A 143,040-nucleotide genomic window follows, 5' to 3' on the forward strand; every position below is an offset into this window, starting at 1 on the left:
CCCACTCCTGTGTGCAGATACTCTCCCTCTCAAATAAATAAGATCTTAAAAAAAAAAAGAAAAAAGACTGGAGGACTCTATTTCAGGGTGGTCTTGGGAGTTAGCCTTTTGAGTTCTCAAACATATTTAATGGGAATATGGGAGGGGAACAGTCGAGCATTAAGCACAAACTCAGTATCCATTGCTGTTCCCCAAAATTAGTACCATAATAACTTGTAAGTTATTTTAACAACCAAGAAGGATCACAGTTCTCAATCTACATATCTCAGTCCTTCTTTGTTGCAGGGAGGAGATCATTGGGCCACAACAGGTTAGAGTTAGATATAAGCAGATGCCCATATCTTTAGGTCCAGAACACCAACTAGGGACCCAGAGCCTTAGGGGTCCTTGAACCTGAAGAAAGGAATAAGAGAAACTGGGAGGCTCCGTGGTTTCTGCTTATACCAGAAGCTGTGGCTCAGGGTGCAAGTGAGTGTGGCAAGTCGATCCCAGGGCTTTGGAGGGCAGCTGAGAGAGCAGACACACAGATCACTGGGCTGGGCCAGGTTCCACCTGCTCTGGGGTCTGAGTCCGAGGGGGCCGACCCATCTCTGAGGACTGTCCCTAAACTCAGTTCAGTGACAGGGCAACTATTTCCTGTTGAGGGAAAGAAGCTTAAGTTGACTTGCATCTAACTTGGGTTTACAACCTCCAGATGACATTAATTCATTCAAGCATATATTGAGTTCCTGCTATGTGTCAAGCTCTGTTCTAGAAGTTAGGGATATGGCAGTGAACAAACATCAGAGAACCTGCCATTCTAATGGAGGAAGGCAGACAATCTAGGAGGAAGTAAGATAATTTTAGGTAGTGATAACTGCTACCAGAAAACAAAACACATAATAGGGGAGAGATTTGGGGAGGAAGAACTCTGGTTAGGGAGATTCCCTAACTCTGGTTAGGGAAGTGATTTCCAATGGACCACCTGTGAGCAAGAATTTGTTCTCATTGCTAGGACAATAAGGGGATAGAATAGCCCCTTCTAGGAGAGGTATGTCTCTAATTATATATACACAATTGATAATATGATTTAAAGATTACTTATTTGGTTAGTTTGGTTCATTTTAATAATTTCCAAGAGCCTCAGTAATTTTCCATAGACTGACTAAGTTGAATTTCTGGACTGCAAGTGTTGAAAGTCAGACTCCAGAATGGAGTACCCATCCCAAAGTGCTGCCGATGGACTCCTGACCAGAACATTGTCCAGCAACTAGGATGGCCCTATTACCTATTACAACATCATCCTGACCCACAATTTCACAAATGGTGAGTTAAAATTTGAACTGTGAGTACTTCTGTATTCCTAGTCTTAACCCTTTATTAATTTATAATCACAAAGTTGGAGATATTCTCACTTGTGTGCTATATGATCTTGAAGTACAGGAATTGAATAAAACGGTTGGAAAACCTATACATAGGACCCAGATATGCACAATTAATAACTTAATTGTTTTATTTGTATTAATATAACTTAATATTAAATAGTAATGATTCAATACTAATGGCGATCATATAATGAATGACTACTTACTCCATGGCAGGCAGGAGGCTAAGGAAACAATGTGCCTCAGCACATCTAATCCTCAGAACTGCCCTTTGAGTTCAGTAGCATCCCCAGGGTGAAAAGAGTATGCAATGTTAAGAACCCCTAGCTCCAATTACTAGCTGCATGACCTCAAGCAGAGCATTCCTCAGCTCTGAAATGGGAATTAAGATGCTATATACCACATAAATTGTATGTGTGTGAAGATTAAATGAGATAATGGTTATAAACTAATATTGAACGTGCTTAATGGGAGCTTTTAGAGTTACTGTTGTAAGTCTAAAATGTTCTGTACTGAGTAGAAATTTGGTAGTCATTCAGTTCCATTTTCTTTTTGCTCTCCATGTTTTTATATGACCAATCTGGAAGGCTTCTGGCTGAATGTATGCCTGCTTACAATTTATCACAAAAAGAGCCTCGTGTGCACTTCCAGCCATTCCCCCAATCCCTGAAGCCGAAGGGAAGTAAGTATACGTAAGCCAGCTGGAAGGACTGTGTGAGCTAATGAGAATGTTTATAGCAGTGTGTGAAGAGTGAAAACAATAACATTTTGCTGTTTTTTCTTTAAGGTTTGTTTGGAGCATATATATCTGTTTTAAAAAGATTATTTATTTATCTATCTATTTATCTATCAATCAGAGAAAGAATAGTAGGGGGAGCAGCAGGCAGGCCCAACATGGGACTTGATCCCAGGACCCTGGCATAATGACCTGAGCCAAAGGCAAACATTTTAATTGACAGCTTCCCAGATGCCCCTGGAGCATATATATCTTAATAGATTCAAACACACTACAGAGAGAAAAAATTTTTTTGCTACACGTAACTTTATTTTTCCTTTGGGTTAAGAAGCTTTATTACAAATTTGACAGCATGACCAAAACAAATAACACATGGATAATTACCATAAAGCTTTATGGATCTAAAAATATTTGCCATGAAAAATAAGTCACTGTGTATCTCTCGTTTTAAGAATCACAATGAGGAGCACCTGGGTGTCTCGGTTGAGCATCCAACTCTTGATTTTGACTCAGAGCATGATCTCAGGGTCATGAGGTCAAATCCCACATCAGGCTCCACATTCAGTGCAGAGACTGCTTGTCCCTCTCCCTCCTCAACTTGTGTTCTCTCTCTCTAAAAGAAATAAGTAAACTCTTTAAAAAAGAAAAAATCATAATGATACCACAATTTAGATTTATTGCCCACCTTTACAATTAAATATTAAAACCTTTTGGGGGATCCATGGGTGGCGCAGCGGTTTGGCGCCTGCCTTTGGCCCAGGGCGCGATCCTGGAGACCCGGGATCGAATCCCACATCGGGCTCCCGGTGCATGGAGCCTGCTTCTCCCTCTGCCTGTGTCTCTGCCTCTCTCTCTCTCTCTCTCTCTCTCTGTGTGTGTGTGTGTCTCTCATGAATAAAGAAATAAGATCTTAAAAAATATATATCCAGCAATTTTACTTCTGGGTATATACCCCAAAGAATTGAAAGGAGGGTCTTGAAGAATTTGTACAGCTGTATTCATAAGCACATTTATTCACAATAGTTAAGAGGCGGAAGGAACTCAAGTGTCCATCAATGGATGAACGGATAAACACGATGTAATATATAAGTACAGCAGAATTTTATTTCAGTCTTTAAAAGGAAGGTAATTCCTAACACATTGTAAGCATGGATGAACCTTGGGGACATTATGCTAAATGAAATAAGCTAGTCACTGAAGGACAAATACTATATGATTCCACTTGTATGGATCCACTTATACCCCTTGAGTTGGAGCAAGGTTATTTTAAACTGAAGTCATTTATGACACAGCAAATGCAGAAGCCTTTCTGGGTCTCATGTATCTGACTAAAGGCTTATCCTTCTGAGAGAGAAGCTGCCATAAATCCCTCTTTGGGGTAGTTTCACTCTCAGCCTGGACCACTTGCATCTGAGAAGTGGCAAACATGACAATATCATACTTTCCATTTGTTTTCCTAAAAGCTCCTTAGTCTTTTCCAGAGAAGCTCTTTCTTTGCTTTCCATCGCTTTCCCCTGTTCAGTTGGTATATAAACGTCTATCTCCAGCTCTTTAGGGAGCCTCTTCATCTGAATGCTCCTGCGTGAGTGTGTAAATTAATCTTGTCTTTTCTCCTGTAAATCTGTCAGTTAATTTTTTTTTAATTTTTTTATTTATTTATGATAGGCACACAGTGAGAGAGAGAGACGCAGAGACACAGGCAGAGGGAGAAGCAGGCTCCATGCACCGGGAGCCTGATGTGGGATTCGATCCCAGGTCTCCAGGATCGCGCCCTGGGCCAAAGGCAGGCGCCAAACTGCTGCGCCACCCAGGGATCCCAAATCTGTCAGTTAATTAATAGTCTCTAGATCACTGCATCTGAATTGGTAGGAAGTGTTTCCTCCTAGCACACTTACAAAGATATGTAGAGCGGTCCAATTTATAAAGACAGAAAGTTGAAGGGTGGTTTCCCAGGAGCTTAGGTGATAGAGGAATGGAGGGTTATTATTTACTGGGTACAATTTCAATTTAGTAGGATGAAAGAGTTCTGGGGATGGATGGTGGTGATGGGTGCACAATAATGTGCTTAATGCCACTGACCCGCATATTTTAAAAAATGGTTAAGATGGCAATTTTATGTATATTTTACATAAATATACATGATATAAATATATTTTTACAATAAAAATAGATTATTTAAAAATGATAAAATCATGACTCATGCAGATACAAAAACGAACAAGTGTTAAAGATTTATTTAACCGGCTAGTGAGGAGAAGTCAATTGAATAGGACAGAATGTACATGTCCAGAGACAAGAATTATTTTGCATTGCTATCACTTGTCTTCTGAAGTAGCTTAAAAACCATGAAAGACTAGGAAATAGTGAAGACTAGACTGAACAAGTAAGATATGAGCAATGCATAGTTTTTCACGGAAGTATCCTCTTTCCACCTATCACAGGATAGGGTCTGTCATTCAGCCAGCTCATTCACCCCAGACCACACTAGATTCAAGTCAAAGTCCAACACAGATCAAAATTGACAGAGCTATTTCACTAAAAAAAAAAATCCCAAACACAAATTCACAAAACGGTCTCTAAAAGAAAATTACAGACGAATCTCATTGATAAATACTGGTGCAATGGCATTGATAGTCATAATAGCATGTGACTAAGTGAGAAATACTAGAAATGCAAGGATAGTCCAATATGAGGAAATCTTTTAATAAAACCCACCATATTGGGGATCTCTGGGTGGCTCAGCAGTTTAGCGCCTGCCTTCGGCCCAGGGCTTGATCCTGGAGACCCAGGATCGAACCCGTATCGGGCTCCCTGCATGAAGCCTGCTTCTCCCTCCGCCTGTCTCTCTCTCTCTCTCTCTCTCTCTCTCTCTCTGACATGAATAAATAAAGTCTTTAAAAAAGACAAAACCAAACCTCACCATATTGACACAAAAGAGAGGAAGAGATCCCACATGATCATCTCCATAAAGGAGAAAAAGATGTAAAGGAAGCATATACTCAATAACCTGAAATTTGGATAAAGGCATTTAACAAAATTTATTTCTGGGTTATTTATAGTTTGAAATTCAAAATAACTGTCAATAAGAGACTTCTGACGGAATATCAGTATTTAAAATGATAATCTATTTTTAATAAAATGAGATAATTTAGACAGGCTATTGATTTTTTTTTAAACATAAAAATTTTCCTGTAGGGACACCCGGATGGCTCAGGAGTGGAGTGTCTTCTGCCTTCGGGTCACGGCATGATCCCGGGGTCAGAGATGGAGTCCCACATTGGGTTCCTTACAGGAAGCCTGCTTCTCCCTCTGCCTATGTCTCTGCCTCTCTGTGTATGTGTCTCTCAAGAATAAATAAAGTAAAAAATATTATTATTATTATTATTATTTTTTACCATGTAAGTGACTTTAGCACTCCTAAGACTCAGATGCTTGGTGGAGATGGGCACTTGGGACAAGGGCAAGAGCTGGCTGGTTGCTGGCTTGCTGCAAGACCAACTGGCCATCATCACCAGAGGGGACACAGGTATCAGAAAGGCCATCATGACCAAGATCTTGCAGCTGGGGTGTAATGTGGTCATTGCGTCACGTAACTTTGATTGACTAAAATCTACTGCAGATGAACTGAGCCCACCAGGCTCAGGTCACTCCCATAAAATGCAACATCTGCAAAGAAAAGGCGGTGAACAATTTGGTCAAATCCACCTTAGATATTTATGGTAAGATCAATTTTTTGTAAACAATGGAAGAGGTCAGTTCAGGTCTCCTGCAAAACACATCAGTGCAAAGGGATGGCATGCTGTGATCGAAACCAAATTGATGAGCACCTTCTACATGTGGAGAGCAGTTTACAACTCCTGGATGAAAGAGCATGGAGGATCCATTCTGAATAATATTATCCTTGTTTAAAATGGATTTCCAGGACTTGTGTATAGTGCAGCTGCCAGAGCAGGTGTTTACAATCTCACCAAATCCTTGGCTGTAGAATAGGCCAGAACAGAGTAAGGAGCAACTGTGTTGCCCCTGGCGTCATTTATTCCCTGACTGCTATTGACAACTATGGCTCTTTGGCAAAAGACGTATTTGGACGGTTAAGAAAATTCCAGCGAAGCAAATTGGAGTTCCTGAGAGATCTCCCTATTGGTCTGCTTCCTGCTGTCTCCTGTAGCTTCTCTTATCACTGGAAAATTGGTGGATGGGGATGGGGCCAGTCTTTGTATATGGGAGTATTTGATATACAACTGGCCTTAGCGAGCGGGGGATATTTCTGTTGTCAAAAGGATGAGGGAGTCTTTCAGGAATAAAGCCAAGCTATGGAAACTACATATGTTTTTTATCCCCAAATGTCTTAGTATCTCCAGAATGCCCTTTGGTACTTTAGAGTTATAATAATTTGTACGGAAAAATCACTTTCTGCCTTTTGAATGTTATCAGTTATGCCCAAGCAGAAACTATTCCTGAAATAAATGCATTCTTAAGCCCCAACCAATGTTGTTTAGCCTGTGTTTAAAGACTTTTTTATGAATGAAATTAACATACTTTATTTATTATTTTTTAAAGACTTTATTTATTTATTCATGAGAGACACACAGAGAGAGAGGCAGAGACACAGGCAGAGGGAGAAGCAGGCTCCATGCCGGGAGCCCAATGTGGGACTCGAACCAAGGATTCCAGGATCACGCCCTGGGCCGAAGGCAGGCACTCAACGGCTGAGCCACCCAGGTGTCCCTCTAGAAAATTATTTTTTCACGCTATACGTCCACCTACCAAAAAGTCCTATTCATTGTGCATCATGGATACATCAGGGATTGGCATCTCAGTAATCAGTATGGGCCTTACCCTCACTGGGTGTTTTATTGGTAGTGGATTTTTTTCTTTCCTATGTGATGCATCTTACAAATTCTTTTTTTTTTAAAGATTTTATTTATTTATTCATAGACACAGAGAGAGAGGCAGAGACACAGGCAGAGGGAGAGGGAGAAGCAGGCTCCATGCAGGGTGCCCGACGCGGGACTCGATCCCGGGCTTCCAGGATCACACCCCAGGCTGCAGGCGGCGCCAAACCGCTGCGCCACCGGGGCTGCCCGCATCTTACAAATTCATCTCTCTCAAAGCTATCCGATGTTTGTGAAGAGAGGAGCATTTTATTTTAAAGATTTTATTTATTCATGAGAGACATGGGGTGGGGGGGGAGAGAGAGAGGCAGAGACACAGGCAGAGGGAGAAGCAGGCTCCATGCAGGGAGCCCGACGTGGGACTCGATCCGGGGAATCCGGGATCATGCCCTGGGCCCAAGGCAGGCGCTCAACCCCTGAGCCACCCAGGTGTCCCTGAGACAGGGAAGCATTGCGGAGGGTTTGTTGCTGCTGGATTTGTGGGAAAGCTCTGAGAGTGGAGGTTGGAGGACGAAGAGTTAGCTGCCAGATTCTCCTGCTGCCTAAACCTTAACTGTGACAGGCAGTTTCCCTCACTTTGCTGAGCCACCTTTCACTGGAATCTTCTCCAAAGAAGCTCGTCTTTTTGTCTTAGCTATCTGTAGTCAACAATCTGGATACTGAAGACTAGATCCTTCTTTTTTTTAAGATTTTATTTATTTATTCATGATAGAGAGAGAGAGAGAGAGAGAGAGAGGCAGAGACACAGGCAGAGGGAGAAGCATGCTCTATGCAGGGAGCCCGATGCGGGACCCGATCCTGGGACTCCAGGATGGCGCCCTGGGCTGAAGGTAGGTGCCAAACCCCTGAGCCATGCAGGGATCCCCTGAAGACTAGATCCTTCAATAATACAGTGAGCTCTTGGGAGAGCTTCCTTTATTTATGTTCATCAGTTGGTTTTTGTTCTTGGGTCAATATTACTTTATGCAAATATCTGGTAAAGTTAGTATCTTTTAGCATTCTCTTATTTTGTTGTTTCTTCTAGATTAAAGTTATAATTATTTAGACAGATTACCAAAAATATTCTGATTATAACAATAAGTTAAGAATTTATATCTTTTCAATATTTGCTTTCTGCCCATTGACAAGTCTTTAGTTTTGTTAATTTTATTCCATTACATCAGTAATTTGCTATTCTTAATTTTATTTCACATATTTATTATTAATGTCATCCCTAGTGATAGCCTGGTTAGGGTGTGGTTTCTTTCATGTGTCTAAGTTACTTTGCCATTGTACATTTACTATTCAGTTCTTGCTGGATATACTCAACATTCCCATCCAGTCACATCAATAAAAATATTCTTATTATATTAGCCTTTAAAAAATTTTTTTCTTTTAGCTTTCTATTGGTAAAAAAGGTAGAATCATGACTCTCATATAGAGTTATAAAGTGAATATGTGAGGCAGATGTTCTAGCCAATTCAAAAGAAGAATCCAAACAGTGCAGTTATATGACATAAAGGGATGGTGAGATAAATTATGAATAAAGATAAAACTGCTTTTCCACAGGTGGAAATTAGTGGAAAGTCACTACCAGGCTAGATAGAATTATATATCTATCAGTTACCTACAACATACAAGGAGTTACAAAATCGCACAAAGATAATGAACAGGAATCTGAGCTGATAATCTAGAATCTGATAATCTAAAAGGGTATACATTATAAAGGATGCATAGTTTTCCACTGAAATACATGGGTTTTTTTCTATCTCTTTTTCTTTTAATTGCTATTGAGAGCACCAGCATTACATGTCATATTGCATTGGCCACAGCTTTCCCAATGTTGATAGTGTGTATGCTTGTCCTAATTCAAACATTAACAAAATACTGATAGTGCTGCTCGTTCTGTCTTTGTTTCTCTTGGTTCTCATGATATGATCCGTGTCCATAGGTATAGTCACTTTGCCATTTCTAATTCTGATTAGTTCTTTTTCTCTTCTTTACAGTCTGCCTATTTTTCTCCTAATGCTGTTTTTCTGCTAATTATTTTATCTTCAAGTGCTCGTAATTATGCCCTTTCTTCTGCTGCCTTTGTGGTTGATTTTATTCTTATTAAATGAATTGTAGAGTTTATATGTTCAGTGTTCTTTAGTAATTGAAGAAACTGACTATGAATTTGCCTCTAACTAAAAACTTTACTTTACAGCAATGTCCACAATAGCCAAACTGTGGCAGGAGCCTCGGTGTCCATCGACAGACGAATGGATAAAGAAGACGTGGTCTATGTATACAATGGAATATTACTCAGCCATTAGAAACAATGAATACTCACCATTTGCTTCAACATGAATAGAACTGGAGGGTATTACACTGAGTGAAGTAAGTCATTTGGAGAAGGACAAACGTTATATGGTTTCATTCATTCGGGAAATATAAAAAATAGTGAAAGGGATTATAGGGGAAAGGAGAGAAAATGAGTGGGAAATATCATAGAGGGTGACAGCACATGAGAGACACCTAACTCTGGGAAACAAACAAGGGGTAGTGGAAGGGGCGGGGGGACGGGGGGACTGGGTGATGGGCACAGAGGGGGGCGCTTGACGGGATGAGCACTGCGTGTTATACTATATGTTGGCAAATTGAACTCCAATTACAAAATATACAAAACAAATAACTTTGCTTTAGTCTCAAGAACTTTGATGTGTCCCTCGTGCCAAAAGGGAAAGAACACTTCTTCCCCTGCTTTTCTTTCCAGCATTTCCTTTTGAAAATTTGTGATCCTAATCTTCTTTGTTCTTTTCACACATATGTAATCTTTTAAAAAGCTGAACAAGCCTTTTGCCAGTTTTGCATTCTAGGTGTGTCTTTCTGGAGCCACCTCTGTGAAAGGTGAACACAGAGGAGTGTGGGGTTCTGTCTCCCTAACTCTGTGGAAGTTTTGTCCAAGCACTTGGCTCCAAGTTTTAATTTTTCCTTTGGACTAAGACAGTTGTATGTATGTAATGGATTGTTTCTGCCTAGCTATCTAAAAGGGTGAGATTTCTTTATCATTCCAATTTCTTTAGCTGAATGCCTGTGATAGGCATCATGGTCTGGTTTAATGCTTAATAACAAAACTTTCATTCTTGTCTACATTTTGTGAAGGGGTTGTACTGGGTTGACAGGAGATTTTTTTTAAAGAGTTATTTATTTATGATAGACAGAGAGAGAGAGAGAGGCAGAGACACAGGAGGAGGGAGAAGCAGGCTCCATGCTGGGAGCCTGACATGGGACTCGATCCCGGGACTCCAGGATCCCGCCCTGGGCCAAAGGCAGGTGCTAAACCGCTGAGCCACCCAGGGATCCCCTGACAGGAGATTTTATTTAATTATTTCTCCCCCCCAAAAAAAAATTTTATTTCTCCCAACAGTGTACTTTTTTAATTACTTTATTTATTTATTTATTTATTTATTTATTTATTTATTTATGAGAGCCCAAGAGGGTGGTGGGGAGGGGCAGAAGAAGAGGGAAAGAGGGTCTCAAGCAAACTATATGCAGAGCGCAGAGCCTGGAGCCCTCTGCAGGGCTCAATCCCACAACCCCTGGGAGAAACCAAGAGTGGACGCTCAACTGATTGCACCACCATGCAGCCCCCCAGCAGTGTCCTTTTGCTGTCTTAACAATCTGTGCATTATGGTTGTTATTATCTAGAACTTATAAGAAAGTTAAAAGTCAATTTAAGTGATTGTCACGTTATATATACTCTGGTCCAAAATTTTGAAATCTTTTAAAGACATCTTGAGAAACATTTGTTGCTTTTATTTATTTATTTATTTATTTATTTTGTTGTTGTTGTTGTTGTTGTTGCTTTTATTAAGGACCATCTAGTACACTTGTGATTGGGACCTTATAATCATGACGATTACATTTTTCAAATGGTTGTTACTGATACATACTAGCACCACTGATGTCTATATGTCAATCTTATGTGACACAACCTGGCTGAACTCTATTATTCTGTAGGTTTGTCTAGGATTGTCTTGGATTTCCTGTGTAAAGAGTCATATGATCTACATTTATTAGCACTTTTGTTTCTTCTTTTCCTGTTCTCATACAACCTTTTTCCTTGTAAAAGTGTGACAGGATGTCCAGTACAGTGTTGAATAGAAGCGGCGATATGACATCTGAGTTAGTCCAGGCCCCACAGGAACCAGATGCTAAGATAGGAAAATGTGCAAGGATTTTACTAGGGGAGTTGTCTATGAAGGAAAATGAGGAAGGAGCCAAGGAAGGCTTGGAGAGCTACAGATGGACATAGGCGATGAGGCAATTAGGGAGGCAAGGTGAGGTGGAAGTGTGCCAGATCCACCAGGCACTCTCAAGCAGGTTCAGCAAAGTCCTTGGCAAGTCCTCAAACCAAAGTGTCTCCCAGGAGCTAGTCTGTTGCACGCAGTCCTTGGTGCAGAGCAACACATGTGAGGTGTGGCCCTTGCTCCAGGCTGCCAGGGATTCTTGTGGGCAACAGGGTGGGCCCTGGATCAGTGACACTCCCTGAATTGGACGTGCAGGGTGCATCAGGTGTGCAGGATGTGAATGGTGGCTCTTATTTGACTTTAAAGGCAGTGTATATAGAACACCACTACTAAATATCAGGTTCAGGAATTTTCTTCCTATCCCTTACTTGATTTTCCTGTCGCCATTGACACAGTTAAATAATTAATGACATTAACCCTTCTTGCATTCCTGGTATCAATCATACATGATCATCTTTTTAAGAGAACGATTTGTCAGTGTTTCATTGTTTAGGACTTTTACATCCAGCTTCAAAAGTGAGGGGATCCCTGGGTGGCTCAGCGGTTTGGCAACTGCCTTTGGCCCAGGGCGTGATCCTGGAGTCCTGGGATTGAGTCCCGTGTCGGGCTCCTGGCATGGAGCCTGCTTCTGCGCCTCTCTCTCTCTCTCTGTCTCTCATGAATGAATGAATGAATGAATAAATAAATAAATATCTTTATAAAAAAGTGAGATTGGCCAATAATTGCCAATATTCACTGTTCCTTAAAAAGGGACATATTATATTTCTCAGTTTTCTTGCCAACGCCATAATAGCATCATAGGAGTGGATTTCATAGCTTGGTGAGATTACGAATGAATGTTTCCTGTCTCTGACTTCTATAGATTCTAGTTTTGTACTGTCCAAAAATGTAGCATGTAGCTACATGTAGCTATTAATTGAAATTAATTGAAATTAAATAAAACTAAAAATTGAGTTAGTCCCATGAGCCACATTTCAAGTGGTCTGTTGTCACATGTGTCTCATGGCTTTCACATCAGACAGCACAGGTCTAGAAAATCTCTGTCACAGCACAAAGATCTGCTCTGTAGCCTGGGTGGCCTTGGAGGGTAATGGGATGGGGCTACACTTCCCTAGGAAGTGTAGGAAGAAAGCCTAGGAAGCCTAGGAAGAAAGGAGGGTTTAGGCCGTGGAAAGAATATAAGTGACCTGAAATTAACCTGATGCTTCATGAGTGAAGAAAGAAAACCTCCGGTTAAGGACCATCCTGCTAAAAGATAAAAGGGTCAACCAGGAAATTAAGGAAGAATTAAAAAGATTCATGGAAACTAATGAGAATGAAGATACAACCGTTCAAAATCTTTGGGATGCAGCAAAAGCAGTCCTAAGGGGGAAATACATCGCAATACAAGCATCCATTCAAAAACTGGAAAGAACTCAAATACAAAAGCTAACCTTACACATAAAGGAGCTAGAGAAAAAACAGCAAATAGATCCTACACCCAAGAGAAGAAGGGAGTTAATAAAGATTCGAGCAGAACTCAACGAAATCGAGACCAGAAGAACTGTGGAACAGATCAACAAAACCAGGAGTTGGTTCTTTGAAAGAATTAACAAGATAGATAAACCATTAGCCAGCCTTATTAAAAAGAAGAGAGAGAAGACTCAAATTAATAAAATCATGAATGAGAAAGGAGAGATCACTACCAACACCAAGGAAATACAAACGATTTTAAAAACATATTATGAACAGCTATACGCCAATAAATTAGGCAATCTAGAAGAAATGGACGCATTCCTGGAAAGCCACAAACTACCAAAACTGGAACAGGAAGAAATAGAAAACCTGAACAGGCCAATAACCAGGGAGGAAATTGAAGCAGTCATCAAAAACCTCCCAAGACACAAAGTCCAGGGCCAGATGGCTTCCCAGGGGAATTTTATCAAACGTTTAAAGAAGAAACCATACCTATTCTCCTAAAGCTGTTTGGAAAGATAGAGATGGAGTACTTCCAAATTCGTTCTATGAGGCCAGCATCACCTTAATTCCAAAACCAGACAAAGACCCCACCAAAAAGGAGAATTACAGACCAATATCCCTGATGAACATGGATGCAAAAATTCTCAACAAGATACTGGCCAATAGGATCCAACAGTACATTAAAAAAATTATTCACCATGACCAAGTAGGATTTATCCCTGGGACACAAGGCTGGTTCAACACCCGTAAAACAATCAATGTGATTCATCATATCAGCAAGAGAAAAACCAAGAACCATATGATCCTCTCATTGGATGCAGAGAAAGCATTTGACAAAATACAGCATCCATTCCTGATCAAAACTCTTCAGAGTGTAGGGATAGAGGGAACATTCCTCGACATCTTAAAAGCCATCTAGGAAAAGCCCACAGCAAATATCATTCTCAATGGGGAAGCACTGGGAGCCTTTCCCCTAAGATCAGGAACAAGACAGGGATGTCCACTCTCACCACTGCTGTTCAACATAGTACTGGAAGTCCTAGCCTCAGCAATCAGACAACAAAAAGACATTAAAGGCATTCAAATTGGCAAAGAAGACGTCAAACTCTCCCTCTTCGCCGATGACATGATACTCTACATAGAAAACCCAAAAGTCTCCACCCCAAGATTGCTAGAACTCATACAGCAATTCGGTAGCGTGGCAGGATACAAAATCAATGCCCAGAAGTCAGTGGCATTTCTATACACTAACAGTGAGACTGAAGAAAGAGAAATTAAGGAGTCAATCCCATTTACAATTGCACCCAAAAGCATAAGATACCTAGGAATAAACCTAACCAAAGATGTAAAGGATCTATACCCTCAAAACTATAGAACACTTCTGAAAGAAATTGAGGAAGACACAAAGAGATGGAAAAATATTCCATGCTCATGGATTGGCAGAATTAATATTGTGAAAATGTCAATGTTACCCAGGGCAATATACACGTTTAATGCAATCCCTATCAAAATACCATGGACTTTCTTCAGAGAGAACAAATTATTTTAAGATTTGTGTGGAATCAGAAAAGACCCCGAATAGCCAGGGGAATTTTAAAAAAGAAAACCATATCTGGGGGCATCACAATGCCAGATTTCAGGTTGTACTACAAAGCTGTAGTCATCAAGACAGTGTGGTACTGGCACAAAAACAGACACATAGATCAGTGGAACAGAATAGAGAATCCAGAAGTGGACCCTGAACTTTATGGGCAACTAATATTCGATAAAGGAGGAAAGACTATCCACTGGAAGAAAGACAGTCTCTTCAATAAATGGTGCTGGGAAAATTGGACATCCACATGCAGAAGAATGAAACTAGACCACTCTCTTTCACCATACACAAAGATAAACTCAAAATGGATGAGAGATCTAAATGTGAGACATGATTCCATCAAAATCCTAGAGAAGAACACAGGCAACACCCTTTTTGAACTCGGCCATAGTAACTTCTTGCAAGATACATCCACGAAGGCAAAAGAAACAAAAGCAAAAATGAACTATTGGGACTTAATCAAGATAAGAAGCTTTTGCACAGCAAAGGATACAGTCAACAAAACTCAAAGACAACCTACAGAATGGGAGAAGATATTTGCAAATGACATATCAGATAAAGGGCTAGTTTCCAAGATCTATAAAGAACTTCTTAAACTCAACACCAAAGAAACAAACAATCCAATCATGAAATGGGCAAAAGACATGAAGAGAAATCTCGCAGAGGAAGACATAGACATGGCCAACACGCACATGAGAAACTGCTCTGCATCACTTGCCATCAGGGAAATACAAATCAAAACCACAATGAGATACCACCTCACACCAATGAGAATGGGGAACATTAACAAGGCAGGAAACCACAAATGTTGGAGAGGATGCGGAGAAAAGGGAACCCTCTTACACTGTTGGTGGGAATGTGAACTGGTGCAGCCACTCTGGAAAGCTGTGTGGAGGTTCCTCAAAGAGTTAAAAATAGACCTGCCCTACGACCCAGCAATTGCACTATTGGGGATTTACCCCAAAGATACAGATGCAGTGAAACGCCGGGACACCTGCACCCCGATGTTTATAGCAGCAATGGCCACGATAGCCAAACTGTAGAAGGAGCCTCGGTGTCCAACGAAAGATGAATGGATAAAGAAGATGTGGTTTATGTATACAATGGAATATTACTCAGCTATTAGAAATGACAAATACCCACCATTTGCTTCAACGTGGATGGAACTGGAGGGTAGTATTTATTTCTATATTTGTCTAATTATATGTGTGCTTTGAACCATGAGTTCCTATTGATGCTTCCTATATCATTCAACACTACAGACTTTAGACTTCTATCTTTTATTTTTCCAACTTGTGGCTTTTTTTTTCCTAGAAAGCCTGGCCCTCATTACCTATGACATGTTTGCTTATTTGTTCAACTTTTTTAAAGGTTGTATTTATTTATTCATGAGACAGAGAGAGGCAGAGACACAGGCAGAGGGAGAAGCAGGCTTCTTGAGGAGAGCTCAATGCGGGACTCGATCCCAGGACCCCAGGGTCACGCCCTGGGCTGAAGCCAGACACTCACCCCTGAGCCCCCCAGGCGCTCCTATTTGTTCAACTTTTATCGGCACATAGTTTTGAGAATTGGTAACCCATATTCCTGTGAGAAACAAATGTAGTAACTACAGTATCTTATTTGGTTATTTTTGTCTATAGCTTAATGAGTCAAAATACCATTTTCAAAAATAAACTAAATTGTTTTCTAACTCACTTCCTTCAGCATAGTCTTGTTATGCATTTGTAACACAGTTAGGTTTATTTGTTATGATTTCTATTCCATTGGCGTCCTCTTCCCCATTCAGCTTGATTCTGTTTTAATTTACACACAGTAAATCACTCTTTGTAGTATATAGTACTACAGGATGTTTTTTAAAACAAGATTTTATTGATTTGAGAGAGAGAGAGAGAGCATGAGCAGGAAGAGGGGCAGAGGAAGAGGGAGAAGCAGACTTCCCTCTGAGCAGCGTTCTCCAAGCTCATCTTGACCTGAGCTGAAGGCAGATGCTTAACCCACTGAGCCACCCAGGTGCCTCTGGACTATGGCTTTCAACAAATGCAAAGTCATGTATTCACCCCAGTGAAGCCACAGAAAATCTATCACCTCAAAATTACCCTCTTCCTTTTCCTTCTTTGAGACCCATAGAAGCATTTTCTGGACCTATTTTTAAAGAAACAAACTTTGAAAAACCTTTTCCAGAATGTCCTGCAAATGGGATTATGAAGTCTGCAGCCGTCAGGTCTGTTTCTTTGTCTTAGTAAAATCCACATGTGTACTCTACACATTGCTGTAAAAACCAGTAGTTTATTGGATTTATTGCAGAGTGTGATATTCCATTGTATGAATATACCACAATTTATTCATTCACAGTCCAAGGACACCTGGATTGTATCTAGTTTGTGACAATTATGAATAAAGCTGCTATATACATTTGAGTATAGGTTTTTGTGCATATGTAATTTTTGTTTTCTTGAGTAAATAAATACCTAGGAGTGGAAATCTTTCTTGAGCTCCCACTAGCTACAAAAATGTAAGATAGGATAAATAGATTTTAAGTTAGTGGTTTTCACCCTTCAGGAATTCCTAGACCTAGAGCAAAGGAACACAGCGTCAAAAACTTTGTTTTCGTTTCCATACAGTAAAATGTCACTCTTTGTGGCCTACAGTACTATAGCTGTACAAATGCATATTCATACATTCACCACTGTTGTCAAGATGCAGTGCTCCATGATAACTGCCAAACTGAAATAATTACTATGGAAGAGAACAGAATAATGGACCATAAAATTATGGTCACAGCATTAAACCCATTATTTACTGAGGGGGACTTGGGTCCTGCTGAGTATGAAGATCAGGGGTTGTTAAGCAGTGTCTGAAAAAAGATACAGGAAAAATCCCCTTCTAAAGATCCAACCAGAGTGCATTTTCTGTACTCACAAAATGGTTTATAACCCCTGTAGAACCTGTACAAGGAAGCTTGGGATGGAGTGAAGCCACCAGCTACATCCTGCCTACCAGTACCATGTCCCTGATGCATGCTAAGAACCAGAAGCATCTGGCTAGCAATGTAAGTCAAGTGCATTGTGATGGCCTCTCACCCACCCTCTACCTTCCCCAGTTCTCCGCTCCTAGAATTTTTCTACTGATTCATGTGTTTTATTTATTTATTAATGAATTTATTTTTTATTGGTGTTCAATTTGCCAACATACAGAATAGCACCCAGTGGTTATCCTGTCAAGTGCCCCCCTCAGTGCCCGCCACCCATTCACCCCCACCCCCCGCCCTCCTCCCCTTCCACCACCCCCAGTGTTCGGAGTCTTCATGCTCTATCTCCCTTTCTGATATTTCCTACCCATTTCTTCTCCCTTCCCTTTAATTCCCTTTCACTATTATTTATATTTCCCAAATGAATGAGACCATATAATGTTTGTCCTTCTCTGATTGACTTATTCCACTCAGCATAATCCCCTCCAGTTCCATCCACATGTGTTTTATATATTATATGTTTGTGTATATTGTAAAAGAAAATCTAAAATTACAATGAGCTATCTAGATATCGTATTAAGGTTTATGAACTTCGGGGATCCCTGGGTGGCGCAGCGGTTTGGCGCCTGCCTTTGGCCCAGGGCGCGATCCTGGAGACCCGGGATCGAATCCCACGTCGGGCTCCCGGTGCATGGAGCCTGCTTCTCCCTCTGCCTGTGTCTCTGCCTCTCTCTCTCTCTCTCTCTCTCTCTCTCTGTATGACTATCATAAATAAATAAAAAATATATTTAAAAAAAGTTTATGAACTTCAACCCTTTATGCCCAGAATGTTCTTAAGTAAAGCCTTTTATTGTAAAATTACCTATAACCTTCATTGCAGTCCTAAGAAGCTAGTTCTCTTTCAGAAGTTAACCTCCTTTAGAGACTTTTACCTCTTAATTGTGAACCTTTTACATAGCATTTTATTTTATTTTATTTTTTAAAGATTTTATTTATTCATGAGAGACAGAGACACAGGCAGAAGGAGAAGCAGACTCCCCACAAGGAGCCCGATGTGGGACTCGATCCCAGATCCCAGGATCACACCCTGAGCCGAAGGCAGATGCTCAACTGCTGAGCCACCCAGGCGTCCCTTACATAGCATTTTAGATCAGTATTTCTCAAACCCTGTTTTTTACCAGTGAGAATGTTGTATCAAGTACACACACACACACACACACACACACACAGCTGACGTTTATGTGACTTCCTTCTGACATATGACAGAAGACTATGTACTGCCAAACTAAAGGCAATACACTCTGATCTTTTCAATTCTATTCCATTCGTTTAAATGCTAGTGGTCCAATAAAATTTTTCAATGCCTTCTGGCCTAGAGATGCGTATTTAGTAAAAGACTTTGTTAGACAGTATACGGAATTAATTTAATATTTACCAGATCCCACCTGATTGCCATACATTCTTTACCTCGACTTCTCTGGTGTATAAGAAGGATTTAAGAACCAGATTGCCTTGAGACCTTGCACAATTTCCTACATAATTGGCATGTTATTTTATCTTCCCAGCGCCTATATAAATCAGTTTATGAAAAGAACAAGATGAGAATCCACATCGTGCCTGACATGGTGGAGATGGTTACTGCTAAGGAATCTCAGAAGAAAGGCAGTGAGATTGATTACTGCCTACACCTCTGTGAGTGGATTTGCCACCCTGACTTGCAAGTCAACAGCCACATCAGGAAAGTCACAGATCAGATCTACAGCAACGTAAGCCCACTGCTTGTGAAGGTCCCCCGTGCTGGCTCCACATGCCCATCCTGAGGGGAAGCAGACCCACCTGCATGTACCCTGGCCTTCTTCCAGCGTTGCTGTCCTCTGTACCCATGGGTCTGTCCCTGGAAGACAACGTGAAAACACGGCACCCACAGCCTCATTGCATAACACCTTTCGAATGTCATTCGATAAAGTCCTCCCAGGCCCACTGGGTGTCTGTGTTTTTGGTGTTTGAGTTACGGTCAGTTTCTTTTTTCTAATTCCCTCTATCCACCGCAATCTTTAGATTGTATACAAGGATGACCTCAACTGGCTAAAGGGCATTGGATGCTACATCTCGGACATTCCTGAAATTCTTCATGCCAAGCATGCTTATGTTCTATGTAACCATGTGAGTTTGCCCTATCTTATGGTTTTTTTTTTTAAGTGTATTTCCTTTTCTACGTAGTCTAAGTCAAAGGGGGAGTTATGTACATTGTCACAGACCAGCTATGTCTTAAATGGTGTTGAGGATGGCTGATCTGGAGAAGAATGCTAAGGAGCAGGGAACGGTTGTTTCTTGGAATGCGCGTAGCTCTCTATTCAACAACACGGTCGAGCTGTCCTGTTGTCCTTCCCTGGAACCTCTCTCTACATTTGGACTATTTCAGATCTATCAAGCACATGATTCTCCTATTAGGGAAATCTCACTTGTGAGGTGTTTGTGACGCTATAGACAGGACCTATTTATAAAGAGAGAATTTGCTAAGCAAATTAACACTGTAATAAAGGTTTCAGTAAAAATGCGTAAATGTTCCTAGAAGAGCAGTTGTCAAGCCTGCTAGAAGGCTCTAGAAGCTCCATAGGACTATAAGCATCGATTATGCAGATTGTCCTAAAATTCAAATGCCTCCTGGTCGATTGAATATGTGCTAATGAAAGTAAATGTCATGAGTTAAAAGCAACCAAACCCTCCATGAAAGCAGCAATTTCTAGAACCGTAAACGGTCTACCACAGGCTTCTTTTATTCCTCTTGGCAGATCAAGTACAAATCTCACACACAGAAGACCAGGAATGGCTACAAGTTGGTCACAGACACACAAGTCTATGTGCAGGCTGTGAAAAGTGGGAAACAACTGAGTGATGTAAGTCCCCGTGGGGAAGTCGTGTGGACAGTAATAAATGGGGCCACCACTCAAACAGAAGTGGCAAAAAAAAAAAAAAGAAAAGAAAAAGTAAGTGGCTTTTGCTAACTGGGAGACCAGAGTTAGTGTCCTAGATAGTACTTATGGTTCTGCTCATATTTCCTAAAACCTGGTGTGTTCAATCAGTTCCCAAGGTGGAGGTAGAAATGCTATAATTCTATGGAATACTCAGTGTTTTAGAGTTTTTTGCTTTAAAAGTTGTTTTTTGAGGCCTCGTGTCAAGAGCAGCAGTTGTATCTTGCTGGTCAGCCCTCTGGAAAATTAGAGCTGGTCATGGCAGGGTGAGGAGGGGCAGGCCGTGCAGTGAGCGGTGTGGGTTTCGTGGGGCCCCTCGTCCGTGGTCTGGGAAGGCCCGGTGCCCAAGCCTCGGCCCCATGCCACATCCACTCTCTGACTTGGGGGGCAGAGCCAGCACACGGCTGCTCTTTTATTTTCTTTTAACTAAGCCCGCAAATTAGTAAGTAAATATCAAATCCCACCAGCGAGTTAGAATGTAAAAACCCATTGTTTTGAAACTTAGAGCCGTACCATAGCCGCTGTTCCCTCCCTTTGCTGAGCCATGTCCTCTGCTTCTCTCATGCTGTGGGGTCCACATGCCCACTTGCGAGCCTGTGGACAAGACAATGATGGATCAGTTGTTGAGGCAAAGGGAAACCTACCTACCTACTTCCCTTCCCCTTCCCCTTCCCCTTCCCCTTCCCCTCCCTCCCTCCCTGCCTTCCTTCCTTCCTTCCTTCCTTCCTTCCTTCCTTCCTTCCTTCCTTCCTTCCTTCCTTTAAGAGAGACTTAGGTTTCCATTTACTTTGCTTCTTTCCAATGATGCTGCTGTGATCAGAATCAGCTGACCCCTCTTCTATCTGACACAGGCCATCTACCACCATGACTACATGGATAGCGTCAGAGGCAAGGTGGCTGCAACTATGAAAACCATGGAACTGGATGGGCCCTTCATGCACACAAGCTCCAGAGTGAGGTGAGCAGTGAGAACCCAGTGCAGGGGGCAGCAGAAGTCTAAGGGGCGGCCTCCGAGGGCCAGGCCACTGGCTTTTGCAGAAACCTCCTTGGCTTGTGCTTTATCTCAGCCTGACCTTCTCAGTTGTCAATGCTATTCCATTCACCTGAGTTAAAAAACAAAGAAAAAACCCAAACAGTACACAGTCTGTCTTCCCTCCTGGTTGGTGGGATTCTTACACCACGCAAGCAATGGGCATTCTTAGAGCAACATTGCATTTACATCTACAAGATACGAGGGAGAAAGAAAGCCAACCTTTCTCAAACAACTTAAAACCAAGATGACAAAGAGAAGACACATAATCATAAGGGACTACTAGTAGTAAGAGAAAGGGCTAGAAATTACTGTTGGAATTCAGAAGAGAAAGACCTGGATTCCACTCACGTACTTAATATCCCTTTTGGGTGTTACCTGCTCAGGCAACATTGGTTTCCCTCTTTGATGTCACTCTCCTGTACTGAATATTGAAAAACATTTGCTCTTTGATGTCTCTGATACTATTCCTACTCCTGGATCTCCCCCCCAAAGACAGGCTATTTAGGATCATGGTCAGAAACTCCTTTCCCCCATCTGCCAGGGATTGGGGAATCGTGACCTCTTCATGGCCTGACACTGTGTTTATTGGAGGAATGGGGTTCCAGGGATGTGCCTTATCATTATGACTGTCTCCGGGACTGTGATGATGTGAATACCACCTAAGGGTTCACGACACAGGCGGCACTGACTGCCTGTTCTCTCTACTGCTCCCGTTTTCTTGCTCGATTCCATGCAGGTAATTGGGCATACGTTCAAAACATAGAAGAATTATTTCCTATGGGCCCCTTCACTCATCGTTCACTCGCTCACTCTCTTTTTTAAGGTTTTATTTATTCATGAGAGAGACAGAGAGAGGCAGAGACACAGGCAGAGGGAGAAGCAGGCTCCCTGCGGGAACCCGTTGGGGACTCAATCCCATGACCCAGCGTCACACCCTGAGCACCCCCAGGCATCTCTCTCACTCTCTGTCTCTCTCTCTTAAAGATTTGGTTTATTTACTCGACAGAGTGGAAGCGAGGGAGCATTAGCGAGGAGGGTGGGGGTCGAGCAGGGAGACTGATGGGCTCAGAGATGTGACCTGAGCCCAAGGCCTGGGCAGTGGAGCACGCAGGCACCTGTCGGTTTCGAAGCAGGGGGTCAAGGATGATGCATTAGTTACCTGGCCCTTTGAACTCCTCTGACTCCTCATGACATCGGCCTGGTAAACAAGAACACGCTGCATCCCGACCGAAAGCCTGGCATGGGCCGCGTGCGATGCGCATGACTCGATGGGCCCCGGCGCAGCCTGACCCCTCGCCCTCCGCAGGACCTGTACCCAGGTGCCGGCCGACGTGACCAGCGCACAGGATACCGGCTCCCTGGTGACACAGCCGCCTTCCAGCATTCCAGGGAAAAGCACTACCAGATCACCTATGTAGGTGCCTCCCCGCACCACGGCCTGCCAGGGGAGGGGCGCTGACCTGGGCCCCTGGGGGCCGGGAGTGTGTGTGGAGGCCCCCGCTGAGTGTGGTCATCACGGCGCCTTTGCCTCAAGAAGCGTAGGAGCATCCCTGTGACCCCAGGCACCCCATGGGCGGCTGCAGCTGCCTGGGGACAGGATGTTGTGTGCGTCCCTTGGGCAGACAGGACTGCTTGTGGGCTAGCTGGCTCCGATACTGGCCCCACCACATGCCCTCTGCACACTGAGCAGAAAGCTGGGGGTGAAGGGGCTCCTGCTATCTGGGGCTTCCTAGCCCAGTGGCTCCCACCACCCTGCAGGGATGCTGGGGATGCTAGGGAGCCCCATGCAGGGCAGAGCCCGGGGGCGCTGCACACAGCCTGCAGCCCTCTTCTGCTGCCTTCGGAGTCTTGGGACCCAAGCTTGCCGGCCAGCCAGTACACAAAACCAAAGACCCAAACCTACAGTATCCAAATCAGACACTTGCAGATCCAACCACCTAATATGTCTTTTTTTTCTGGTAAATCCATCTGGAAAGCCACTTGTTGGCCTCAAAAATAGTCGCTCCTCTCTTCCCTGCAGGTCCTAACTTCCAAGCTGTGCTGGGACTAAAAACACAGGCCTTCCCCCACCTAAAATGAATAAACACCGCTCAACACCTCGACATTTAATAGTGAAGCTTGCAAATTCCAAAGATAAATAGAAGATCCTTAAAGCAGCAAGAGACAAGAAATCTCTAACTTTTATGGGGATGAATATTAGATTAACAGCAGACCTCTCCACAGAGACCCAGGCAGGCCAGAAAGGGCTGGCAGGATATATTCAGGGTCCTACATGAGAAGAACATGCAGCCAAGAATACTTTACCCAAGGCTCTCATTCACAATAGGAGAGATAAACAGCTTCCAAGATGGGCAGGAACTGAAAGAATATGTGACCAGGAAACCAGCTCTGCAAGAAATTTTAAGGGGGACTCTTAAAATTCCTCTTGGAGAGGAAGTCCAATGGAACAATCCACAAAAACAGGGACTGAATAGGTATCATGATGACACTAAATTCATATCTTTCAATAGTAACTGAACGTGAATGGGCTTAACGACCCCATACAGAGGCACAGGGTTTCAGACTGGATAAAAAAGCAGGACCCATCTATCTGCTGTCTACAAGAGACTCATTTTAGACAGAAGGACACCTACAGCCTGAAAATAAAAGGTTGGAGAACCACGTACCAATCATATGGTCCTCACAAGAAAGCAGGGGTAGCCATCCTTATATCAGATAAACTGAAATTTATCCCAAAGACTGTAGTGAGAGATGAAGAGGGACACTGTATCATACTTAAAGGATCTATCCAAGAAGAAGACTTAACAATCCTCAATATATATGCCCCGAATGTGGGAGCTGCCAAATATATCAATCAATTAATAACCAAAGTTAAGACATATTTAGATCATAATACACTTATACTTGGTGACTTCAATCTAGCGCTTTCTACACTAAATAGGTCTTCTAAGTACATGTCAAAGAAACGAGAGCTCGAAATGATAGACTGGACCAAACGGATTTCACAGATAACTACATAACTTTATATCCAAATGCAACTGAATACACATTCTTCTCAAGTGCACATGGAACTTTCTCCAGAATAGACCACATACTGGATCACAACTCAGATCTGAACCGATACCAAAAGATTGGGATCATCCCCTGCTTATTCTCAGAGGATGATACCTTGAAATTAGAACTAAATCACAACAAGAAGTTTGGAAGTACTTCAAACACGTTGAGGTTAAGGACCATCCTGATAAAAGATGAAAGGGTGAGCCAGGTAATTAAGGAAGAATTAAAAAGATTCATGGAAACTAATGAGAATGAAGATAAAACCATTCAAAATCTTTGGGATACAGCAAAAGCAGTCCTTGGGGGAAATATATCTCAATGCAAGCAGCCATCCACAAATTGGAAAGAACTCAAATACAGAAGTTAACCTTACACCTAAAGGAGCTAGATGAAAAAGAGCAAATAGATCCTACACCCAGCAGAAGAAGAGATTTGACAAATTAACATTCGAGCAGAACTCAATGAAATAGATATCAGAAGAACTATGGAACAGATTAACAAAACCAGGAGTTGGTTCTTTTGAAGAATTAGTAAGATAGATAAACCATTAGCCAGCCCTATTAAAAGAAGAGCGAGAAGACTCATATTAATAATATCATGAATGAGAAAGGAGAGATCACTACAAACACCAAGGAAATACAAACAATTTTAAAAACATGAGAAGCTATACGCCAATAAATTCAGCAATCTATAAGAAATGGACGCATTTCTGGAAAGCCGCAAACTACCAAAACTGGAACTGGAAGAAATAGAAAAACTGAACAGGCCAGGGAGGAAATTGAAGCAGTCATCAAAAACCTCCCAAGACACAAAAGTCCAGGGCCAGATGGCTTCCCTGGGGAATTTATTCCAACGTTTAAAGAAGAAACCAAAAAAAAAAAAAAAAAACCCATACCTATTCTACTAAAGCTGTTCAGAAAGATAGAAATGAAATACATCCAAGCTCGTTCTACGAGGCCAGCATCACCTTAATTCCAAAACAAGACAAAGACCCCACCAAAACGGAGAGTTATAGACCCATACTCCTGATGAACATGGACGCAAAAATTCGCAACAAGATACTAGCTAATAGGATCCAACAGTACATTAAGGAGATTATTCACCATTACCAAGACGGAAGTATCCCCGGACGCAAGGCTGGTTCAACACTCATAAAACAATGTGATTCATCATATCAGAAAGACAAAAAACAAGAACCATATGATCCTCTCAATAGATTCAGAGAAAGCATTTGACAAAATACAGCATCCATTCCCGATCAAAACTCTTCAGATTGTGGGGATAGAGGGAATATTCCTCAACATCTTAAAAGGCATCTACGAAAAGCCCACAGCACATATCATTCTCAATGGGGAAGCACAGGGAGACTTTCCCCTTAGATCAGGAAGAAGACAGGGATGTCCACTCTCACCACTGCTATTTGACATAGTCTTAGAAGTCCTAGCCTCAGCAATCAGACAACAGAAAGAAATAAAAGGCATTCAAATTGGCAAAGAAGAAGTCAAACGTTCCCTCTTTGCTGATGACATGATACTCTACATAGAAAACCCAAGAGACTCCACCCCAAGATTGCTAGAACTCATACATCAATTTGGGAGCATGGCAGAATACACAATCAATGCCCAGAAGTCAGTGGCATTTGTACACGCTAACAATGAGACTGAAGAAAGAGAAATTAAGGAGTCAATCCCATTTACAATTGCACCCAAAAGCATAAGATACCTAGGAAGAAACCTAACCAAAGAGATAAAGGATCCACACCCTAAAAACTACAGACCACTTCTAAAATAATTTGAGGAAGACACAACGAGATGGAAAAATATTCCATGCTCACGGATTGGAAGTATTAATATTGTGAAAATGTCAACGTTACCCAGGGCAATTTTCATGTTTAATGCAATCCCAGCAAAATACCATGGACTTTCTTCAGAGAGTTAGAACAAATTATTTTCAGATTTGTGTTGCATCAGAAAAGACCCCTAATAGCCAGGAGAATATTAAAAAAGAAAGCCATAGCTGGGGGCATCACAATGCCAGATTCCAGGTTGTACTACAAAGCTGTGGTTATCAAGTCAGTGTGGTCCTGGCACAAAAGCAGTCACATAGATCAATGGAAAAGAATAGAGAATCCAGAAGTGGACCCTCAACTTTATGGTCAACTAATATTCGACAAAGTAGGAAAGACTATCCACTGGAAAAAAAGACAGTCTCTTCAATAAATGCTGCTGGGAAAATTGGACATCCACATGCAGAAGAACAAAACTAGACCACTCTCTTGCACCATACACAAAGATAAACTCAAAACAGATGAAAGATCTAAATGTGAGACAAGATTCCATCAAAATCCTGGAGAACATGGGCAACACCATTTTTGAGTTCGCCCACTGTGACTTCTTGCAAGATACATCCACGAAGGCAAGAGAAACAAAAGCAAAAGTGAACTATTGGGACTTCATCAAGGTAAGAAGCTTTTGCACAGCAAAGGATACAGTCCACAAAACTAAAAGGCAACCTACAGAATGGGAGAAGATATTTGCAAATGACATATCAGATAAAGGGCTAGTATCCAAGATCTATAAAGAACTTCCTAAACTCAACAGCAAAGAAACAACCAATCCAATCATGAAATGGGCAAAAGACAGGAACAGAAATCTCACAGAGGAATACATAGACATGGCCAACACGCACATGAGAAAATGCTCTGCATCACTTGCCATCAGGGAAATACAAATCAAAACCACAATGAGATACCACCTCACACCAGTGAGAATGGCGAAAATTAACAAGGCAGGAGACTACAAATCATAGGATGTGGAGAAAGGGGGAACCCTCCTGAACTCTTGGTGGGAATGTGAACTGGTGCAGCCACTCTGGAAAACTGTGTGGGGTTCCTCAAAGAGTGAAAAACAGATCTTCCCTACGACCCAGCAATTGCACTGCTGGGGATTGACCCCAAAGATACAGAAGCAGTGAAATGCTGGGATGCCTGCACCCCAATGTTTATAGCAGCAATGTCGACAATAGCCAACCTGTGGAAGGAGCCTCGGTGTCCATCGAAAGATGAATGGATAAAGAAGATGTGGTCTATGTATGCAATGAAATATTCCTCAGCCATTAGAAATGACAAATACCCACCATTTGCTTCAACGTGGATGGAACTGGACGATATTATGCTGAGTGAATTAAGTCAGTCGGAGGAGGACAAACATCCTATGGTCTAATTCATTTGGGAAATATAAAAAATAGTCAAAGGGAATAAAGGGGAAAGGAGAAAAAACGAGTGGGAAATATCAGGGAGGGAGACAGAACATGAGAGACTCCTAACTCTGGGAAACGAACTAGGGGTGGTGGGCGGTGGTTGGCGGTGACTGCGTGACAGGCACTGACGGGGGCACTTGATGGGATGAGCGCTGGGTGTTATTCTCTATGTTGGCAAATTTAACACCAAGAAAAAATTTTTAAAAAACATAAAAACACACGGTTTCCCTTTTATTTTCATAGCTGCCTGCCAGCAGGTTTTTCTAGGCAACACTGAATTTTATTCCTCTCTGCACCTGGCTTATATAGCCAAGAAAATAATTGCCAAGGTCCTGTTTACTGGTGACATTTTGTCCCTGACTTTTTCTTGTACTTAATCCATGGAGAGTGATTTTCAAATGTAAGCAGCAGCTCCTTCCTGTGTGAGGAATGTACAGCTACTCTTTGTGACCCAGCAGCGAACTCGTTCTGACTCTGCCTTCCCAGTACAAATACAGAGAAGAGTGGGAACACATCAAGGCACACAGATACACACTTGGCCCTAAAGAAATCCCATTTGTCCATGTCCAGAGGGTGAACAATGTTACCAGTGAGGTACAGTGAATGTTGATTCTGCGGGGGGGGGCGGGGGGGTATTGAGTTTCAGAGGCCATGGCTTTGTACTATATGTTAGTTAGAAATCTCTGTATCATCAAGGAATGAGAGGGTCCTTTTTGTTACCATTTTGGTGTTTGTATCCATCGGTGACGTCTTTTTGTATTTGGCAATGCCATTGTCAATCCCAATTCACAGATTATGATGTAAATTAATTCCTTTTTTGAGATTCGTTATGAAACATTTACTAATGAATTTGCATTTTAGTCTAATTCGTGACCCTGGTTTTCTATATACATGGTTGGCCTGTATATCTGACCATATCCAACCATCTGATAGAATGTGGAAGACTTTATGCTCAGAATTCTTCACCTAACTAAAATAAGTACCATTTCCTCTTTTTTCCTGTCAGACACTTCCTTGATCCTTAATTGCTCCTCTAATGGCTCTTTGTGTAGAATATTTGATTATTGATTAGTCAACAGTTGCCCTCATCTTCCCACACTAAATACCTGCAGTGGTTTTGCTTCCAGTGTAGAGATAGTGTCGACAGTTTTTTTTTTTTTTTGGAGTTCAATTTGCCAACATAGAGCATAACACCCAGTGCTCATCCCATCAAGGGCCCCCCTCAATGCCTGTCACCCAGTCACCCCCACCCCCCACCCACCTCCCTTTCCACCACCCCTTGTTCGTTTCCCAGAGTTCGGAGTCCCTCATGTTCTGTCTCCCTTTCTGATATGACCCACTCATTTTTTTCTCCTTTCCCCTTTATTCCCTTTCACTATTTTTTATATTCCCCAAATGAATGAGGCCATAAAATGTTTGTCCTCCCTGATTGACTTATTTCACTCAGCATCATACTCTCCAGTTCCATCCACGTGTATGGACAATTGTACCACAGACTGAAAGACAAGATTCACACAACTCCTGATACACCTGAAATCCGCCAAGTCAAGAAGACACAAGAGGCTGTCAGTGAGGTGAGTATTTTCTTAAGAGAGAGGGCAGGCTGTGGCACCCCGGGAGGAATGTCAGTCATGTGGTCTCTGATGTGTGTGTTTTGGGCCATTTTTTCAGTTGATCTACAAATCAGACTTCTTCAAGATGCAAGGCCACGTGATCTCACTGCCTTACACACCCCAAGTGATCCGTTGCCGCTACGTGGGAGACATCACCAGTGACGTAAGCATCTCGTCTGGGTCTTTCAGAAAAGCTCATACCAAGGGGCTGTGTACATGTAAGCCAACTGGTGATCTTTGAACTGCCTGCTGCATTGAGTCCTTCTACACTGGGTATACAGCTTGGAGGTGAAATTGTGTGGAAGCGGGACCCCGCATTTCTCCAACCACGGAAACAGTAGTAGGAAGAACGTTTAGGAATTACAAGCATTGCTGGCCACCACTCTGAATTCAACACTGAACCATGACCGGCCCCTCACCCTACCTCGTCTCGTCCTGGGTCCCATGTAGTATCCTTCTCCTGCTCATCCCCACGCCCATACTCATTAGCAACTTCCTCCTCCCATGTTTGTTTCTCCTTAAATGTTTCCATCTCCTGAAAGGCCACTCCATTCAATCCATGCTTTCCTCCCATCAGTATAAGAACAACAAATAGCAATATTTTCCTTAGCTCAGGATTAAATTTAAAAACCTGTGATTCATTTGAGTGCAAGCCAACTAAGAGTATAGGGTGGACGTGTTCAACCAAAATGAAACCTGTATCAACATGAAGGTCTCACTACTCTTATTGGTTCCTGGTTTGCATTTAATCCTGGCCAGCTTTATTTCTGTTTCTGCCACACAGATTTAATATAAGGAGGACTTGCAGATCCTCGGGACTGGGCTGCTTCCTGTGTGACATTCCTGACATGGTCCGCTGCCGGCACGTGCGCAAGTTCTGGGCGAGTGCACATCTTCATGACACATAGCTACCCTGGCACAGCTTCCATTACCACGTCACCAGCCTCAATATAATTCTTTCAATGACTGATTAACTTGTGCTTCTGTTTTCTTTTTTTTCTTTAGGTCTAACTACCTGTACACTGATAAGGCGAGGAAGATGTGAGACAGATACCAAGTGGTGCTTGACACTCCAGAATACAGAAAAGTACAGGAACTGAAGACACAGCTGAGCGAGGTAAGGATGCTGAACCTGTCACTGCAACTGACTTATTCCTCTGTCAAACAGGCAACTGCGCTTAGAAAAAAAAAAAGTCTCCCCTCTGATGTAATTATGGAGTGCCTACCGTGTCTAACTAAGCAAGTCAGTTGACCTTGTTTTGCCTCAGTTTCCTTATTTTGTCCCCTTTTGGTAAGATAAGGATGTTGGTACTTGACTACCTGTGACTGGAGCTGCAGAGAGTTAATTTTATAAATTGGAAAGGCCTATGTTACACTATTGTTGTGGTCTCCAAACCAAATTTATTTAATTTATTTCAAAACTTGCTCTTTAATCCCTGTCATCAGAAACCCTAACCTTGGTGGTGCCATTTGAAGAGTCTTTCATGGCTCCCTGCTCTGCAGCCCACACACCAAATTCTGAACTATTTTGTTTCATTGTCAGTTGGCCTCGGGGCTTCCAGTCTATCACAGCTAGTTGGGTATAGATCTTGTGCTCTCCCCTCCATTCCTCGTTCCTTGAGGGTTGGACCCCGTCTTATTTAGATGTGTGTCCCATAGTGCCTTGGCTGTAATAGATGTCCATGTTGGCCAGTGATTAAATGTGCTTTCTAAAGGTAAGGGCGTTCCACAAATGTAAATGCTTTTCCTATTACAGATGAGTTGGCTATTCTCGTTCAACTCATCTTTGTCGTGTAGCTTCATCAGACTTCACTGAGCGAAGCCACACATTGGCAGTCAGGCCACTTGACTGACTCCCCATTTTCAATAGTTTTAGTGGCTGCCTATTAGGAATCACTTATGCTCTTAGACTTAAAGATGTCCTGGCACACCAAAGGTTGCCTGCAGTGAGGGGGTGGGGGTGTGCAGCTTCCTACACTCCTAGTGAGCTAGCGGCAGAGGGTGATAAGTTCTTTAGCTTTCATAAATGCTAAATTGAGCCCATTTGCTTTGCTGAAAGCTTACCTGCGTCCCTTCCCCTGGCACCAGCACTTAGCCAGGAATGCCTAGGTTCTTGTATCTCAGCAAAGTGCTTCTCTGCACTGGCCATATATTAGAACCACCTGGGAAGTATTTCTAAACTCCCCTTGAGTGGGCTCTGACTCCCCAGCCTCACAGCAGACTTTCTGATTCTCTGCATGTAGGCATCTGCGTGCTTTTAGCTGCTCCATGATTCTAATAATGATTCTAATATGCAGCCAGTGTTGGAAAGCACTGCTTTAAGTAGCACGCCTGTCCTCCAGCTACCACGTCGTAAAACATTGTATGGTAACTTGAGATGGTTATTGGGATCTCTGAAATACCTTTATTTTTCTTGGCTATTTGGATTCAGAATTATTTAAATCTTCCATTTCTCCTTTTCCCAATTCCTGTTAGGATTTTGTGTGTCTTGTGCATCCACATTGAGGAATAAGACTGGCTATCCTTTAGTCATTCCTTTTCTCCCACACTTGCCTCACTGGAACAATGATGTGAGCATGATAAAATACTGAGCCACCTCCTCTATTTTTTAAAAGACTTTGAGAGGATTGGTATTCATTCTTTGAATGTTTGGTAGAATTTAGCAATGAAGCCTTCTGATCTTGGACTTCTGTTTGTTAGGAGGTTTTTGATGATTGATTCCATCTTCTTCCTCATCATTGGTCTGTTTAGATTTTCTATTTCACCATTATTCAGTGTTGGGGTGTTGTATGCCTCTAGGAATTTATCTATTTCTTTCAAGTTGTCCGGTTTGTGTAGCACATCATTGTTTATAGGAATCTCTTTGATACTTTGTATTTTTGTGGTATCCAGTATTCCATCTCCTCTTTCATTCTGAGTTTTTCTCTTTTAGTTGGTGAGTCTAGGTCTAGGTTTGTCGAGTTTGTTTATCTTTTCAAAGAACCAGCTCTTTCATCGATCTTTTCCATTGTATTTTTAGTTTGTATTTTACTTCTTCCCTGATCTTTATTTCCTTCCTTTCTCTAACTTTGGGCTTATTTATTCTTCTTTCTCAAGTTCCTTTAGGTGTAAAGTTGGGCTGCTTTTTGAAAATGTCCTTGTTTTTAGAGGTAGGCATTGTTATAAACTTTCGCCTTAGAACTGCATTCCGTAAGTTTTGGTATGTTACATTTTCATTTGTCTCAAGATTTTTTTTTTTATTTCTCTTTTGATTTCTTCTTTGTCCCGTTGTTGTTCAGTATCCTACACTTGAAAAGAATGTGTATTCTGATGCTTTTAGATGGAATATTTTTAAGTATCTGGTCTACTGTATGGCCAGTGTTTCCATATCGATTTTCTGTCTGGATAATCTATGCATTGACATAAGTGCGAAATTAGAGTCTCCAGCTATTATTGTATTGCTGTTTCTCTGCTTAGGTCTGTTAGTATTTGCTTTATATATCTAGGTGCTCCTATGTTGGGTGCATATTTACAAATGTTATATGTTTTGTTGAATTGGCTCCTTTATCACTATATGATGCCCATCTTTGTCTCTTATTAAAGTCTGTCTTGTCCATATAAGTATAGCTACTCCTCCACGTTTCTTTTGGTTTTCATTTGCACAAAATATCTTTTCCTACCTCTTCACTTCTAGTCTCTCTGTGTCCTTACATATAAAGTGAGTCTCTTGTAAGCAGCATACAGATAGGTCTTAATTTTTATTTTATTTTTTAAAGATTTATTCACCTATTTTAGAGAAAGAGCAAACAAGCGTGAGCAGGAGGGGCAGAGGGAGAGGGAGAATCTCAAGCAGTTTCTGTGCCAAGCATGTAACCTGACTTGGGGTTCAATCCCACATCCCTGAGATCATGACCTGAGCTTAAACCAAAAATCAGATGCTTAACTGACTTTGCTACCCAGGTGCCCTGGTAGATTTTGTTCTTTAATCCATTTCGCCACTCTGTCTTTTGATTGGGGAATTGAGTCTATTTACATTTTAACTAGTTATTGATTATGTATTATAGGCTTAGTGCTATTTTATTAATTGTTTTCTGGCTGTTCGTATAGTCTTGATCTCTTCCTTTCTTCCTCTCTTGCTCTCTTCCTTTGTGCTTTGATTTATTTTAGTGGTATGCTTGTATTTCTTTCTTTTCATCTTTTGCATATTTCCTATAGGTTTTTCCTTTATGGCTATCGTGAAGCAACTTCTATAACAGTCTATTTAAGTTGATAACAACTTAAGTTTGATCCCATTGTAAAGCTCAACATTATTTCCCCCCATGTTTTATGTTCCTGATGTCACATTTTACATGTTTTTCTTTTGTGTATCCCTTACTTAATTGTAATCAGTTATTTTTATTATTTGTCTTTTACCACATATGCACCTTTCCAGTGAGAACTATTCTTCATATGTGTTCTAAACACTAATTAGCACCCTTTCTTTTCAATTGAAAGAAATCTCTTTAGCATCTCTTGGGTTGTTTCTGCTTTTTTTTTTCTTTAACATCCTTTGTAAGGCTGTATTAATGGTGAGAAAGTCCTTTAGCTTTTGCTTGTTTAGAAAAGTCTCTCTCCTTCACTTCTGAATGATAACTTTGCCAAGTAGACTAGTGTCGGTCAGAAGATTTTCTCTTTCAGCCGTTCGAATGTATTGTGTTACTCCCTCTGGTCTGCAAAGTTTCTGCTGAAAAATACCTGATACTCTTATGGCGGGGGGGGGGGGGGCCGCAGGGAGAGGGGTGTGTTCTATTGTATGTAACGAATTATTTTTTTCTTGGTACTTTTAATGGTTTCTTCTTGTCTTTAAATTTAACATTTTAATTATTATGTGTCTTGGTGTTTATTTCTTTGGGATCCCCTAATTTGAAACCCTCTGTGCTTCCTAGATCTGGATGTCTGTTTTTTTTCTCCTGGTTAGGGAATTTAGTATTTCAGCCATTATTTTTTCAAATAAGATTTCTGTCCCTTTCTCTCTTTTTACTTTGGGAAGCCCTATGATGCAAATGTTAGTCCATTTTATGCTATCCACAAGTTTATAAGGCTATCTTCACTTTTTTTTTTCATTCCTTCTCCTTTGCTGTTCTGATTAGGTGAGCTCCCTGTCTTATCTTCAAGTTAATTGATCTTCTGCCCTATCTATAATTTTCTGTTGAAACCCTCTAGTGTATTTTTCAGCTCAGTTTTGTATTATTCAGCTCTGTGTCTTCTATTCCATAGTTTCCTATATTTTCCATCTTCTTGTGACATTCTTACTATGTTCATTCATTCATTCATGAATGAATACTGTAGGTCATTCAACAACCTGCGTTCCTTTTTAGCAGCTCTATTGACCACTAGATGTGTGTCAGACCTAAGACCTACCCCTCAGGCCAAAGATCTAGGACAAGAAAAGAGGCCTCCTGCTCAGAAAGACTGGGAATTTGCCCGAGTATGCTGTCTGTGCAGTGCCTTTGGGGTGGTAGCCTGCTAAAAACTGTCCTTCCAATTACCATAGTCCTGTGGAACTCAGGAATACAAGCCCCCCAGGCTACCAGTGACAGGCAATCAAGGGGTATCCCCTGTGGCAGCTGCATAAACCAGGGACCAGGTGTGTAGAAATCTTCCTTCCAGGATATATTGGCACTGTGAAGCACACCAGAGGGTTAAAGACGATGATAGAATATGTCCTCTAAATTCTCTGAAAAGGATTATAGTCCGCCCCAAGATGCATTTTTAATTAGAAGCCTGCCCCTCAAGCTGCAGTCACAACGATTAGCTAACACGCCTCCTTTACAGGAAGACTGAGCTCCTGACTCTGTTTTCTCTAGCTATGCCCTGGGGGGTGGTTGCTATTGAAGAACTCTTTCTCCATTGGTTACAGTCCTAGGGGACCCACAAGAGTAAGCCATACCAGCCACCAGACCTAGATCTTAGAGGGGTGTCTCCTGGTTACAGTTTTAAAAATCAGACCCCAGACAGGGCTATGAGCTCCTTTCTGGGTGTTCTTTGTTATAAGAGTTTCATGGGATCAAGAGCACAAGCTTCCTTGACCTTCAGAGCCAAGTGACTAAGAGGTGTCCTGTAGGAGGCAGCTACAAATATCAGAATGAATGAAAGTTTGCCCTTTGTGACAACTTGAATGGACCTCAAGGGCATAAGCAATGTGAACTATGCAGACAGAAAAAGACGAATATCATATGACCTTTCTCATATGTGGAATTAGAATTCTTTCTGAGCGGGATCCCTGGGTGGCACAGTGGTTTGGCGCCTGCCTTTGGCCCAGGGCGCGATCCTGGAGACCCGGGATCGAATCCCACGTCGGGCTCCTGGTGCATGGAGCCTGCTTCTCCCTCTGCCTATGTCTCTGCCTCTCTGTGTGTGTGTGTGTGTGTGACTATCATAAATTAATTAATTAATTAATTAAAAAAGAATTCTTTCTGAGCATTAAGATATGATTAGATCAGAGCCTTAAGAAAATCTCCTTCTCAGACTTGTGAAAGATGAATGAGTGGTCCAACGGAGGAGGTGTTTTGGGAGGCTTTTGAAGATGTGTTGAGAAGAAATGATATAAGAGGCCGAACTAGGGCTGTATCTGTGAAAAAGGAGAAGGTGGGTCAGACTTAAAGGCTGTCACAAAGTTAGGAGCCCCGAACTCGTGATCATTTGTTGTGGGAATGAGGGAAAAGTCTAGGATGACTCCCCCAAGTGTCTGGTCTGCATGACGGGGAGATCAAGGAGTCTTTTAGCAAGGTAGAGAAAATAGATAAGGAAGCAAATTTGGGCTGGAGATGGAGATAATATAAAAAATTCTGCATTGAACATGGTTAAGTTCAGAACATTTTTGAAAATTTGGGCCTACGATAGCCAAACTGTGGAAGGAGCCTCGGTGTCCAACGAAAGATGAATGGATAAAGAAGATGTGGTTTATGTATACAATGGAATATTACTCAGCTATTAGAAATGACAAATACCCACCATTTGCTTCAACGTGGATGGAACTGGAGGGTATTATGCTGAGTGAAGTAAGTTAGTTGGAGAAGGACAAACATTATATGTTCTCATTCATTTGGGGAATATAAATAATAGTGAAAGGGAATATAAGGGAAGGGAGAAGAAATGTGTGGGAAATATCAGAAAGGGAGACAGAACGTAAAGACTGCTAACTCTGGGAAACGAACTAGGGGTGGTAGAAGGGGAGGAGGGCGGGGGGTGGGAGTGAATGGGTGACGGGCACTGGGGGTTATTCTGTATGTTAGTAAATTGAACACCAATAAAAAAAAAAGAAAAGAAAATTTGGGCCTGACTTAGGAGAAACACTGGATATATCCATTTGGAAATCCTCCATCTCACATTAATGATTGAAGTCACAGGAACAGACGAGATTACCCAAGGGGAACGTATCCGGTAAAAGAAGCCAACCCTGACTCCAGCTAGTGGCAACCTTGGGGAAGGGCAGAACCATAGATGGAGGAGTTCCTAGGAAGGCCACTTAGGAGAGAGCACCAGGATGGGGAGCAGGGAAGAACATTTTCAGGAATGAAACAGCTGAGCAGTTTCAGTTGCTACAGAGAACCTTTCTTGCATTTGGTCGTTGTGAAGTTTTTGGCAGTCCTAAGGACAGTGACTACCTTGGTGTGGTTGCACGGAAGCCATACTGTTACCTTGAGAAATTAATTAAGGAGAAAAAGAAGAAATACGTAGTCGGCTTGGCTGTGAAAGGTAGAAAGAAACAAAATCATTGGTAGAGATTGGAAAAGGCTTAGTGAAGGAAGGGAGCAAACTTTGTTTGCAGATGAAGGACTGAAGAAACAGGAAGGTCGAAGATATAGAGAAGATATAGAGGGGAAGCGGATAATTGCTGGCAGAGGCTCCTAGAATGGGACAGGGGAGAGCAGGACCCAAGAACACAGTAGGAGGCTTGAATCATGGGCAAGCTACAGAATGTGTCTTCGTTTGACACAAAGGAGAAAAGAAAAGAAAAAAAAGGATAAAAGAAAGGGAGGGCTAAGGAGGTAAATATATTATTGGTTTTTTGAGCAGCAACCAAGATTGTTGCAGTAGGACAGTAGGACAATCCCCGATTTCTCTATGAAGTAAGCAGTAAAGGCATCTCTCAGCAGAGACCATAACATGCAAATAAAGCAGAAATAATGATAATGACTATTTTATGTCCAGGTATTGTACAGGGCTGCAGGCAAAAAGCAGAAGTCAGTCTTCACCTCAGTTCCTGATACTCCTGATCTTTGAAGAGCCAAGCGAGGGTAGAAGCTTCAGAGTCAGGCGAGATTCATAAGCAGAGCCTCACAAACCTGCAGCGCTGGCGTCACAGTGGGTGGTTATGTATACTTGCCCACTGCAGCCCAGCAACAGATTGTCACACTGGGTTGTCCTTGATGCAGCCTCGTGGCCCTTAACTTCAAGCAGTTCTCTTTGGGGCCATCATAACTGTGGCTGTGTTTTACCTAAGCAAGCAATACCACGTCTGTCTTTCTAAATCGTGTACAACTTTCGTCATTGGGTGGATGAACGGTCTGTGGACCGAACTGCTTGATTCCTTCTGTAGGACCCATCTATTGTTCGTGACCACTTTTATGCATTCAGACAAAATGGGGGGAGAATGTGTTGAGAGCTTTGTTAGAATCCTCTCATTCTTCCATCAGCATTCTTTATCACATGGATTTAGATCAGGCCACACTCAACAGTAAGGGTATTAGGTGACTCGGATGTGTGTGTATGTGTTTCCGAATGTGAAACAGAGGGAAACAAATGAAAAGAAATGCATATCATACGTGAAAACATCAGGACGAAAACAAGGAGACACTCCCATTTAAGGGTTAGAAGTGAATGAAAATGACTGAATACTAAATAACAAATGTTTTGTCTCTATAACATCTGATCCCTATTCTCTGATCATTTAGTATCTTTATGTTGAACTTGCCACCAAAGAGAGACCCCACCATCATGCTGGGAAACAGACCAAAGCCCTGAAACACGCTAAAGACGTAAAGGATATATGGTCAGTGAGGTAAGTTGGGAATTTGGCACCGAGGTACACTGGGTTAAAGAAAAATATCCTGGGGTGCCCGGGTGGCTCAAATGGATCGTGGAAACAACACCACTGAAACAACAAAAGGCACCAACAGTATCAGTCGGGCACGGGAGCCAAGAATGATGCTAAGAGATGCTAAAAGCCTGTTGTTTTTCTCATTGGTCCTCTCAGTTAGCAAAGCTAGGACCCCTTCTTATAATTCCTTGGTAGCATTTGCTAGGGACTCCTGAGAAGTCATTGCTATTTATCCATAAAGTCATGGTCTTGGAGTCAGCCAAACATGGTTTCAAATCCTGTTGTTGTCACCTGCCCACTATGACTCTATATGATTTACTTAATATCTCTGAGCCTCTGTTTTCTTATATGTGGACTATGGTTAAAAATCACAATAATTAAATTAGGTGGAACAAGGTATCATATATAACATTCCTGGCACAGAGATGGGCTCTTAGTGGACACTCAGAAAAAGTTCGTTCCCTTTCTTCTCTTGACCACCTAAATCGTGAGAATGACACATTGGTTAGAATTAGGAGGGGACGGGCTTTCATCTCCCATACCACATGATCAAGGACGCAGCTGGCTTTTAATGATAATGAGATTACCTGTTGGTAAAGATCTGAAACTAGAGGAGCCTGGGTGGCTCCGGTCATAATATCATGGGTCATCAAGCCCTGAGTCAGGCTTCCTGCTCAGTGGGGAGTCTACTTCTCTCTCCCCCTCTGTGCTCAAGGTCTCTCTCTCTCTCTCTTGTTCTCTGTCTCAAACAAATAGTATCTTTAAAAACATATGAAATGAATCAGTTCAGGGTAGACAGTCCGTTCTTAGCAGCATATTTTTCAGAGCCCACCTACAGATGCACTACACCCATTACCAGAACTGGAATCCCTAGAGGACTGGCTGCACACTGGGACTTAAACTCGGACAAAAGACCAATCAACCTCTCATAACCCCTCAATTTAAGAATATACTGCTCTAGGCTTTCAAGGCATCTTAAAGTCATTAGAGTGATCTCTAAAGAGAAATGTGAATTGAAACAGCAGAATTGAAACAGTATCTCAGTTCCATAATTTTCATTTGGAGCTGAAAGGAGTCTGCTAGTTGGACTAGCACCTTGTCCCCTGACCCTGTGAGACATGTAGATCCCACCCCTGGTGTCTAGTGGCGTGAGATCCAGTGGGCTGAGCACATAGTGCTGGCATCTCCCGAAACATCCAAGGTAGTTAGCATGCTCTTCCCTAAATGTATAATGCGCATGTGTGCTGCTCAAAGCTGCACTGTACCAACACACCAAGGCACTGGTTCTCTATTGTTGGGGGCCAGGGGCAGACCATTTTGCTTCAAATAGAAGCTGAGAGAGTTGTATACTACCCTCAAAGTCCATCCCCTAGGATAATTTTAGTCTTCTTGTGACATCCCCAATCTTTATCACTTCAAGGATAATTTGAACGAGCCTTCTCTACATCACCCCTCTCTGGGGTGGTCACTAAGTGAAATTGGCCCCAGGGCTCCTTACACCCCAATGGACAGCCCGACCCTACTCCTAGTCCTCTCTCCTACCAGTACTGATAACTCTAACCTTCAAAATAGTCCAATGTAACAAGGATGGTATCTGGCATTGAGTTTGGCTTTTCTACGGTGTCTGTCTCCCCAAGTGGAGCTAAGCAACTTTATGGGATTATTCATGTGAAAACTAAAGTTACGATGTCAGAGAAAAGACCGCTTTAATTATGGGTTGGTTCAGCTACCCAAAAGACTTGAGGTTGAAAACCGACTGCTCAGAGAAGTACTCATCTTGTGTAAATGGGATTAATCTTCTGTGACATTCTTAAAGTTAAGAGATGTCATCTCTTGAAATACCACAAAGATCAAGATTATAAAATAAAATTTCAGGACTGCCTCATGGAGAAGGTATTTTGATACTTGGAGTTAGAAACTAAATCTTTGTCCTCTTTCCATGTACATTAATAAGTCTTTGGCTCCACAAGATTGTTTACTTTTTTTCTCCTCCCAATCAGCTTTTCGTTTGCTTGCTTGAGTTTTATCTATCTATTTATTTTAAGGGTTTTATTTTTTTTATTTTTTTCATAATAAATTTATTTTTTATTGGTGTTCAATTTGCCAACATACAGAATAACACGCAGTGCTCATCCCAAGTGCCCACCTCACTGACCGCCACCCAGTCACCCCCACCTGCCGCCTTTTTTTTTTTTTTTGCAATTTGGGATATTCTTATTATTTAAAAGGCCTTACAAATAAAAGCAGAAACAATCACATTAATCAAGTGTATTAACTCATAGTTCTATTAATAATCATTAAAATTGTGTGAGGAATACATTAATAAACATTGAAAATGATAGTATTTTCCCTGCTGTGACATTGTCAAAGAAAATAAGGAAAGTAAGGGTGAGGAGTTACCCAAACTGTCAGAGACTCGGGACTTTCCAACGGGGGTGTGGGGTCAGACAAGACTTGTTGTCCAGCAGCTTCCACTGTATTGCACGCTCTTTTCCCAACCGATGAGTTAGCCAGTGATCTTTTTTACTAGTTGCCAAAATACCAGCTTGTATCGGGATAGGTAAGTGATGGTTATGAGAAGGATCCTGGGACAGCCTCTGGAATCAAGGCAGGCAGACATGTGTCCCAGACGGGAGGCGTTTAGTGGCCACCCTGCAAACAGGTTGGCCCTCGACCATGGGAGCCAGGCCGCCGCTCACTGCGAGGACAGGTCCCCCCAGGGGAGGACCGGAGAGCTGGAGGAGGAACAGCCCCTCCAGCAGACAGGCGGAAAGCCAGGAGGGCTGCTTGCTGAACGCAGTTCCAGGTGGCCAGTCTCACCCCAAAAATGCATGCCTGACAGCCTGTATCATTGCTTCCTTTTCAGAGTGTCCATCATCAGCAGTGATGAGGACCCCCCGCTCTGGGTGTGGTGTCCATCTCCGAGGGTCCCTTTGTCATGTCCTCTGGGATCCATTCTGCTTGTGAGAAGCACAAAGGTCTTTTGTTGTGGAGGCCTGCCATGTCACGTCCAGGGGAACAGATCCTCCAGGCGTGTTTCTTCTCCTTCTGTCCAGGTGCATCCAGTTCACGCCTTTCCAGCCTCTGAGTCCCCACCGAAGCTGCATACCTAGGCCGAGGCATCTCGTGGCTCGCCGTCTCTGAGGACCTCAGGCGAATCTGGAGCTTCTGGGATGAGGTCAGACTGTCCTGCTGTGCTGCTGCGGGAAACATCAGGGGCAGTTGTAGGAGATGGGGTGCTGTGCTGTTTGGGGCAGCTCTACCTAGGAGTCTAGGGTTTCTTGTTGGACCTGCCTTCTGAGGATTTGGGGGTGGAGGTTGCCTGCAAGACGCATGTGTGGCATGAGCAAAGTGAAGCCTCCAGGCCCCCGGGGCTAAATGAAGGCTATATCCCCAGTGTCCCGGGGGCCCCTTCCCTGACTGTGGCCCACTGTGACTGCCGGGTCCTCCTCCTGCTTAGCTGTGCCTTTCCCACTGTCTCGGGGAGCCCTCAACCTGCCCATTTTGTGGAGGAGACTTTGTGCCCATGAGCATTGCAGGCAGCCTGGCAGGGATGATGTGCTCTGGTCTCGCACAGGAAGTGACTTTGCACGGTGCTCACACTGAGGGATGGACATGGGTGAAATTGGGAGTGGACGGCGGGTCCTTCACCCCGATGGCCGCCTGCAGATTGAGAACAATCGATAGAGCCTCACACTCACATGGTGAAACGGTGCATGAGGTTACCCCCCAACATCCTCCAAGGCTTCGCTGAGGCTCAGGAGACCCCGGGAGATGGGCAGCTCCCAATTGAGTGGCAATCCACATGTCCCTGCTTGATGCCCGGGTCTGCTCTGTGCCCCAGGGATGCACCCCTAGTCGAGTTGAGTTGTGCTGCTCGCATGGCCCTGGGGCTCTGTGTGATGTTCGCTCATTCCTCAGACACCTGAAGTGTGGGATCAGGCCACCACCCCAACTAATGATGTTCTGGGGCAACCTGTCTGCTGCCATTAGCAGTAGGAAGGGCAGGGCTGGGTCCTGCACAACAAGGGGGTGCACAACTCTGGGGGCCCTCTGCTACAGGGGCGCAGTGCACAGACATTCTTGAGTCCTGTCCCTCCAGGTTCAGCAGCTTCTGCTGGTCATGGCTCAGCCCCCTCAGGGCCTCTATGGGTTGAGTCCCATTCCCTGTAAGATGTACTCAGGTCATCCTTCAGCGCCTGTAGGGATCATGGCCTTCCTCTTGTCTCCTCTTATTGCTCAGCCCAGAAGGGCAGCACCCAGGCTTTTTGGGTGGTTTTCCTGAGGTGCCAACAAGTAGGTCAGGGAGGTGATAGAGAACATGTGCCTGTGTTGCTTCCTCTATTTCTGCCAAACTCACCTTGTTCCTAGTTCCTCCTTTTCTTCCAACTTAAATATTTCTTCCCTCGCTGCTTCCCTGATGTCCGTGGAAGGGATGCTTCTTGAGAGCTGAAAGGGAGGCAGAATCGGGCATGACCACAGATAACCAAGCAGGGAGTGGGGACACTGAGTGGGGTCACCCAGCGGGTACCCTTCCCTAGGCTTCTCCTACAGGGTGGACTCCATCCTGCTGACCCCAGCCCCACTCCCTGCTGGGCTGTTCAGGTCTGATCCCCAGACTCAGTGGTGAAGGGTCAGTGTGATGCTGAAAGAGGGGTAAAGAGGGCTGTAGCATCATTCCATAGACGGAGCAGGTGCCAAGACCCAATGCCTGCAGCAGACAATGGTCTTCAGGGTGGGCATCATCAAGGTGGGAGCTGGGGAAGAGCTAGGAACAAGTGCTTATGAGCAGCAGAGCGAGGAGGTGAAAGAGAGAGTGGAGGAGAAGAATTAATTACAGGCACAGTGTTGCTCCTTTCACGTGAATCCCCGGTATCCGTGGAGTTGTCTTCCAGTGCGCAGGGCAGCAATGAGGTTGGCATGGCCATGGGAAAGGAAATGGAAACTTAGCAGGGGTGAGAACCCATGGCTTGCTCCTCTTGGGATGAGGGACTCTGACCTCAAGATGATGGATCCTCAGCCCTGGGGCCTCCCTGCACTTAGTCCCTTCATGTCTACAGGGTGGAAGTGGGTCTCTCGTCTCCCAGCTGCGTGTCCCACCCGTAGGTTCTCTCCATGCCTAGGAATGATGTGTGTGTCATCCTGTCCCTCCTCTGGGAGGTACTGTCCCTGTGACAGTGTGACCAGGACATGACCTTTCTCTCTCCCTACTCCCCTTCCTCCTTTCCTAACAACTCTCCATTTCCTTCCCCTTTCCATCCTCCAACAATCATATTGTTCTTAAATATTGGTAGCCAAGGACTGGCAGGAGATATACTGGCACCCACTCAGTCAATCCCCTGAACCCTCTGTGTGAGGAGAAACTATCTTGGTCTGGGATGGCTGGGGAACTTGAATGAGACGGTGCCACACGTGTCCACATATCCAGTGTTTGCTCTTGGGACAAGATGGTCTTTCTTGGCACACGAGCCCGCCTTAAGCAACCTCATCTGTTCCCAGAAGTGTTATAGAGCAGAAGTGGAAATGAGAGGGTAGTCAATTTTCAAAATTCCCCCTGAATTTTCAAGTGAAGTGCTGGAAAATATCCAATAGGGTAGCCCACTGAACACATGGTGCCAGCCAGGCCTGGCGCTGAACCTTACAGGGAGGGTAGGGTGGTAGGGCCCTGGTGCAGGTCTGAGGACAGGTGACGGGGTGGGCATCAGGAGGGTGTAGGGGGACAAGGCCTATGCTGTGAGGCTGGAGAATTGGATGGTGAGAAGAACAGTGACCCTGTAGCCCTGCTAGCATATGTTCTGTCCTCAGCCTCGGCCGTTCTCGGTGACAGGTCCGAGGGATGCTTGGGAAAGACTGTGTGTGTGTGTGTGTGTGTGTGTGTGTGTGTGTGTGTGAGAGAGAGAGAGAGAGAGAGAGAGAGAGAGAGAGAGAAGCGGGCCCAGCCACACCTTCACACAGGCCGGTAGGTGCCTTGTGGCCAAGGAGCATCTCCAGGTCTTCAGTATGTGGCCTCTCACTCATGGAAGCATGTTTATGACAGACTGGTTTGTGTGGTGAAGCTGGCATGACCTAAGCAACCCAGGCATGTATGTAGTGACCGTAGGGGAGATGCCCCTTAACATCTCCAACTCTGGGAGTCGACTTTAAGGTATGGGAAATGGGTCAGGAGCATGAAGGTCCATTACACGTCATGTATCTTACACGGGACAGAGTTTCCTTCTCATCCACCTCTGAGCTCACATGACAACTTAGTTTCCTGGTTCTCAGATTTGGGAGAGGGTTGCTCTGGCACCCAGGTCATGTCCATCATAGGGCAATGACAAGAACGATACCCAATCTCTGCCACACGACTGCTGAGTGGTGCTGGGCAACAAAACCAAGCTTTGACGTTTGGCAGCAGAGAAGGGTGGGAAGTGCACATTGTATGGGATAGATCATAAGACAGCAAACCCAGGGAGGGGGATTAGAAATGCGGCACACACCGAAGGCCCCTGGACACAATTTCTGGTCCTATGACGTCAGTAAAATAGGAGATGAACGAATCAGATTGCTAGCCAGTATTTCCCTTTCATTTTTGATTTCTTGCCCACCCTCTGCATTCTCCAGAGTAGGAGATGCAACCCCAGGTTCCCAGGAGCCCTCTGCCACTGTTCCCTACCTGAGCCCTGTTCCCTACCTGCCGAGTCTTCCTCCCCACTGCTGGAGCCGTCTATGCTCTCCAGACACAAATCTGTAGGAACACAAGCATGAGCAATCCTGTTATTGGAGGGAGGGGCTCACCCATTCATCCTACTCTAGTTGAGTTCTCTGCGGGTCATGCGGCATCTACCTGCCTGACCTTTCTGGTGTGTTCTCAGATGTGCACTGTGCTTAGGGGAGTCAGAGACCTTCAACGGGGCAGAGATCACAGTTTCGAATTTTGCAGTGAGACCAAGCAGCTGTGGAATCCACTTCATCATGTCCATTCTACTCGCCCTTTACACTGTTCCCCTCCAAATGTGGCATGTGAAATTCCACCAGTTATGGAGACCCCTGACATGTGGCTAGGGTGAGTGAGCATTGGAGGGTTTATTTTCTGTAATCGTTTTCATGTAGTTATCGAGGTAATGATTGTGACAGATGGAGTATAGACAGACTCCCCTTGGACTGCAGAGCACTAGCGTCCAACAACGAGCAAGACATAACCCCTGCTCATTCCTCCTGCTTTAACTGCTGGCCCGTTAGCAACATCCATGTGTAGGTTGTCCTGGTCACACACACAGGTGCCAGGCACTATGTGAGCCCACTGAACACTAAAAGGCTGAGGTGAACACCTCGTTTCTAGGATAAATGGGCCCCAGAGGCGATGTCACAGCCTTCAGTCACAATGTCACGTTAAAAAAATGGAAAACCTGCTAAAATGCAAATGTGACCACAAAGGAACACAAATAGCCAAAACGTTGAGAAACAAGAAGAAGGTGGTGGCTTGGTTATTGCAGATTTCAAAGTACCTGAGACAGCTGTACTAGGCAAGCAGCACGGTGCTGGCATAAAAGTAGGGACACACTGCAGCAGAATAGAGAGTTCCAGAATAAATTCACTCGTTCATGCCTTGTTAATCCTTGAGGAGACCACAGGATGGGGAAAGGATACCCTCTTCAACAGGGAACAGAATGAAAAGGCATCCTGAAAGTGAACCCCACAGCAATGCTCCTGAGGATGTAGATAATTTGAGGCTTTGTATGTTATTAGGCAGGGAGGTCATCAAGATGGACCGAGCTGATGCCAGGCGATCTTTGCTGGAGGAAGGAGGTCCGAGGAGAGGAGCAGGAAAGTGCGTAGAAACACTGCCTCTGACTCCTTCCTACAGGGAATCGAATCCTTATGAAATAGTCTGTCTGAAAGAGGGTACACCCCAAACGCACAGGGCCTGTTACGGACAGAGTCCTGTGAGCCCGGCGCCGCTTTGAAGTTCAGCAAAGCTCCACTGCGTTGCGGACCTCTTCAAGACCGTTGCTTTGCTCCGGTTCAACAGGCACCGTTCCTACCTGCATCTCAGCTCATCCATAAGATGGGAATTGATTCAAAGACACTTTGCTGCAGGCTCATTCAATCCAAGGAAACCTCCGCTGAGTTTTATAATTGTTCATTAATCATTCATCATAAGGAAAATTAAGTATATAAGCTTTCAACCAACTGACATCCCTGCATTTTAACAAGGCCTACATCCTATTTCTTTCCAGTCCTTTTCTCTGCAAAATGCCGGTGTCCTTCAGGTCACTGGGGATCCCTTCACTCAGGAGCCACCCAGCCAGTGGCAAGTGTGTGACTGGGTGTGGGGGCACCTGTCATGAGCACTGGCGTACTTTTACCTGGCCCTGGCCCAGGCCATGTAGGCGATTTGCAACAACTTGGTGTTGGGCACCAAGTTAATGACAAAGCTTTACTTTGAGCTCCTATTTGCCCCTCACACTTCAGTGTGGGCTTATAAGTTGAAAGCATTATTTTTAAGGATAATGAAGCTCTTAGGAAATACTCTGAAATATCTTCCTGAATCTTCTCTGCTTGGACCCTGCATGAGACACATCCCCAGCTAGGACTGATGTTGTGCCCTTTGTTACTGACTCATCCCCCTCTGAGGAAAAGGAATACTAAGCAAACCTCCAGGTGCAGCTGTGGTGAGGGAGGAATGTGGCATCCTAAGCAGTGTGCCCGGTGGGGTGAGGTTTACTTTTGATCACTGGACACTAGGGTTGATTTGCATAATTGGGAAATGTCTCATGAAGGAACACACACACTCAACGCACTGACCGGCACAGTCACGTCCCATCCACTCACATAGGACCAACCCCCAGCCATCATACACACAAGCCACAATACCTAAATGACCTGCTTGCTTCCAGAGTCTGTAGAACATAGTCAACCTTTTTTTTTTACTGGACAGTCATTTTTTTCCCACCACCCCACCCTCCATCGCAGTAGGAACCCAGGATCAGGGAGGCTCTCCAGGCCAAAGCAGAGGGGAAAGACCCACCTTGTGCATCAGTCACATTCCTCCTCGAGAAGTGTCTGATAAACCATCTTGGTCTCCCTCCTCCTGCAGTTAGTGAAAGGGAAACACTATGAGGATCACATCCCTCTGTGCACATCTGCACATGACTTTTGTTCTCTTGGTGACATTAGCAAGTGACTTGGAGTACAGTCCTCGAGTCAAAGATCACAAAAAAGTAGTAAATGTGACCTGCAGGAAAGGCTCCAAATTTGAATGTCAGATCTCATAGCTCCATTTTGTTCAGCAAACAAGCTATGTGACATGAAGGAAAAGCAACTCCTAGAAAATGCTTGATGCCATTTGTTGTGTAACCAATGGTGATGGTTCTAAAAGCCCCTCTAAATTTGGTATCAGTGGGTGATTGAAACTCGGGACTAACTGGCAGTGCCAAGGAAATTAATTCCTTGGAAATGGAAAGAAAGCATCAATTGCATTTCCTATGCAGAAAATGACTTTACCTGAGAGAGCTGAGGTTTCTTCTTCCGCCTCTGAGTTGGGAATTTCCTGAGTCAGGGACTCAACTGGAGCTAGGAGGACACAGAGCCAGCGTGAGGATGCTGGAGGGGCTGCCTGGGAACTTGTCAGGGAGTTTGGAAGGATGAGGACAGGAGTCAAGTGTGTGCATGTGGGTGGCTAGGAAGTACGGACTGCGCTCCCCTCTATGGGGCCTCACCCTGTCCAGGATCTGTGGGCTCTCCAGGAATATGTGGCCTTTCCTATATGCACTCAACACCAGTGACAGGCCCAAATCATTGATATGTACACCTATAGCTGCCCTTGTTTACATGACCATGGAGGCCTCTGGGTAATGTTGGGCCGTGTAGGGGGCTTTGGTAGAATCGGTGTTTTGAGAGAAGGACCCAGTTGCTGGATCTCCTTTGCTGCCTACTTTGAGAGCTAATGACACCATGACTGAGTGATTAGTGAGCATCAATAGCCCAGAGCCACATTCGGACCAACCCCTGGGTTCCCACCTTGGCTGTCAACGTGGGGGGGTCAAGGGTTTGGGTCATTCATCTCTGCCCCATCTCCTTCTCAGGAAAGTAAATGGAAGCATCCTCCAGATATAGCTGTGGTGAGGGAGGGATGAGCATGTAAGGGGTGTCACAGTGATGAGATGACTTTGGAAAGCTGACCCCTCGATTGTGCTGCAAGTGTGGGAATACCTCCTGGGAAATCACACACTCACGTTCACATACCACATAGATACACAGACACACACATACTCGCTAGTGTGGACACAGACGCCCTTTGACACACATGCACACAAACCATCACCTCCTACATGCCATAGTTCCTCCAGGCCCTGTACAACATGGTCTCACAGCTTTAGTGGACAGTTTTCTCTCACCACACCCGGACCCTCATTCCCAGGAGGAATCCAGGATCAGAGGCCACACTTCTATTGACACGAGATTTCACTGCCAAAAATGTTACTTTAAAATACATACAGTTTTGGATAGTCTCAGCATCCACCTGCGATTGGAGAAAAGAGAAAAACAGTGAGGATCACACCATCATGTACCCTGTTTGCAGAGCTCTTTTGTTTGGTGAGAACTGAAGGAGACTGGGTGGAGCACAAAGGTTGGGTCAGTGTTCCCCCGCTCCGGTGAAAGAGGACCCTGTTAAAGATGCTTGAGCTTTCAATAACAGATCTCTGAAATCCAATCTGATCAACTGATCCAAAATTCTTTTTGAGAGGGAAGTACTTTCTGCTGTTGAGGGTGCTGTATGCCACAGAATTTGTAAGGCAGGCTGCCCTGTTATACCCCCCTTTTTGTGTCTGCTGTCATTGGCAATAGTCTTTCATTCACCATTCTCCCCACAAAGGAGACTGCTTGTCACATCCCTCAGGTGTATTATCCAAATTTGGTCCTGTGTTCCTTGAAGTAGAAACCAATGAAGCAACCTTCCTTCTCAGAGAAAGAGAGGCAAGCTTACCTCAGGGAGAGATGAGGCACGTTCCTCTGCCTCGTCCGTGGGAAGGTCCTCGGCTGGTCCCTCCGTGGGATCTAAGGACACAGGGTATCTGTCAGGAAATAGGTTTTGCTGCCCAGGAATGGCCTAGGGAGTTTTGCTTGAGGTGAACACGGGGACAGGGTGCTCAGGTGTGAACAGTGAGCAAGCAAGACCCGACCTGCTGTTGGGCTAACTTCCTCGATGGACAAAGAAATGAAGAGCAGATGAGCAAGAAGGAAAAGGAATCTGGACTTTGCTTTCAAGCTTAATGGATCTATATAGTGAGCAATTGTCAGTCTCAAAATGCAAAACATTCGATGCATTCTGCATTTCATGACTGTGTCCCCTGAGTCATCCTTCCCACTGTAAAGGCCAGCCACCTTCCCACTTCTTCACCTGTCAGAGGACCAGTTCAGCTTCCATGCCTTCACACATACTGCTACGTACGTGTCCTCTATTCCTTTGGATGGTTATTTTTGTGTGATGAAATAGACGTTGTTGATGCTATTATTAATAAGTAAGTAATGCTCTGCAGCCCTGTTTACAGTCATGGTGCTGTGTACTTAGCACTGCCATCTGATCTACATCCAAACCTTTCCATCCTAAGGAATCTCTGTCCCCATAAAGAGATGAATGTTCCTCCTCCCCTCACCTCCTGCCTCCAGCCATCCGAGTGTCGATTTTCTGGGTCTATGGGTTTGCCTACTGTAATTTGATCCCTTAAGTGGGGTCAAGTAATTTACTTCTTTCTCCCTATGCCTTCTTTCAAACAGCATATTGGTTATTCAAGATCTATCCGTTTTGTAGCATATTGAGCCATTTGGGGTTTTTTTATGGCTGAGTTACATTCTGTCCTGTGTGCATATCACATTTTAGGTGTCCTTTCATCCCATGCTGGATTGGGGGGTTGTGCCTATCTCTAGCTCTTAGGAAGACTGCTGTCGCGAACATGGGTGCCCAGATTACACTTGGAAATGCATGTTGACTTCCATGGTTATAGTAAGGTGATGGACTTGAAACAGTTAAATTTGTACATTTGAAGTCATGGAAAAATGTGTCACTGCATTTTGTACTGTTCTGCTATTTGTATGTCACTAGTGAAAGAATTATTCTTAAATCCACTTAATGAGTAAATTCTCACAATACCTTCTTCTGTGTCACTGATCGGGTATACCCGGTTGTGCAGAGAGAAGCGCACTTTCTTAAATCTCTTCTTTCTCGAAGTGGACTGGGCAGCTTCTGTCTCATCCTCCCCACAGGTTCCTGGGAAATGCATAGCAATAGAAAGCAGTGTTGGCATCTTGTGGGCAGAAGTCCATGGGGAATTAGTCCAAATTGACTCTTGTTTCAGCCTTCTATTCCCCCTACACAACTGTTGCCCCATGGAGTGTCATGCCTCCAACTTGGACTTAGGAAGACTTTGCATTGAGGTGTGCACTGAACCACCCCCATAGACAGGTTTTGTGGGCAAATACCCCGATTTATCAGAGACATTAAAGCAACGCAGCAGGGATCCCTGGGTGGCGCAGCGGTTTAGCGCCTGCCTTTGGCCCAGGGTGCGATCCTGGGGATCCAGGATCGAATCCCACGTCCGGCTTCCGGTGCATGGAGCCGGCTTCTCCCTCTGCCTGTGTCTCTGCCTCTCTGTGTGTGTGTGTGACTATCATAAATAAATAAAAGTTTAAAAAAACAAAAAAGCAACGCAGCAAAGCACCATGAGCAGGCCTTATGTCCTGGGTTCTCATCCTACTTAGAAGGTGCACGTACCTGACAGAGTTCCAGAAAGCCCAATGTGCCTCGGTTCCCTGTTCTGAGATGTGGAAGTGTCCATACCACCTACTCACTGGAGTGCTGTTAGGAGGCGAAATGGGATTGACTGCAAGTAGAGCCCTGGGCACAGTGAAGGTTGGATGCTTCACAATTGCTTTGTAGGTATGCAGCACTCAAATGGCTACAGAATGAGTTAGAGGTCTGGTCTTGGGTGGATCTAGACAGGGGACTCAGATGGCTCCACAGCATGGAAGGATGGAAGTTCCCTCTTTAGCCTTCATATGGAAATGACGCTCTAGAGCTCATGGAGGCCACGTGACAACCCGCTGCTGGAATGCCCATAGTAGCACCATCAGGAGGGGAAGCAGGGGGATAACTCATGGTTTACAATGTAGGCTTTGATAGATAGGGAAATGAGGGAACTTTCCAGAGTGGCCACACTGTTGTGTGATGGATCATGGACAGGAATTAAACTCATGATGCTGACTGTTCTGCATTTGATCTAAGGTATTGTCTAGGGACCTGGAATAAAGCCTGTCCAAGGGTAAATGTAGCTACCCTGGCTGGAGGGAGTGCCTCCCTGCTCCTTCCTTCTTCCCTCCTTCACACCTTCTCTCTACTCCCAGCTCTCTTCATCCTCTCTAGACCCTGTCAGGGCAGGGGACAGGCTCCTGTCTCCTCTTAGACAGTCCCCTGCCTATGCACGGCCTCGAGACTCCATCCCAGGACTCTCTTTGAGGACCATCCAACCATCCATGACTCGCCTACAGATGTTCACTCCACCTCCCCGATGGCCAGGTCCCTTCTCATTCACTCCAAGGCATTGCTCAGACAGCCACTGAAAGCATCCACATCAACCCCTGAAAATACCACAGGGAATCCCAGTTTCCTTCCATCTGAAAATGTCTGGATTTAGACTGCTCACATTTGCTTTCAGATTTTGACATCTACACTGAGAAGAGCTGACCTTTCCCCGTCATATGTTGCCAGGTGATCCATAAGAGCAGTGTGGTGTGTTTCCTGAGTGTGTTCTTTATAAGAATATGGACAAAGTTGACATATAGAAGTAGACATTCTTTTAAATGTAGAAGATATATAAGGAAGCCAGCTTCATCAAACAATCAAAATTAAGTAATGCAGGAAAACCAGAAAAATACATTCATCTTACAATGTGGACAAATGGGACGGTGGAAATGAAAATGCAAAAAAAAAAAAAAAGAAGAAGAAGAAGAAGAGTTTCTGAACCAGTCAGCAAGCCAACTTGAGAGAACAGAATTCAGAAAATCAGAATGAACATACCTTTAAAACAGCATTTCAGATTTCCCATTGTAGGGAGCGTCTCACCTGCTACAAAACTGCACTTGATTGGCTCAGAGAGTGACAGTTGGAATTAAAGGTGAGCATCATCACATCACCGTGGTGATGGGTCATGATAGAACTTTCAGAGTGAAGGCAGGTCTGCACGTGCTGCTCCAGCTGCTGCTGTCTGGCCCAGTGGTATCCTCACAGACCAAGTGTGGCATTAAGAGGACATGTCTTTTCTCAAAAATGGAAGGTGGCCAACACCCTGTTCCCTGTTTGTGAGAACAATGATAGCAGAGAAAGTGACCCACACTCTAATAGAGGTGACAGTAAAAACTTGCAAGGTCAAGAGGGATCAATCATATTAGGTATCAAAAGAGGTTCCTTTCTTGATTAGAAATCCTCCTTCCTCCCATATCTGCTATTCCTCAGTTATCAGACACTTTTAGAGACAACATTAACATTTGCTGTAAGAGCAATAGAGAACAGTAATTTGAATTGAGTTTTTAAAATCCTTTCCATTTGATGAGTCCTACGTGATAAATCTAAGTGATGAATCACTAAATTCTACAATTGAAAGCAATATTACACTATATATACATTAACTAACTAGAATTTAAAATAAATTTTGAATTATAAATCAATAAATGAATTTCAAAACCTAAAAAGCCATTTTCTCCCTCTCAACACATAATTATCAAATTAGATAAAGTCCCCTATTCTATTAAGTTTTATCCTTTTCCTTAGTATGTAACTTAACTTGTACACTTAGTTATCTCAATCGCTATGAATTGCTTGAGTATTTCCCTGGTGCTATGCCTATTGATGACCTACTATTCACTGAGCGAGTAAGAAAACGAGACTCCAAATAGCCTCACTGGAGGGTTCCATGAAAACACAGGGTCAGTCCTTTCTTTCATCGAAGCATGTTAGCTAACGAAACTCTAGGGTTATCTTTGTGTTCACACTCATCATGCATCAGAAAGTAACCCCATCCTCGTGTTGTGGTCACAAGTCCCCGCCATACAGATGTAAGTGACCAGTGCCCAAAAAATAGAAGAAGTGAACATTGCAGCATACACCGAGGGAGTTGCCATAATTTAAAATGAAGGAGATACACGACACTACAGAATGCTATGAGACAAATCTCTGACATTGCAGATTCATTCCAAGCATCTAGAACTAAGGAATCATTGGGTCATTTAGGAAGTACACAGAAAATTGCATTAGTACTCATGGCTCTCTATTTTCTCTAACAATTACCTCATTGAGGGGTGATTGGGTGGGAAAGAGCAGGTAATAGGACATTGTTCTAAACATAGAATTTTATTTTTTTTCCATTCATCTTTCTATTTTTTTAATAAAATAATTTTTATTGGTGTTCAATTTACCAACATACATAATAACACCCAGTGCTCAACCCGACAAGTGCCCCCCTCAGTGCCCATCACACATTCACACCCAACCCCCTGCCCTCCTCCCCTTCCACCACCCCTAGTTCATTTTCCAGAGTTAGGAGTCTTTATGATCTGTCTCCCTTTCTGATATTTCCCACACATTTCTTCTCCCTTCCCTTATAATCCTTTTCACTATTATTTATATTCCCCACATGAATGAGAACATACATTGTTTGTCCTTCTCTGATTGACTTACTTCACTCAGCATAATACCCTCTAGTTCCATCCACATTGAAGCAAATGGTGGGTATTTGTCATTTCTAATGGCTGAGTAATATTCCATTGTATACATAAACCACATCTTCTTTATCCATCCATCTTTCGATGGACACCGAGGCTCCTTCCACAGTTTGGCTATTGTGGACATTGCTGCTAGAAACATCAGGTGCAGGTGTCCCGGTGTTTCATTGCATCTGAATCTTTGGGGTAAATCCCCAACAGTTCAATTGCTGGGTCGTAGGACAGGTCTATTTTTAACTCTTTGAGGAACCACCACACAGTTTTCCAGAGTGGCGGCACAAGTTCCCTTTCCCACCAACAGTGCACCAGTTCACATTCCCACCAACAGTGTAAGAGGGTTCCCTTTTCTCCACATCCTCTCCAACATTTGTGGTTTCCTGCCTTGTTAATTTTCCCCATTCTCACTGGTGTGAGGTGGTATCTCATTGTGGTTTTGATTTGTATTTCCCTGATGGCAAGTGATGCAGAGCATTTTCTCATGTGCGTGTTGGCCATGTCTATGTCTTTCTCTGTGAGATTTCTCTTCATGTCTTTTGCCCGTTTCATGATTGGATTGTTTGTTTCTTTGGTGTTGAGTTTAATAAGTTCTTTATAGATCTTGGAAACTAGCCCTTTATCTGATATGTCATTTGCAAATATCTTCTCCCATTCTGTAGGTTGTCTTTTAGTTTTGTGGACTGTATCCTTTGCTGTGCAAAAGCTTCTTATCTTGATGAAGTCCCAATAGATCATTTTTGCTTTTGTTTCTTTTGCCTTCGTGGATGTATCTTGCAAGAAGTTAAGGTGGCCGAGCTCAAAAAGGGTGTTGCCTGTGTTCTCCTCAAGGATTTTGGTGGAATCTTGTCTCACATTTAGATCTTTCATCCATTTTGAGTTTATCTTTGTGTATGGTGCAAGGGAGTGGTCTAGTTTCATTCTTCTGCATGTGGATGTCCAATTTTCCCAGCACCATTTATTGAAGAGACTGTCTTTCTTCCAATGGATAGTCTTTCCTCCTTTGTCGTATATTAGTTCGCCATAAAGTTGAGGGTCCACTTCTGGGTTCTCTATTCTATTCCATTGATCTATGTGTCTGTTTTTGTGCCAGGACCACACTGTCTTGATGACCACAGCTTTGTAGTACAACTTGAAATCTGGCATTGTGATGCCCCCAGATACGGTTTTCTTTTTTAAAATTTGCAAGGGAGCTTCTCTGTACCTAATACCTGATGATGCCACGGCCTCAAGTCTTTTGATTTTTCCCCACCCATCCAACGGAGTGGCAGCATTGGGCAGTGCCTGGTCCCCAGCCAAAGAGCCAAGATGCATGGGCCGATATGAGCTTGAACTGACCTATTGTAGGAGACGTGGTTCTTCATAGCTGCCAGTAAGTCGCAAAATTGGTTCCAAATAGTATCCCATGTATGGCAGAAGGAATGCTGTGCTTACATTGTATTCCACATGAGGATAGTATGAATCACTCACTGAAAACCCATCTGCTAATGTGCCCTAGGCAGACCCTGTGCTGGTCTCTGGGAATGGAGTAAATGTGACACAAGAGCCAGAACAGGGGCAACAAACACACACACACAAACCACTCTTGTATCGGGGTGTCGATGGTAAAATCCACTGTGGCAGCCACATGTGGTAGGAGAATCCAGAATAGGGCATTTTTCTTTCTCCACAGGCAATCTGCCCAAGTTCCCATAGCTGGATTCGATATTGCAAGTGCCCTCTAAGGACGATCTCATGACAACTGAGCCAGGCATACGGATCTGAGTGAAGGACAAAGGGTGGCAGCGGGACACAGGAGTAAGGGCAAGCGCAGCCACACTGCCATCTGAAGTACTATCAGATGAGCAAACTTCCAGTTAGGTAATGCGAGGAATTAACTCAATTCCAATTGGTTATATCATGGAATATATATACTCTGCATCTATTATATGACTCATAGTGCTAGAATATTTTTAGGACTACCTGAAATTCTTTATAAATGACTGAAAAGATAAATGAATGAAAGAAAGGAATGAGGGAGTTTATATGATCTTCAGCTAGATCAAAAAGTGTGTGCCTGTGTAGAGAACTTGAGGGAATAAACGAAAATCAATTACAGGAAACTTAAGAAAGTGTAATCATCTGACCAGAGGAGCAGCATTAAAAGAGCAATGAAAAAATGTTCAGACTCTACTCTCATTTGGGGGGAACAGTCGCAATGAAGCAGAGGCTTTTAGGTAATACTTGTTGTGGTGTCATAGCTACTAATTTCTGAATTCATACATCTGGAGGGATGTCCAGAAGGGCAATGGTTGTTGCTTCCAGCAGGAGAACCTGGAAGGCAGCAGAGAGGAGCAGAAGGGAAACTGTGATGTCAGTGTATGGTCTATGATAGCATTTATATTTTCTAGATGTGTGTTATTTTTGTCGACCTTATTATAAAAAGTGTGCTTTAACGTATCCCCCCTTCCAATTGGTGGCATGAGACACCCACTTTACTCTGGTCATGGTGAGGAAATCAAACAGGGCATAGTTTGGGAATGCATGATTTCTGTTCTATGATTTGGGGGAGTCTCAGTAAGGAAGACTCTCTGGCTATGGGTTGGAATCCTCTGGAGGTGACTCCCTCCATGTCTGTCGTTGAGGCTGCATTTGGCTAGAAGGCCTACAGGAGCCCTGCCACTGTCAGGGCTTCTTCAGAGCAAGCCAACCTCTAACTTGATGGCTGAGGGCTCCTCAGGGCAGTGACCCAAGTGGCCAATGGAAACGATGAGCTTTTGCAGCATAAACTTGAATGTTACACCATGTTGTGTCCAGGGGACCTTGCAGTGGCAAGTAAGCGCCAATTTCCTCTTTGATTACAGCGAAGTGCGTATCCCCACCTCTCAATGGGAGGAACATCCAAGAAATCACAAGCCAGTATTTATCCTGCCTCATGGATATAAAGTCTTAAAGCTTCTCGCCAGCCATGCTAGCCCTCCAAAGTCTGTGGTGCAGGACATATAGCCCTTTGGATGAGGGCCTAGTGGAAGGCCAAGGTGGGTTGGACTCCTGCCTCTACTATTACGAGCTGTTGGTGAAGTGGACACATTTAGATCAGCCTTACAGAATGTTTATATCCCAATGTCTGCCTACGTTAACCGTTGGTCTGTGGAGAAACTGCTTTCTCCACTCGCGCATCAGAGTGTGTTATGTTCTCGCTCCTAAATATGTACATATTCAATGTGCAGCATTGGCACATATATTATTCTGCAGTGAAGCTAAAAACTAAAATCGCTAATAGAAAAGGCATCCATCAAACTTGTTGGATCCTGGTTCTCTCCCTCATGCTTAATTTCTGCCTTGAGCTACATGTTCTGAGACTTTGCCCTTGATATGTCTTGCCATTCTGTGAAATCTTTTATTTGGACATCATCGTTTAAATGTAAGGAAAAGTGTGATTCTCACTGCATAAAATATTTTCACTTTTAATTTCATTTCTTTAGTCATGATACTCTAATTAATGATGTTAGTCAGTAGTGAAGTTCTCAGATGCAGATAAATTATGTAGATTTTCATTCCAGTGGTAAAGTCCTGTGAACAACTATAGGGTCTCAGTTGATTCTCTATATTTTTCTTCTGTTGTTAAATATTTCTGACCTGAGTGCAGGTAGTACGTAAAATGTAAGCAATCTAGATTATGAAGCAATGAATCCAAAAAACACTGATATATATGCAACATTTAAAGCAAAGTTAATGTCCCTGCTAATCCTGTTAGCTATATAAGCAGTTTTCTACAGGGTTGTTTTCAGTCTTTGTTTCCTTCAATCATTGTACCCCTATCTGACCATGTGTATGCCATCTTTACACAAATGAGATGCCATCATATTGTACTGTTTTGCAAGTTGGCATGTAGAAGAAAATATTAAGTGGCATATTTCAAAATCTGTAATGCATCAACCTCACTCATGTGAACAGAAGCTCAGTATTGCAATGGACTTCAGTAGAGGAAATACATAGTGAGCTAGTTTGTTCTCACAACTTTGCTGAGTGGGAATCCTCTACATATTTGTTTGTTTACCTCAAATACAGATATTCTGTAGGTGAAGTGGGAATGTGCAGTATGGTTCTTGAAAGAGACTAGATGCAGCAGTATCCTGGATGAAGGTGTAGCAGGGGTTGATGATCAAGGCTACAAGAGGGAATAACAGATGGTTGGCACATGGAATCCGTGGAATCCAGTGATGAAGGAGGCAGAGAGTTGACTGGAGAGCAAGACAGGTTTGAGGGAGAAGAGGGATCATGAAAGAGTTTGGAGCCAATGATACATGGGGAAATGAGGAGGAGGAAATGAATCAAAAGCTGACCAGGGCTGCGATTATTCTAGAGAGGTAACCAGCCAAGTGCCTGGAGTGTGGCAGGGAGGAAAAATAATTTTCAATTTGCCAACATATAGAATAACACCCAGTGCTCATCCCGTCAAGTGCCCAGTTCAGTGCCCGTCACCCAGTCACCCCCACCCCCTGCCCACCTCCCCTTCCACCACCCCTAGTTCGTTTCCCAGAGTTAGGAGTCTTTCATAATCTGTCTCCCTTTCTGATATTTCCCACTCATTTTTTCTCCTTTTTAAAAGATATTCCTAATATTCTTAAGTCTGTGATGACCTTTTCTTTTCCACATAAAAGAAGTCCCTTCGCATTTCTTGTAGTGCCATTTTAGGGGCGATAATCTCCTTTGAGTCCTGTTTGTCCGGGAAACTCTTCAATTCCATCAATTCTGAATGATCAACTTGTTGAGTGGAGTAGTCTCGGCTGTAGGATTTTTCCTTTGCTACTCTGTTCTGGGCTGCAAGGTTTCTCCTGAAAAATGCAACTGATGGCCGGAAGGCATTTCCCTTACATAGCACTTGTTGTTTTGTCTCTTGCTATTTCTAAGTCTATTTTATCCTTAACTTTTGACATTTTCATTATTTTGTCAGGTGTGGGTCTCTTTGGATTGCTTTTTTTGAGCTCTTCATTCTTCCTGAATCTGGATGTCTGTGAAAGAAGTTTTCATAGAATATTTCTTCAACTATGTTTTCTGCCCTGTCTCTCTTCTCCATCTGGGACCACAATAATGTGAAAGTTTCTTTGCTTCATGATGCCCAAGAAATCCCTTAATCTGAAATATGTGGGAAATATCACAAAGGGAGACAGAACATAGAGACTCCTAACTCTGGGAAATGAACTAGGGGTGGTGGAAGGGGAGGAGGGTGGGGGGGTGTGAATGGGTGATGGGCACTGAGGGGGCACTTGAGGGGATGAGCACTGAGTGTTATGCTGTATGTTGGCAAAGTGAACACCAATAAAAAATAAATTTATTATAAAAAAAAGAAATCCCTTAATCTATCCTCATATTGTATACTTATTTTTTTCTTTTCACTGATCAGCTTCCAAGCTTTCCATCACTTGGTCTTCTAGACTGCCAATCTGTTCTTTGGAACCCACAAATCTAGTTTAGATTCTCTCCATTGTATTTTTTGTATCTGTTTGTATTCTTTAGCTCTTTTTTCATTTTTTTATATATTCGTATATTTTTATTGGAATTCAATATGCCAACATATTGCATATCACTCAGTGCTCATCCAGTCAAGTGCCCCCCTCAGTGCCCATCACTCAATGACCCCGTCCCCCCGCCCACCTGCCTTTCTGCCACCCCTTGTTCATTTCCCAGGGTTAGGTGTCTCTCATGTTTTGTCACCCTCACTGATACTTTCACTCATTTTCTCTCCTTTCCCTTTATTCCCTTTCACTAATTTTTATATTCTCCAAATGTATGAGTCCTTTTAATGTTTTTTTTTTAGTTTATACCTTCTCTTTGTTGAAGTTCTTACTGAGTTCTTCCACTTTCCTATCCAATCCAGTGATCATCTCTTATGATCATTAATTTACACTCTTTAACAGACCTATTGCTTATCTCTGTTTCATTTAGTTTCTTTTCTGAAGTTTATTGTTCTTTCATTTGAAGCATATTTCTTTCTCCTCATTTCGACTTCCTGTGTTGTCATTGTTGTTGTTGTTTTAAAAATTAGGCCTAGGGGATCCCTGGGTGGCGCAGTGGTTTACTGCCTGCCTTTGGCCCAGGGCGCGATCCTGGAGACCCGGGATCAAATCCCACATCAGGCTCCCAGTGCATAGAGCCTACTTCTCCCTCTGCCTGTGTCTCTGCCTCTCTCTCTCTCTCTCTATCATAAATTAGTTAATTAATTAATTAAAATTTTAAAAAAAACAATTAGGCCTAAAATCTCCTTCTCAAAAAAAATAAATAAATAAATAAAAATAAAATCTTCTCCTAACTTGAAGGGATGGTCTTGTGTATGGTCATTCCCTGTGTAGACTGTGCACCTGGTGACTGATTGTCTGGATGGAGCTATGGATGGCATGTGCTGGGAGGCGTAGGGCATTTTGTACTGGGGCTGCCTAGAGGAATAGCTGGAACTGAAAGGGGTCTGAGCCAGGGTGGTCCCAGGTTTCTCTGTTCAGAGGGCACCCTAGTAAGGCAGCTGAAGGTGAACTGGCTGCAAACTGGTGTCTGTCAGTGCACTCAGCACCAGGGTCACCCTGGTGTGGAAATTCGGCTAGATTGGAAAGCCAGGGGGGGTCCTAGTGTGCTCCCCAGAGAAGAAACCCTAGTGGAGTGGCTGGGGTTGGGATTCATGCCAGGAAACTGAGGTGCTGGATGAAGAAAGCTTCCTGCCTGGATGGTTGAAGCCAAGCAGGCAGGAGCCAGGAGGTCTCAGGGCACTCCACACGAGGAGGGCCCAAGCAAGCCTTTTGGAGAGAAATTTCTGTGGACGTGGACTATTCTGAGGTTGTCCACCTGTGGCACCTTGGCAAGACAGCCGGATATGTAGTGAGTGCTGATCAGGGCTTCTCAGTGTGTGCTGCTCTGAGGCTGCCTTCTTAGACAGGCAGGGACTGGTGTGGGCTGGGAGCCTGAGTCCGGGTTGGTAGGTGTGCTAGGACTTCCAGCTCATGCTCCTGTCTACATTGTCAAGTTGGGAGGGATATTGTAAACCACAGCACTTGCCAGCGCCTCCAACAAGGAGAGAGTCCCAGCCACCACCCTGCCATTTGTCAGGGTTGTAAGACAGTTTCCTTTATATTCTAGTTGCTCTTTTCAACTCCAGCTTTTCTTCTGTACCCCAGTGCTGACAAATCTGCTCATGGCCCCTCAGTACTATCCCTCCCCACTGTAGATTGTTGTATCAGGACTGGGGGTTCCCTTCATGAGCATGTATCTGTCTCTCTTGCTGTTGGTAGAGATATGTGTCCACAGACAGGGTGAGTTCAGGTCTGTCTACATCACCATCTTGGATCAGCTGGATTTCTAGTTTAATCATGCTTCTAGTGGTTACCATAAAAATCCCAGGATGCTACTCTAAGCCTCCTGTAGCCCTGCAAAGTTATCTGCATCCATTTTGGCACCTCTGCTTTCATCAGAGTGAGAATCTTCCTGTGGTCCTTGGTTTTAAACATGGAGCTTGCATCTGACGGACTATCTCACCTGGATCACTCAGTTTTATCTCCCTGTAGACCTGAGCTCTCAGTAAACTTCACCTTATTCATAATACAGTGGGCATTATGCACGTGGATTAAGCCTTGCTCACATTGGTGTTTCCTTTTGCCTTTTGATACATGTATTTCTCATGATTGTGCTCCCATCCATGTGTCATCATTTAAAAATATTTTATTAATCTTTTATATATCTGTGTAGAAGAAAATAGGGTGTCTCCCAACATACCATCCCAGTTCCTGCCTGACAAGTCTCTTTCAGTTTGTACTGGCTGGATTTGGAGTAGTGGTCCTGACTAGAAAATGATGGTTAAAATTAAAGTGGCTGTTGAGAGAAGCACCTGGACTTGAAATATATATTTTATAATTAATTTTATAAAATGTCTTGATTGCATGTGGGTGGTAATGTATTAGAGGGTTTTTTAAATGATTTTATTTATTGATTGATGAGAGACACACAGAGAGAGGCAGAGACATACGCAGAGGGAGAAGCAGGCTCCCTGTGGGGTGCCTGAAGTGGGCCTTCATCCCAGGATCCTGGGATCACTATCTGAACCAAAGACAGATGCTCAACCACTGATTCACCCAGGTGTCCTGATAAAAGAGCTTAAAAAAGAAGCTTTCAGTCCTCTGGTTTGATTACTGGATAACTTTTGAGTCATTTGCTGATGTAGGAGAGACTAGAAGAGAAACCTTGTTTATTAAGGGGTTGCAATTTAGTTTCCTTCTGACCACCCAGAGATGAAACATTTGGAGACCTAGAAGTGGACCTACCAACCTAGAAGGTGGATGGATATTTGAGAGGCTCAGTAGACAAATTCCTGATGGAGGCAAAATTAGAAGTTGTCAGCTTGAATGATGCTATTAAAAACCTGTTTCTCCAATAGTGAAAGGGAATATAAGGGAAGGGAGAAGAAATGTGGGGTGAAATATCAGAAAGGGAGACAGAACATAAAGACTCCTAACTCTGGGAAACGAACTAGGGGTGGTGGAAGGGGAGGAGGGTGGGGGGTGGGGGTGAATGGGTGACGGGCACTGAGGGGGGCACTTGACGGGTTGAGCACTGGGTGTTATTCTGTATGTTGGTAAATTGAACACCAATAAAAAATCAATTTATTTAAAAAAAAGATTGGTATAAGAAAAAAGAACTGTTTCTCCACTTTATGCCTTTTCCTTTAGGCAATTAGGTAGATTGTTCGTAGGCACACGTGTTGTCCGATTCGGATCTGACTAATAATCCAACTTTCAGCTCTGTCTATTCAGATTTTGCAACTCCTCCTCCTTCAGGTCATCTGATGCCTGATTTTTCCAATAGAATTAATAACCAAATTAAAGAAACACACAGATAATGAAACCCTCATAGTAGAAGAGGTCAATACTCCACACTCAGCAAGGGACACACATGTCACCAAGCAGAAGATCACCAAGAAACAAGGGTTTGAATGACACACTGGACCAGATGGACTTCACAGATAGATACAGAACATTCCATCCTAATGCAGCACAGTGCACCTTCTTCTCAGCTGCACAGGCAACTTTCTCCAGAGTAGATCACATACTGGGTCACAAATCAGCGTTCATGAACTGATGCAAGACTGTGACTTCTCCTTGTGTATTTTTCAAACCTCAGTGCTTTGAAACTTCAACTCCTTGCCAAGAGGACATTTGGGAGGAACACAAACACTTGGAGGTTAAAGAGCCTACTCCTTCAGAATGAATAGGTCCACCAGGAAATTTGAGAAGAATGTATAAGATTCATGCAAACTAATGAAAATGAAAGCACAATGGTTCAAAACCACTGGGATGCAGCAAGGGTGGTATTAGAGGGAGGACATATCAATAGAAGCCTCAAGAAATGAAAAATCTCAAGTACACAAGCTAACTGCACACTTATGGGAGCTGGAGAAAGAACAGCGATGGGAGCTAAAACCACGCAGCAGAAGAGAAATAACAATATTAGAGCAGAACTCTAGGAAATCGAAATTGGAAGAACAAATGATGTCGCGCTGAACACGGCCTGATGTTCTCGTATGCTTTTGTGTTCACTTTCTTTTTTTTTTTTAAAGATTTTATTTATTTATTCATGATAGTCACAGAGAGAGAGAGAGGCAGGCTCCATGCACGGGGAGCCCGATGTGGGATTCGATCCCGGGTCTCCAGGATCGCGCCCTGGGCCAAAGGCAGGCGCCAAACCGCTGCGCCACCCAGGGATCCCTGTGTTCACTTTCTTTAATCATCAGTAGCATTTAAAATCTCTTCATACTTTGATAAGACTTGTTTTTTGGGGATCCCCTTTGGCCCAGGGCGCGATCCTGGAGACCCGGGATCAAATCCCACATCGGGCTCCCGGTGCATGGAGCCTGCTTCTCCCTCTGCCTATGTCTCTGCCTCTCTCTCTCTCTCTCTCTCTCTCTCTCTCTCTCTCTCTGTGTGTGTGTGTGTGTGTGTGTGTGTGTGTGTGTGTAACTATCATAAATAAAAAAATATTTTTAAAAAGAAAAAAGGAAATCACAAGGGGGTGAGATACCACAAAGGAAGTACAATGCTGTATGTCTTTGAACTAGCTGGGCGGCATATACAAACATTCCTTTCCAACCCCAGAGGACTAACCAAGACTGAAAGGAAACACATTAAAAAAGCAAGCTCATTTTTGATATGTGCTCCAATGTCTCAAGGTCTGCAATGGTGAAGAACACGGGGGTCCAAGGAACCAGAGGACTCCAGTGCTAGCTAACCCCTTCGCATGGCAAGAGGACATGTCTCTCACTCCACAAGATGATGTCAGGAGGCAGGGATGTGACAAAGGGAATGTGTGATCTGTTCTTGATGGAGAGCCCGTCTGACTGTCCATTAGCCAAGCAAGGAACCCTAGAGGCATAGTCAGAGGGGGGCACTGCCCCTCTGGGCTGAAAGCGAAGCCCAGGAAGGCAAAGGAGAGGCTCGGTTCCATCCTTTAGGTCATGATGTAACTTATGCCTAACGATGTAAACAGCTCTAATCTCCGTGACAGGGTCTGTACACAGTTTACCATAGGCCAGTGTTTCAGGGCCCTAAGGTGTGCCCCTCATATGGTAAGTGGAAATTAAGCATTTCACAGAATGGCTCTACTGTTTCTTCCCCACTGTGGTCAACACACTTTGCAGACGCAGAGCAAGAGCTGAGCAAGAGGGTCACGACGTCTGAGAGGGGGCAGTGTCTCCACATTGGCATGTAGGAGAATGAAATTGTACCAGATGCTTTGGTACAAGATCCTAACTGTCCTTAAAAAAAAACAGTGATTGGCATGTGAGCATAGAGGCAGGTGGGACAGATTATAAATCACTTGGGAAAGACAAAGATCAATCCCACAGGAAGATGCTCACCAGTTCCAAATGTCTTTGCCTTCCCCCTCCTCTTTCCTGAGAATTTCACAGCCATGTCCAACAGGAGCCACTGTCCCTCTGAACCAGAGCAGGTGTCGACAGCCATTGGCGATGCCCACTTGCTGTGAGCTCTTCCCCAAGGCCCAGTGGTGATGAATCCACCGGGTCTTTCCACCTGTCCCCCCAGTGGCTGCAGGAGGGCACCTCGGTAATATTTGGATGACAGCTGCTTTCTATCCTGGGTGTTCATATTGTAACAAACTCAGGATGAAAAGTCTTCAGTACTTGAAAAAGTTTGTGTGGTTTTTTTTTTTTTTTCATTTTAAAAATGAAGTGTGGGATCCCTGGTTGGCACAACAGTTTAGCGCCTGCCTTTGGCCCAGGGCGCGATCCTGGAGACCAGAGATTGAATCCCACGTCGGGCTCCCGGTGCATGGAGCCTGCTTCTCCCTCTGCCTAGGTCTCTGTCTCTCTCTCTCTCTCTCTCTCTCTCTCATTCTCTGTGACTATCATAAATAAGTTTTTTTAAAAATTTAAAAATAAATAAAAAATAAAAATGAAGTGTTATTGTTTTGAAATTTGACAAGACTGCAAAATTGTTACTGATTCTAAATGACTTGGATCCCTTTTTTCCCTTCTTATTCTATTTTTTTAATTGGAGTTCAATTTGCTAACATATAGCATAACACCCAGTGCATATCCCACCACGTGCCCCCCTTGGTGCCCATCACCCAGTTAACCCAACCACCCGCCCACCTCCCCTTCCACCACACCTTGTTTGTTTCCAAGTGTTAGGAGTGTCTCATGTTTTGTCACCCTCACTGATTCCCAGGAATTACACTGCTGGGGATTTACCCTAAAGATACAGATGCAATGAAATGTTGGAACACCTGCACCCCAATGTTTACAGATTATGTTCTGAATTGTGTGATTTGTGGCAGAAGGAAGCAGTAGGAGGTCTTTTCAGCAGCTCTCAAAACATCATCCAAAAGCAGCATCGTCTCCAAGGCCATCCCTGAAGATCTCTACCACACACAGTGACTTAGAGGACAGGTGGTTGGCAGCATTGTCAGCAGCACGCTGCCTCTGTACTGACCAGTGGGTTCCAGCTTGAGTAACAAAACAAGAAGAAGATAAACTTTTGGAGTGGGACAATTTAACAGATCAGAGGAAAAACTTCATAATCTTTTCACCTCCCGTGCTGGGGAGCCATCCAAGCCCGCTTTCTAGATCCACCCATGACCAGATGTCTAACTCCTTAACCAGTCATTCAATTGCTACACATCTACAGAGAAATTGTGAAGCACACATCCTTGCCTGGGCTCCAGGCCCTACTTGTAGCAAACCCCATTTAGCCTCCTTATAGCACACTAGTGAGTAGGCCAACACTGCTCCCTATTGCTGTGCATTTCCCAGGACGTGTGTTGGGGTGGAGACAGAAGTCACGCAGTCCTGCACAGCCACATCTCTCCCTTCCAGTTGGAAATTCAAGAAAATGCGCTTCTGTACACCCACCCGGGTACACCCCATAAACTGAAAGAGATGAAGGTACTGCGGAGGTTGACTCATCACTTCAAGGATAATTGCTATCGTTACATCAGTGCTGTATACTTCAGAGAAAGCTACCAAAACGCTGCCTCGTGTTTTCTATTTCAAAGAACAATTTTAAATGTATTAAGGGCATCATTAGTGCAATGACAGAAGTCAGGGTGCATTCTAACTCAACATCAGAAGAGCCCTCAGGTAGCAGGCAGTGGGTCAGGACTTCTGGGACAGTGGGGTGGACCATAGTCCTCTGGAGGCTGAGGAAGGTGGATAAGAAATCCCAAAGGTAGTGGAAATTTGTGCAGAACTCTGATTTTCTCCTGTCACGTTTCTGAATGCTGTAATTGTAAGAGGAACTGGATTCATGTTGTTGAATCCAGCACATGTTGACTGTGCTATATTGGAGTCATCTTTTCTTGCTATTTGAAAATTATCGGTCTCAGCAGGTCTGCACTTCCCTCCCTCTGCCACTACCACATGTCCAAGTGGGGTTTGTTTGGTGAAGCTTCTTGGGACTTGTGCTGGGGAGACTGTAGGGCTTGTCACTGACCTACAGGGGACGTGACCTGAGGGCCACAGCCCCCCTCTCTTGTATGTGAGAACCCAGAGGCTGAGTTCTAGTGTGAGCCAGGAGATGGTGGAGAGGTAAACTCTCCCCTTTGTGATTTACAGGCCTTTGTGCAAAACTTCATGGATCTGTCCTGTTTGCTGGACCTGAAAGACGACTCCCAGAGTAGTTGATGTTAACAAATATTTCCTCTGGTGTCACTACATAGGCTCCCCTGTCCCTTAGCTCATGCCAGCCTGCACACTCCTCCAGAGTCTGATGTGTGAACGTGTTTCCGTGGAAGAGAGGCCCCTGTGCAGCTGCCCTAGAGACCCTCCATGGACACAGGGGACCTCGAGGCCTGTGTGAAGGTGTGGATGGGCCTGCTTCACACACACGTGCCCTAGGCACCCTGATGACCTGCCTCCTCAGTCTTCCCGAGCTGCATGTTAATGGTTCTATCTTTGGTGTATTTTCCAGGATCATGACTCCTGTTATGAGAAGAAAAAGATCATAAAGAGTTGAAACACGGGAGTCACAGCATAACCACCTGCAGCCAATAAATTCTACTGGATTTCCCCATCAGTGGGTTCCACAGCACCCACAGGGGCATCTGGCCATCAACAAGGGAGAGCCACGAGTATCACTTCCACTGACTGCAGCTTTGAAGGTACTGTGGGGGTAAATCAGTATGTAGATTCGAGAGAAGTAACTAGTTTGTGCAGCAGAGCCTAGACGCTGGGATGAAAGAAGGAGCTGGGAAGGTGCCCACTCAGAGCTAGTGCAGCTACTTCCTGCACGAGGCCTTCTCACAAGGCCTGAGTCTAGGCTGTACAGATTTTAGTCTAGAAGACATGGGGGCTTGTAGACTTCAAGCAGTAAGCCACCGAACACCAGCCTGACCAGGAGCCCCTGTCCTCGTTCATTAATGGATTCACAATGAGGTTTGGTCAGTTGAAGATCCAAGCTAATTCTCTGGGGAACTGTCATGTGTGCAGTTGGTTTGGAATGTCCTGGGTTCTACGACAGTTGGGAGTCAGGAACACTACTGGTCATCCAGGGTGGTCACCCGAATCAGGAATTCTCAGAGCAGGGCTGCTGAGAGAATCAACTTGTGTGGGTGCAGAGTTAAGTGAGAAGGAGGTGGAGACATGTTTGGATTCCCCTCAGTCCACTAGGGGGTCTTCTTTGGGGGAAAGATATTGCATTTGTGTCAGGAATTGAAATGCAGAACCAAGAGATGGCTCGGGATCTGGGCCATTCTCTTGGGCAGCTGCAGTCCTTGCAACAGTGCTGGGCAGGAGGATGTGGACAAGGAAGTGAGGGCAGGGCTTGGTTTGGTGCACAGGGTATGAGCTCATATCCAGGTGACCAGGGAACCATCTGCTGCCCCCACCTCAGAACCCTCCCTCATCTGTGCTGCAACCCTGAGCAAGTCACTTCATCTCTCCAAGCTTCTGTGCCCTTCACCTTAAATTATGGCCCCCAGCCCCACACTCTGCCCACCCCATGGTGCTGATGTGAGCATAACAAGAAATAACAGTCTCTGAGTTGTCAGAAGTCAAGTATTGTAGCCTCCAAGCATTATGTTGAGGGGTCCGTACCTCTCTTCAATTCTATCCTTTCATGTCATGTATTTTGGAGCCTTCTCGTTAAGTGTGACACGTTCGTAATTCGTGAAGAGTGGCCACTTTTGTTACTATAAATCATCCTCCTTTCTGTAAAAAATGCCATAAGTTTTGTCTTATATTAACAAAGCTGGTCTAGTTCTTTGGGTTAATATCTGCTTGGTGCCCATTTTCCCATCATTAAGCCTCATCCTACTTGTGTCCTGGACGTAAAGGGGGACTCTGGACGATGGCAGAGAGATGACAGATTTTTATTCCCTCTTCCAGTCTCTGCCTCTTAATGGACTGTATAAATTTACCTAATTACTTTTCAGGTAGCGTTGCATACTCTCATTTTTTCCATCTGTTTTCTATGCATTATGTCTTTTTGTTCTCACATTCCTACATTATTGCTCTTCTTGGTGTTCTATTCTAGAGGAATTACTAAATCCCCATGTTGCTTTTCCCATGTGTTGTGGCTTATAGTTTTAGTAGCTTTCCTGGGCATTACAGTTAACTTCTTTATGTATGACAGTCTAATTGGCTTAAGACCAGGTTCATTTCCAAGGCATTCATCGACCTTAGCCAATTGATATCCCTTCCCTGTGCCATTATTGTCCTACACCCTACATTTTACCTTGTGTGCTGATCAACACCTATTTTTATTTACTTTATGTAGTGTTCTTGAAAATCAGAAGAATATATTTTTATATGTTTATTCCATATACATCTTACCCTCCTAGGCATTTATACTTGCTTGTATGTTTCCCTCTGTGACTATTTCTCTGTGGAGAATTGAGGTACTCTGTTGTCTTTTCCTTTCAGATTGAAGGACTCCCCCCTAACGTTTCTTGTAGAGCTGGTGACGGCAGAGGCTTCTCTCAGGTTTTATTTATCTGGGAAGGTCTTGACATGTCCTTCATTGCTGAAGGATATCTGTGCTAGATGCACATTTGTTGCTTGACAGATTTTCTCCTCCAGAACCTTTTTGTTTTTTTAAAAAGATTTATTTATTTATTTATTTATGATAGACAGAGAGAGAGAGAGGGGCAGAGACACAGGCAGAGGGAGGAGCAGGCTCCATGCAGGGAGCCCGATGCAGGACTCAATCCCAGGACCCCAGGATCATGCCCTGGGCCAAAGGCAGGTGCCAAACTGCCAAGCCACCCAGGGATCCCCTCCAGAACCTTTTTGTGTCACCCTGATGCCTCTGGCCTCTGTAGTTTATGAAAATAAGTCATTCACCTTATTGAGGAGCCTCTACATGATGATGCTTTCCTTTTTCTTGCCACTTCCAGTGATTCAGCTTTTGTCTTTGGCCTTGAAACATTGTGCTAGGGGATGGATTTATCCTATCTTTGTTGAACTTCTTCAATGTTTAGATGACTGTTTTGCATGAAATGTGCTACGATTTGGGCTATTACTCCTTCATGTATTCTCAGTATCCCTTCCTGTCTTTTATTTTTCTGGGGACTGTCTCAGTGCCTGTGTTGGGATGCTTGATAGTAGTACCCAGGTCTCTGGGCTTTGGGACTCCACTCATTCTCTTCCCGTGCTCTTAGATTTTTTTTTTTAATGTGCCATTTACCAGACTGGATGTCAAGTGACCTACCTTCAAATTTACTGGTTCTGTCTTCCTCCTGCTCAAGTCTGCTGTTCAGCCCTGCTATAGCTGTAATTGTGTCCTCCCCCACCCCCAAACCATATAGGAAGAGTCAAAGCCCACAGTGCCTGTGAATGTGTTCTTATTTGGAAATAAGATCTTTGCAGATATAATCCAGTTGAGATACAGTTAACACTGGACTAGGGTGGGCCCTAATTGAATGGCTGTTGTCCTTACAGGTTGTCCAATGTAGGCTGTTGTAGGTTTGGAAACACAGACACGGAGACAAAGGGCATGGAATGTCAGAGATGGCAATACTGCAGCTTCAAGTCAAGGAAAGCCCTGAGTTTCCAGAAAACACCAAAAACTAGAAAAAGGCAAAGACAGATAATTCCCTAGCTCTTTCATTGGGAACAGAGCCCCTCCTACAACTGGACATAGCTGGCGGCCAACCTAAGAGCCAGGCCTGTGTAAGGAAGGCAATCTCAATCCTCTGTGCCAATGCTTTTCTACATAGAGCCAGAATTTGTATTTCCCCTCCAGATCTCTTGTTGTCCCAGAGGCAGGGAAGTATAGGCTGGGCTTTAAAATAATAGAACTTGCGGGATCCCTGGGTGGCTCAGTGGTTTGGTGCCTGCCTTCAGCCCAGGGTGTGATCCTGGAGTCCCAGGATCGAATCCCACATCCGGCTCCCTGCATGGAGCCTGCTTCTCCCTCTGCCTGTGTCTCTGCTCGTGTCACTGCTTCTCTCTCTCTCAGTGTCTCTCATGAATCAATAAATAAAATATTTAAAAAATAAATAAAATAATAAATAATAGAACTTGGAAACTCTTGGTATCAGACCTTATGCCTCCCCCGGAGTTGATGTTACTGCTTTTTGTCATTGCTGTCTAATAAGATATTAGTGTCTATTCTAAACTAATTCTCCAAGCTGGCAAATTGCTCATGCGTGGCCACTGTAGGCCTGGCTTGAATGCTGGTGGTCAGTCGGTGACTGGGTAGGGTATGCATTAGCAGCCTCAAACAGGAGGAGTGGCTCCATCTGTGCCAAGGGGCCTTTCATAGTGAGCCAACAGCTGAAAACTCTGCTGCAACCCTCACTTCTTGCTTGTGCACAGCATCAGGGTCAGCCAGAGGTGCCAGTGTAGGGGAGCTTGTCAGGTTTGCGGAGCATGCACACAGCCCTACAAGGTGCATGTTCTGGATTCCTGAGAAGTTGGAGCTTCTCAAAGCCCCTTAGTGCTCGCTTAAGGCTTTTGTTAGCCTATTGTTTGCTCAAATTGTTATCCATCACTTTAAGCAATCACAAGTTGAACAATTGCCCCTCTTCTTTTTCTCTTTTATGTCTTTTTTGACAGTTATGCCAGGGAAAGGCTTTTAATTCTGGGCACCTTCCCAGTCAGACTCAATGTGGACAGTTGAAGAGATTGGGTCTTACACAGTTTCCACCAGATTGGCCCATTTACTATAATTCTCCAGGAGGGAGGTGGTGAGGGGGCTCCAGGCCAGCTCTGCTCTCTCCAGTGGCTGCCATATGAATGACTTTCTTTTTAAAAATTTTTTTCAAATATTTTATGTATTTATGAGAGACAGAAAGAGAGAGAGAGAGAGAGAGAGAGGCAGACACAGGCAAGGGAGAAGCAGGCTCCATGCAGAGAGCCTGATGTGCGACTCCATCCTGGGACTCCAGGATCGCACTCTGAACCAACGCCAGAGGTTCAACTGCTGAGCCACCCAGGTATCCCACATTGCTGACTTGCACTGTGAACATTGCTGCTCATTTTTCTGAACTGTCATGAGACTGCAGGGGAGGGAATGGGATCTAAGCAAATGACAACAGCAGAAATCTCATGCGTCTTTCTGACTGTGGCTTAGCTGGGTTTTTTAAACTTTTGTTTCCTGGATTCAGTATTTCCCCTACTGCTGCAAGTTTTGTTTAATTGCCAGAATTCTGAAAATAATGATGGTGGCACTTGTTGCCAGTACGTTGATTGCTTTGTTGGAAGAGAGAGTTTTGGGAGGTCTCTAAGCTGCCATTTTCACCTTAGTCAGTGACCAAACCGTATTCATTTGAATATTCTCAGGCCATGGTCATGATCCCTGGGGTAAACAAAAATCATCTCAGGTGAAACGCCACATGCAGTCACATGATACTGTTAGGTCACATACATGACATTCATGGTAAAAATAGAGGTTAGTGTCATTTTTTAAATAAATTTATTTTTTTGTTTGTGTTCAACTTGCCAACATACAGAATAACAGCCAGTGCTCATCTCATCAAGTGCCCACCTCAGTGCCCGCCACCCAGTCACCCCCACCCCCTGCCCACCTCCCCTTCCACCACCCCCTAGTTCGTTCCCAGAGTTAGGAGTCTTTATGTTCTGTCTCCTTTTCCAATATTTCCCACTTATTTTTTCTCCTTTCCCCTTTATTCCCTTTCACTATTTTTTATATTCCCCAAGTGAATGAGACCATATAATGTTTGTCCTCCGATTGACTTATTTCGAGGTTAGTGTCTTTTAAAAAGAAATTGTGTTAAGAATTGTATACTGAATATTAGGACATAGCACCTCTGGCTGATATGGACAACAGCCTACTGTAAACATCCTGAGTTAGACACAGTTATGTTGGATTGTATTCCTCCTCCAACTTAAAAAAATTTAAACTTATTATAGGTACAATTTTTTAGTGGTGGATTTTGGTGTTTTGTTTATGTACAACTTCTTCCACAAAAAATTTATTTACTTAAAAATAAATAAGTAAATACTTTTTTATTTAATTAATCTTCACAGAAAAGAGCTGTTTTGGATACAGTTAAAAAACTATTTTTGGTCATGGATGTTTCATCAAATACTATGTTGATAAGGCTTGCACTTGATGAAAAAGAAACAACACATGCAGGGATTCCATGATATGAGGTAAAGCTTCCAGTCATTGTAAAGCCATATTATATCTTTAAAATACATACAAATCATCCCCAGTTGCCCAAAGGCTCTCTCCAGCCATCAGGAGGATGTGGCTGATGTTTGTCTGGTTTTCCTGGAGACCATTGAAAACATCAATATCATTCAGCTGTGTGTGTGGCAAGTGGTCTTCATTGCCACCTCCTGATTCCATCCAAGTGCCATCTCCTCTGCAAGAGACATCGTCTCCCTTACTGCCTGGCCCAGCCATGACCTAGGCTATGCTCCAGGTACCCTGAATGTGTTCCTCCGATGGAGGCACTGTTTGCCCCCTCCCAGAAAGCCTCCCCCACCCCAAGATCTCCTTGAGCAGAGCTGTGCCCAGGTGATGTGTTTGATGGATCTCCTAGTGGGTGACTTTTTATCGTGTGGGTATATTATGTGTGTCTTCCTGAGAATGATTAGGATCAAAGATGGCAGATAATTTGAAGTTCTTACTCACCTGGTCATGCTGCACACACCTCCTTGCACCTGGTGAATAGGACAGATATTGACTGGTGACAAGGCAGTGGAGACAGCACTGCACAGTGGGGATGCTGCAGCGTCTGAATCTGTGTAGTCCGCTGCAAGCCCGGCTCTGCCCTTCACACCACGTGACCCAGGGTAGGATCAACAAACCTCTCTAGGAACCTGTTTCCTGGTGTCTAAAACAGGAACAGTGGAGGGAGGGGCAAGATGGCGGAAGAGTAGGGTCCCCAAATCACCTGTCTCCACCAAATTACCTAGAAAACCTTCAAATTCTCCTGAAAATCTATGAATTCGGCCTGAGATTTAAAGAGAGACCAGCTGGAATGCTATAGTGAGAAGAGTTCGCGCTTCTATCAAGGTAGGAAGACGGGGAAAAAGAAATAAAGAAACAAAGGCCTCCAAGGGGGAGGGGCCCCGCGAGGAGCCGGGCTGAGGCCGGGGGAGTGTCCCCAGGGCAGGAGAGCCCCTTCCCGGAGAAGCAGGAGCTACACCAACCTTTCCGGGCGGAAAGGGGCTCGCAGGGAGTTGGAGCAGGACCCAGGAGGGCGGGGATGCCCTCGGGCTCCCCGGGACAGTAACAGAGCAACTGCGCGCCCAGGAGAGTGCGCCGAGCTCCCTAAGGGCTGCAGCGCGCGGCGGGACCCGGCGGGACCCGGAGCAGCTCGGAGGGGTTCGGGCGGCGGCTCCGCGGAGGGGGTTGCGCGGTTCCAGGAGCAGCTCGGAGAGGCTCGGGCGGCGGCTCCGCGGAGGGGGTTGCGCGGCCCGGGAGCGCGAACACAACAGCGCAGGCACCGGAGCACAGGGCACTGGGACACAGCCCAGGATCCGGCCTCCCCCCGGGACAGGCAGAGGCCGGGAGGGCCCAGGACAGCAAGGACGCTCCTGCCCTGAGCTGAGCAGATCAGTGGCCCCGCCCCAGAGCCTCAGGCGCTGCAGACGCTTCGGAGTTCCTGCGGGGGCTGAATCCAGGTTTCCAGAGCTGCCCCGCCACTAGGGCTCTTGCTCCTGGGGCCTCACAGGGTAAACAACCCCCACTGAGCCCTGCACCAGGCAGGGGCAGAGCAGCTCCCCCAACTGCTAACACCTGAAAATCAGCACAGCAGGCTCCTCCCCCAGAAGACCAGCTAGACTGACAACTTCCAGGGGAAGCCAAGGGACTTAAAGTACACAGAATCAGAAGATACTCCCCCGTGGTTCTTTTTTTTTTTTTTTTTTTTGCTTTTTGATTTGTTTCCTTCCCCCACCCCCCCTTTTTTCTCCTTTCTTTCTTTTTCTTTCTCTTTTTCTTCTTTTTTTTTTCATTTTTTTTTCTTCCTTTTTTTTCTCTTTCTCTTTTCTTTCCTTCTTTCTCTCCTTTTTCTCCTTTTCCCAATACAACTTGCTTTTGGCCACTCTGCACTGAGCAAAATGACTAGAAAGAAAACCTCACCTCAAAAGAAAGAATCAGAAACAGTCCTCTCTCCCACAGAGTTACAAAATCTGGATTACAATTCAATGTCAGAAAGCCAATTCAGAAGCACTATTATACAGCTACTGGTGGCTCTAGAAAAAAGCATAAAGGACTCAAGAGACTTCATGACTGCAGAATTTAGAGCTAATCAGGCAGAAATTAAAAATCAATTGAATGAGATGCAATCCAAACTAGAAGTCCTAACGACGAGGGTTAACGAGGTGGAAGAACGAGTGAGTGACCTACAAGACAAGTTGATAGCAAAGAGGGAAACTGAGGAAAAAAGAGACAAACAATTAAAAGACCATGAAGATAGATTAAGGGAAATAAACAACAGCCTGAGGAAGAAAAACCTACGTTTAATTGGTGTTCCCGGGGGTGCCGAAAGGGACAGAGGGCCAGAATATGTATTTGAACAAATTCTAGCTGAAAACTTTCCTAATCTGGGAAGGGAAACAGGCATTCAGATCCAGGAAATAGAGAGATCCCCCCCCTAAAATCAATAAAAACCGTTCAACACCTCGACATTTAATAGTGAAGCTTGCAAATTCCAAAGATAAAGAGAAGATGCTTAAAGCAGCAAGAGACAAGAAATCCCTGACTTTTATGGGGAGGAGTATTAGGGTAACAGCAGACCTCTCCACAGACACCTGGCAGGCCAGAAAGGGCTGGCAGGATATATTCAGGGTCCTAAATGAGAAGAACATGCAACCAAGAATACTTTATCCAGCAAGGCTCTCATTCAAAATGGAAGGAGAGATAAAGAGCTTCCAAGACAGGCAGCAACTAAAAGGCAACCAAGAATACTTTATCCAGCAAGGCTCTCATTCAAAATGGAAGGAGAGATAAAGAGCTTCCAAGACAGGCAGCAACTAAAAGAATATGTGACCTCCAAACAAGCTCTGCAAGAAATTTTAAGGGGGAACTCTTAAAATTCCCCTTTAAGAAGAAGTTCAGTGGAACATTCCACAAAAACAAGGACTGAATAGTTATCATGATGACACTAAATTCATATCTCTCAATAGTAACTCTGAATGTGAATGGGCTTAATGACCCCATCAAAAGGCGCAGGGTTTCAGACTGGATAAAAAAGCAGGACCCATCTATCTGCTGTCTACAAGAGACTCATTTTAGACAGAAGGACACTTACAGCCTGAAAATAAAAGGTTGGAGAACCATTTACCATTCGAATGGTCCTCAAAAGAAAGCAGGGGTAGCCATCCTTATATCAGATAAACTAAGATTTACCCCAAAGACTGTAGTGAGAGATGAAGAGGGACACTATATCATACTTAAAGGATCTGTCCAAGAAGAGGACTTAACAATCCTCAATATATATGCCCCGAAAGTGGGAGCTGCCAAATATATAAATCAATTATTAACCAAAGTGAAGAAATACTTAGATAATAATACACTTATACTTGGTGACTTCAATCTAGCTCTTTCTATACTCGATAGGTCTTCTAAGCACAACATCTCCAAAGAAACGAGAGCTTTAAATGATACACTGGACCAGATGGATTTCACAGATATCTACAGAACTTTACATCCAAACTCAACTGAATACACATTCTTCTCAAGTGCACATGAAACTTTCTCCAGAATAGACCACATATTGGGTCACAAATCGGGTCTGAACCGATACCAAAAGATTGGGATCGTCCCCTGCATATTCTCAGACCATAATGCCTTGAAATTAGAACTAAATCACAACAAGAAGTTTGGAAGGACCTCAAACACGTGGAGGTTAAGACCATCCTGATAAAAGATGAAAGGGTCAACCAGGAAATTAAGGAAGAATTAAAAAGATTCATGGAGGGGATCCCTGGGTGGCGCAGCGGTTTGGCGCCTGCCTTTGGCCCAGGGCGCGATCCTGGAGACCTGGGATCGAATCCCACGTCGGGCTCCCGGTGCATGGAGCCTGCTTCTCTCTCTGCCTATGTCTCTGCCTCTCTCTCTCTCTGTGTGACTATCATAAATAAATAAAAATTTTAAAAAATTAAAAATAAAGATTCATGGAAACTAATGAGAATGAAGATACAACCATCCAAAATCTTTGGGATGCAGCAAAAGCAGTCCTAAGGGGGAAATACATCACAATACAAGCATCCATTCAAAAACTGGAAAGAACTCAAATACAAAAGCTAACCTTACACATAAAGGAGCTAGAGAAAAAACAGCAAATAGATCCTACACCCAAGAGAAGAAGGGAGTTAATAAAGATTCGAGTAGAACTCAATGAAATCGAGACCAGAAGAACTGTGGTCTTCTGGTCAACAGATCAACAGAACCAGGAGTTGGTTCTTTGAAAGAATTAATAAGATAGATAAACCATTAGCCAGCCTTATTAAAAAGAAGAGAGAGAAGACTCAAATTAATAAAATCATGAATGAGAAAGGAGAGATCAATACCAACACCAAGGAAATACAAACGATTTTAAAAACATATTATGAACAGCTATACGCCAATAAATTAGGCAATCTAAGAGAAATGGACGCATTCCTGGAAAGCCACAAACTACCAAACCTGGAACAGGAAGAATTAGAAAACCTAAACAGGCCAATAACCAAGGAGGAAATTGAAGCAGTCATCAAAAACCTCCCAAGACACAAGAGTCCAGGGCCAGATGGCTTCCCAGGGGAATTTTATCAAACGTTTAAAGAAGAAATCATACCTATTCTCCTAAAGCTGTTTGGAAAGATAGAAAGAGATGGAGTACTTCCAAATTCGTTCTATGAGGCCAGCATCACCTTAATTCCAAAACCAGACAAAGATCCCACCAAAAAGGAGAATTACAGACCAATATCCCTGATGAACATGGATGCAAAAATTCTCAACAAGATACTGGCCAATAGGATCCAACAGTACATTAAGAAAATTATCACCATGACCAAGTAGGATTTATCCCGGGGACACAAGGCTGGTTCAACACCTGTAAAACAATCAATGTGATTCATCATATCAGCAAGAGAAAAACCAAGAACCATATGATCCTCTCATTAGATGCAGAGAAAGCATTTGACAAAATACAGCATCCATTTCTGATCAAAACTCTTCAGAGTGTAGGGATAGAGGGAACATTCCTCGACATCTTAAAAGCCATCTATGAAAAGCCCACAGCAAATATAATTCTCAATGGGGAAGCAGTGGGAGCCTTTCCCCTAAAATCAGGAACAAGACAGGGATGTCCACTCTTACCACTGCTGTTCAACATAGTACTGGAAGTCCTAGCCTCAGCAGTCAGACAACAAAAAGACAGAAAAGGCATTCAAATTGGCAAAGAAGAAGTCAAACTCTCCCTCTTCGCCGATGACATGATACTCTACATAGAAAACCCAAAAGTCTCCACCCCAAGATTGCTAGAACTCATACAGCAATTCGGTAGCGTGGCAGGATACAAAATCAATGCCCAGAAATCAGTGGCATTTCTATACACTAACAATGAGACTGAAGAAAGAGAAATTAAGGAGTCAATCCCATTTACAATTGCACCCAAAAGCATAAGATACCTAGGAATAAACCTCACCGAAGATGTAAAGGATCTATACCCTCAAAACTATAGAACACTTCTGAAAGAAATTGAGGAAGACACAAAGAGATGGAAAAATATTCCATGCTCATGGATTGGCAGAATTAATATTGTGAAAATGTCAATGTTACCCAGGGCAATATACACGTTTAATGCAATCCCTATCAAAATACCATGGACTTTCTTCAGAGAGTTAGAACAAATTATTTTAAGATTTGTGTGGAATCAGAAAAGACCCCGAATAGCCAGGGGAATTTTAAAAAAGAAAACCATATCTGGGGGCATCACAATGCCAGATTTCAGGTTGTACTACAAAGCTGTGGTCATCAAGACAGTGTGGTACTGGCACAAAAACAGACACATAGATCAGTGGAACAGAATAGAGAATCCAGAAGTGGACTCTGAACTTTATGGTCAACTAATATTCGGTAAAGGAGGAAAGACTATCCACTGGAAGAAAGACAGTCTCTTCAATAAATGGTGCTGGGAAAATTGGACATCCACATGCAGAAGAATGAAACTAGACCACTCTCTTTCACCATACACAAAGATAAACTCAAAATGGATGAAAGATCTAAATGTGAGACAAGATTCCATCAAAATCCTAGAGAAGAACACAGGCAACACCCTTTTTGAACTCGGCCATAGTAACTTCTTGCAAGATACATCCACGAAGGCAAAAGAAACAAAAGCAAAAATGAACTATTGGGACTTCATCAAGATAAGAAGCTTTTGCACAGCAAAGGATACAGTCAACAAAACTCAAAGACAACCTACAGAATGGGAGAAGATATTTGCAAATGACATATCAGATAAAGGGCTAGTTTCCAAGATCTATAAAGAACTTATTAAACTCAACACCAAAGAAACAAACAATCCAATCATGAAATGGGCAAAAGACATGAACAGAAATCTCACAGAGGAAGACATAGACATGGCCAACACGCACATGAGAAAATGCTCCGCATCACTGGCCATCAGGGAAATACAAATCAAAACCACAATGAGATACCACCTCACACCAGTGAGAATGGGGAACATTAACAAGGCAGGAAACCACAAATGTTGGAGAGGATGTGGAGAAAGGGGAACCCTCATACACTGTTGGTGGGAATGGGAACTGGTGCAGACGCTCTGGAAAACTGTGTGGAGGTTCCTCAAAGAGGTAAAAATAGACCTGCCCTACGACCCAGCAATTGCACTGCTGGGGATTTACCCCAAAGATTCAGATGCAATGAAACGCCGGGACACCTGCACCCCGATGTTTCTAGCAGCAATGTCCACAATAGCCAAACTATGGAAGGAGCCTCCGGTCAAGAGCTGTGGTCTACGTATACAATGGAATATTCCTCAGCCATTGGAAACGACAAATACCCACCATTTGCTTCAACGTGGATGGACCTGGAGGGTATTATGCTGAGTGAAGTAAGTCAGTCGGAGGAGGACAGACAGTGTATGTTCTCATTCATCTGGGGAATATAAATAATAGTGAAAGGGAATATGAGGGAAGGGAGAAGAAACGTGTGGGAAACGTCAGAAAGGGAGACAGAACGTGAAGACTCCTAACTCCGGGAAACGAGCTAGGGGAGGTGGAAGGGGAGGAGGGCGGGGGTGGGGGTGACTGGGTGACGGGCCCTGAGGGGGCACTTGACGGGATGAGCACTGGGTGTTACGCTCTATGATGGCTAATTGGCCACCAAAGAACCCACAAGCGCAGGCCCTCCCCGCAGGGGACCCACGGAAGGGGCGGGGCTGTGCCCGCTGCCGACCGCGTGACCCGGGGAGGGGCGCAGGCTCTTCCCTCCCACACCCCACGTGACTCAGGGAGAAGCCGCCCCTCCCGGCGCCGCCGTGGGAGCCAGAGGAAGCTTCGCGGCGCCGCGGTCAGGCTCTGAGCCTTCCGTTCCGGGCTCTTGGGACGACTCGGGTCCCCACGTCGCCATGGTCAGCGGCGGGGGGCTCCGGGGTCACCGGGCCTCGCCACGTGGAGCAGGAGCCCCGAGCCCACCTGCGAGGCCGCGGGACGGCGGGGTGTGCCGCAGCCTGGCCCAGGCTCCCCGCGCCCCCGGGTGTGACGGGGCGGCGGACGGTCGGCCCCGGGGGTGCGGGCGGCGGCACCACGGGCCGGGCCGGCGGAGCCGTTCTCTCCGGCTCGAGCCGCCTGCGCCACCTGCGCGGCCTGGTCGCCTTGACCCGAGGCCCGAGGGCACGTGCTAGGCCCGGTCGCAGCCGCCCCCGCCCCGCCCCCCGCGGGCCTCGCCTCGGGCTGCGGATGCGCAGGCCCCACGGTCAGGGTCAGGGCGTCAGCGGCGCTGAATCGCTGACTCGGGAGGGCGGCCCGCGGACGGAGGGCACGAGCCCGCGCACATCACGCGCTCTGGGAGCGTCCTGACGAGTAAGTGGTTAGCGAGGGGGACCCCGGCGTTGGACGGCTGTGCTGGGCCGGGCGCACGGAGGCAGGGAGCCGACTGGCGATCGAGAGCCCGCCTCGGGAGCTGCTGGGGAGCGGCCAGGACGCCTTCCTCTCGGGCTGGTGGGCGCGGGGGATGCGGGCCGAGCAGCTAAGGGTCTGCCTGGGACCTACTGCCCAGGGAAGCGGAGTTCCCGAGAAGCCTCAACTCCCAGCCACGGCGGGTTTGCTGTGCTAAAGTCCTCCCATTCGGGAAAGACTGGCCCCTGGGCGTGTCGATGGAGTTACCTGCATTGAGGCCCCTGTGATCTGAAATCGTCCTTAACCCTCTGAGCCCATGGGACTGAGTGGGCCAAGCCACTCTAGTTTTTTTTAAATTTTATTTATTTATGACAGAGAGAGGGGCACAGTCAGAGGCAGAGGCAGGCCCCTTGCCTGAGCCCATGGGACTGAGTGGGCCAAGCCACTCTAGTTTTTTTTAAATTTTATTTATTTATGACAGAGAGAGGGGCACAGTCAGAGGCAGAGGCGGGCCCCTTGCAGGGAGCCTGACGTGGGACTCGATCCCGGGTCTCCAGGATCAGGCCCTGGGCTGATGGCGCGCTAAACCACTGAGCCACCCGGGCTGCCCTCCCACTCTATTAAAAACTAAAATCTTGGGACGCCTGGGTGGCTCAGTAGTTGGGCATCTATCTGCCTTCTGTTCAAGGCTTGATCCTGGGGTCCTGGGATCAAGTCCTGCATAGCGCTCCTGGCACGGAGCCTGCTTCTCCCTCTGCCTAGGTCTCTGCCTTTTTCTCTGTCTCTCTCAAGAATAAATAAAATCTTAAAAACAAAACGAGCAAAGCTAAAATCTTTAGGGCACTTGGGTTGCTCTGTTGGTTAAGCATTGCACTTGATCTTGGCTTAGTTCTTGACTTTCGGGGGTGAGTTCTGTCCCCATACTGGGCATGAGGCCTACCTAAAAAGAAAACAACCAAAGCACAAAACCAAAAACAAAACAAAAAAACCATCCCCCTAAGAAACAAAAACCCCATCAAAGTCTTTTATTTGAATACTTGCAGAGCTATCCTTCACTGAGACAGAATTTGCTCTTCTTGCCCTCTTCTCCAGTTTCTCCCCTTGTGTGTAACAGGGGCTATGTTCCAGCATAACAGAGCAGGAGATGCGCTCAGGCTGAGAAGGCAGATGAAGGTACTACACCCTAAGGAGGCTAAACGACCTAACCAGCAAGTACCAGCTTGGGGACTGTGTTTGGGACTGGAGTATAGGTGCTTGATAAAGGAGAGGGGGATTCAGATTGGGTAGGGTGAATTTACTGCTTTGGGAGTATTCTTCTGAGATACAAGGTTTGACATTCTGTCAGGGACCGCAGGAGTTTGTGTGAACTTGCTACAAGGATGGCTTCTAGAAGCATGAAAGGAAGCTACGGCCCGTGCTCAGTGAGGTTGAAATTGCTGGACCCCTGACAGATGGCAGCTGAAGGCTAAACCGCTCAGGGATTGTGAAGCTGGGATACATATGATGACTTTCTAAGGTAAGAAAACCCAAGCAAATGGATATATTCCACAGGAAGCACCGACAAACACATCATTTACCAAGGCTCTAGGAATATGCTGATGAGAGGGACAGCAGCGTCGTTAAACAGTTCAGTGGTGGGGTACGTGCATAGGCCAGTGCTGACAAACAGTAAGAGTGGCTGTCATAGAAACGGATGACAGGACCCTGCAGCACTTGAGGTCAGGCGGTGGCATTGAACCATCAGAGGCCAGGTTTACACCATTTACTGTGAGCCATGAGGTTGGAGTGGCAGCCAAGGCACCAACCCACAAAGGGTTCCAGAAATGGTTTGAAGAGCCCAGTGTTTTTCGTACAAAATGGAAGGTCAGCCACCAGGAGTAGTACTCTTATTATCAAAAGAAATCAAGGCTGGATGATGGGAGGCTGAAGACGGCTCAATACAAAGGCATGATCCCTTGCCAAGTTCTAGTCAGTGTTCAGGCCTGGGACTGTCTAGTCTTTGAAGAGGAAGCCAGGTCCCCAGAACAAAGGACCATGTATGTATGGCAAGGGGATAAATATTCTTCCAGGAATTTTCGTACAGTTATTCAGCATATCTTTTACCTGTAGCTGTGCAATAAGTTACCCCAAAACTTAGTAGCATAATTGACTATTTTTGTTATCTCACGTGGTTTCTGTGGGTCAAAAATCTAGTTAAAGCTTAGCCAGATAGTGCTGGCTCATGGTGTCTCTGAGAATGCACACAAGATGTGGGTTGGGGCTGTAGTCATTTGAAGGTTGAGCTGAGCCTGGGATGTCCACTTCCAAGGCAGCTTACTCACATGCACAAGCAGGGGGAGCAGCAGGCTCCCTGCTGAACAGAGAGCCTGATGTGGGGCTTGACCCCAAGACCCTGGGATCATGACTTGGGCCACCCCGGTGCCCGGCCAGTAAGTTTTTGACCAGAGGCCTCAATTCCTTGCCTCATGGATGTTTCCATAAGACTACTTGGGTGTTTCCATGACGTGAAAGCAAGTGATCCAGGGGAAGCAAAGCGGAAGTCACAATGCCTTTTATGACCTAACGTTGGAAGTCACACATTGTAATTGTCACAGATTGTCACAGGTCTGCCTTACTCAGTGAGGCAGGGGACTTCACAAGGGAATGACTGAATACCAGGAGGCTAGAATCATTGTGGCCATTTGGGAGGCTGCCTACCACATTTGGGTAAATGTAAATAAACAAGGGGGATTGGACTCTAGGAGTAATTTGAGGAGTGGACTGGGGAAGGGGGAATATACCAAGAATTTTAATATTGTTGGATGTAGGGTCAGAGTTAACATTAGTTTCTGGATATACAAAACATAATCGTGGCTCACTGTTAGGATGGGGCCTATGGGGAGCCAAATAAATAGAATCCCAGGTCAGGATCCAGCTCACAATGGTAACCGTGTGACATTACTCAGTTTGCAGATGTGTAATGGAATAGAATGTTTGAAAATCCATGCAGAACACACATTGCGTCTTTCATTTGTAGGATCAGAACTATCATGATTGTGGAGGCCAAGTGGAGGCCTCTGTACCTGTTTCCATCCCTGGTCAAAATAGTAAGTATAAAACAATATCACAATCTAGGAGGAATGACGGATATTTTTATTACTCTTTTGTTGTTTTGTTTTGTTTGGTGTTTTTTTTATTCCTTTGTTTTTAAAAAAGATTTTATTTATTCACATGAGACAGAGAGAGAGAGGTAGAGACATAGGCAGAGGGAGGAGAAGCAGGCTCCATGCAGGGAGTCCAATGTGGGACTGGATCCTGGGACCCCAGGATCACTCCCTGACCCTAAGACAAATGCTCAACTACTGAGCCACCCAGGCATCCCTAATTTTATTCCTCTTAAGGATATAAAGGATTCAAGTGATGGTCCTTGTCATATTTCCATTTAATTCACCTGTCTACCCCTGCAGAAACCAGATTCATCCTGGAGGTTGGCCGAAATTTCCATAAATTCACCCAGATAGTAGCCCCAACTGAAGCTGCTATGCCAGATGTAGTCTCTTCGCTCAAGCCAGATTCATGACTTTTCAGGTACATGGTATACAAACATTAGTTGGCAAATGTGTTTCTTTCTATCCCTATCAGATACCATTTGGATTCACATGGAGCAGACAACAGTATGCATTTCCCATTGCTCCAGGGTTGTACCTTTCCAGTCTGTCATAGTTCACGTACCACCTGGGTATCTGAAGAACATTGTGCCGATTTGCTCCTCTGATAGCTTGTCAATGGAGTTAGATTACAGGAAATGTCTGGCACATTGGAAGCCTTGGTAAGAGACGTGCATTCCATTGTTGGAGAAGATGCCTGTGAAGATTCAATTATCTGCCACATGAGAACAATTTTGAGTGCCCCAACAGTTGGGGACATGCTGGGTCCTATCATCCAAAGTAAAACATGAGTTATACCACTTGAATCTCCTGCAGAGAAGGAAGCACAATGCCTGAGAGGACTTTTCAGGTTTTTAGGACAACATATTCCACATCTCAGAACACTCTCTGCCTTGTATACCAGGTGACACAAAAGACTGCCACTTAAAAAAAAAAAAGGTTTTATTTGTTGAAGAAGGAGAGCACAGGGCAGGAGCAGAGGGAGAGGGAGAAGCAGGTTCCCTGCTGAGCACAGATCCCAACACCGGGCACGATCCCAGGACATTGAGATCACAACCTGAGCCAAAGTTCCCAACGCAGGGCTCCATTCTAGGACGTTGAGATCACGACCTGACCAAAGTCAGACTCTTAACTGACTGAACCCAAAAAGACTTCGACTTTTGAGTGTATCCCAGAATAGGAAAGTTCTCTGCAGAGCAGCAGAGTCTAAGCTGCAGTTGAAAGCAGCCTTGTTACTTGGGCATAAGACTGAGCAGATCTCAGAAGATTGGGTGTATCATGGGTAGGGAACGATACCTTCCAGGAGTCTGGAGCAAACCCATGCTGTACACAGAGGTGGCTCGGATATGTTTCATAAAGCCGTTCCTGTAATGCTGCTGGGCCCTGGTGGAAGACCGTTGGACATGACATGACCGCATGCCCAGAACTGCATCTTGTGAGGTAAGTTCTGTCAAACCCACCAAGTGATAACGTTGGTTAGGTTCCACAACTATCCACTGGTGAGCGGAGGAGTCCCACAGAGTTAGAAGCCACGGCTGCCACCTGAAGACTTTATCCTCTTTGTGTCTAGCACCGAGTTGGCAAGCAAAGGAGCCCCCATTCTTGGTTGGAGTGAATGACCCAGGTTAGGAAAGGATAGGGCTGCTTTTAAACCGGGACATAGAAGGACGCCTGGGTGGCTCAGCAGTTGAGCACCTGCCTTCAGCTCATGGCGTGATCCTGCACTTCTTGGATCAAGTCCCACATCGGGCTCCCCGAGGGAAATCTTCTCCCTCTGCCTCTGTCTCTGCCTCTCTTTCTGTGTCTCTCATGAATAAATAAATAAAATCGGAAAAAAAATTAAAACCAGGGCATAAAGAGCAATAAGTTTGACTCCCAGGAGATTCATCCAAGACCCTCTTGGTATTCCCTTGCCCCGTTGTAACAGTAAAAAGACAAGTGCCACAACCCTTGCCAAGAGAGGCCTGGTGAGCTGGGGCTCAGAAATTTTAGAGATGAAGGTGTGAGGAAGGCCACCTGGCAACTTAGCGAGGAGGACAGCAGAGTTTGTAGGGACCTTGAGGGGAATCTGCAACAAATAATGCAGGGAGGACAAGATGAGTATCCATCATAGCCCAAGACCAGCTGCAGTGGCCAAGGCCATTATTTACTCACTGGTCTTCCTCTTCTGAGTCTTCCCCAGGATTAGAGGCCACTGGAATCTCAGGGGAGACCCTTCCCACATAGGTGAAGTGCATTCAGGCGGTGCACGTGGTCAGTTGGCCAGCAATAGATCCTGGATTTTGTGGAGGAGAAGAGGAGTGACCCATTGTTGGCTGCACTCAGAAGCCAGAGGCCTCATCTCCTCCTACCTGCTGGGCAGAGGCCCGAGGCCTTGGGCTGAGAATCTCCACAAAGGGAGAAAGCAGAAGTCAGTGTGACAAGTAGACTGTGCTTAAACAGCCACCTCAACTACAGAGGGAGGTTGATGAGGATCGTTCAGGTGCAGATGCGCAGCGGGGAGATGCTTAGTGGCTTCAGGTGGGAGCAGCTGTAGGTGGGAATGGCTCCTCCTCAGAAAGGCATTTGGGAGGAAGGCTGACAGGCTGAGGGGGAGGGGAATGGAGGTCGCCTCAGAGTGTGGGAGTTCTCACTGCCGACCTTTGGAGAACCTCTTTTCTGTGTCCTCTGCAGCCATCAGTAGAATATACATCCCTCATGAGGAGTCAAGTAGTTGGACTGACTTTTTTGCTGAGTGAGAGGGGCATGAGGGAGGGGCAAGGGCAGAGACACCCCTCTGGGTTCCAGGCATGTGGCTCTTCTTGGGCTGTTCCTTCAGAGAAATGGGACATTTCAGAAGCACAGGGGAGGGTTCACACACAGCCACTTCTGCAGCAAGGGCCCTCCTGCTTCCGAGGAGCTCTGCCATCAGAACAGTTGGTGGTTGTGACAGGGGCCTGGTGTGCCCTCCTGTCCTGCCTGCTCCATAAGCTGCCTCCCGGGCCTCAGCTCTGAGCAGGTGCCCCTTCCTGCTCATACATAAGTGGAGCATGCTCAGTTGGGTCATAGTCCAGTGTTTTGGTGGTTCTAAATGCTCACGTACCAAACCTGCCCCAGCGCATTCCCCTTGTGCCCCACAGAAGAGCAGCCTGCCATGGGATGTGAGGGCTGAGCACTGCTCCAGGGAGCAGCAGAGCAGTCGGGGTGGGAAGTAGAGGAAGGTCGGGCCCGGGTGTGGATTGCTGGCCATGCTGGTGGTGGAGGTAAATTAGCATTTGGTTGTAGAGCCTCCTCGAGTACCACAGTGCTGGCGGGTGGCTCTGGCCCTCGCCTGGGGCCCTGCCTGCGGCTGTTGCTCCTGAGGCCTCGTGGGTTCTGCAATTGATTTCTGATTTCACCACCTGTATAGGCTTAGGTGTTGGCTTCTGTAGGCTGCACACTAGTTACCCAATCCACCTTTTTCAGATTCTAAAGTTGGCTTTTCTTGAAGAGGGGGCTAATTCATTCTCCTTGACTTTCTGGTCTTAGCTATTCCTTTACTTCATTTAGGGTTTCAGGAGGCAGCTGAGAGCACTCAGGCTCAGTTGTCCTGTGTCATCAGAAGTTCACTGAGAGATTCTCAAATGTGTCAGTCTGCTCTTGTTCCTAGAAGAAATGCTTTGTGATTCTGTTCAAAGAACACCAATTAGTTCTTCTTAGTAATGTTTTAGTAACGACCTTTGTATCTACTTATACTTGAGATGGTACATTTTAAAGAAGATTTATTTACTTGAGATAGGACAAGCGGGGAAAGAAGGGCAGAGGGAGAAGCAGACTCCTCACTGAGTGCAGGGAGCCCCATTCGGGGCTCAATCCCAAGACCCTGGGATCATGACCTGAGCTGAAGACAGCCGCAGAGCTGAGCCACCCAGGCACCCCACGATGGTGCTTTAATGTTCCCTTCTCTTGTCTTTTTCTGACATTTTATGTCAAAAATTCACTAGCCCCATAAGAGGGGTTTTTTATGTCTTCTTGATTTTTTAAAAATAATTTTCTAGTCTCTGAATTGCTCTGAGCTTGGTAGAATGTGAATAGGAACGTATTCCATAGAGCAGGAAGGAGGACAGATCTGAACTTGTGGAAAGTTGCCGTTACTGTTTTAGAAGCTCTGCTTGCCAGAGAAGGCAAACAAAACCTCAGGACCCGACCTCTTACCACTGGACTGGGGTAAGAGATGGGTTATTCTGTCCGGCTCCTTGAAATCACCTTGGAGATGGTGATGATCTTTGGGAAAGTTCAGGAAATTAGGTTGGAACAATTTATACTCTCTGAAGTCCAATAAAGAATGGAGATGAAGCCGTAATTGTTTTCCTTCACTTAGCTGGTATTAAGGGACACTGGGTGAACCTAGCAGAGAAAGAGCTGAAGATTTAGGACTAGAAGTTGTAGGATGGCAGGAGAGGTGGAGGACCGCCTAGGGTCTCACTTCCTGCTAAGATGGGTGGTTGAGGCTGAGTGTCCTGTGCCAACAGGAGGAGGCTGAGCACTGTGAAAATCTACTTAGGCTTTTCCCTTAACCTTGTGCCAGGTTGGTGGAGATGAGTGGACAAGACCCTCTCAATCTCTTGGATCTTGCAGCACAGAGCCTGCGGAATGAGAAGGCCTCAGCTGTACGTGACCTGGAAGAGCTCCCTGTGGGCCTTTTCCCAACTCTGTCCACAGCAGCCTTTGGTGGGGGACACACGAAGACTGTGACAGCAATGGTGCAGGCCTGGCCCTTTCCCTGCCTCCGTCTGGGACCGTTAAGAGATCAGTCAAGAACTCAAGACCTCTTGGAAGCCGTCCTGGATGGGCTGGAATTGGTTCCTCCTAACGCAGTTTGGCCCAGGTAACTGGAGAGTTGGGGTGCTGGTAGGGGCACAGTGAATTGCAGAAGTGGGAGCTGGATTCAGAGATGTGGAGTCCAAGCATGTGCTAGCCTCTCCTGGTGGTGCAGCATCTGTCATCATGAGGCCCTGAGGCCATTGTCAGAGTCCCTCCGTGAAGAGAGTCCTGGCATAGTTCAGAGCTGATCATGCTACTGAGGTGGTTAAGAGTGTGGCTGGGTTCCTGGGTGGTATCCCGGCAACGTATAATGTGGGGAAGCAAGGAGGGCACCTAGAAGGCGTAGTGGACGGCAGAGGGCAGGGCTGCTGGTTGGCACAGTGGTGGGTCCCCAGGGTCTGCCGCTGCTGCTGGTCTCCTGCCGGCCCCGCTCTGCAGGCCTGAAATTCCTCATGTCTGCTCTCCTCCTCATTCCCCACAGGAGATCAAAGCTGAAGGTGCTGGATTTTACCCATGACGTTGAGCACTCCAACTGGGAGGAGTGCTCGGAGGCTACTCCTGCACCCTTTGTCATCACTCACATGCTAGAAGAGCCGGAGGCGGACAAGCTGACACCCAGTTACAAAGAACAGCCTTAGCATCACCGAGAACCCGAGGAAATACACAGAGACCTTTTCCTAGGTGGTTTGTTCGGCTTCTTCCACCTGTCTGGGTTCCCCTCGTACATACTCCAGAGAGTCGAGAAGAACCATGGCGGTCTGCGCCTCCACTGTCAGACACTGGTCATTGTCCAAGTGCCATTCCTCAGCCTTGTCGAGATCCTGGGGATGCTGGAGCTGGAGACCATCCGGGAGATGAGGCTTCATTACAGGAGTACGTTCTGCTCCCGTTCTGACCTAATCCAGTTTTTTTACCCGCGCAAGGGTAAATGAGCAACCTGGGCAACCTCATCATGAACGACATCCCCTGGGATTTCCCTGCAGACTGTTTCTTTTTGCTGAGTCCACTGGGCCGCCTCTAGAAGCTCCATCTCATCTTTGGCTGTCTCTCGGGCCAGCTGCATAAGATGCTGAGTGAGTGTGTGACAAGTCCCTCTGAAGGGCCAGGGGCCAGGATCCCTGGAGTCGTCCCTGAACCCCGCTGCGTCGGAGCAGAGACAAGCCTGGATTTCCAATCCTGTGAGGCCGCAGAGTTACTGAGGACACAGACTGCAAGGCTGAGGTCTTGGACCAGCCAGTGGCTGTCGATTGCTATAGAAGAGAAAGATGCAGGTCTGAAATTGGCCTGTAATTCACTCTTTCATTCATTTTCACGCACTCAGTCCGTGCCAAGCAGACAGCTAAGAATGGATATGAAACTCTGACCAAACTCAGGGTCTCGTCTTCCTAGAGCTTATGTAGAGAAAGTGAACCAGGATGGTAGGTTGTCAGGGTGGTGTTTGAGGGAGGGAACTGCCCCCTCACCAATGTCTAAGCTCAGCTGATTTGATGAACTCCTTCCTCTCTTTTGTGTCTCACAGACTTCTCTGTAGCCTGCCCCCCCCTACCCCCCCGAATACAGAGCTGTTCTCCTGGGGCCTGGTCTTTGAGTAAATAGAAGCATGGGGAACCATCTTCCCAAATTCTCCAGCCAGTAAAACCTATGCTTTACCATGTGTAGGAGCTATAGCTAAATTTCATTAATTCAGCCACACTTTGTGGAGCATGTGCGATAATTGTGTTGATGGGGCTTATTAGGAAGCTAAGGCTGAGAGGTGCCTGACTCCATAGTCTGCAAACAGAGAGGTCCCATGGCCAGCGGGGATGGGTTTCACTCCACACTCTGTGGTCTTAACCACTACAGAAGCCTGGCTCCCACCATGTGCATCCAGACTCGGGTAGGCATTGTGCCAATTTCTCAGGCCAGATTTCTGGATCTTTCCCAAATGTATCTAGTGGGACACTCGAGTTTCCAAGAAGTGACTGTGTCTGTCTGTCCACAATGGCCTGCAAAACCACTGGAGACGCTGGTGGTCAATGGATGCAGGCTCATTGAGAATGACATCACCTACTTGTCCCAGAGCATTCGTGCCACCTGCCTGAAGGAGTTGGTTCTCTGTGGCAATAACCTGTCCCACACGGTTCCTGGGCCCCTCCAGGTTCTGCTGGGGGAGGTGTCTGGCACTCTACAGCACCTGAACTTGTGCAGCTGCCGGCTGAAGGAAGCCCAGCTCCGAACCCTGCTTGCCTGCTCTGTGCTGCTGCTCGAGCCTCCCCTCGCTCGTGTTCTACGACAATGTCATCTCCACATCGGGCATCACGAACGTGCTTCAACAGTTAGGAGGGTTGAAGGAGCTGAAGCGTGTGCAGTCCCCTGTTCCTGCTGAATGTGTTGTATACTTGGATGAATACAGGTGGGGGAAGCTCAACAGAGTGGAACTTGCCCGGGTGCACGCCAAGTTGCAGGAAATGTTGCAACCACCCCAGCGGGCCGACATGGAGTCAACTAATTCTACCTCAGTGGCCTGACAATGAAAACGCACAGCTGACCTGATGGGGAAGAGGAGCAGCATCTGTCCTGGAGCTGTGGTTGTGGATTTCCCGGATGGTGTGGCTTCAAGGAAAACTATCAAAACAAGAAAACACAACCAACGTTCCAGTGGGGACTGCTGTTTCTGGATCCAGCTGGGGCTCAATTCTTCATGAAATCGACAAGCACTGGTCAAACATGGACACTGTGCAAGTGTTCTGATGCTGCGTATAAAAGGACAACTTCGCCTGACACTGGTACTTCTAGTCTGTTTACCCAGTTTCCCTTTCATTATGCTTCAGTATTCCCACTTTGAACAACACGCAGTTGGGTGAGTGAATTCTCAAAACATTAGTTTATAAAGTAAGGTCAATGAAATGTTCATCAAAGGAATAGGTGAACGTGATACGATCAACACGGAGCGTTCATTCAACTATTTATTCAAATATTTGTTGACTTCCTGTTTTGTTCAGAAACTGCTCTCACCGGGAAGACGGTGTAAACATTCGGGGTGTCTGCTCTCCAAGAACTTAGCTTTGAAAGAGGATGGGGCCCACTAAACCAAGTCAGCAGACCCGTAAGAAAGCTGGTTTCAAAGGAGCGCTGTAAGAATGACAGAAGGAATACCAGTCTGATGAGGGCTTATTGGAGTTAGGAGCACTATGAGATGATTGAGAATATGCATCAGTCTCTGCCCTCAGTTGCTGGCACAGAGCTCCTGAAACCTTGTCATTTCCTAAGTAATAACACTAGGAACATCCTCTGTTCCAGCATTTGGTCTTTGACCCCCATCCCTGACAGAGGGCTTTTGTTCTTTTAAGATTTTATTTATTCATGAGAGAGACAGAGAGAGAGAGAGAGGGGCAGAGACACAGACAGAGAGAGAAGTAGGCTTCCGCCCAGGGAGCCCGATGTGGGACTGGATCCTGGGACACTAGGACCACGCCCTGGGCCAAAGGCAGGGTAACCCACTGAGCCACCCAGGAGTCCCCAGAGGGCTCTTGAAAGCTTTATAAATTCCCAAGTGATAAGGGTGCTAGGATCATCTTTTGTTCTAATGAGGTGGCTCAGGCTGTGCTCTCAGATGGCTCCCAGATGGGACTGGTCCCCAGAAAGATGAGGCCATGATTACGAGCTTGGAATTTTAGGCCCCATCCCTCATCTTCCAGAGCAGGGAAGAGGGGCTGGAAATGGAATGATTGATCATGCCTATGTGAGGAGACCTCCCTAAAACCCCAGTCATAGGGGATTTGGAGAGCTTCCACCTAGATGTACCCCAACACCACAAGGACAGAAACTCCTGCACGTCCTCCCCCCGCCAGGACTTCACCCTGTGTAAGTCTTCATCCGGCTCTTCATCTGTATTGTTTGTCCTTTTATAACTGGTAAATGTGTTTTCCTGAGATCTGTGAGCCACTGTAGCAAATTACTCCAACCCGAGGGGGTGCTCATGGGAGCCTCTGATTTGCATCCAGATCAGACAAGTTGTATAACCTGGGGACTTAACTACTATTGGCATCTGAAGTAGGGCGGGGGCGGTCTTGTGGGACTGGGCGGGTAAGTTGGGATCCGCCACTATCTCCAGGTGGATGGTATCAGAGATGTGATGTGACTGAGTTCTCATTGCAGGGAAAAATCGCCTCACGCCTAAAGTGTCAGAAGTCACTTGTGTGAAGAGTAACGGAGACACAGGAGAGACTCCCAGCAGGGAAGCCCCAGGTTTTTCCCTTTGAAGGAGGTAGACAGAACTGGGGTTTTCCTTTATAGCCCCTATTCTTTTTGAGGGGGGTTGTGGTGGGGAAGATCAGGGAATTGAGGCTTCTGTGTGAACCTTCTGATGACTCATAGGTGAGTGTTGAGAATCACCCAGATATGAGGAGAGCTGGGGACACCCCTCCCAGGCGGAGAAATGAGAGAGACGGTGAGAAGGAGTCAAGGAGATGGAGGCTTCACTTTGAGTAGTATGGATAGGTTAACAGTATTTTTCCAATCCAGGAACTTGGAATGTCTTTCCATTTATTTGTGTCTTTGAAAATTTCCTTCATCAGTGTTTATAATTTTCAGCATACGAGTCTTGCACCTCTTTTGGTTCCTAAGTATTTTATTCTTGCTGTTGTTATGGTAGATGGAATTGTTTTCTTAATTTCTTTTTTAGGTATTTCATTGTTAGTCTTTCGAAATGTCTCCAATTTTTATATGTTGATTTTATATTGTGTAAGTTTACTGAATTTTAGTAGGTTTTTGTGGAAAGTCTTTGCACTTTCCTACATATATGATCTTTCCACCTGTGAATAGATAATTTTACTTTTTTCTTTATGACTTCTATACCTTGTGTTTCTGTGTCTTGCCTGATTGCTCAGGCTAGGACTTCCAGAACAGTGTTGAGTAGCAGTAGTGAGAGTGGAGATCGTTGCCTTGTTCTTTCAGGTTTAACGCACTGGTTATATTAGCTGTAGAGTTTTCATAGATGGGCTTTATTGTGTTGAGGTTTTAGAAGTTTTACTGAACATGAGTTGGTGTTGAAGTTTGTCACATGTTCTGCGTCTGTTGAAATGATGATGATGTAATATTTGTGTCTCATTGTTTGTATTGTGTCTCACATTGATTTGCATTGATTTTGCATGTGTGAGGCCAACTTTGAATCCCAAGGATAAATCCCACTTGGTCAGGGTATAGGACTCTCTTGATGTGCTGTTGAATTTAGTTTGTTAGTACAGTTGACCCTTGAGAACAGCATGGTGGATACGGATGCCAACAGTGAGAAATCTGTATATAACTTTTGTCTTCCCCCAAAACGTAAGTACTAATGGCGTACTATTGTGAGAAGCCTTACCGACAGGAATAACACATATTTTATGTTATATGTATGATATACTGTATTTATATAGTAAAGTAAACTAGAGAAAAGGAAATATTAAAAAAATCACAAAGAAGAGAAAATAGGGGTGCTTGGGTGGCTCCTTCAGTTAAGAGTTCAACTCTTGATGTCGGCTCAGGTCTCAATCTCAGGGTCATGAGTTCAGGCCCTGCATTGGGCTCCACGCCCAATGGAGTCTACCTTCAAGGGTGTGGGGGCACCTGGATGATTCAGTTAAGCATCTGACTCTTGATTTCAACGTAGACCATACATGATCTCAGGGTCATGAATTCAAGCCCCAGTGTAGACTCCATGCTGGGCATAGAGCCTGCTTAAGATCCTCTCTCCCACTCCCTCCCGCAACTTGCCCACCTGCACTCTAATACAAAAGAGAAGATAGGGTCAGGGTACTGTATACATACTTACGTGAGTGTACTGGCTCGTGACAGGAATGGTGGCCCCGAGATGGCCATGTCCTGCAGCCTGGTAGCCTTGGCTCATCAGTAGGTCACTGGGTGGGTCTAAAGGTGGCAGCAGTATCTTGGAGGTTCAGTATAGCTGCCCCATCTGCCTGCTGGTGTACCACAAGCCATGGTCAACAGCTACTGTAGCCAAACTTGAGTGTGCTGGCCTCCAGGAGGCCATGGGGCCAGGGCACCACTAGGAGGAGGAGTCCACACCCAGCCCAGGAGGGGCCCAAGGCCTGCAGTCACACCTACTGCATGGAGGACTTGGGAGGGATGAGGGCACCAGGGGTGTGGGGCTCTCTTTGCGGCACTGTCTCTGCCCTCTGGGCACTTTCTACTTTAGCCCAGCCTTCTACCTGCCAGCCCCAGGAGTTCAGCCCAATCACCCCATTAGTACATGATGTGACCTGCCCAGTCCTGGGACCTCCTGTGGTGGGCGGATGCTGGCAGCCTCACTGAGCCTCTCTAGGTACTCAGAAGGCAACAACAGATGGGACGTCTGTGCTAAAGGCCTTCAGTTTGGTCCTATGCGGTTGTAAATAAATGCCTTGTGGCTTAATGTTGGCAGCTCTTTGAGAAGCTACATTTAAGTGAACCCATGCAGTTCAACCCTGTGGTGTTCACAGATCAACTGCATATCCTGTTTTTTTCTTAAACATCTATTTCTATGATAAAGGTTACTTTATAAATTAGGTACCGTGAGATATTAACGATAAAGCTAATATACAAAAAATTGTAACAACATGGCCTAAAAAAAGTTATGTGAATGTCTCTCTCTCACAAAATACCTTATTGTACCGTACGCACCCCTTTTCTTATGATGATGTGAGGCGACGCAATGCCTGTGTGATGAGATGAAGTAGGTGAATAACGTAGGCCTTGTGACGTAGTGTTAGGCTACTGTTGATCTTCTGATCTTACCTCAGAAGGAGGAGGGTCATCTGCTTCCAGATCACAGTTGATCACAGGTAATTGAAACCATGGAAAGCAAAACCATGGGTGAGGGGGATTACTGTCTATCACTGTGATGCTATGATGTGGGGTGCATGTATATTTACAAGTCTTATGTTTTACTTCTGGGTTAACCCTTTTATCATTACATAATGGCATTCTTCGTTTCGTGAGACCATTTTTAACTTAAAGTCCATTTTGTCTGACATAAGCAGAGCCACCCTTTCTTTTAGTTACCATTTGCATGGAATATTTTCCATTCCTTCACTTTCAGTCTGTGTGTATTCTTCAATATACCACAAGTCTCTTATGGCAGCATGTTACTGGTTCTTGTTTTATTTATCCATTCAGCCACTCTATGGCTTTTGAGTAAAGAGTTTAATGCTGGGGCACCTGGGTGGCTCAGTCGGTTGAGCATCTGACTCTTGGTTTTGGCTTAGATCTTGACCTCAGGGTCAGGAGATCAAGCCCCATGTCTGGCTCCGCGTTCAGGAGAGAGTCTGCTGGGATTCTCTCTCTCTTCTCCCTCTGCCCTTGACCTGCTCACATGCATGTGCACTCTCTCTGGAAAAATACATCTTTTTCTTTCTTTCTTTCTTTTTTTTTGTTTTTTTTAATGAGTTTATGGGCAGCCCCGGTGACTTAGCAGTTTAGCGCCACCTTCGGCCCAGGGCGTGATCCTGGGGACCCAGGGTCGAGTCCCATGTCAGGCTCCCTGCATGGAGCCTGCTTCTCCCTCTGCCTGTATCTCTGCCCCCTTCTCTCTAACTCTCACGAATAAATTAATAAAATCTTTAAAATATAAAATAAAAAAGTTTAATTTTTAACATTTCAATAATTATTGATGGATGAAGACTTAGTATTGCCATTTTGGTTGTTTTCTTTTGCTATTGTGTTCCTTTCTTTGTCTTTTGCTGTCTTTATTATTTGGTCATTTTTTTTATAGTAATTTGCTTTCATCTTTTGTGTCTCTATTCTGGATTTTTTTCCTGCATTGGTACCATGAGAGTGTTCTCAATGGCATCTGGAATGGTGAACCCTTCCCAGAAGTTTTCAGTTTACTTAGCCTATATCCATCAGAGGAATCACTGTGGCAGCTGTAGCCTTACAAATTTATTTATTATTATTTTTAGGTTTTTTAAAGAAATCTCTAGACCCAACATGGGGCCTGAACTCACAACCCTGAGATCAAGTCACATGTCTTCCAATTGAGCCAGCCAGGCACCTCCAAAATTTGTTTCTTAAATAATAAGACCTGAAAGGCATACTTATTCCTTGATCCATGCACTACAGAGCAGATGTGTAGCAGTCAGGAAAACATTAATGCCATTGTACAACTCCCATCAGAATGTGTCTCCAAGTGTATCGTCAGCGGTGATATTTTGAAAGGAATCTTTTTTTTCCCCCTTGAGCAGTAGGTCTCAACAGTGGGTTTCAAATATGCAGTAAACCATGTTGTGAACAGGTGTGCTGTCATCCAGGCTCCATTTGTCGAGTACACTTAGCATAATTCATAAAGGCACTAGGATTTTTGGAATGGTAAATGGGCTTAGATTTCTACTTCAAGTCATCAGCTGCATGAGCTCCTAATAAGGGAGTCATCCCCTCCTTTGAAGCGTGCCATGACTTCTCTTGTGTAGCCATGAAGTCCCAAATGACATCTTCCTCCCATATGTCTGTTTGGTCTCTGTTGAAAATTTATTGTGGGGCTCCTGGGTGGCTCAGTCTGTTAAGCATCCTACTCTTGGTTTCTGCTCAGGCCATGATCTCAGGGCTGTGAGATTGGGCCTTGTGTTGGTCTCTGTGCTCGGCGTGGAGTCTGCTTGTAGTTTCTCTCTCGCTCTCCTTCTTCCCCTCCCCACTGTGCACTCACGAGTGTGCGGGTGGGTGCTGTCTCTCTCAAATCTTAAAAAAAATTTGTTTAGTGTAGGCACCCTCATGAGTTGTCTTAGCTTGATCTGGGTAATTTGTTACCGCTTCTGCATCAGTACTTGCTGCCTCACTTTGCACTTTTATGTTATAGAGATGGTTTCCTTCCTTCAATCTTAGGAACCAACCTCTGCTAGCTTCAGTCTTTTATTCTACAGCTTCCTTATATCTCTCAGCCTTCCCAGAATTGAAGAGCGATAGGGCCTTGCTCTGCATTAAGTTTTGCGTTGAGATATTGTGGCTGGTTTGATGTTCCATCCAAACCACTAAAATTTTCCCCATATAAGTGGTAAGATTCTTTTGCTTTCTTAGGATTTATGTGTTCTCTGGAATAGCCCTTTCAATTTCCTTTAAGAACTTTTCCTTTACATTCACAATTTGGCTCACTGGCACAACACACCAAGCTTTTGACCTCTTCTCTAGGGATTCAACATGCCTATTAAGTTTAATTGTTTCTAGCTTTTGGTTGAAAGTGAGAGATGAGGGACCCCAGGTGGCTCAGCGGTTAAGCATCTGCCTTTGGCTCAGTTCATGATCCTCGGGTTCTGGATTTGAATCCCACTTCAGGATCCCTGTCGTATTCCTGATCTTAGGGGAAAGGCTCCCAGTGGTTCCCTACTGAGAATGATATTTGGGGTGGGCTTTTCATAGATGGCTTTTAAGATGCTGAGGAATGTTCCCTCTATGCCTACAGTGTGAAGAGTTTTGATCAGGCATGGATGCTGTATTTTGTCAAAAGCTTTCTCTGCATCTATTGAGAGGATCCTATGGTTCTTGATTTTCTCTTGCTGATATGATCAATCACATTGATTGTTTTAGGAGTGCTGAACCAGCCTTGCGTTCCGCGGTGAAATCCCACTTGGTCATGGTGAATACTCTTCTTAATGTATCATTGGATCCTATTGGCTAGTATTTTGTTGAGAATTTTTGCATCCGTGTTCGTCAGGGATATTTGTCTGTAATTTCCTTTTTGGACAGGTCTTTGTCTGGTTTTAGAATTAAGGTGATGCTGGCCTCATATAACGAGTTTGGAAGTATCCCATCTCTTTCTATCTTTCAAACAGCTTTAGTAGAATCTGCATGGTTTCTTCTTTAAACATTTGATAGAATTCCCCAGGGAAGCCATGTGGCCCTCGTATTTGTGTCTTGGGAGGATTTTGATGAGTGCTTCAATTTCCTCCCTGGTTATCGACCTCTTCAGGTTTTCTCTTTCCTCCTGCTCCAGTTTTGGTAGTTTGTGGTTTTCCAGAAATGCGTCTATTTCTTCTCCATTGCATAATTTATTGGTGTATAGCTGCTCAGCTCATAATATGTTATTGTAATCCTTTGTATTTCCTTGGTGTTGGTGATCGCTCCATTCTCATTCCTGATTTTATTAATTTGGGTCTTTTCTCTCTTCTTTTTAATAAGGCTGGTTAATGGTTTATCTATCTTATTCTTTCAAAAACCAGCTCCTGGTTTTGTTGATGTGTTCCACAGTTCTTCTGGTCTCTATTTTGTTAAGATCTGCTCAAATCTTTATTAACTCTCTTCTTCAGCTGGTGGAAGGTTCATTTGCTGTTCATCTCCAGCTGCTTTAGGTTCAAGGTTAGCTTTTGTATTTGAGTTCTTTCCAGTTTTTGGATGGATGCTTGTATTGTGATGTATTTCCCCCTCAGAACTGCTTTTCTGTATCCCAAAGATTTTGAGTGGTTGTATCTTCATTCTCATTAGCTTCCATGAATTTTTTAATTCTCTAATTTCTTGGTTGACCCTTTCATCTTTTAGCAGGATAGGACCTCCAGTTTGGATTGCATCTCATTTAATTGATTTTTAATTTTGGACAGATTAGATCGAAATTCTACAGTCATGAAGTCTCTTGAATCCTTTATGCTTTTTTCCAGAGCCACCGGTAGCTTCATAATTGTGCTTCTGAATCGGCTCTCTGACAATGAATTGAAATCCAAATTCTGTAGCTCTGTGGGAGAGAGGACTGTTTCTTATTCTTTCTTTTGTGGTGAATCCTTCCTCCTAGTCATTTTGCTCATGCAGATTAGCTAAAAACAACTAGTACAGGAAAAAGAAGAAAGGGTGCGGGAAACAAAAAACAAGAAGGGGTATCCTCTGATTTTATATACTGTAAGTGCCTAGACTTAGCCTTGAACCTTCTAGCGCTGCTTGGACAGGAACTTGCTCTTCCCCTGTCCTTCCAGCTGGTCTTCTGGGGGAGGGACCGGCCATGCTGATTCTCAGGTGTGTGCACATGTGGGACATGCTTCGCCCCCTAGCAGGTGCAAGGCTCCGTGGGAGCTATTTATCCCATGAGGCCTCTGCTCAGTGTCTTCCTGTGAGGAAGGTCGGGAGGGCCTACAAAGGGGAAGGTCATCGACTTCTTGGAGGAGCGTGCTCTGTGTGAAAGAGCATTGTTGGAGATGTCTAGAAAGGGCCTGGCCAAAGAGATGGGGACTATCCTTGGAGTCCCTGAGGCAGGACCGTCCAGGCCAGTCGTCCTGAGGTATGTGTGTCGGGGTCTTCCCATGGGAAGGCCAAGAGAACGTATGAATGTGGGTGTGGAGGAGCAGTGAATGAAGAAGGCGTCTTTGAGGCCTAAGCGTGAGAAGTGAGTAGCGGTGGAGGGAACAGTAGAAAGTGGGGCGTATGGGTTGGGCACCAGCGGGTGGAGAGGGCTAGCAGCCTCGTTGATGAGTCTTCAACCTTGTACTAGGCGATAGGCTCCAGAAGGTTTCCTGGCAGGGAGAATGGGGGTGATGCTCGGGGAGCTGTTGGGGATAAGGAGGCCATGCTGGCCAAGTCGGTCTGTACTAGGTTTAAGTCCCCGTCGGTGAGTTTCCGAAATGGAGAATTGGGGCTGAGAAGGAGAGGAGGCGGGGGGGTTTGATCTTTTAAGTGGGTTTTGACTGGGGGGTGGTGAGTGGCCACCATTGGTTTAGAGGTGTCCCAGACTTGGGGGTTAAGGGGTAGAGGGAGACGGGGGGCGTGGAGTGGAGGGATCAGGAGAAATGAAGGGTAAGACGAGGTGAGCAGAGGCAGTGGGTGAGGGAGAAAGACGAACGGTGGCCTTGAGTTTGTATAGGATCTCCCGGCCGAGGAGAGGAGCCCGGCAGGAAGGAGGGTGAGAGGGGAGCCCGTCCGTGGAGTAGATGGAGGTGCCATCAGTTCCCACCACCACCACCACTGGAGAGGGGAACCCGGCACCCGAGTGGAAGGCAGAATGGAGCCAGTCGCCCCGTGTCCAGCAGGAAAGAGACGGACTTCCCCGCTCCCGGGAGCAGGACCCCACGTTGTGCCCCAGGTAGCAAATCCGAGAAAGCCCCCAGGAGCCGACACCGATGCAAACACACGAGGGTTTCTTTACAAGCTCGAGCTTGGGTCCAAGTATACCCGACACGGCGGAGCAGGGACTTGGACCCCGGGGCTCAGAGGCGTAGCAGCTTTACGGGGGCCAGTGGCCCACGGGATTGTAACACACACAGAAGGTTGCACGGTCATGTGAGTCCGCCCGCAACTGGGGGCCAGTTGACTCCCAGTTTACCCTCCCTATGGTGACCGTTTGAACTGGCCTATCACTCTGGTCAGAATTGGCGCGCAGTGTTGGGGGGCACAAGCGGGGGTTACATTTTTATGATCTGATTTCGGGTAAGGGTGTGCTCAGTGGCTTGACTAGGGTGGGGCAGCGCCTTAAGCAATAAGCAGGTCCTGTGGGGGTCATCGCAGGAGGTGGCGGGTGCAGCAGAAAATGGAGTTAGTCCTGCTCCGCTTGTCCAGGGGCAGGGGATTTTTGTTCAATTCCCTGGGTCCCACACCGCAGGCTCGGCCTGGGTTAGGGGGTGTCCGAGTCTGGGCCCCGCGAGTCGTGGTCCAGTCCGAGTAGTCGGAAGGTTGGACTTTGCGGCTCAGGGTTGCCTCCGTGTGGAGGCGCCGAGGATGCCCCGAGACCAGGGCAGGCGGATTTCCAGTGGCCCGTCACTCGACATCGCGGGCCTGGCCGCGTCGGCTCCGTGATCCTGGGACATTGACGGGCCCGGTGTCCCTCGGTGCCGCGTCTGACGCAAGCCCCAGGCGGGATGCGGTGGGGTGCCCCTCTGTGTGCCTCCCGGAGCCCGCCCGCCGCAGGGCTGCCAGCGAGGCTGGGGTGTGGAGTTGCACCTGCAGCTGCAGCTGCAGTCTGGCCTGCCCCTGCGGTTCAGCCGCTCTTCGTCTCGGGTGTTCAAGACGTTCAATGCCATGGTCGGCAGGTCGGGAATGGGAGTTTGGGGACCCTCTTCGGCCTTCTTGAATTTTTTTTCCGGTATCGGGGAGGACTGAGAGAGAAAACGCGTCGCCACCACAGTAGCCCTGGACGGGGCCGGGGAGGCAGGGTCCAGGCGAGGGTACTGGGTTACAGCCTCAGCGAGCCTCTGAAGGCAAAGAGCAGGCTTCTCATCTGGGTTCTGAGCGACTTGCCGGACCCTAGCGTAGTTGACAGACAGCCCTGTTAGAGACCGCCCGCGTGCCAGCGTGGAGACAGTGGACGTGGGGCGGCGGCGGCGGCGGCGGCCCCCCCGCTCCTGGCCCGTCTGCTAAGGGCGTGCGGGATCCTCGGCGGGAACCGCCCGAGCACCGATTGGCACAGCCCCGTCGTTGAAACGGACCCGGCCGGCGTGTTGTCGGGCGGCAGCCTGCATTTGCTCCCTGTCCTCTGGTGGAAGGGGGGTGGTCTGCAGCACATGCAAATCCTGCCAAGTCAAGCAAGCCCTCTGCCTGGGCCAAATACTGAATTCTTGGCTGCAGTCCCGGGTTAGCAGAGTAAGAGCCCAGCCCCCTTTTCCATGTGGGAAAGGTCCTGAAGGGAGAAAGCGTGGACCCGAACGATCCCTTCAGCTCCCACCACCTGTCGCAGGGGGCCGGCCAGGTCAGGGGAGGCGAGACCTTGTGGGATCTTGTGCACCTGGATCGGAGGGGAGGTAGGGGGGTGAAGGTTGGGGGTCAGAAACGGGTAAGGAGGTGTGTGGTTGGGAGGCAGGAGGAGGAGAAGGGGGCAGGGGGCAGGGCTGGCGTTCCCCTAGTAGGTGTTCGGGCCAGGGTGTCAGGGGACCCTGAGACAGGGGAAGGGGGAAAGGATTCGGGGGCTCTTGGAGCTGAGGGAATGGGTGGAGGGGGCGGAGGGAGCGGCTCCCGCGCCGAAAGGACCTGGGTGGTGGAACATTGGGAGCAGAGAGAGGGGCGAGAGCGGAGGTCCCAGAAAGCCTGCATGTCTGGGACCTTGGTCCGCTTGCCCTGAGGTCTAGAGATTGTCCTGGGCCGTGAGAATTTGGTAGTCAGAAGTACCCTCAGGGGCCATGGAGACTGATTGTCCAGGTAATATTGGGGCCGGGCCACCGTAGAGAAATGAATGAGGCTGAGGCGGCGCCTTTTCAGGTCCTGGGAAAGGCCCCGGGTTTTCTTTCTTTTCTTTTTTTTTAAGTTTTTATTTATTTATGATAGTCACACACAGAGAGAGAGGGGGTGGGGGGCAGAGACACAAGCAGAGGGAGAAGCAGGCTCCATGCACCGGGAGCCTGACGTGGGATTCGGTGCCGGGTCTCCAGGATCGGACCCCGGGCCAAAGGCAGGCGCCAGACCGCTGCGCCACCCAGGGATCCCGGCCCCGGGTTTTGAAATTGGACAGTAGACAACCCGTCGGAGTTTCGGGGTCCCATTGGGATTGGGCAGTTCCATGATTCGCACCGGGTAACCCGGAGACTGAAGACAGGCGTCCCCGTTTGCAGCCCAGGGTCACCAGAGAAACAGAGGTGGCCCTAAGGATGAGGACGTCTCCTGATCCCCAGGGAGCACCGGAGAGCCACCCGCTGGCTCTGTGGAGTTTCCCTGGCGCGGCCGCGGCTTCCGGCAGGACCACCGGGACAGGGGCACGGAATCAGGGGGCACCTACCCGGCGTCTCGAGGCGTGGGGTTCAGTTCAGGTCCTGGTGGTGAGAGGAGAGGGGCTCCCTCCAGAGCGGGACCTCGAACTCCTCCCGGGTTTCGGCACCAAATCTCAGGTTTCATGCGACTGGTAGGCAAATGAACTAGAGAGGCCAGGCAAATGTGGGTCAAAAGAGGCTTTCAGTGGGTGCATCTGGGGCGAGGTTCCCAGGCCCCGAGAGGGAACAGAGCCGGGGGAGCCGGCTTTTGAAGGGGGCGTGCTAAGGGCTCGTGTCTGTACGGGCTGATAGGCATTGGGGCATGTGACTGGAGGAAGCGGTACGGGGCGATGAGCGCTTCTGCCTTTCTATGGGGTCTGGGTAAGTAAGGTATGGTTCAGGTTTCCTACCTGGGTCCTGTCTCGCCAGTGACGTGTCCTTGGGCGGCCACCAGGGTTGAAGCCGGGGAGACCCCGATAAGTAGTGGGAGAAAGATCACTCGTTTGTGCTTCTCCGGGAGGCTGGCCTGGAGGGCTACTTCTGCCTGACTAGAGAGAGTTCGTCGCGGAACCAGGGAGACAGGCAGACAGAGGAGAGAGGCAGAGGTACCTAGAGATTCAGAAAGGCTGCCCGTTGCGCCAAGAGAGACCACGGATCGGGGCGTGATGAGAGGTCACATTTGACAGGGTGACTACACGCAGGGAAGACCTAAGGGTGGAGTAACACAAAGGGAAGTGGTGGTTGAGAGGGTCCGTGAATAAGGCATTGTCCAGGAGAGAGGGAGAATGCAATGCCCTGGAGGTGCGGGTGTGAGGTTGGCGCAGTTCAATGCGTTAGGGAGGGGAACGGCCACCAGGGAAGAGGGGGGCTTTGCCCCAGGCGGCACAGATAAAACAGTGGGACAGATTGCCCATGCCTGAAAGGCTGGAGAGGGAAGGAAGTGCCTTGTTGGCTAAGTTTCATCTAGGAGAAGGGGCCCCGCCCCGGGCCTGAGCTGGGGTAGCCTGTAGGTGGGTTTGGAGAAGTTGCTCCTGTGCACGTATGGTGGGAGTCTGGTTCCTTCGGTCGGGTTGGATTGGTGGAAGTGAGACCCGCACGTGTGTATGTCGTGTAGATGCGGGGAGAGAAGACGGTAGGGTAGGAGGAAAAGGGGCAGCGGTACAATTTTGCGGTTACCCCCGTCGCCCAGTGGGAATCCCAAGGGTCCAGAATAGTTAGGCTATAGTTACTGTGTGTTCTGTAGAAGCGGCCTCATGGGTCACTGGTTGCACAGGTGCCGGCGAAAGGGTCCCGGCACAAGTGGCCAAGGCGATGAATATTCCAGTAGCGATAAGGGCAGCATCCGTGGATTTCAACCGGGTAGGTTTGGCAGGTAGGATGGGTCTTGATCATAGGTGGAAGAGATTCTAGGATCAGATGTGGATACAGGAATTGACTGGCAATTGGGGATGGGGAAATTGATGAGGGCCTGGCAACCCAGTGGTTGACAATCAGTGGTGGACATTCCCCGGTGCCAGGTTTCTGTCATGTAAACGTCCACCTAAACCCAGGGTCAGTGGTGGAGTGACCAGTAGGTAGGACCAGGAGGAGGAGGATGGAGCGATAGGAGTATTGGAGTAGGTCCCAAAGGTGGTCCTGCGCATCCGTGTCGTGAGGGGCCTCGCTTTCACTTAGAGCTGTGTACCCCGCGGGTGGTGTGCTAGGAGTTTGGCGGCCGTGGGGGTCATAAGGGCCACCGTATCGGGACCGGTGCACTTAGGCTGTAAGGTTTTTGGGTATAGTTCTTGTAGCAGGACGCTATCCCCTGGGGCCAGGGCTTGGGGAGTATCTGCTGTGGGTTCCCCTGGAGTCGGGCTGACTGAGTCGCATGGGCCCGCAGGAGGGCTCTTAGAAGAGTTAGGTAAGGTAGGCAAGATAGGAGCAGAGGAGGCGGTGACGGGAAGATTTTGAGTGAGCAGGAAGGGCCGCCCACGAGAAGCTGAAAGGGACTTAGAGCCCACGGCCCTCTAGGGGAAGCTCTGAGCCTTGTTAAAGCCAGCGGGAGGAGGGTGGCCAGGACGGGCGGGCTTCAAGGGCAGTTTGGTGAGACGTCCCTCGAGAAGGCCGTCGGCCCGCTCTCCCTTACCCGAAGACTGGGGTTGGTATGGGATATGGGGTTTCCAGGTAATATGTAGGCTCTCGGAGACTTGCTGGGTGATGCTGGAGATGAGGCCGGGCCGTTGTCGGATGGTAGGGTCCGCGGGAGGCCGAACCTCGGAATGATGTGTTGGAGGGCTATGGTGGCCGCCGCCTCCGCAGTGTCCCGAGGTATGGAGAAAGCCCCTATCCACCGTGTAAAGGTGTCCACTGAGGCTAACAGGTAGGGAAAGGATTTATGGCGTGGCACGTGGGAAAAGTCAGGCTGCCAGTCCTCGCCAGGTTGGTGTGCGCAGAGCTGGGGATTGGGCCCCGCCGGGCCTGCGAATTCCCCCTCGAGCGTTGACCGTGGAGCAGGGTTTGCAAGACTTCGGCGCCTCTCCGGTAACCTGTGGCACATGTGGAGGGTGGAAAAGGGGTTGTAGGAACTGGTGTAAGGCCTTGGGCCCGACGTGTAGGGACTGCCGTATGTCTGAAACGATCATGGGGGCTGAATGGTCTGGAAGAGCGAGTTTCTTTGGAATGAAGATGCGGCCTTTGTCCCTGGCGATTCCTCCCATCCTTTTGGGTGTCTGTGTGAGTTTCCTGGTGTGTGTAAGAGGGGGACTGTGGTGTGTGGAGGAAGCGGAGGGGAGCTGGTGGGGGTCTAAGGCAGTGGGTCGGGCAGTGGAGAGTCGGCTTTGTTGTTGCCTCGGGACACCAGGTCCTTGGAGGGTCGGTCCACGACAGTGGACAGTGGCTACTTGAGTGAGGTTGTGGGGTCTGAGGGTCTGGGCTGAGGGTCTCCAGTAGTTGTGAAATGAGGTGCCCATTGATTATGGGTGGTACCCTTGGTGGTAAGACACCCTCGCTCTTGCCAGAGGACAGAATGTGTGTGTGTGATGAGGGAGGCGTATTTGGAGGCAGTGTATGTGGTGTCCCGAGGGGGAGGGCAGCCGCCTCCAGGACGGCATCGAGGGTAAGCAAGTACGGCGTAGGCCGCGTGTCTCTCTCTGGCCCTCCGGGGCGATGAGAGAACTACCATCCACAAAGAGGATTCGGTGAGGCTTCGGGAGGGCTTGATAGGAAAGTCCCGACGTGGAGGAGTCAGATCCTGCAGGAGTTGAGGGCAGGAACGGGAGGGTTCTGAGTGAGTCGCGGGGGGAGTACCCACCCGCGGGAGGGGAGCAGGATTTAGACGAGAGGTTGGTAGGTGGTAGATGTCCGGGTTTTCGGTGAAGAGGAGAAGATCAAGTTGGAGTCTAGAGGGGTCCAGATGAGAAACAGATTTCTGGCTCAGTAGATCTGTGTCCCAGGCGGTGAGAGGAGAAAACGGTGAGGGGCCTTGTAGAGTGAGTCTAAGGGCCTCCTTTGTCAGGGAGGCGGCCCCAGCCAGGGCTCTGAGACATGGTTGCCAGCCCTGAGCGGCGACATCTAGCTGTTGTGAGAGGTACGCCCGTGTCCGCTCCGTCGGTCCTGTTGGCTGTACCAGGAGGCGAGGGGCCGAGCGGGAACGTTCATCAGTCAATAAGTAGGGAGGTTTTGGGGGATCTGGAAGAGCTGAAACGGGTCCCAAAGTAAGGCAGTCTTCCCGTTTGGAGAAAAGGTGTTTGACAGGGGAGGGGTCTGTCCGTGGCCCCCGTGGGGTTGGTTTGGCTGCCCTGTGGAGGGGTCGTGCCAGGAGAGCGAAGTCAGGCATCCAGTAGCAGAGGAAACCCACGAGAGCCAAGAAAGAGAGAAGGTTGTCGGCGTTCTGGCGGGGAGAGGGGAGGCCGGAGATGCTGGCGTTGTGGTAGGCGGAGGCGGTCTCCAGTGAGTGTTTTCGAGGTGTAGGGGTTAAGGATATACCCAGCTAGGTAACCGTGGGGGTGCAAAGTTGCGCTTTGGAGGGAGTGACCGGGTACCCTTTAGAACCAAGGAAGCTGAGGAGGAGAGCAGTGTCTTCCTGTGAGGAAGGTCGGGAGGGCCTACAAAGGGGAAGGTCATCGACTTCTTGGAGGAGCGTGCTCTGTGTGAAAGAGCATTGTTGGAGATGTCTAGAAAGGGCCTGGCCAAAGAGATGGGGACTATCCTTGGAGTCCCTGAGGCAGGACCGTCCAGGCCAGTCGTCCTGAGGTATGTGTGTCGGGGTCTTCCCATGGGAAGGCCAAGAGAACGTATGAATGTGGGTGTGGAGGAGCAGTGAATGAAGAAGGCGTCTTTGAGGCCTAAGCGTGAGAAGTGAGTAGCGGTGGAGGGAACAGTAGAAAGTGGGGCGTATGGGTTGGGCACCAGCGGGTGGAGAGGGCTAGCAGCCTCGTTGATGAGTCTTCAACCTTGTACTAGGCGATAGGCTCCAGAAGGTTTCCTGGCAGGGAGAATGGGGGTGATGCTCGGGGAGCTGTTGGGGATAAGGAGGCCGTGCTGGCCAAGTCGGTCTGTACTAGGTTTAAGTCCCCGTCGGTGAGTTTCCGAAATGGAGAATTGGGGCTGAGAAGGAGAGGAGGCGGGGGGGTTTGATCTTTTAAGTGGGTTTTGACTGGGGGGTGGTGAGTGGCCACCATTGGTTTAGAGGTGTCCCAGACTTGGGGGTTAAGGGGTAGAGGGAGACGGGGGGCGTGGAGTGGAGGGATCAGGAGAAGTGAAGGGTAAGACGAGGTGAGCAGAGGCAGTGGGTGAGGGAGAAAGACGAACGGTGGCCTTGAGTTTGTGTAGGATCTCCCGGCCGAGGAGAGGAGCCGGGCAGGAAGGAGTTCTAAGGAAGGAGGGTGAGAGGGGAGCCCGTCCGTGGAGTAGATGGAGGTGCCATCAGTTCCCACCACCACCACCACTGGAGAAGGGAACCCGGCACCCGAGTGGAAGGCAGAATGGAGCCAGTCGCCCCGTGTCCAGCAGGAAAGAGATGGACTTCCCCGCTCCCGGGAGCAGGACCCCACGTTGTGCCCCAGGTAGCAAATCCGAGAAAGCCCCCAGGAGCCGACACCGATGCAAACACACGAGGGTTTCTTTACAAGCTCGAGCTTGGGTCCAAGTATACCCGACACGGCGGAGCAGGGACTTGGACCCCGGGGCTCAGAGGCGTAGCAGCTTTACGGGGGCCAGTGGCCCACGGGATTGTAACACACACAGAAGGTTGCACAGTCATGTGAGTCCGCCCGCAACTGGGGGCCAGTTGACTCCCAGTTTACCCTACCTATGGTGACCGTTTGAACTGGCCTATCACTCTGGTCAGAATTGGCGCGCAGTGTTGGGGGGCACAAGCGGGGGTTACATTTTTATGATCTGATTTCGGGTAAGGGTGTGCTCAGTGGCTTGACTAGGGTGGGGCAGCGCAGCGCCTTAAGCAATAAGCAGGTCCTGTGGGGGTCATAGCAGGAGGTGGCGGGTGCAGCAGAAAATGGAATTAGTCCTGCTCCGCTTGTCCAGGGGTAGGGGATTTTTGTGCTCGCTTCGGCAGCACATATACTAAAACAGGGGTAGGGGATTTTTGTTAAATTCCCTGGGTGCCACATTCTCCTATTTTCCTAGGATCCTAAGCAGGACCCAAGTTCCGGTTCTGGGTTTCTGTCTAAAGAGGCAGTGGTTGTCATTGTTGCCTGAGTACCATAAGTTGGACTGTATTGACTCCGATCTTTGACAAGAAGCTACTCATCGATTAATGATGCCGGGTCTGAAGGTTAGAAGGAGGAGGCTGATGATGAGTGGGACAGCGGGAGGATAACATGGTAGTCAGCCAGGGGGAATGATTAAACCAGGGTTCGATCCAACCTTGTTCCTGTTCTCGCCCCGATTTACATTTCAGCATAGAAGCAACAGCCATCGTTTATGGCAGCACATAACCCCCCACCCTTTGTTGTAAGAAGACTAAGTATAATCGCCTTCTATTTTGAAGGACAACCTAAGACTAGGGAGTCTTGGAGGTGGGAAATAAGTGAGATTAGCTCAGTCTTAGCTTTCGGGGATTGACCTTTTCTGGTTGGCTTTTCCATTCTGGAACAAAGTCCTTGAGAAAGGCGTGTGGGTCAGCTGGCTGGTCGTGGGTGTAGTGGACCCAGGGCGTAATCCTGTCAACCTTGAGAGTGGTGGAAGTGGTCACGATCACGATGTAAGGGTCCCTTCCAGGGAGGTTGAAGTGTCTGGTGTTGGTATCTCCACACGTACACCCAATCACCTGGCTGATATTGATGGGGGTCCGGGGGTGGCCCAGTCTCCTAGAGGGCCCTCAGCTTAGGCCACACCTGCTCATGGGTTCATTGTAACATTTGGAGAGTGAAAAGAAGTGGGTGATCATCCAATTCAGCAAGCACCTCAGGTTTTAAATTGGGGATAACAGGTGGAGGAAGACCGAACATGATCTCGTAGGGAGTCCGTCCCCCCTTATATGGGGAGTTCCTCACCCTATATAGGGCAAAGGGGAGGAGAGTCACCCAGTTCCCGCCAGTCTCCAGAGCTAATTTAGTTAAGGTCTCCTTGAATGTTCTGTTCCTCCTCTCTACCTGTCCTGAGCTTTGGGGCCTATATGCACAATGTAATTTCCAATCTGCCCCAAGTATTTGTGCCACTCCCTGTGTTACCTTAGAGACGAATCCTGGGCCATTGTCTGATCCAATTCTAACAGGAAAACCATACCTCGGTAAGATGTCTTTAGCAGTTTCTTGGTCAAGGTCTGTGCTGTTTCATGTTTGTTGGGAAATGCCTCTGTCTGCCCTGAAAAAGTATCCACAAACACTAGTAAATACTTGTCCCCGTATTTTCCAGGTTTTTCGTCAGTGAAGTCCACTTCCCAGTAGGCTCCTGGGCGGTCCCCTCAGAGTCGGGTACCTGGGTGAGATCCACGGGCAGTGGCATTAACTGGTATGCGTGGCAGCTCGCCAATATCTGCTTGATCTTTGCTCTAGAGCCTTTAATAGTGATCTTTTCGTGCCGTTTGAGGTCTTCCATTTTCTTTGTTCCCATATGAGTACTCTGATGCATTTTGGATAGGCCTCGCCGTCCTAGTTCCTCTGGCTGGATGAGGCTGGAGTCTGCGGCCCTCCACCAGCCACGCAAGCATTGGGTCGTAGGCAAGCGTTTGATCCAGTGCAAGTCAGTGTCAGTATAGTTGGGAGTATCAGGCAGGGTTGCAGCCCCCGCATCAGGTAGTGTGGTTGTTAAAACCTGGGTCATCATAAGGGCCACGTCCTTAGCTTTGGAGTCGGCTACTCGGCTTCCCCTGGCTACTGGTAGTACTGCTCTGTGGCGTTCCGGACAATGAGTGATAGCTAGGTCCTTGGGCAGCCAGGGGGCCCTTAGGAGTTCAAGGATCTCTGTTTTATTTTTATTTTTTTAAAGATTTATTTATTTATTTATTCGTGATAGACACATAGAGAGAGAGAGAGAGAGATGCAGAGACACAGCAGGAGGGAGAAGCAGGCTCCATGCGGGGAGCCCAACGTGGGACTCGATCCAGGACTCCAGTATCGTGCCCTGGGCCAAAGGCAGGCGCTAAACCGCTGAGCACCCAGGGATCCCTGTTTTATGTTTAATAGTTTTTCCCTCTGCTGTCAGAAGCCCTCTCTCCCTGTGAAGGGCTCCGTGGATATCGCGGTGGCAAAGGCATACCTGCTGTCAGTATAAATGTTTATTCGTTTACCTTTCTCCACGGTTAGCGCCTCGGCCAGTGCGATCACTTCTTCCCATTGAGCCGATATTCCGGCTGCCAATGGTGCTGCCCAGATGCTCTCCGTTTCCATGGTTACGGCTGCCCCCGTGAATCTGATTCCTTCTAGGACAAAACTGCTGCCGTCCGTGTACCAGGTGGTGTTCGCATTAGGCAGTGGCTGGTCCTGGAGATCAGCTCTGATTCCATGCACCTGTGCCACAATTTCTTGACACATGTAGAGGGGGGTCCCAGTCTGGGTTAGGGAGTAGCTTTGCCGGATTCAGGGTTGTTGGTGCCTTAAATCAAATTCTGGTGGGGTTTAGCAGCAGGCTCTGATAATGGGTCAGACGGGCATTGCTGATCTAGAAGTCTGGGGGCTGTTTAAGTACCCCTTCAATAGCATGTGGGGTGGTAACATGCAGTTCTTGCCTCATGGCCGGTTTGTCTGCGTCCTTGACCATAGTGGCCACCGGCAATAATTTTTAAGCATGGGGGCCATCTAGTGGCTACCATGGCCAACTTTTTCGAGAGATAGGCTATCGGTCTCTTCCAGGGACCTAGGTACTGGACGAGGAGGACCCCTTTTGCCACCCCGTCTTTCTCGTCACATACAGGTAGAAGGGCTTGGTTAGGTCGGGCAACCCAAGAGCTGGGGCAGACAGCAAGGCCTGTTTAAGATCATTAAAGGCTTTGTTCATGGCCTCTATGCATTCAAAATTCTGCTGGTTCCTGGTGGCCTCATAGAGGAGGGTCTAGCCATCTTGGCAAAACCCGGAATGGATAATCGACAGAACCCTGCTGATCCCAAGAATTCATGTACCTGGCATACGGTTTGTGGCTGTGGGATCCTTAGGACGGTTTCCTTCTGTGCGTCTGTCAACCATCTTTGTCCATCCTCTAATGTGTACCCTAGGTTGCTCACCTCTGCTCTTCAGATCTGGGGTTTTTGAGCTGAGCCCGGTTATCCTAGAGCCGCTATTGTCTGGAGCAAGTCCCTGGTGCCTCGCAGGCATGTGTCCTGGTCTTCCGCTGCCAACAGGGTATCATGTACATATTGCAATAAGGTCAAATGAGGGTGCTCGGACTGGAACTCACCCAAGTCTTCGTGTAAGGCCTCATCGAAGATGGTCAGTGAATTTTTGAATCCTTGTGGCAGTCGAGTCCAGGTGAGCTGGCCATTGATGCCTTTCTCGGGGTCTGTCCATTCAAAGGCGAAAAGGTCTTGGCTCTTGGTTGCTAAAGGCAGGCTGAAAAAGGCACCTTTTACATCCAATGCAGTAAAGCAAAGTTTGTGTGGAGGCAGGGTGGAGAGGAAGGTGTATGGGTTTGGGACCGTAGGGTGCATATCTTCCACTCGCCAGCTGACTTCCCTTAAGTCCTGGACTGGCCTGTAATCATTAGAGTGCGGTTTCCGCACCGGCAGAAGAGAGTGAGTGTTCCATGCCGACTGGCAAGGTCTCAATATGCCCAAGTCCATTGGTTACCATATGTGGGGTGTGGTTCCCGTATGGGCTATGGGAGGCATGGGGTATTGGCGGACCCTGACAGATCTGCCCCGGCTTTAGTTCTATGTAAATGGCCAGTCGGTGCCAGGCAAGCCCAGTTCCCCCAATTTCTGCCCATGCTTGGAGAAATTCCTGCATCCAATGGTCAATGTCAGTCACTGGGGCCGAGGGCATTTGGTGAAGACGATATTCGTCTTCTAAACTCAGGACAAGCACCTGAATCAGGTGCCCCTCCTTGTTTAGGATTTTTGCCCCTTCGGGGTGGAAGCAAATTTGTGCCCCCATCTTGGTGAGCAAGTCCCAACCTCACGATGGGTAGGGACACTCAGGGATGACCATGAAGGAGTAGGACACCCGGCCCATGCCTAGATCCACAGTTGTCCGGGTAGTCCATGAGTACTGTTTGGTGCCCGTGGCCCCTTGCACCCATGAAGTTTTGCTAGCCAATTTACCTTGGGGTTGTAATAAAACCGAATGTTGTGCCCCAGTGTCCACTAGGGATTCAGCGGGTTGCCCCTCCACTCTGAGAGCTACCCTGGGCTCAGGGAGGGGCGCCAAACCCCGACTCCTCTAGTCGTCCATGTCCTCTATCTCCAAGTTTTTGGTAGGGGCCTTGGGTCTTTTGTTAGGGCAGTCTTTCACCCAGTGGCCCTCCTCCTTGTAATAAGCACATTGGCTTTTGTTCAGTTTAGGGCACTCCGGATGGGAACCAGGGCCATCGTCCTTACCTGTCCCTGAAGCCAGTTTCTTGAGGTGTCTCCGACTTTCCCGTGGGTCGTCCATGGTTGTGGCCAGGAGGATCTTGGCTAGGTTTCGGGTCTGCCGGTCACTTAGTTTGATGCTCTTCCAGACTTTATTATTATAGACTTTTTCTGCTACTATTACTAAGTCCTGCAAGCTCTTCTCCCCCGGTCTCTCTACTCTTTGCAATTTCTTTTTAATGTCTGGAGCGGCCCGGTTAACAAAGGCCATGATCATTGCGGCCTTCGTTTCTGGGGCTCCTGGGTTCATAGGGGTGTACTGCCTAAAAGCCTCTATGATCCTTTCTATGAAGGCTGCTGGACTCTCATCCTTACCTTGTCTTACTTACATCATACACCTTGGCCAGATTTGTAGGCTTGCCGGGAGGACGGAAGTCGGCAGGCGTAAGGGATGTCTCCCAAGACCCTTGGTCGACGGTCTGCCAGCACAACCGCCTAAGCCAGTGTCGACCTAATACAGATTGGAATTCCTACAGGTAAAAATACAGTTTAGAGCTCTCGGGAAATATGCGCGCAAAAGGTGGAAAAAGTTGAGTATACTCTCCATGCCTGGCACCCTCCAGATGGGGTCCTAGGGGTCTCTTGGATCCCGGACGAGCCCCCAAATATTGTGCCCAAGATTGCATATCTGAAAAACCACCAAGGAGCCGACAGCGATGCAAACGCATGAGGATTTATTTACAATCTCGAGCTTGGGTCCAAGTATATACCCGACACGACAGAGCAGGGGTTTGGACCCTGAGGTGGGTTACAGCTGGGTTTTTATGGGCTGGTCTAGGGGTTTAAGATGGTAGCCAGAGATCTTCTCTCTCTTGGCCTCCACAGAAAGAGGCTTGCTTTCAGTACTTGAGAGGGTCTAACTATAGCCCATCCGGCCTCACTTATTCCCTGCTCTACAAAGCATCTGCCATCAGTATACAGATTCCACTCAGGATTGTCTAGTGGAGTCTCCTGCAGATCCTGCCTGGCAGCATCATCTTGCATTATCATTTGTTCACAGTCGTGTTCCAGTTTAGCAGCCTCCTCTGGCAAGAAAGTTGCAGGATTTTAAGATGTACAAGTTGTAATGCAAATATGGGGTTTCTCTAGGAGTAAGGCTTGATATTTCAAGAGGCGACGACTATCAGCCAGAAGCCTCCTTTTGATTCCCATAGTCTTGTTACATTAGGAGGGGGGTAACCAGTTCTTTCTGCCCCCAAGGTTATCTTAGTAGCTCCAGGTATTAGAAGCTCAATGGTGCTGCCACCCGTAAACAAGCCGGCCCTCCTTTTGGCACCATGTCTGATTCTTTGCTTAGGTATCCTGTCGGTTGCTGAGTTGATCCCCTCGTCTGGGTCACAACTCCAAATGCTATTCCCTTTCTTTCTGTAACATACAAGTTAAACTCTTTTCCTACAGGAAATTAGAGCTGGAGCTTTTAATGAAGCTTGTTTAAGTTTGTAAAAGGCCCGGATGCCTGGGTGGCTAAGCTGTTGAGCATCTGCCTGCCTTTGGCTCAGGGTGTGATCCCAGGGTTCCAGAATAGAGTCCCGAATCCAGCTTCCTGAATGGAGCCTGCTTCTCCCTCTGCCTAGGTCTCCCCCTCTGTGTGTGTGTGTGTGTGTGTGTGTGTGTGTGTCTCATAAACAAAAAAATTTAAAAATCTTAAGAAAAAAAAAGGAATCAGCATTATATCTCTGCAATCAAATTCAAGCATTTGGCTTGTATTTTGACAGACTTCAGTATAGTGGTCAGGATTATCTACAAATTTGCCCAAGTCACTCTTGATCTGTTTATAAAGTCTTGGAGAGAGAATGGCACGTGTACCTTACTTGGGCCAATTCTACTACGCGTGTCAGTTCATGGGTATAGCTAGTGCACCTTCCTCTCATTGGGAGGTTTCTCGGTTTGAGGCAAGCCTGGGTAAGGCCGGCAGGAAGGTTTGACAGGTACCACTTGATGGGAGGGAGCCTCAGGGGGCAGGTTATCAGCATTTGCCCCTTGTGATCTTTTGCTTTGGCTAGGGAGGTGTTTTCTTTGCAAGATTTACAGAAGTCGGCCTGCTCTTGTAAGGCACAGAAGGGACTTTGGACCATTTAACTCCCCTTTTACAGTATGAATCTAATTGCAAGATAGCTTTGTTTCAATACTTCCCTCAGGGGGGACCAGGTCTCTCCATCCTCCAGATGATCCTGAAGCCAAGCCTGGGAACAGAAAAACATCATACACTTCCTTTTCAGTGTCAGTGGGTCAATTTCCCCAACTTTTCAGAATGCAGTGCACAAGCATCTCTGCAAAGGCTGATTGGTTCCCACCTCGAAATTCTCGTAGGAATCTCCTGCCCTGTACCTGTTCTAGAGAGGTGACCACTGATGGCATCCCTACAAGTCAGTTCTCACCTAAACCAAGGTGCCCCTTTGCTGCCTATCCAAGGTGATAGAGTGGCCTGACATCTTGGGATAAGGAGGGGTGAGGCCAGCGGGAGTAGCCACTCTCACCCGTCTGCCACCTAAATGATCCTGCTTCCTCTGGATCTTGTGAAAAACCGAGTCCTAATCCAGAGCTTAGCGAAGCTTAATAAATTTTTTTATTTTTATTTATTTATGATAGTCAGAGAGAGAGAGAGAGAGAGAGAGAGAGAGGCAGAGACATAGGCAGAGGGAGAAGCAGGCTCCATGCACCGGGAGCCCGGCGTGGGATTCGATCCTGGGTCTCCAGGATCGCGCTCTGGGCCAAAGGCAGGTGCTAAACCGCTGCACCACCCAGGGATCCCTGAAGCTTAATAATTTAAACGGTGATATTCCTTTTAGAAGGCTGAGAAAGTAAGTGGAACACCTATGGTCTCTCAGCGGGAGGCCTGTGCTGCTTGTGGATGAGGCTTCCCAGGGTGTCACCCCCAGGGCCAGTCTCCTTTGTTTTTGTTTTTTTTTAAAGACTTAATTTATTTATTCATAAGACACACATACAGAGAGAGAGAAAGCGGCAGAGACACAGGCAGAGGGAGAAGCAGGCTCCTTACAGGGAGCCCGACCTGGGACTCAATCCCAGGTCTCCTGGATCAGGCCTGGGCTGAAGGCGGGGCTAAACGGCGGAGTCCCCGGGGCTGCACAGGTCTCCATCCTTTAACCTGTCTTGGGGACCCCAAGGCCACCAGAGGTAAGCAAAGGCAGGTTCAGAGTGCTGGATTGCCAGTCCTTATGTGCACTCTCCAGATGAACCTTAGGCTAGCAAGGAATCCTGTTTTGGGGGTTTTTTTGTATATTTTTTTATTGTAGTTTGATATGCCAGCATGTAGCATAACACCCAGTGCTCCTCCTAGCAAGTGCCCCCCTCGGCGCTCATCACCCAGTCACCCTGTTCCCCCACCCACCTCCCCTTCCACTACCCCTTGTTCATTTCCCAGAGTTAAGAGTTTCTCATGTGTTGTCACCTTCCCTGATATTTCCCACTCGTTTTCTCTTCCTTCCCCCTATAATGCCTTTCACTATTTTTATAGTCCCCAAACGAATGAGACCATATGATGATTGTCTTTCTCAGATGGACTTCACTTAGCATAATTAATACCCTCCAGTTCTATCCACATCAAAGCGAAGGGTGGGTATTCGTTGTTTCTAATGGCTGAGTAATATTGCATTGTATGTATAGACCACATCTTCTTTATCCATCCATCTTTCGGTGGACACCCAGGTGCAGGTATCCCGCCGTTTCCCTGCATCTGTATCATTGGGGTAAATCCCCAGCACTGCAATTGCTGGGTCGTAGGGCAGGTCTATTTTTAACTCTTTGAGGAACCTCCACACAGTTTTCCGGAGTGGCTGTACCAGTTCACATTCCCACCAACAGGGCAAGAGGGTCCCACTTTCTCCACGTCCTCTCCCACATTTGTTGTTTCCTGTCCTGTTAATTGTCATCATTCTCACTGGTGTGAGGTGGTATTTCATTGTGTGTGTGTGTGTGTGTGTGTGTGTGTGTGTTTTAAGAGTTTATTCATTTATTCATGACAGACAGAGAGAGAGAGGCAGAGACACAGGCAGAGGGAGAAGCAGGCTCTATGCCAGAACCAGACATGGGACTCCATCCGGGTCTCCAGGATCACACCCTGGGCAGAAAGTGGCGCTAAACCGCTGAGGCACTGGGGCTGCCCTCATTGGGGTTTTGTTTTGTTTTGTTTTGTTTTTCATTGTGGTTTTGATTTGTATTTCCCTGATGGCCAGTGATGCAGAGCATTTTCTCTCGTGCTTGTTAGCCATGCCTGTGTCTTATTCTGTTAGATTTCTGTTCATGTCTTTTGCCCATTTCATGATTGGATTGTTTTTTTCCTTGGTGTTGAGTTTAAGAAGTTCTTTACAGATTTTGGATACTAGCCCTTTATCTGATACGTCATTTGCAAATATCTTCTCCCACTCCGCGGGTTGTCTTTTAGTTCTGTTGTTTCTTTTGCTGTGCAGAAGGTTTTTATCTTGATGAAGTCCCAATAGTTCATTTTGCCTTTTGTTTCCCTTGCCTTCATAGATGTATCTTACAAGAAGTTGCCGTGGCCAAGTTCAAAAGAGGTGTTGTGTTGCCTGTGTTCTCCTCTAGGATTTTGATAGAATCTTGTCTCACATTTAGATCTTTCATCCATTTTGAGTTCATCTTTGTGTGTGGTGTAAGAGAATGGTCTAGTTTCATTCTTCTGCACGTGGCTGTCCAATTTTCCCAGCACCATTGGGTTGAATAGACTGTCCTTTTTCCAGTGGATTGTCTTTCCTGCTTTGTTGACTATTAGTTGACCCTAGAGTTGAGGGACAATTTCTGGATTCTCTATTCTGTTCCATTGATCTATGTGTCTGTTTTTGTGCCAGTACCACCCAGTCTTGATGATCACAGCTTGGTAGTACAACCTGCAATCTGGCATTGTGATGCCCCCAGCTCTGGTTTTCTTTTTCAATATTCCCCAGGCTATTTGGGGTCTTTTCTGATTCCACACAAATGTCAAGATGATTTTTGCCAACTCTCTGAAGAAAGTCCATGGTATTTTGATAGGGATTCCATTAAATGTGCCAATTGCCCTGGGTATCATTGACATTTTCACAATATTAATTCTTCCAATCAATGAACATGGAATCCTATAAATGACCTTATGTTCCTGGGCTCTCCTACAGGAGACCTCATCCTTTGGTCACATAAATTCACTTGCATCCCTTGCCCCATGGTGCCTGATGAGTCAGGCCGATCATGATTGTTGTGCCCAAGATTGCGAATCCGAGAAACCACCAAGGAGCCAACACCGATGCAAGTACACAAGGGTTTATTTACAAGTTCGAGCGTGGGTCCAAGTATACTCCACACAACAGAGCAGGAGCTTGGACCCTGAAGTGGGTTACAGCTGGGTTTTTCATGGGCTGGTCTAGGGAATTTTCAGAAGGGGTGGAGGAATGTTTTTTTCCCATTCCAATATGAGGGGAAAGGGTGGGGGAGTTTCTTAAGATCTGATAAGGGATTCTCTGAGCTCTGTAGTCTTTCTGATATGGGACTTCCTGCCAAGGGCGTTCTGAGCTTTGTTCTCATTCTAATATGGGGCTTAACTGAAGGAAGGTAAAGTTCAGCTCTTCTTCACAGGGCCTGAGATGGCTGTATTTGTGCTAATGCTGAACTTGAGGTGAATGGCCTTAATTTTCTCGGACTCCACAATGATCAGTTGCAGTTAAGTTTCCTGCCTCACCCTTGCTTCTCTCTGTTCCAGTACCTGGGGCCCCGTTTGCAAGCATGACCCCACAATAAGCGAAGGCCCTCAGGCGGGGGGAAAAGCCAATGCAGAAAGCCAGAAAACAGAAAGTGGAGCTGGTTAGGCTTAGGCCAACATTCCCTTCCTTTAGGGAAGGGGGATTGAGCAAACCTTTCTCCAGAAGCCTGTCAACCTGAGTCTTTAAGACCAGCAGCCTCGCTATCTGCCTTTAACTGGCTGACAAGTACCTGGTTTTGCTTTCTGTTACAAGAAGCGGTTACCGAAGGGAGAGATGTCACCCAGGAAAGAAAGGATAGAATCCACATTTACTCACCCTTTAAGGGGAGTGGCCCCCGGTTTGGGCACCAAAATGATACAGGAGAGCTTGGTTCTTGTCTCAAGGAGTCAAGGAATGAATCTAGAACAGACGACACAGAGTGAGCAAAGTGATAGAAGTTTTTTAAGCAGACATGCAGAGAAAGTTCTCAGAATTGAGACGGCCCCCCTGACAGGGGTGCCACTGAGGGCTTTTTATGGTCTTTTATAGGAAACTGCTCAGGGAACTTGGTAAATTTCTTGTCAGTATCTGGATGGATATTTAGAACAAAAGTGGTGGATTTGTAACTATCGTAATAACAAGATGTTCTTATAAATATCATGAGCAAGGTGTTCCTTTGTCTCTGGTTGATCCCTCCTCCATAATATTTCTCTACATCTGGGATATCTGTGAGCCTGGTCACGTAGCCCATGAGCTTGCGATTCTTGTGATGTCTTGGTTTGAGCAGGGACTGTATTGAAAACATCTTAATGACCTATTTCTTTTTAGTCTGGTGAGTTTCTGTGATTACTTAGTAGCCATGCAAGGGGGGATAGTCCCTAGCATTTTGGAGTTAGGGAGCCACGTTTATTTCTTCTGTTTTTGCTGTCTTATGTCTGTTTTCTTGGGATGGGTAGGAGCCTGACTCTGGGGCCTTTCCTTGATCTTTCCCTGCTTAGGCCCCCATCTGCCACTAATTCGTTCCTACATCAATTCCATGGAGGTCAATTTGCAAATAACAGCATCAATCAAATTGAGTAAAATTAGTAAATAGGGAATATGTTGCCTTTGAGAACCCAAAAAGACAAAAAGATTTTCGACTTCTGTGCTGAGAAGGTTAACAACTGTTTCTTGACAGTGTCAGGGACGGTTTACCAAATAATTTTCAGGTACTTTAACTGAAAATGATGTGGTGGGACTTGCATTGTGTATGGAACATTGAGGACCCATCCTCCTTTTGTGAGCTCTGGGATTCATATCTTCATAACGAGTGTGTCAGAAGACTCTCTTTGGAGGAGGTATGTCATCAATATAATGTCATACCTGTGCGTGTCAAGAAAGTTGGGTCCAGTTAAGGGCTTGCCCTCAAAGATTGTATGTGATGGATCCCAAAGCTGTTGAGGTACCCATGAGGTACCCCCATGGGTAAAGGTGTATTGTATCCCTTGGGAGGTGAAGACAAACTATGGCTGAGAGGCATTGAAATAGACAACGAACAGAATTTATTAGCCAAATCTGTAATCTCAGAATATTTCTTTGTTACTGATGGGATGGACTTGGAAATTTCAATAATGTTTGGTAATGGAGCCTTAGGGAATGGGACCTCAGAATTAAGGTTGCAGTAGTCCACCATGAGGTGCCTGCCTTCTTTCCAAGTTTATTAACAGGCAAAGTTTAATAGGCAAATTTAACTTTTTAAACGGAGCAGTAGTAGGGGTAATCACTTCTTCAATCATTAGGTTTTCCCAAAGTTTCAATCATTGAAGGAAGGCGTAATAACAGCCTTGGACCCAGAACCCTGAGACCAAAACCTGAGCTGAGATAACAGTCGGACCCTGAACTGACTGAGCCACCCAGGTGCCCGAAGGAAGTCCTATTTTATTTTTAATTTTTATTTTGCACTGGGCTATATTAACTGTTTTAATAGATGAGGGGCATCCATGGGGATTCACTTTTGTCAAGCCAATTTGTTACTACCAAAGTCTTTTTTTATTATTATTATTTTTAAGGTAAGCTCCATGCCCAGCATCAGGCCCGAACTCATGACCTTGAGATCAAGAGTCACATACATGCTCTACCAAGTGAGCCAACCAGGTGCCCCTGTAATTACCAAAGTCTTTTATTTATTTTTAAGATTTTTAAAATTTATTTTTTCATGACAGACACAGAGAGAGAGAGACAGAGAGAGAGCAGTAGAGACACAGGCAGAGGGAGAAGCAGGCTCCGTGCAGGGAGCCCGATGTGTGACTCCATCCCAGGTCTCCAGGATCATGCCCTGGGTCCAATGCGGTGCAAAACCACTGAGCCACCGGGCTGCCCCCAAAGTCTTAATTTTAATTTATTACTCACTTGGGCAGAGCTTTCTCACCCAATGTGGGATATTTTGAGGCAATGGGTGCTATGACTGTGAAGATTTACGCAGGACAGTAATAGTTTGGATGATTAAGGTAAAACTTACCTATTTGTCCTCCACTTCATATTCAGTAACTCTACTAAAGGGTTATAATGAGTACCTTGGTTAAATTTTTGGGGTCTCCAGATACAACTATAACTTGAGCCTCAGGATTAAGGCTGTGAAGCTTTACCAACTGACACATTTAAGGCAAATATTAAAGAATCAAAAAAAAAAAAAAAGAATCTGTGTTAATAGCGGCACAAAGCCAATGTGTGTCTTTTTGTTATTGTGCCCAAGATGGCGTATCCGAGAAACCACCTAGAAGCCAACACTGATGCAAGCGCATGAGGGTTTATTTGCAAACTAGAGCTTGGGCCAAGTATACCCGACACAGTGGAGCAGGGACTTGTACCCCGAGGGTAAGAGGCGTAGCAGTTTTATAGGGGCCAGTGGCCAATGGGATTGTAACACACACAGACTTGCACAGTCATGTCGGTCCACACGCAGGTGGCCAATTGAATTACAGTTTACCCTACAGTGACCATTTGAACTAGCCTATCACTCTGGTCAGAATTGGCGCGCGGGATTGGCAAGCAAAAGGCGGGGTTTACATTCTTTGCGGTTTAGGGGTTCCGCATTCCTATATGAGCCCGTTTCCAGTAAGGGTGTGCTCAGTGGCTTTACTAGGGTGGGGGGAGTGCAATAAGTAGGTCTTGTGGGGGTCATACATGAGATGGCGGATGTAGCACAAAATGGAGTTAGCCCTGCTCTGCTTGTCCAGGGGTAGGGGATTTTTGTTAAATTCCTTGGGTCCCACAGTTATCATATGAAATTTTTAGTAGATTTTGAATTTCCAATTGGATCAAGTGGTGGATCCTTATTTTAGCTTTGCTTCAGTTCCTCACTGTCAGGTTTCTTCCTTCCTCTAGACACTCAGTATACACTTCAGTGATTCTCCTACATTTCTTCTCATCTGTATAAATTTATTTCTCCAAAAATTTTCCAGTTAGCACCCTCAGGGTTAGGAGCCTCCCTCATGGTATGATGGCTTTATAGTGCTTAAGGACCCTGGGCTTCCAATTAGTTTGAATCAACCCCTTCACTGTGCTACAGGCATGCCATAAGTGTTTTTTCCCTATAGCCCCGACAATAGGGTTCTTTGTTACAACAGAGGAAAAGGTAGCAGAAGGGTGCTGGACCCCTAACCCAATGGTCAATGGATCAAGACCATCCTGTGCTACAATCCTGCTTTTTCTGCCAATGCCATTTTTTCTTCTCTTTTCTCTTTGTACAAAGATTATGTTGGGTTTCTGGCCACATAAAGTCATAGCTTTCAGTTTCTGTCTCTGTCCAGTCATTCCTACTGCAACTCTTCTGGGTAGTTATGGGAAAAGTTCAGGAACCCAGTAGCCAGGCTCATAGGTGGGTGTCTATTCCTCAAGAGAAGGCTAGTCAATCTCCCACAGAATGGAGTTCACATCCAGTAAGGTCATTTTGTCTATGGTATATTTATTACCTAAGCACTTATCTCTTAATTTCTTTCTAAGCACTGCTGTAGCTGTGCCCCGCAGCAGGGCTCTTGAACAACATGTTTGAACTGCAAAGGTCCACTTAACGCAAGGGTGGATTTTCTCTTTTTGGACAGATACAGTACAATAGTATAAATGTGATTTTTCTTAATGATTTTATTTTCTCTAGCTCTATTTTAACAATACAGTATATAATACTTGTAACATACCAAATGTGTGTTAATCGACTATTAGGTTATTAGTAGTTACATTTTGGGAAATCCAAATGTATATGTAGATTTTTGCCTGTGTGAAGGTTTGGTGATGAGAGGGTTAAATTTTTCAGCCTCATCCCTAACCTTCTAGGAGGGGAGAGGCATCAGAGATTGAGCTCAATCACCATGGCCACTGATTCAGCCAGTCACGCCTGTGTAATGAAACCTCCATAAAACCCCTCAAAACAAGTTCTAGAGAGTTTCTGGTTGGTGGGCACATGGATGTGTTGGTAGGGTGGCACCCTGGAGGAGCCCTGGAAGTTCTGTGGCACCCACCCTCTACAGTGTCCTATGCATCACTTCCCTTTGGCTGTGTCTGAGGTAGATCCTTTATAACCAGTCATTGTAAGTCAAGTGCATTCCTAAGGTGAGTCGTAATCATACCTGAGGGGTCAGGGGAGCCCCCACATTTGCAGTTGGCAGAAGCACAGGTAGCCTGAGCACCCCCCCCCATTCCTATCTGGCATCTGAAGTGCACATAGTCTTGTGGGACTGAGCCATTTAACCTGTGTGGAATGTGATGGTAACTCCAGCTAGGCGGTGTCATTAAATTGAATTTTTAGATACCCAGTTAGTGTCAGAATTGGTTGGTGTGGAAAACAACACATATTTGGTATCCGAGGAAAAAAACCACATTCTTCTCATCTTACTATTTTTATTCTGTTTGTTCCTTCCATTTTTCTATTCCTGTTTTCCCTTTCCTGCTGTCTTTTCCTTTCCTGGGTTCACTGTTAGAGGCGCCACTTGCCCAGGATGGGGAAGGGGCAGGAGGAGTGAGCTGGCTGAGGTCTCAGGCAACAGAGATGCTGACTTCCGGTTCTCCTGTCTCCCCCAGGACCTTGGAACCCTTCCCCCCATGGTGCCGCACATCAGAGGCTATTTTGTTGAGTTCCTCAGACTTTCTGACTCTGTGAGCCTTTTCGATCTGAACAATAGGCTTTTCTTCTCCCTGACAGGTGCTATTAAATTCAGTTTCTAGAAAGTACTTCTACCCCTGCCTAAACGAATTTAACAAACATTTTTAAGGACCTGAGCGATAGGTGGCCATCTCCCCGTGATATGCAGGGAGTGTTAAGTCCGCAGAGACCTGCTCCCAGCACCACTGAAGACAGACGACCCTGCTGTGAGTCCTGTTGGTCTTTGTTGGTGCCACCAATTCTTCTACCTACTGCTCACTTATACAAAAGATCTCTATCTTAAAGGGTTAATAGAAAAAGAAACTGAGGGACACCTGGGTGGCTCAGTCAGTTAAGTGCCCTCCTCTTGATTTTGGCTCAGGTCATGACCTCAGGGTCATGAGATCAGATCTTATGTTAGTTAGGCACCGAGCTGGGTGTGGTGCCTGCTTGGGATTCTCTGCCTCTCCCTCTCCCTCTGCCCTTCACCCTCTGGTCATGCTGTCTCTCTCAAAAAAATAAAAAATAAAATAAAATAAAGATTTTTTTAAAAAAGATCAAAACAAACTGAGGGCAGACCCCTCCTATTTGGATTGGTGGAGTTATTTTAAGTTTCATTCCAATCTCCTGATAGTGACCAACCCCTGCGTTTTATGGAATATAGGCTATTTATGGGAGTTGTGAAGTAGGCCACTGTGTAGACAGGCCTCAGCTCCTGTGACATCATGGAATAGCATGAACTTTGAACCAGGTTTTGGATGCTGTCACTTACCACCTTCGTGCCAGGAGCATCTTGAGGTCAGCACATTCCCCTAAAGGGACTGCATAGATCCAGAGCAGCAGGGAACTGCACAGAACAGGATGCAGAAGAAAGCAGAAGTAGAACTATGAAAAGACGGGACAATCCGGTGAAAACGATGGACATGTATTTAGCCACCCAGGATCAATCAGGGTGATGTCCAGAGTAAAAGAGTCTGTGGCTAGGAGTACGCAGTGGACTTGGTGGATAAGAGGTTTACGTGTGCATTGCAGGTCATTGTTACCTGAACTAGGATAGTCTGTGACCTGGCTTGTGAATTCAGTCATTTGAGAAGTAGTTCAAGTGATCTTATAAAACCAACTTGAAGAATCAGTTCCCCTCACTTTTATGAGGAGAAGACAATAACAAGTGGCTCTCAGAAAACAGCTGGAAAAAAAAAAAAGAAAACAGCTGGAGCCTGGATACACAGTGCCATCGTGCCCCGACAAAGCTGAACAGAGTGTCTGCTACTTTGGCACCCCAGTCCTGCATGAGACCCCCAGGACACCACAACATTCTATGATGGGATCAGGGTCTTCAAGGTCCACACCATCCCTATTCCTCTTGCACCTGAACTCTTCTGGTCCCAAGCTTCTCAGAAGGCTTCCCTTCAAAGTCACCGGAGGAATGGTCCCCTGAGTCCACACAAAGCACTACTGGAATGCCAGGCGCTGCAGCCTCTCAGGCGGGGAGCCTGCTTCTCCCTCTCCCTCCCGTCTCCTCTACCCCCCACTCCTGTGTTCAGATACTCTCCCTCTCAAATAAATAAGATCTTAAAAAAAAAAGAAAAAAGACTGGAGGACTCTATTTCAGGGTGGTCTTGGGAGTTAGCCTTTTGAGTTCTCAAACATATTTAATGGGAATATGGGAGGGGAACAGTCGATGAGCATTAAGCACAAACTCAGTATCCATTGCTGTTCCCCAAAATTAGTACCATAATAACTTGTAAGTTATTTTAACAACCAAGAAGGATCACAGTTCTCAATCTACATATCTCAGTCCTTCTTTGTTGCAGGGAGGAGATCATTGGGCCACAACAGGTTAGAGTTAGATATAAGCAGATGCCCATATCTTTAGGTCCAGAACACCAACTAGGGACCCAGAGCCTTAGGGGTCCTTGAACCTGAAGAAAGGAATAAGAGAAACTGGGAGGCTCCGTGGTTTCTGCTTATACCAGAAGCTGTGGCTCAGGGTGCAAGTGAGTGTGGCAAGTCGATCCCAGGGCTTTGGAGGGCAGCTGAGAGAGCAGACACACAGATCACTGGGCTGGGCCAGGTTCCACCTGCTCTGGGGTCTGAGTCCGAGGGGGCCGACCCATCTCTGAGGACTGTCCCTAAACTCAGTTCAGTGACAGGGCAACTATTTCCTGTTGAGGGAAAGAAGCTTAAGTTGACTTGCATCTAACTTGGGTTTACAACCTCCAGATGACATTAATTCATTCAAGCATATATTGAGTTCCTGCTATGTGTCAAGCTCTGTTCTAGAAGTTAGGGATATGGCAGTGAACAAACATCAGAGAACCTGCCATTCTAATGGAGGAAGGCAGACAATCTAGGAGGAAGTAAGATAATTTTAGGTAGTGATAACTGCTACCAGAAAACAAAACACATAATAGGGGAGAGATTTGGGGAGGAAGAACTCTGGTTAGGGAGATTCCCTAACTCTGGTTAGGGAAGTGATTTCCAATGGACCACCTGTGAGCAAGAATTTGTTCTCATTGCTAGGACAATAAGGGGATAGAATAGCCCCTTCTAGGAGAGGTATGTCTCTAATTATATATACACAATTGATAATATGATTTAAAGATTATTTATTTGCTTAGTTTGGTTCATTTTAATAATTTCCAAGAGCCTCAGTAATTTTCCATAGACTGACTAAGTTGAGTTTCTGGACTGCAAGTGTTTAAAGTCAGACTCCAGAATGGAGTACCCATCCCAAAGTGCTGCCGATGGACTCCTGACCAGAACATTGTCCAGCAACTAGGATGGCCCTATTACCTATTACAACATCATCCTGACCCACAATTTCACAAATGGTGAGTTAAAATTTGAACTGTGAGTACTTCTGTATTCCTAGTCTTAACCCTTTATTAATTTATAATCACAAAGTTGGAGATATTCTCACTTGTGTGCTATATGATCTTGAAGTACAGGAATTGAATAAAACGGTTGGAAAACCTATACATAGGACCCAGATATGCACAATTAATAACTTAATTGTTTTATTTGTATTAATATAATTTAATATTAAATAGTAATGATTCAATACTAATGGCGATCATATAATGACTACTTACTCCATGGCAGGCAGGAGGCTAAGGAAACAATGTGCCTCAGCACATCTAATCCTCAGAACTGCCCTTTGAGTTCAGTAGCATCCCCAGGGTGAAAAGAGTATGCAATGTTAAGAACCCCTAGCTCCAATTACTAGCTGCATGACCTCAAGCAGAGCATTCCTCAGCTCTGAAATGGGAATTAAGATGCTATATACCACATAAATTGTATGTGTGTGAAGATTAAATGAGATAATGGTTATAAACTAATATTGAACGTGCTTAATGGGAGCTTTTAGAGTTACTGTTGTAAGTCTAAAATGTTCTGTACTGAGTAGAAATTTGGTAGTCATTCAGTTCCATTTTCTTTTTGCTCTCCATGTTTTTATATGACCAATCTGGAAGGCTTCTGGCTGAATGTATGCCTGCTTACAATTTATCACAAAAAGAGCCTCGTGTGCACTTCCAGCCATTCCCCCAATCCCTGAAGCCGAAGGGAAGTAAGTATACGTAAGCCAGCTGGAAGGACTGTGTGAGCTAATGAGAATGTTTATAGCAGTGTGTGAAGAGTGAAAACAATAACATTTTGCTGTTTTTTCTTTAAGGTTTGTTTGGAGCATATATATCTGTTTTAAAAAGATTATTTATTTATCTATCTATTTATCTATCAATCAGAGAAAGAATAGTAGGGGGAGCAGCAGGCAGGCCCAACACGGGACTTGATCCCAGGACCCTGGCATAATGACCTGAGCCAAAGGCAAACATTTTAATTGACAGCTTCCCAGATGCCCCTGGAGCATATATATCTTAATAGATTCAAACACACTACAGAGAGAAAAAAATTTTTTGCTACACATAACTTTATTTTTCCTTTGGGTTAAGAAGCTTTATTACAAATTTGACAGCATGACCAAAACAAATAACACATGGATAATTACCATAAAGCTTTATGGATCTAAAAATATTTGCCATGAAAAATAAGTCATTGTGTATCTCTCGTTTTAAGAATCACAATGAGGAGCACCTGGGTGTCTCGGTTGAGCATCCAACTCTTGATTTTGACTCAGAGCATGATCTCAGGGTCATGAGGTCAAATCCCACATCAGGCTCCACATTCAGTGCAGAGACTGCTTGTCCCTCTCCCTCCTCAACTTGTGTTCTCTCTCTCTAAAAGAAATAAGTAAACTCTTTAAAAAAGAAAAAATCATAATGATACCACAATTTAGATTTATTGCCCACCTTTACAATTAAATATTAAAACCTTTTGGGGGATCCATGGGTGGCGCAGCGGTTTGGCGCCTGCCTTTGGCCCAGGGCGCGATCCTGGAGACCCGGGATCGAATCCCACATCGGGCTCCCGGTGCATGGAGCCTGCTTCTCCCTCTGCCTGTGTCTCTGCCTCTCTCTCTCTCTCTCTCTCTCTCTCTCTCTGTGTCTCTCATGAATAAAGAAATAAGATCTTAAAAAATATATATCCAGCAATTTTACTTCTGGGTATATACCCCAAAGAATTGAAAGGAGGGTCTTGAAGAATTTGTACAGCTGTATTCATAAGCACATTTATTCACAATAGTTAAGAGGCGGAAGGAACTCAAGTGTCCATCAATGGATGAACGGATAAACACGATGTAATATATAAGTACAGCAGAATTTTATTTCAGTCTTTAAAAGGAAGGTAATTCCTAACACATTGTAAGCATGGATGAACCTTGGGGACATTATGCTAAATGAAATAAGCTAGTCACTGAAGGACAAATACTATATGATTCCACTTGTATGGATCCACTTATACCCCTTGAGTTGGAGCAAGGTTATTTTAAACTGAAGTCATTTATGACACAGCAAATGCAGAAGCCTTTCTGGGTCTCATGTATCTGACTAAAGGCTTATCCTTCTGAGAGAGAAGCTGCCATAAATCCCTCTTTGGGGTAGTTTCACTCTCAGCCTGGACCACTTGCATCTGAGAAGTGGCAAACATGACAATATCATACTTTCCATTTGTTTTCCTAAAAGCTCCTTAGTCTTTTCCAGAGAAGCTCTTTCTTTGCTTTCCATCGCTTTCCCCTGTTCAGTTGGTATATAAACGTCTATCTCCAGCTCTTTAGGGAGCCTCTTCATCTGAATGTTCCTGCGTGAGTGTGTAAATTAATCTTGTCTTTTCTCCTGTAAATCTGTCAGTTAAATTTTTTTTTAATTTTTTTATTTATTTATGATAGGCACACAGTGAGAGAGATAGACGCAGAGACACAGGCAGAGGGAGAAGCAGGCTCCATGCACCGGGAGCCTGATGTGGGATTCGATCCCGGGTCTCCAGGATCGCGCCCTGGGCCAAAGGCAGGCGCCAAACCGCTGCGCCACCCAGGGATCCCAAATCTGTCAGTTAATTAATAGTCTCTAGATCACTGCATCTGAATTGGTAGGAAGTGTTTCCTCCTAGCACACTTACAAAGATATGTAGAGCGGTCCAATTTATAAAGACAGAAAGTTGAAGGGTGGTTTCCCAGGAGCTTAGGTGATAGAGGAATGGAGGGTTATTATTTACTGGGTACAATTTCAATTTAGTAGGATGAAAGAGTTCTGGGGATGGATGGTGGTGATGGGTGCACAATAATGTGCTTAATGCCACTGACCCGCATATTTTAAAAAATGGTTAAGATGGCAATTTTATGTATATTTTACATAAATATACATAATATAAATATATTTTTACAATAAAAATAGATTATTTAAAAATGATAAAATCATGACTCATGCAGATACAAAAACGAACAAGTGTTAAAGATTTATTTAACCGGCTAGTGAGGAGAAGTCAATTGAATAGGACAGAATGTACATGTCCAGAGACAAGAATTATTTTGCATTGCTATCACTTGTCTTCTGAAGTAGCTTAAAAACCATGAAAGACTAGGAAATAGTGAAGACTAGACTGAACAAGTAAGATATGAGCAATGCATAGTTTTTCACGGAAGTATCCTCTTTCCACCTATCACAGGATAGGGTCTGTCATTCAGCCAGCTCATTCACCCCAGACCACACTAGATTCAAGTCAAAGTCCAACACAGATCAAAATTGACAGAGCTATTTCACTAAAAAAAAAAATCCCAAACACAAATTCACAAAACGGTCTCTAAAAGAAAATTACAGACGAATCTCATTGATAAATACTGGTGCAATGGCATTGATAGTCATAATAGCATGTGACTAAGTGAGAAATACTAGAAATGCAAGGATAGTCCAATATGAGGAAATCTTTTAATAAAACTCACCATATTGGGGATCTCTGGGTGGCTCAGCAGTTTAGCGCCTGCCTTCGGCCCAGGGCTTGATCCTGGAGACCCAGGATCGAACCCGCATCGGGCTCCCTGCATGGAGCCTGCTTTTCCCTCCGCCTGTCACTCTCTCTCTCTCTCTCTCTCTCTCTGACATGAATAAATAAAGTCTTTAAAAAAGACAAAACCAAACCTCACCATATTGACACAAAAGAGAGGAAGAGATCCCACATGATCATCTCCATAAAGGAGAAAAAGATGTAAAGGAAGCATATACTCAATAACCTGAAATTTGGATAAAGGCATTTAACAAAATTTATTTCTGGGTTATTTATAGTTTGAAATTCAAAATAACTGTCAATAAGAGACTTCTGACGGAATATCAGTATTTAAAATGATAATCTATTTTTAATAAAATGAGATAATTTAGACAGGCTATTGATTTTTTTTAAACATAAAAATTTTCCTGTAGGGACACCCGGATGGCTCAGGAGTGGAGTGTCTTCTGCCTTCGGGTCATGGCATGATCCCGGGGTCAGAGATGGAGTCCCACATTGGGTTCCTTACAGGAAGCCTGCTTCTCCCTCTGCCTATGTCTCTGCCTCTCGGTGTATGTGTCTCTCAAGAATAAATAAAGTAAAAAATATTATTATTATTATTATTATTATTTTTTACCATGTAAGTGACTTTAGCACTCCTAAGACTCAGATGCTTGGTGGAGATGGGCACTTGGGACAAGGGCAAGAGCTGGCTGGTTGCTGGCTTGCTGCAAGACCAACTGGCCATCATCACCAGAGGGGACACAGGTATCAGAAAGGCCATCATGACCAAGATCTTGCAGCTGGGGTGTAATGTGGTCATTGCGTCACGTAACTTTGATTGACTAAAATCTACTGCAGATGAACTGAGCCCACCAGGCTCAGGTCACTCCCATAAAATGCAACATCTGCAAAGAAAAGGCGGTGAACAATTTGGTCAAATCCACCTTAGATATTTATGGTAAGATCAATTTTTTGTAAACAATGGAGGAGGTCAGTTCAGGTCTCCTGCAAAACACATCAGTGCAAAGGGATGGCATGCTGTGATCGAAACCAAATTGATGAGCACCTTCTACATGTGGAGAGCAGTTTACAACTCCTGGATGAAAGAGCATGGAGGATCCATTCTGAATAATATTATCCTTGTTTAAAATGGATTTCCAGGACTTGTGTATAGTGCAGCTGCCAGAGCAGGTGTTTACAATCTCACCAAATCCTTGGCTGTAGAATAGGCCAGAACGGAGTAAGGAGCAACTGTGTTGCCCCTGGCGTCATTTATTCCCTGACTGCTATTGACAACTATGGCTCTTTGGCAAAAGACGTATTTGGACGGTTAAGAAAATTCCAGCGAAGCAAATTGGAGTTCCTGAGAGATCTCCCTATTGGTCTGCTTCCTGCTGTCTCCTGTAGCTTCTCTTATCACTGGAAAATTGGTGGATGGGGATGGGGCCAGTCTTTGTATATGGGAGTGTTTGATATACAACTGGCCTTAGCGAGCGGGGGATATTTCTGTTGTCAAAAGGATGAGGGAGTCTTTCAGGAATAAAGCCAAGCTATGGAAACTACATATGTTTTTTATCCCCAAATGTCTTAGTATCTCCAGAATGCCCTTTGGTACTTTAGAGTTATAATAATTTGTACGGAAAAATCACTTTCTGCCTTTTGAATGTTATCAGTTATGCCCAAGCAGAAACTATTCCTGAAATAAATGCATTCTTAAGCCCCAACCAATGTTGTTTAGCCTGTGTTTAAAGACTTTTTTATGAATGAAATTAACATACTTTATTTATTATTTTTTAAAGACTTTATTTATTTATTCATGAGAGACACACAGAGAGAGAGGCAGAGACACAGGCAGAGGGAGAAGCAGGCTCCATGCCGGGAGCCCAATGTGGGACTCGAACCAAGGATTCCAGGATCACGCCCTGGGCCGAAGGCAGGCACTCAACGGCTGAGCCACCCAGGTGTCCCTCTAGAAAATTATTTTTTCACGCTATACGTCCACCTACCAAAAAGTCCTATTCATTGTGCATCATGGATACATCAGGGATTGGCATCTCAGTAATCAGTATGGGCCTTACCCTCACTGGGTGTTTTATTGGTAGTGGATTTTTTTCTTTCCTATGTGATGCATCTTACAAATTCTTTTTTTTTAAAGATTTTATTTATTTATTCATAGACACAGAGAGAGAGGCAGAGACACAGGCAGAGGGAGAGGGAGAAGCAGGCTCCATGCAGGGTGCCTGACGCGGGACTCGATCCCGGGCTTCCAGGATCACACCCCAGGCTGCAGGCGGCGCCAAACCGCTGCGCCACCAGGGCTGCCCGCATCTTACAAATTCATCTCTCTCAAAGCTATCCGATGTTTGTGAAGAGAGGAGCATTTTATTTTAAAGATTTTATTTATTCATGAGAGACACGGGGTGGCGGGGGAGAGAGAGAGGCAGAGACACAGGCAGAGGGAGAAGCAGGCTCCATGCAGGGAGCCCGACGTGGGACTCGATCCGGGGAATCCGGGATCATGCCCTGGGCCCAAGGCAGGCGCTCAACCCCTGAGCCACCCAGGTGTCCCTGAGACAGGGAAGCATTGCGGAGGGTTTGTTGCTGCTGGATTTGTGGGAAAGCTCTGAGAGTGGAGGTTGGAGGACGAAGAGTTAGCTGCCAGATTCTCCTGCTGCCTAAACCTTAACTGTGACAGGCAGTTTCCCTCACTTTGCTGAGCCACCTTTCAGTGGAATCTTCTCCAAAGAAGCTCGTCTTTTTGTCTTAGCTATCTGTAGTCAACAATCTGGATACTGAAGACTAGATCCTTCTTTTTTTTAAGATTTTATTTATTTATTCATGATAGACAGAGAGAGAGGCAGAGACACAGGCAGAGGGAGAAGCATGCTCTATGCAGGGAGCCCGATGCGGGACCCGATCCTGGGACTCCAGGATGGCGCCCTGGGCTGAAGGTAGGCGCCAAACCCCTGAGCCATGCAGGGATCCCCTGAAGACTAGATCCTTCAATAATACAGTGAGCTCTTGGGAGAGCTTCCTTTATTTATGTTCATCAGTTGGTTTTTGTTCTTGGGTCAATATTACTTTATGCAAATATCTGGTAAAGTTAGTATCTTTTAGCATTCTCTTATTTTGTTGTTTCTTCTAGATTAAAGTTATAATTATTTAGACAGATTACCAAAAATATTCTGATTATAACAATAAGTTAAGAATTTATATCTTTTCAATATTTGCTTTCTGCCCTTTGACAAGTCTTTAGTTTTGTTAATTTTATTCCATTACATCAATAATTTGCTATTCTTAATTTTATTTCACATATTTATTATTAATGTCATCCCTAGTGATAGCCTGGTTAGGGTGTGGTTTCTTTCATGTGTCTAAGTTACTTTGCCATTGTACATTTACTATTCAGTTCTTGCTGGATATACTCAACATTCCCATCCAGTCACATCAATAAAAATATTCTTATTATATTAGCCTTTAAAATTTTTTTTTCTTTTAGCTTTCTATTGGTAAAAAAGGTAGAATCATGACTCTCATATAGAGTTATAAAGTGAATATGTGAGGCAGATGTTATAGCCAATTCAAAAGAAGAATCCAAACAGTGCAGTTATATGACATAAAGGGATGGTGAGATGAATTATGAATAAAGATAAAACTGCTTTTCCACAGGTGGAAATTAGCGGAAAGTCACTACCAGGCTAGATAGAATTATATATCTATCAGTTACCTACAACATACAAGGAGTTACAAAATCGCACAAAGATAATGAACAGGAATCTGAGCTGATAATCTAGAATCTGATAATCTAAAAGGGTATACATTATAAAGGATGCATAGTTTTCCACTGAAATACATGGGTTTTTTTCTATCTCTTTTTCTTTTAATTGCTATTGAGAGCACCAGCATTACATGTCATATTGCATTGGCCACAGCTTTCCCAATGTTGATAGTGTGTATGCTTGTCCTAATTCAAACATCAACAAAATACTGATAGTGCTGCTCGTTCTGTCTTTGTTTCTCTTGGTTCTCATGATATGATCCGTGTCCATAGGTATAGTCACTTTGCCATTTCTAATTCTGATTAGTTCTTTTTCTCTTCTTTACAGTCTGCCTATTTTTCTCCTAATGCTGTTTTTCTGCTAATTATTTTATCTTCAAGTGCTCGTAATTATGCCCTTTCTTCTGCTGCCTTTGTGGTTGATTTTATTCTTATTAAATGAATTGTAGAGTTTATATGTTCAGTGTTCTTTAGTAATTGAAGAATCTGACTATGAATTTGCCTCTAACTAAAAACTTTACTTTACAGCAATGTCCACAGTAGCCAAACTGTGGCAGGAGCCTCGGTGTCCATCGACAGACGAATGGATAAAGAAGACGTGGTCTATGTATACAATGGAATATTACTCAGCCATTAGAAACAATGAATACTCACCATTTGCTTCAACATGAATAGAACTGGAGGGTATTACACTGAGTGAAGTAAGTCATTTGGAGAAGGACAAACGTTATATGGTTTCATTCATTCGGGAAATATAAAAAATAGTGAAAGGGATTATAGGGGAAAGGAGAGAAAATGAGTGGGAAATATCATAGAGGGTGACAGCATATGAGAGACACCTAACTCTGGGAAACAAACAAGGGGTAGTGGAAGGGGCGGGGGGACGGGGGGACTGGGTGATGGGCACAGAGGGGGGCGCTTGACGGGATGAGCACTGGATGTTATACTATATGTTGGCAAATTGAACTCCAATTACAAAATATACAAAACAAATAACTTTGCTTTAGTCTCAAGAACTTTGATGTGTCCCTCGTGCCAAAAGGGAAAGAACACTTTCTTCCCCTGCTTTTCTTTCCAGCATTTCCTTTTGAAAATTTGTGATCCTAATCTTCTTTGTTCTTTTCACACATATGTAATCTTTTAAAAAGCTGAACAAGCCTTTTGCCAGTTTTGCATTCTAGGTGTGTCTTTCTGGAGCCACCTCTGTGAAAGGTGAACACAGAGGAGTGTGGGGTTCTGTCTCCCTAACTCTGTGGAAGTTTTGTCCAAGCACTTGGCTCCAAGTTTTAATTTTTCCTTTGGACTAAGACAGTTGTATGTATGTAATGGATTGTTTCTGCCTAGCTATCTAAAAGGGTGAGATTTCTTTATCATTCCAATTTCTTTAGCTGAATGCCTGTGATATGCATCATGGTCTGGTTTAATGCTTAATAACAAAACTTTCATTCTTGTCTACATTTTGTGAAGGGGTTGTACTGGGTTGACAGGAGATTTTTTTTAAAGAGTTATTTATTTATGATAGACAGAGAGAGAGAGAGAGAGGCAGAGACACAGGAGGAGGGAGAAGCAGGCTCCATGCTGGGAACCTGATGTGGGACTCGATCCCGGGACTCCAGGATCCCGCCCTGGGCCAAAGGCAGGTGCTAAACCGCTGAGCCACCCAGGGATCCCCTGACAGGAGATTTTATTTAATTATTTCTCCCCCCCCAAAAAAAAATTATTTCTCCCAACAGTGTACTTTTTTAATTACTTTATTTATTTATTTATTTATTTATTTATTTATTTATTTATTTATTTATGAGAGCCCAAGAGGGTGGTGGGGAGGGGCAGAAGAAGAGGGAAAGAGGGTCTCAAGCAAACTATATGCAGAGCGCAGAGCCTGGAGCCCTCTGCAGGGCTCAATCCCACAACCCCTGGGAGAAACCAAGAGTTGGACGCTCAACTGACTGCACCACCATGCAGCCCCCCAGCAGTGTCCTTTTGCTGTCTTAACAATCTGTGTGTTATGGTTGTTATTATCTAAAACTTATAAGAAAGTTAAAAGTCAATTTAAGTGATTGTCACGTTATATATACTCTGGTCCAAAATTTTGAAATCTTTTAAAGACATCTTGAGAAACATTTGTTGCTTTTATTTATTTATTTATTTATTTATTTATTTATTTATTTATTTATTTTGTTGTTGTTGTTGTTGTTGTTGTTGTTGTTGCTTTTATTAAGGACCATCTAGTACACTTGTGATTGGGACCTTATAATCATGACGATTACATTTTTCCAATGGTTGTTACTGATACATACTAGCACCACTGATGTCTATATGTCAATCTTATGTGACACAACCTGGCTGAACTCTATTATTCTGTAGGTTTGTCTAGGATTGTCTTGGATTTCCTGTGTAAAGAGTCATATGATCTACATTTATTAGCACTTTTGTTTCTTCTTTTCCTGTTCTCATACAACCTTTTTCCTTGTAAAAGTGTGACAGGATGTCCAGTACAGTGTTGAATAGAAGCGGCGATATGACATCTGAGTTAGTCCAGGCCCCACAGGAACCAGATGCTAAGATAGGAAAATGTGCAAGGATTTTACTAGGGGAGTTGTCTATGAAGGAAAATGAGGAAGGAGCCAAGGAAGGCTTGGAGAGCTACAGATGGACATAGGCGATGAGGCAATTAAGGAGGCAAGGTGAGGTGGAAGTGTGCCAGATCCACCAGGCACTCTCAAGCAGGTTCAGCAAAGTCCTTGGCAAGTCCTCAAACCAAAGTGTCTCCCAGGAGCTAGTCTGTTGCACGCAGTCCTTGGTGCAGAGCAACACATGTGAGGTGTGGCCCTTGCTCCAGGCTGCCAGGGATTCTTGTGGGCAACAGGGTGGGCCCTGGATCAGTGACACTCCCTGAATTGGACGTGCAGGGTGCATCAGGTGTGCAGGATGTGAATGGTGGCTCTTATTTGACTTTAAAGGCAGTGTATATAGAACACCACTACTAAATATCAGGTTCAGGAATTTTCTTCCTATCCCTTACTTGATTTTCCTGTCGCCATTGACACAGTTAAATAATTAATGACATTAACCCTTCTTGCATTCCTGGTATCAATCATACATGATCATCTTTTTAAGAGAACGATTTGTCAGTGTTTCATTGTTTAGGACTTTTACATCCAGCTTCAAAAGTGAGGGGATCCCTGGGTGGCTCAGCGGTTTGGCAACTGCCTTTGGCCCAGGGCGTGATCCTGGAGTCCTGGGATTGAGTCCCGTGTCGGGCTCCTGGCATGGAGCCTGCTTCTGCGCCTCTCTCTCTCTCTCTCTCTCTCTGTCTCGAATGAATGAATGAATGAATGAATGAATGAATGAATAAATAAATAAATATCTTTATAAAAAAGTGAGATTGGCCAATAATTGCCAATATTCACTGTTCCTTAAAAAGGGATATATTATATTTCTCAGTTTTCTTGCCAACGCCATAATAGCATCATAGGAGTGGATTTCATAGCTTGGTGAGATTACGAATGAATGTTTCCTGTCTCTGACTTCTATAGATTCTAGTTTTGTACTGTCCAAAAATGTAGCATGTAGCTACATGTAGCTATTAATTGAAATTAATTGAAATTAAATAAAACTAAAAATTGAGTTAGTCCCATGAGCCACATTTCAAGTGGTCTGTTGTCACATGTGTCTCATGGCTTTCACATCAGACAGCACGGGTCTAGAAAATCTCTGTCACAGCACAAAGATTTGCTCTGTAGCCTGGGTGGCCTTGGAGGGTAATGGGATGGGGCTACACTTCCCTAGGAAGTGTAGGAAGAAAGCCTAGGAAGCCTAGGAAGAAAGGAGGGTTTAGGCCGTGGAAAGAGTATAAGTGACCTGAAATTAACCTGATGCTTCATGAGTGAAGAAAGAAAACCTCCGGTTAAGGACCATCCTGCTAAAAGATAAAAGGGTCAACCAGGAAATTAAGGAAGAATTAAAAAGATTCATGGAAACTAATGAGAATGAAGATACAACCGTTCAAAATCTTTGGGATGCAGCAAAAGCAGTCCTAAGGGGGAAATACATCGCAATACAAGCATCCATTCAAAAACTGGAAAGAACTCAAATACAAAAGCTAACCTTACACATAAAGGAGCTAGAGAAAAAACAGCAAATAGATCCTACACCCAAGAGAAGAAGGGAGTTAATAAAGATTCGAGCAGAACTCAACGAAATCGAGACCAGAAGAACTGTGGAACAGATCAACAAAACCAGGAGTTGGTTCTTTGAAAGAATTAACAAGATAGATAAACCATTAGCCAGCCTTATTAAAAAGAAGAGAGAGAAGACTCAAATTAATAAAATCATGAATGAGAAAGGAGAGATCACTACCAACACCAAGGAAATACAAACGATTTTAAAAACATATTATGAACAGCTATACGCCAATAAATTAGGCAATCTAGAAGAAATGGACGCATTCCTGGAAAGCCACAAACTACCAAAACTGGAACAGGAAGAAATAGAAAACCTGAACAGGCCAATAACCAGGGAGGAAATTGAAGCAGTCATCAGAAACCTCCCAAGACACAAGAGTCCAGGGCCAGATGGCTTCCCAGGGGAATTTTATCAAACGTTTAAAGAAGAAACCATACCTATTCTCCTAAAGCTGTTTGGAAAGATAGAAAGAGATGGAGTACTTCCAAATTCGTTCTATGAGGCCAGCATCACGTTAATTCCAAAACCAGACAAAGACCCCACCAAAAAGGAGAATTACAGACCAATATCCCTGATGAACATGGATGCAAAAATTCTCAACAAGATACTGGCCAATAGGATCCAACAGTACATTAAAAAAATTATTCACCATGACCAAGTAGGATTTATCCCTGGGACACAAGACTGGTTCAACACCCATAAAACAATCAATGTGATTCATCATATCAGCAAGAGAAAAACCAAGAACCATATGATCCTCTCATTGGATGCAGAGAAAGCATTTGACAAAATACAGCATCCATTCCTGATCAAAACTCTTCAGAGTGTAGGGATAGAGGGAACATTCCTCGACATCTTAAAAGCCATCTATGAAAAGCCCACAGCAAATATCATTCTCAATGGGGAAGCACTGGGAGCCTTTCCCCTAAGATCAGGAACAAGACAGGGATGTCCACTCTCACCACTGCTGTTCAACATAGTACTGGAAGTCCTAGCCTCAGCAATCAGACAACAAAAAGACATTAAAGGCATTCAAATTGGCAAAGAAGAAGTCAAACTCTCCCTCTTCGCCGATGACATGATACTCTACATAGAAAACCCAAAAGTCTCCACCCCAAGATTGCTAGAACTCATACAGCAATTCGGTAGCGTGGCAGGATACAAAATCAATGCCCAGAAGTCAGTGGCATTTCTATACACTAACAATGAGACTGAAGAAAGAGAAATTAAGGAGTCAATCCCATTTACAATTGCACCCAAAAGCATAAGATACCTAGGAATAAACCTAACCAAAGAGGTAAAGGATCCATACCCTAAAAACTATAGAACACTTCTGAAAGAAATTGAGGAAGACACAAAGAGATGGAAAAATATTCCATGCTCATGGATTGGCAGAATTAATATTGTGAAAATGTCAATGTTACCCAGGGCAATATACACGTTTAATGCAATCCCTATCAAAATACCATGGACTTTCTTCAGAGAGTTAGAACAAATTATTTTAAGATTTGTGTGGAATCAGAAAAGACCCCGAATAGCCAGGGGAATTTTAAAAAAGAAAACCATATCTGGGGGCATCACAATGCCAGATTTCAGGTTGTACTACAAAGCTGTGGTCATCAAGACAGTGTGGTACTGGCACAAAAACAGACACATAGATCAGTGGAACAGAATAGAGAATCCAGAAGTGGACCCTGAACTTTATGGGCAACTAATATTCGATAAAGGAGGAAAGACTATCCACTGGAAGAAAGACAGTCTCTTCAATAAATGGTGCTGGGAAAATTGGACATCCACATGCAGAAGAACAAAACTAGACCACTCCCTTGCACCATACACAAAGATAAACTCAAAATGGATGAGAGATCTAAATGTGAGACATGATTCCATCAAAATCCTAGAGAAGAACACAGGCAACACCCTTTTTGAACTCGGCCATAGTAACTTCTTGCAAGATACATCCACGAAGGCAAAAGAAACAAAAGCAAAAATGAACTATTGGGACTTCATCAAGATAAGAAGCTTTTGCACAGCAAAGGATACAGTCAACAAAACTCAAAGACAACCTACAGAATGGGAGAAGATATTTGCAAATGACATATCAGATAAAGGGCTAGTTTCCAAGATCTATAAAGAACTTCTTAAACTCAACACCAAAGAAACAAACAATCCAATCATGAAATGGGCAAAAGACATGAACAGAAATCTCACAGAGGAAGACATAGACATGGCCAACATGCACATGAGAAAATGCTCTGCATCACTTGCCATCTGGGAAATACAAATCAAAACCACAATGAGATACCACCTCACACCAGTGAGAATGGGGAACATTAACAAGGCAGGAAACCACAAATGTTGGAAGGATGTGGAGAAAAGGGAACCCTCATACACTGTTGGTGGGAATGTGAACTGGTGCAGCCACTCTGGAAAACTGTGTGGAGGTTCCTCAAACAGTTAAAAATAGACCTGCCCTACGACCCAGCAATTGCACTGTTGGGGATTTACCCCAAAGATACAGATGCAGTGAAACGCCGGGACACCTGCACCCCGATGTTTATAGCAGCAATGGCCACGATAGCCAAACTGTGGAAGGAGCCTCGGTGTCCAACGAAAGATGAATGGATAAAGAAGATGTGGTTTATGTATACAATGGAATATTACTCAGCTATTAGAAATGACAAATACCCACCATTTGCTTCAACGTGGATGGAACTGGAGGGTATTATGCTGAGTGAAGTAAGCCAGTTGGAGAAGGACAAACATTATATGTTCTCATTCATTTGGGGAATATAAATAATAGTGAAAGGGAATATAAGGGAAGGGGGAAGAAATGTGTGGGAAATATCAGATAGGGAGACAGAACGTAAAGACTGCTAACTCTGGGAAACGAACTAGGGGTGTTGGAAGGGGAGGTGGGCGGGGGGTGGGAGTGAATGGGTGACGGGCACTGGGGGTTATTCTGTATGTTAGTAAATTGAACACCAATAAAAAATAAATAAATAAATAAATAAATAAAAGAAAGAAAACCTCCATCCTCCGTCACCCTAAGCTCAATCAGTGGGATTGTGGTGAGCTTACAATGTGCAGACTTGCTCTTGTAATGCACTTAAAATATGCCTCAGTTGCCTATTATATGTTGGTCCCTCAGACTACAGCAATGATAAGAGCAGACACCTCTTTTATTTCATGGAGCTTACAGTGTAACAGAGATAGACAAGAAGCAATGATACGTGTGTGTGTGTGTGTGTGTGTGTGTGTGTGTGTGTGTGTGTTTGAACGAGTGGGTGGTAGGGTAGAAGTGGTAGTACAAGAGCTATGAAGCAGAGTAGGATAGAGTCATCATTAAGGGACGGGAGTGTTATCCTATGTGAGTGTTCAGTGTTCAGGGAAGACTTCTCAAACAAGGGGAAATATAAGCAGAGACTGAAAGAGAATAAAGTGAGGGAGCCAGCCAAGTGGATTTCTAGGAGAAATCTTCCAGGCAGAGAGAAGAGTAAATGTAAAGGCCCTGAGATAGTTCTGGGCCCTGTGCCACCAGTGCCTGGGGTGGGGGGTTGGGGGAGACAGTCACAGAGTCAGGTTTGCAAGACCCAAACTCTGGATGTGGAGTCATGAATGGAGGGTGGAGCGAGGTCTCCAGTTCCTTGGCTAACATCTGTCCTGCGATGGACATGAAGGACTTGGAGCCTCCGTGCTGACTTGGGGGGATGCTGAGGCAACAAGTCTCCTGACTCTTCACCAGGTCCATGGAGATGAGCAATCCTGCACCACCCAAGATCCTGGAACTTGCAGCCCACAGCCTCCTGAGCAATGAGGCTTCACCCATACCTGCCTTGGAAGAGTTCACAGTCAAGTACTTCCCACCACTGCTCATGGCTGCTTTTGCCAAAAGGTGGCGGCTCTGAAGGCACTGGTGCAGGTCTGGTCCTTCCCCTTTCTCCACCTGGGCTCCCTGATTGTACAGTGGCCCAACCAAGACAGCCTGCAAGCTGCGCTTGCCTGCCCTGCCCAGAGGACTTGTCCCAGGTAGGGGGGTTGCTGGACTGAAGTATGGGTGCTGAAAGAGCTCTGAGTTGGAGGTAGAGCTGGGAAGGAAGGGAGGGAGTACTGGAATCTGCTAGGGCTGTGAGTGAGGATCTCTGCGTGAAGTGGTTGATGGTGTAGCTGAAGAGCATTAAGGGGTGTGCTTTTTACCTTCTAGGGATTGTGGTAGAGGTTGTGTGAGGAATAGGGACTGGAAAGTAGGAAGGGAAAAACCCATTAGAGAGGAGAGGACTAGGGGGGCACCTAGGAAGGGCTGATGCTGAGACTGGGGACTTAGACTCCA

At 45.5% G+C, this 143,040-nt stretch overlaps 3 protein-coding genes, 2 long non-coding RNA genes and 2 pseudogenes across 17 annotated transcripts in view; 6 read left to right on the top strand and 1 right to left on the bottom strand.

The window, feature by feature from the left end:
* Window positions 1-162: 162 nt before the first annotated feature.
* On the top strand, window positions 163-9,510 carry LOC144299393 (uncharacterized). The gene is made up of 3 exons (XR_013366132.1): window positions 163-1,305; window positions 1,952-2,046; window positions 9,181-9,510. It is a non-coding gene; the product is annotated as an uncharacterized LOC144299393 (long non-coding RNA).
* Window positions 4,959-7,234, top strand: LOC144299364 (peroxisomal trans-2-enoyl-CoA reductase pseudogene; annotated as a pseudogene).
* Window positions 9,511-17,270: 7,760 nt separating the features above from the next.
* Window positions 17,271-73,766, top strand: LOC144299368 (nebulin-like). Of its 2 annotated transcripts, XM_077874915.1 has the most exons (12): window positions 17,271-17,367; window positions 18,852-19,052; window positions 19,345-19,449; window positions 20,079-20,183; window positions 21,110-21,216; window positions 29,054-29,180; window positions 29,278-29,382; window positions 30,225-30,336; window positions 38,135-38,241; window positions 41,337-41,458; window positions 67,476-67,665; window positions 72,998-73,766. In XM_077874915.1, exons 1-8 carry the CDS (start codon window positions 17,323-17,325, stop codon window positions 30,228-30,230), a joined length of 801 nt encoding a protein of 266 aa, XP_077731041.1. In that variant the 5' UTR covers window positions 17,271-17,322; the 3' UTR covers window positions 30,231-30,336; window positions 38,135-38,241; window positions 41,337-41,458; window positions 67,476-67,665; window positions 72,998-73,766. The 2 variants fall into 2 exon arrangements, with proteins under 2 accessions (XP_077731041.1, XP_077731042.1); XM_077874916.1 differs by lacking the exons at window positions 38,135-38,241; window positions 41,337-41,458; window positions 67,476-67,665; window positions 72,998-73,766 and adding an exon at window positions 37,392-37,478.
* On the bottom strand, window positions 40,550-52,605 carry LOC144299369 (uncharacterized). Of its 11 annotated transcripts, none has more exons than XM_077874921.1 (11): window positions 52,382-52,605; window positions 51,035-51,118; window positions 50,414-50,530; window positions 49,250-49,320; window positions 48,760-48,784; window positions 47,767-47,835; window positions 47,291-47,353; window positions 44,954-45,007; window positions 43,119-43,168; window positions 42,641-42,729; window positions 40,550-41,480 (listed from the first exon to the last, which is right to left on the bottom strand). In XM_077874921.1, exons 2-11 carry the CDS (start codon window positions 51,096-51,098, stop codon window positions 41,390-41,392), a joined length of 693 nt encoding a protein of 230 aa, XP_077731047.1. In that variant the 5' UTR covers window positions 51,099-51,118; window positions 52,382-52,605; the 3' UTR covers window positions 40,550-41,389. The 11 variants fall into 11 exon arrangements, with proteins under 11 accessions (XP_077731047.1, XP_077731046.1, XP_077731048.1 ...); XM_077874920.1 differs by having other exon boundaries at window positions 52,337-52,605; XM_077874922.1 differs by lacking the exon at window positions 52,382-52,605 and adding an exon at window positions 52,005-52,226.
* An 8,393-nt stretch (window positions 73,767-82,159) lies between the features above and the next one.
* Window positions 82,160-84,532, top strand: LOC144299413 (uncharacterized). Its single transcript, XR_013366156.1, has 3 exons — window positions 82,160-82,219; window positions 82,392-82,562; window positions 84,063-84,532. It is a non-coding gene; the product is annotated as an uncharacterized LOC144299413 (long non-coding RNA).
* Window positions 84,533-131,390: 46,858 nt separating this feature from the next.
* LOC144299366 (peroxisomal trans-2-enoyl-CoA reductase pseudogene) lies at window positions 131,391-132,964 on the top strand (annotated as a pseudogene).
* A 2,109-nt stretch (window positions 132,965-135,073) lies between these two features.
* LOC144299361 (uncharacterized) overlaps window positions 135,074-143,040 on the top strand; it is a 10,206-nt gene continuing 2,239 nt past the window's right edge. For both annotated transcript variants that reach the window (XR_013366111.1, XM_077874913.1), the window contains exons 1-2: window positions 135,074-135,226; window positions 142,456-142,739. Coding sequence is in view for 1 of the 2 variants with exons in the window: in XM_077874913.1 (XP_077731039.1) it covers window positions 142,524-142,739 (216 nt within the window). In the remaining variant the exon portion in view is untranslated. The remainder of the gene's footprint in view (window positions 135,227-142,455; window positions 142,740-143,040) is intronic.

This window comes from Canis aureus, chromosome 27 (genome assembly GCF_053574225.1).
Source record: "Canis aureus isolate CA01 chromosome 27, VMU_Caureus_v.1.0, whole genome shotgun sequence".
Classification (NCBI taxonomy): domain Eukaryota; kingdom Metazoa; phylum Chordata; class Mammalia; order Carnivora; family Canidae; genus Canis; species Canis aureus.

What these genes read in the sequence shown, in the direction of transcription:
- LOC144299368 (XM_077874915.1), top strand. Translation starts at nt 17,323, where the DNA reads ATGTCCCTGATGCATGCTAAGAACCAGAAGCATCTGGCTAGCAAT. An exon ending in CAGATCAGATCTACAGCAAC is followed by an intron (nt 19,053 to 19,344) that starts GTAAGCCCACTG and finishes CGCAATCTTTAG; the next exon opens with ATTGTATACAAGGATGACCT. An exon ending in CACACAAGCTCCAGAGTGAG is followed by an intron (nt 21,217 to 29,053) that starts GTGAGCAGTGAG and finishes TATTTCACTCAG; the next exon opens with CATCATACTCTCCAGTTCCA.
- LOC144299369 (XM_077874917.1), bottom strand. Translation starts at nt 50,651, where the DNA reads ATGGGGCAACAGTTGTGTAGGGGGAATAGAAGGCTGAAACAAGAGTCA. An exon ending in GAATGTGACTGATGCACAAG is followed by an intron (nt 45,008 to 47,290) that starts GTGGGTCTTTCC and finishes GTGTTCCTACAG; the next exon opens with ATTTGTGTCTGGAGAGCATA. An exon ending in AAAGGAGCAACACTGTGCCT is followed by an intron (nt 42,730 to 43,118) that starts GTAATTAATTCT and finishes CCTCCCTTTCAG; the next exon opens with CTCTCAAGAAGCATCCCTTC.